This window comes from Pituophis catenifer, unplaced genomic scaffold (assembly GCF_029215685.1).
Source record: "Pituophis catenifer annectens isolate HBS135680 unplaced genomic scaffold, rPitCat1.0.hap2 SCAF_3, whole genome shotgun sequence".
Lineage (NCBI taxonomy): Eukaryota > Metazoa > Chordata > Lepidosauria > Squamata > Colubridae > Pituophis > Pituophis catenifer.
The window spans coordinates 105,224,738-105,368,916 of NW_027256883.1; the positions used below are offsets into that span (position 1 = coordinate 105,224,738).

The 144,179-nt window shown below is 40.6% G+C and overlaps 3 protein-coding genes across 5 annotated transcripts; all 3 read right to left on the bottom strand.

The window, feature by feature from the left end:
* Positions 1-16,418: 16,418 nt before the first annotated feature.
* On the bottom strand, positions 16,419-84,601 carry TEDC1 (tubulin epsilon and delta complex 1). Its single transcript, XM_070939182.1, has 8 exons — positions 84,450-84,601; positions 81,971-82,049; positions 71,358-71,560; positions 67,576-67,743; positions 66,141-66,239; positions 54,766-54,852; positions 52,595-52,798; positions 16,419-17,098 (listed from the first exon to the last, which is right to left on the bottom strand). Exons 1-8 carry the CDS (start codon positions 84,573-84,575, stop codon positions 16,676-16,678), a joined length of 1,389 nt encoding a protein of 462 aa, XP_070795283.1. The 5' UTR covers positions 84,576-84,601; the 3' UTR covers positions 16,419-16,675.
* A 7,404-nt stretch (positions 84,602-92,005) lies between these two features.
* MGST3 (microsomal glutathione S-transferase 3) lies at positions 92,006-115,854 on the bottom strand. Of its 3 annotated transcripts, none has more exons than XM_070939183.1 (6): positions 115,683-115,850; positions 112,058-112,181; positions 101,483-101,556; positions 100,933-100,990; positions 97,532-97,604; positions 92,006-92,223 (listed from the first exon to the last, which is right to left on the bottom strand). In XM_070939183.1, the coding sequence occupies exons 2-6, from the start codon at positions 112,172-112,174 to the stop codon at positions 92,114-92,116; spliced, it is 432 nt and encodes a 143-aa protein (XP_070795284.1). In that variant the 5' UTR covers positions 112,175-112,181; positions 115,683-115,850; the 3' UTR covers positions 92,006-92,113. The 3 variants fall into 3 exon arrangements, with proteins under 3 accessions (XP_070795284.1, XP_070795285.1, XP_070795286.1); XM_070939184.1 differs by lacking the exon at positions 115,683-115,850 and adding an exon at positions 115,610-115,682; XM_070939185.1 differs by lacking the exon at positions 97,532-97,604 and having other exon boundaries at positions 115,683-115,854.
* An 8,264-nt stretch (positions 115,855-124,118) lies between these two features.
* Positions 124,119-142,661, bottom strand: LOC139315018 (leucine-rich repeat-containing protein 52-like). Its single transcript, XM_070941040.1, has 2 exons — positions 141,968-142,661; positions 124,119-124,372 (listed from the first exon to the last, which is right to left on the bottom strand). Exons 1-2 carry the CDS (start codon positions 142,659-142,661, stop codon positions 124,119-124,121), a joined length of 948 nt encoding a protein of 315 aa, XP_070797141.1.
* Positions 142,662-144,179: the final 1,518 nt, after the last annotated feature.

The window sequence follows — 144,179 nt, forward strand, 5'->3', positions numbered from 1 at the left end:
CTGTTGGCACTGGGGGGCAGCCAGTTGGTGCAGTCATGACGGCCGTGGCTTTCTCACAGAGGCTTGGGCCGTGGTGCAGCTTTGCAGGGTTGGTTTCCCCATTAGGAGGAGGTGGTAGCGGTCCAACCCCTATCCTTAGTTTTCTGTAGCTGCTCTCCCACATAATTGTGGGTGTTCACTTGTCTAATCAGGCTAGCCTAGGATAACTGATTCAGTCATTTTTGGCACCAACATGAAGCGGATAATCTCCCAGTGGTGCCCCATCTTCAGCCTCACTGGTTCGGTGACTAGAATGGCTGGGGTTCCTACTATTTATTTTTTTTTGAATTTTTTTTTAAACAAAATATAAAACAAATCCATCATCCATTATATTTGCAAACAGTGTGTCAGTTGGTTACAAATCTTTTGTGCTTCATCTCCATATTCAGAATTTACTAATTATCTAATTTCTCCTATTGTCAAACAATTCAACATCCTCATTTATTTAACTATGGCTTTGTCACTTAAAAAAAAATTATTTTCAAATATATTTATAACATTCATTTCATGTTTCATATTTCATTTCCATGTTTTATTATCTAGCCAGTGATAAAATAAATTCCATATCTTGTAATATTGTTTATCTTCTTGTTCTCTAATTTCAAATGTCAATTTACTCATTTCAGCACATTCCATGATTTTCTTAATAATTTCATCTTGCGTTGGTATTTTCTCATTTTTCCAGTTTTTAGCAAACACAATTCTAGCAGCTGTTAAAACATTCACAATCAAATATCTCAATTCTCTATTGTATATTTCTGGCACAATCCCCAATAAAAAAATCTCTGGCTTAAAGTCTATGTGTTTTTTTGTCATTTTTTCCAACCATGTGTGGATTTTAGTCCAGTATCTTTTAGCTTCTATACATGTCCACCACATATGGTAATATGACTTCAAAGTTGACTCAGCTTTCCATCCTTCCGAGATAGGTAAATTGAGGACCCGGATTGTGGAGGCAATAAGCTGACTTTGTAGAAACACCGCTTATGGGGGGCCAAAAGCCCTAATAAGCAGGTATATACAAAAGAATGAAGGCTATTGCTATAAGTGCATTGTAAGCCGCCCTGAGTCTCCGGAGGAGGGCGGCACATAAATTGAACTAATTGAACTAATAAATATGAGCCCAGTATCTGATGACATTTCCAACACTTCTCAGATTTATTCTTGAACATTCTCGCTATTCTTGTCGGGGGTAGATGCCACCTGTAAAACATCTTATACAAATTCTCCTTATATGCTGTTGACATTGTCATTTTATAATTTTGCATCCACAATTTTTGCCATTTCTCTAAATCAATTCCATAACCAAAATTTTTCCCCTATGCAATCATTGTTTCTTTCTTTTTTTTTTTAAGTTTTATTAACATAAACAAACATAAAACACAAATACATGTAAACACTTATACATTAACAAAGAGTCAATCGACTAACTTCTAGAAAACCTTCGCATCGGTGATTAATGTCCATTTAACCAATTTTCCTTAATCATACTATTTACAAATTCACTTGCTTATACCTTAATATATTCATTGAAGTTCAACAATATCTTTCTACAAACATATTAACCATTTATTTATACAATCCTACGGCTCATCTCATGTATCTATTTCTACAATTCTTGAGTTATGTTCTCCTAATGTCCTATGTTGTTGGCCCTATCCTTCTTTCTAACCATGTGTACCATTTTTGCCAAACTAAATAAAAGTCAGTGTTCTCTTTATCTTGGAGCTCTTTTGTGAGCCTATCCATCTCTGCGCATTCATTTATTTTTGTTATTATTTTTTCTTCTGTTGGTATTATCTCGGATTTCCAATTCTGAGCGTACACTATACGTGCCGCTGTCAATATGTGGATGGTAAGATATTTTATCTCCTTGGTACACTGTGGTGTAGTCATTCCAAATAGAAAGAATTCTGGTTTCATTTCTACACTTTGCCTCGTTGTTTCTTTGATTATTCTCTTAATCTCTTGCCAGTAGTGTTGTGCCTTCCTGCAAGACCACCAGAGATGGTAGTATGTCCCCATTTGTGTCTTACACTTCCAACACATTGGTGATGTGTTTGGAAACATTTTAGCCAAACGTGCCGGAGGAAGGTGCCATCTATAAAATATCTTGTATAAATTTTCTTTGTATGGAATCGACAGTGTCATCTTATAATTTTCTGCCCATAGCTTGTCCCATCTATCCAACTCTATATTGTGACCTATATTTCTTGCCCAGCTTACCATGTTTTCTTTCACTGTTTCCTCCTCTAATTTATACCTTATTAAATATCCATAAATTTTAGATATTATTTTCTCATCTGTGCCTTTTAAAATTTTATCTAGTTCACTTGGTTGGCTTTGAAAATCATAATGTCTCCGGTCTGCTGTATATTTTGACTCAATTTGAAGATATGGCCACCAATCAATCATAATGCCTCGTCTTTCCAGTTCTTGTCTCGTAAGTAGGTCTCCCCCACTACTCAACAATTCTTGATATTTCCGCATCTTTCCTATTTCTATAGTGTTTGGATAAATTAGCGCCTCCATAGGCGACAACCATCGTGGGATTTTACTATAGTGTTGCCTTCTGATATCTTGCCATGTTTTATATAGTGCACCTCTTATTACATGTCTCTGGAAGTACGGATGTTGCTTGTCTGTGCCTTCCCACAGAAAGGCATGCCAACCTCGACTCAGATCAAATCCCTCCAAGTATAGCATTCTCCTATTTGATAGATCTATCCATTCTCTGATCCAATTCAACGCCGCCGCCTTGTAATATAACTCCCAGTCTGGTAGACCTAGGCCTCCCTTCTCCTTTGTGTCCTGTAAGCATCTTATTTTAATTCTAGCTTTCTTTCCTTGCCAGATGTATTTCATTATTGTCTTATTGAGATCCTTAAAGAAATCTTTTCCCGGACCAATTGGTATCACTTGGAAGAGATATAGGAGTCTTGGTAATATGTTCATCTTTACAGACGCTATTCTGCCAAGAAATGATAGTTGTACCTTATTCCATCTTTCCAAGTCTTTTCTAATTTGCTTCATCAATTTAATGTAATTGTCCTCTCTAATAGTTGTTGCTTTTGTAGTAAGCCAAATTCCCAAATATTTTACTTTCTTCGCAATTTGCATTCCTAATTCTTCTTCTAATTTTTCCTCTTGTGTCATTGTCATATTTTTGGTCAAGACTTTGGTTTTTTGTTTATTGATCTTAAGCCCCGCCACTTTGCCATACTCCTCTATCTTCTCTAATAATTTGACTCCCGCTACTTCCGGTTGTTCCACTATGAAGACCACATCATCCGCGAAAGCCTGTAGTTTATACTCCTCATTCCTTATCTTCAGTCCTTTTATTTCTTCTTCCTTTCTTACTTCCTTTAGAAGGACTTCCAGTGAGATTATAAACAGTAGAGGCGATATCGGGCATCCTTGTCTTACCCCCTTTTGGATGCTTATTTTTTCGGTCATATCTCCATTAATTATAATTCTCGCTGTCTGGGAAGAATATATTTTCTTAATCATTTTCAGGAATTTGTCGCCGAAATTCATAATCTGCAGTTGTGCTATAAGGAATTTCCAGTTCAAATTGTCGAACGCCTTTTGCGCGTCGAGAAAGATTAGCGCTACCTGATTATTGATGTTTTGCTCGTAGTATTCGAGAACGTTTATTATTGTCCTCATGTTGTTTTTTATTTGTCTCCTTGGGACAAAACCATTTTGGTCGAGGTGTATATAATTATGTATAATTGTTTTCAGCCTCTGTGCTATAATTGTCGTGAATAGTTTATAATCTACATTTAACAGCGAGATGGGTCTATAATTTTGGACTTTAGTCGGATCCGTATCTTCTTTGGGGATGAGTGAGATAATTGTTTCAGCCCAAGATTTAGGTGTTTCTGCTTCCAGCAGTGCCTCATTGAGAACTTGTAATAGTAGTTCGTCTATTGCAGACTGGCAGTTTTTATAAAATTCCGTTGGAATTCCATCCGGACCTGGGACTTTGTTGTTCTTCTGTTTCTTTCGGGCTTCCATCAACTCCATCATTGTTATTGGTTTATTCAGTATTTCTCTGTGGGATTCCTCTAATTTCTGGATATTTGCTTTTTGTAGGTATTCCATAATATCTTGGTCTTGAGTCTCTTCTTGTGTGTAGAGGTTTTGATAGAATTCCCTTACTATACGTTTTTTATCTAAATTCATACTATATAGTTGTCCTGTTTCATCCTGCAATTGGTATATTATTCTTTTTTCCCTCTCTTTCTTCAGTCTGTATGCCAGCCAGCGACCTGTTTTGTTTGCATATTCAAAGTATTTCTGCTTGACCATTTTCATTTTCTGTGCGATTTCTGCTTGTGAAATTAAGTTCAACTCATGTTTAGTACGATTCAATTTTTCCCTTGTTGTTTTGTCGTCAGGCTGTTTCTGTAATTGTGACTCATATATGTTGAGTTCTTCCATTAATTTTTTCCTCTTTTGTTGTTTATCTTTATTTTTTTTTGCTGTGTATGCTATTGTGAGGTCTCTTATATAGGCCTTAGTAGTGTCCCACAGATTCTGTACTGAAGTCTGCTCCTTTGTGTTTATTTGATAAAATATTCTAAGTTCGTTCTCCATCATCTGCACATAATCTCTATCTTTTATTATTCCGGTGTCCATCAACCACCTCTTCTGCTTTCGCTGTCCTCTCCATGTTATTTTTATAGGATTATGGTCGGCCCATGTATTCGGTATAATTTCGATGTCTTGTAGATCCTTCCTGAGGTCTGGCGTCATCCAGGCCATGTCAATCCGAGACCATGACTGGTGTGGGTTTGAGTAGAAGGTATATTGTTTGGTTTGTTTGTTGGCCTCTCTCCATCCATCATGTAATTGCAATTCTTCAGTCATATCCTTAAATGTATCCGGTAAGATTCTTTTTCGAGTCTTACTTTGTTTATTACTTCGATAGTCATCTTGTATATTCACGATTGCATTGAAGTCTCCGACAACACAGATATTTTCGTACTCCAAATCTTTAATTGTATCATGTAGTTTCTTGTAAAATTCTCTCTGGTTTCCATTAGGTGCATAGATAGAAGCTAGCAATATTTTCCTTGTTTCTGTTTGTATTTCAGTTATTAAAATACGTCCTTCCGAATCTGTATATATCTGTTTAGCTTTTAAATGGTTTTTGACATAAGTTGCCACTCCTCTCTTCTTATTATCTCCTAGGGATGTGAATAATTTTCCTAATTTTTGATTCTCCAACAATATTTGTTGCTGTCTTTTAATGTGTACTTCTTGTAAAGTTATCACATCTAAGTCCAATTTTTGCAATTTCATAAATATATATTTCCTTTTCCTTGGGGAGTTGAGTCCGTTTATATTAATTGATATAATTTTTATTTCTCCTTCCATCTCTATCGAGTTTATCTATTTGTGATTTTCAACTTTGTTGTGTTTCTGGTAACTCTTTGAGTCTTTTCCCTCGCTCCCTCTCTCTCCATTCTTTCTCTCTCCAATCTTTTTGCCTCTTCCTGATCTTTTTCTTCCTTCTCCATCCGCCGTGTCCCGGGTTCCGCTTCTCTCCTTGTCTCCTGTTCTTCTTCCATTGTAAAGTGCTGGTCAAAGAATTCTTGAGCCTTTTCCAGATTATCAATCTTGTACTTTCTTTCATCCCAGGAGATAAGTAGGCCTTCCGGTAGTAGCCAGCGGAATTTTATTTTAAATTTATTTAGCTGGGTGGTCAGGAAATTATAATTTCTTCTTTGATCTCTCGTTCTTCTTGGTATTTGTTTGAGAGTTATGATTTCTCTTCCCTTATGCATGATTGTCTCTTCCCTCATCTTCCTGTAGATCTCTTCCTTAATAGATTTTTTTGTGAATCTTATGTGAATTTCTTTGGGTAATTTGTTTCTTCTTGCGTAGTTCGTGTACACCCTATATATTTCATCCATTCCGTTTCGCAGTTCATCCTTATCCACCTGGGTTGCCTTTGCCAGTATCTCAATCATTATTTCACTTAGATCCTCATCCTTCTGCTCTTCTACATTTTGAAACCGTAAGTAGAATGATGCCTTTTCCATTTCCAGATAGGTTAACGCGTCCTCAGTTTCCTTATTAAATGCCCCTTGATCTTGTTCCATTCTTTCCATTCTGTTGGTCGCATATTCTACTCTTTCTTCCACCTTTTGGATCCTCTGCTCATTTTCTGTTATGTTTTGCTGAATTTGTTCTATCTTCTCATCCATATTTTTGATGTTATCTTTAATTTCACTCACATCTGACCTCAATTCTTCATGATTTTTCTTGGTCTCTTCATGATTATGTGCCATGGTTTCCTGCATTCTATTCATGCCTTCCTGGATCATTGCTAATGCGGAGTGGATGTTCTGTAGGGCAGGACTCATCTTCTCCTTTTCTGTGGTTTCAATTACTTTCTGTTGAGCTGGTGAGGTCATAAGTATCATTTGGCCCGCTGGTGTTTTCTTACTTATTTTAGCTGTTGTCGTTATACTTGTGGTCGCCATTATTATCTCTTTTTTTATTCTTTCCCAGATTTTCATATACTGGTCAATATTTCTAGGTCTGTTTTAAAATTTCACCCAAATTTATTTTTCACTTTTTTCCAGGCTCCTTTGTACTTATAAATCAATCAGCATGGGAAGCTAAGTGGGAGGGTCGAGGGAAAAATGTAACGTTCTAGCAATCCATCAGCTAATTCTCCCTGGTATTAAGTATTTAAGTAAGTGGTATATTAATAAGTACGGAGTAAGTGCAATATGATTTCTCTCAGAAGGTAAAGGGATGTAGTTAATATAAATGTATCTAATATACTATGGACTAAATCTTTAATACTAACTCTATATAGCTCAAATTAATATATCACTTAATCTATTAATATACACTTCTTATAAGTAAGGTCATATTATGCAATCAAATGTCAAACGTAGATTCCTTAAGCAATTGTCTAAATATTTATCTTACTTATCTAATTTATCCAACTTATTTTAATTTATATAACATACGTATATGGATATACTTTTGTAGTTATAATATAGCTATGATAAGTATAATATAATCCGGATCTTTGATTCTAGTTGTATTAAGACAAATTAACAAATCATTGAGATTCTAACTATATAAAGACAAATTAATAGAAATTATATTTAGCTATAATAAAATCTATATCTCTGATTCTATGTATATAAATATATAAAAACAACTTAATAAGGCAATAATTCACTTAATGGGTACAAGATAAGTATAAGGTAATGTTATGCAGTCATATAAGTATAGATTTCCAAAGCAGTGAGTATATATACACCAAATATTACTTCTTAGTCACTGTTGGTAATTAGTAGTTGGTCTTGGTAATATCTTATGTTCTGGCAATCTTTATATCAAATATCCAATTATAGTTCAAGTCCACTTCCTTTCAACTGTCAATAGTTTCAATATAATACGTCCATGTATTATCCACTTGTTCCGTAGTCCTCAGTTCAAGTCCTCACCGGGATAAGCCGTGGCAGAAACAAAAATTATAAATCCAATGTATTTCACGTCCAATCATACTTTTTCCTCCCTTTACTTTACTTTTTGTCCAATACACACCAATCGTGCGCCAAAAGTATCAAGCGTCTGCTTCCCCAAATAACACAATCCAATAGTCCCGTTGCTTTATTATCCAATTATCCAATAAACTTGATCCTGTTAAGGAAGCCTTTGTCTGGATTGTCCAGTAAGTATCGGCAACAATGTTATAAGTTCTAAGTTGACTGTGTTCTCCCTGCCGTTGCTCAATATGGCTTCACCGTCCTTTCTTCTATGGATATCCGGGGCTCTAAAAGTCCTCCCGTTAAGTCTTTTAAGTTTTCAGAGACCTTCGCTCTCCCAGCTTTTTGTTATGAAGCTCTGGTTATCAATCACACACTTCGTTCAACCGTATTCCCTCTGGATTCTTTCGGATTCCACTGACTACCAGATTACGCGCTGTCACTTTCAATATGGATTCCTCCCCTTCATTCCACTTATCAGTCGCCGCTTCTCTTTCTCCTCTTTTACTCAAGGGTTCTTTCCGCCCGCTTTCTCCCAACCGTTAGAAAATGCAGATATACCTTTTCAATCTTTAATCCTCACTTCTGTTTTCACCGATGCTTTTCTTTTTCAATCTTCGCTTCCCTCTTAACAGCTGTCAGCGTTTCTGGCCAGCCGGGTGGCTGGTTCTTCCTCGTTCCGAGTTAGAGGAGTTATCCTGAACCTTCGGGGGGATTGCCGCCCTCCCCGAGGTCCTCAGAAATTTCCCCTTTTTCTACCAACCTCTACGGGGTCGGTAGCGCCGAAATCAGCGCCCGCAGCGAGGATATTAGGGGCTTTGGAAACGGAGCCCCGTTCCTTTCGTCCCTAACACGTTGACGTCACCGGCGGAAGTCTGCAATCATTGTTTCTTTAACTTGTTCTTCTTCCAATTTTACCTCTAATAAATAACCATACAAATTTTTAATTACATAGTCATCAGAACCTATTAAAATTTTATCTAAGTTAGACAAATTACTGTAAAAACTGTCTTAGAATCTTTATCATATCTAGAATGTATTTGCATATACGAAAACCAGTCCATCTTTATATCCTGTTTTTCTAATTCTTGCTTCGATTTAAGTTCACCCTTTTCATTCAATAATTCACTATATCTAACAATTTGTTCCTTTCTAAATGTTATTGAATATGAGAATGCTTCAATAGTAGATAACCAGACTGGAATTTTTAAATAATGTTGTCTTTTAATCTTCTCCCAATTTAATAGCAAAGACTCTCGTATAACATTCCTTTCCATCTCACTGCCCAGGTGTTAGCTTCTATGTCAATTTCTTCTATATTAGAAGTCAATTCCATTGTCATCCATATCATATCTATTCTAGACCATGATAAATGTCTGTTAGAATAAAAAGTATAGTCTATTTTTTGCATTTCTTTCTCTCCATGCATCTTTTAAATTTGTTTCCTCAATCATCTTAAAGAAGGATTTTGGCAGAGTTTTTCTACTTTGCTTTGTTGCCTTCTGTGTGTTATAGTCCATATTTCCATCTACTATGCCATTGAAATCTCCCATCATACAAATATTTTCATAGTCCAGTTCAATTAATTTCATATGTAATTTTCTATAAAAATCTTCTTGTCATTTGGAGCGTATATTGCTATTAAGAGTATTTTCCTATTATTATCTATCATTTCCACCATCAATATTCTTCCCTCTTCGTCTGCATAATTTTTTTCCATAGATATTGTGTCTCTGATATATAAAATCACTCCTCTTTTCTTACATTGCAGCAATGAAGCAAATAATTTCCCTAATTTTGGCTGAACCAACAATTGTTCATGTTGTTTTTTAATATGCACTTCTTGTAGACAAATTATATCCAACTTTAATTTCTCTAATTTATGAAATACCTTTCTTCTTTTAGTTGCTATATTAAGACCATTTATGTTCATTGTGATCAATTTTTTCTCTTCCATATTCATACTTTATATGAAGGATTTGTTGCTCTAGTAGATCTCAGTTCACGTTGTTCTTTATATTCTACAATGCCCCCTACTGCGCCTTCTTCCTTTTCACTTGTAGTTCATTCCTCTTGTAGTTCGACCAATGATTCTTCCCTTCTTAACTCTACTTCCTTCTCTCTAAAATATTCAGCATAAAATGCTTTAGCTTTATCAATTGAATCTATTTTAAATCTTTGCAATTGCCATGTAAACACCAGGCCTTCTGGTATCAGCTATCTATAATTCACACCTTTCTGGAGCAATATTTTCGTCAAAAATTGATATTCTCTTCTCATCTCCCTCACTCTTCTCGGTATTTGCTTCAGAACCACAATTTCCTTGTCCTTGTATTTCAGTGTTTTCTCTTTTGTAATCTGCAATATTTGCGTTTTAATTGATTTCTTGGTGAATCTTATATGAACTTCTCTTGGTTGTTTATTTCTCATTGCATATCTTGTATATACTCAAAATATCTCATCTATGCCATCTATCGTCTTTTCTTTAATAATTTCTAATGCTTCTGCTAAAATTTCTATCATTTTTTCTGCCAAGTTTTCTCCCTTTTCTTCTTCTATATTTTGAAATCTTAAATAGAATTCTGATTTGTCCATCTCCCATCCTATTCCACTCTTATCTCGTTCAACCTCATCTAATCTGCTATCCATATCTCTATTTTTTGTCTCTTCCTTTTCTTCAATTTTTTTGAAGCCTGTCCTCATATTTCTTCATCATTTGTTGTATGTTTTCTATTTTTTCATGTTTTCCCTGTTCTTTGTTCAATCTTTTCTGTTCTCTGTTTGATGCTCACTATTTTTGATTGTATGTCTTGTATTCCTTGCAAAATCATCTGCACTATCGCATCCTTCTCCTTCTCACATTCCCTCTCCTTTTCCTGTTGCAACATCATCTGTATTGATCATTATCCTCCCAATGGTGAAGAAGAGGGAGTCGATGCAGAAGAACTAATAGCTGCTGCCTTTTTACTCATGTCTATAAAATGGTTAAAAATATTTAAACAGTCAAAAAATCTTCAGGTTCTTCTATACCTTAATCCGTTTTTCTAGAGGACAGATACTATCCCAAATAACAATAAGCAAAGGGAAGGTCCAAAGAAAGCAAAATCTTCAGGCTCTTGTGTACCCTAATCCACTTGAATAAAAAGATAAAAACCAATTAGGAATCTCCAATCAAAAAAAAAAAGAAAGAAAGAAAGAAAGAAAAGATAAAAAAAGAAAAACAACAAATAATTTCTTTAGGCTCTTGTTTGCCTTATTCCAATTAAACAAAGGGATATTGAACACATTAATAAACTCCCATCAAAAAGGGGGAGAAAGGAAAAAAAAGAGAAAAAAAAAGGATAAATCAAAAATATATCAAAAATTTAAAAATATTAAAGGTCTTCTAAGAGTAAACACAATCCAATTAAAAATAATTAAAAGAGGGAACAGTGGAATAATAATTTTTTTTTTAAAAAAAGGAAAATAAAAAAGACTTTCTATCAAAAAGAAGAATCCACAACTGTGTATTATCCAAAAGTTCTTTTATAAGTCTCACCAAGTTTTACAGCTCTCTTTCCAGAGTCACTGCAATCTTCTTCTTTCAAGTCTCATTCGCCTATCAGTAGTAGTTTCCCAGAAAAGCACCTGAGTAAACAATCCAGTAGACAGTCTTTGATGCTCTTCTAACTATCTTATCTATGAGCAGGCTCAGAGTCCTTGAAATGTAACACAGTTGCTATTTTCTTTAGCCAATAAAGAAAAAAGATACAATGTTTCAATCCACTAGATGGCAGTGTTTCTTTTTTCCACTTTCCCTCTATGTCCAATAAATGATGAAACAAAATAAAAAAGTAAAAATATAGAGAAAAGAAAAATAACAAGATTAAACCAAAATAATATAAAACTAAAAAAGCACTAAAAATTTAATAATTAGGCAGATAAAAAGGAAATCTCCAATCCAATCCAGTCCAGTCAAATTTTAAAAATAAAATCCTCCATAAGCATCCACAAATAAAAATAAATTGCAAATGTAGGAAAAACTAATTTAGATTCAGGCTCAATTCCGCCGCTTAACTTCTTTATCTTCAATTTTAATTATCTTTTCACCCCAGGGTGTTCTCAATTAGTCTATTTTAAAAGTCTCTCACCAAACTGACACACTTTCACTCATTCTCTTCCGTTCCGGAGCTGTCCCAACTTCAGCAGCTTAATGGCTGCCTCTTCACCGCCGGAAAAAAGAGCTTCTCCTGGATCAACCAGGGACTTTGCGGTGTCCCCGGGATTGGCAGGATGTGCCCTCCAAATTGGACCGTCCAGCGGTGGAGATATTGATGGTGATCTCGGAGCACTGAAATCTTCCGTCGTATCGTCACGACGTCAGTTCCACCCCCCCCAGGTTCCCATTATTAACATCCAATTGACTTGCTTGAAGCGTATGGGGTGTGCTACGGGTGTCATGGCTATCCCAACCTCTGGATTGTTGGGAAACTAATAAGGCACCTAGTGCAGCCAATGTCTATGATGGCTTCTATGTCCCCTTGGGCTCCCGTTGCCAAGCACCACTTTTGGAGAATTGATGGCAAAGGAGCAGATGGCTTCACTCACCATCGGGTTGTCACCAGTCATCGGTGCTGTCCCCAGTGACTGCAAAGGGGACTCCATCAGCCAGAGTCTCCTCGCTCCTGGCCGGGGGAAGGGAGACAGCTTGCCTGCCAAACTTCTCCTTTTTGGTCAGTTTCTGTGGGGTTCTCTTGGCTCTCGCCATCGCTAGAGTTCTGGTTTGCAGAACCAGAGCTGGGTCTAGGCACTCGGATGCCCGGTACCCTTGCTGGCTGCACCTGAAGCACTTGACGGTTATGGTCGGTGTCGGCTTTGGCTCTTCCAGAGGCCGTGAACCAGACTGACGTCCCAACATTCTCTTCAGCTTTTTTTGGTGGAGCAGTCTTACCTCTGGGTCCATGACCACTGTCATTTGGTACCACTCCTGTATGTGGTCTGGGGTGCCTCGATAGGCGCAGGCCTATCAAGAAATCGAGGTCCAGGGCCTCCTTGAAGTAATGGAAAAAGAGGCACTCTGGCCAGTCTTGCAGTTTTCCTGCCACTCTCTGGAACTCCTAGACCAACTCTTTTACAGGGTGGCTTCTTTGCTTTAATTCCTTGATCTCAGCCTCAGCTTCCTGCCCCTGGCTGGTATCTTCAAACTGGGCCCTCAGTGCTTCCACGAATTCGTTGGCATCGTCTAGCTCGGGGGCTGCCTGGTCATGTAGCTGGGCTATCAAATTGTCTGCATTGTCTGCCATGGTGTTGGCTATAGCTGAGACCATGTCACAGTCAGATTGGTACTGGTCCCCATAATGGTTGAGATGGGACCAGATCCAGTTGAGAAAATATGCCAGCTTTCCTGGGGTTCCATCAAAGGTTGCTCTGAAATGTGGGGGTGCAGCTGGTGGCAATGGCAGTGATTGAGCTGCTGCGGGTGGAGGGACCGGGGCTGGCATCCATTGGCACTGCACCCACCACTGGCTAGAGTAGAAGGCCCAGCCAGAGGGAATCTGGTTAGCAGGTGGAAGCCTGGGGGTGGCTGGCATAGCTGCCCAACCAACCCCGGTTGTCCGGAGATTCCTCTTTGCAAAGACAGTCTGGATTGGCTTACCAGCCCAGCCACAGGGTTGACAGCTGTCAATCTGGTAGATTGGGCCCATTGCGGGAAGTCTTGGCGCAGTCTGCTCTGTGCCGAATGGAATGAAGGGAAAGTTCCCCTGGTGGGTGTTCTGGTCCCCTGGCTTAGGAAGGTGAATGACGGCTGGGCCAGTATCATGACCCCCTGGCCAGCCTGAGGTTGCTGGCCCAGGCTGCCCATGCTGAGCTGGCCGAACTTCTCTGGTAGGGCCTCCAAGGTTTGGCTTCTCGGCAGTGGCTGGACTCCTCAATCCCAGGATTCACTGGGGTCAACGAGTATCGTAGCCCTCCACTCGAATATGGTGGTGCGCTGCTCATGCTGCGGCGACCTGACACTCCTGGAGCACTTGCTGCCCAGCAAATTGCCCCTCTGCCTGGTACAGCTCCTGGGAGGCTGGCCATGGTGTTGGCTCCTGGTATGTTGGGATCGTGAATGCACTGCTTGTGCCATGGCTGCACTAGTGAAGCTCGCAGGTTGGCTTCCAAAGGACAGGCTCCTTGGGCCAGGATCCCAGTTGGCACTCGAGCTCAGCTGCTACTTGCTCGGCTGCCAAGGGGAATCTGAGGGTTTCAGAACTGTCCCTAGTGAGCCCGCTGGCTCCAACAGCTCTGCTGGCAGCAGCCAGGTCATTCTCTGTTTGTTCTTCTCCATCTTCCCTGAGTCTTCCTGCTGCCCAGTAGACCAGGTAAGCAGCTGGAGCTCAGGACTCCGGACAGCAGCCCCATGCAAGCGGGGAGCTGCGGCTTCTTTTTAAAAAGAGATGCCGGTTAATGTCAGGGTTCCAAATAACAGCCCATAGGAAATCATGACTCCAAGGCAAGAATCCTCAAAGTACAGATTTATTAGGCATGTCATATTGGCACAGCTGGTGAAAACCCAATCCTGAAGTCCCCCGGTTTTCCCCATCCAGTTCAAATCCAAATTTCTCCCCCACATTACACAGAACCATCACACGTCCCTATCAGATCTCTCTCCTCATCCTGGATGCCTCCCATCCACACCCCACCAGTTGCTGGTGAGAGTGTCCTTGGTTCCCAGGAGAATGTTATTTTGACTACATATCTCTCTGCTATCTCTACACCCCCTCTCTTTCCCTTAGCTCCAGTGAGCCTCACTATGGCAACTCTGAAGACTCTTCAAAGATGGCTCCAGGGTTGACACAGTACTCTTCATTATTTTCATAAATGACTTAGATGAGGGAATAGAAGGGGAACTTATCAAATTTGCAGATGATACTAAGCTGGCATGAATAGCCAACACCCTAGACCAGTGATGGCGAACCTTTTTTAGCACTGGGTACCCAAAGAGCACGCACATACCCAAAATGCAACATCCATGTGCCCCTACGCAGGCCCCATGCATGCATGCACCTTTGCGCATGCGAGCGCCCCGTGCATGCATTCGTGTCCCTGCGCATGCACCCCATGCATGTGCCCCCTGCATGCGTGGCAGAGACCTGAAGGCCAGCAGGCTGATGGGAGGTGTGCGTGCATAATGCGGCAGAGCTGAGCTGGGGTGATGGCACATGGGCCCAGAGAGGGCTCTGCATGCCACCTCTGCCACGTGTGCCATAGGTTTGCCACCACTGCCCTAGATGATAGGCTCAAGATCCAAATAGATCTTGACAGACTTGAACACTGGACCCTATCTAACAAAATGAAATTCAATGTAGAGAAAAGTGGTCTTACACTTAGGCAAGAAAAACCAAAAGTACACATATAGACTGGGTGAAACCAGGCTTAATAGCAGTAACTGTGAGAGGGATCTTGGAGTCTTAGTGGACAACCAGCTAAATATGAGCCAACAGTGTGTGGTGGCAGCCAAAAAAGCCAATACAATCCTAAATTGCATTAACAGAGGGATACAATCAAGATCAAGTGAGAACTCTATACTGCATCCAGTTTTGGTCACCACACTATAAAAAATATGTTGAAACTCTAGAAAGAGTGCAGATGATTAGGGGTGCATCAAGATGATTAGGGGATTGGAGGCTAAAACATACGATGAATGGTTGCAGAAACTGGGCATGGCTAGTCTAGTGAAGTGGAAGACTAGGGGAGACATGATAGCAGTGTTCCAATATTTGAGAGGCTGCCACAGAGAGGAGCTATTTTCTAAAGCAGTTGAAGGCCAGACAATGGATGGAAACTGAACAAGGAGAGGGTAGGGTTAGGGTTAGGAGAAATTTTCTGACAGTGAGAGCAATCCACCATCCATCATCACTTTCAAGAAGAGACTGGACTACCATCTGTCAGATATGGTGTAGTAGAGTCTCCTGCTTGGGCGGTGGGTTGGACAAGATGACCTACAAAGTCCCTTCCAAGTCTGTTAATCTGTTAAAGTTGGATCTGTTATGCAATGTCCTTTTAAGTATCAGAAGAGTGTTATCATATCCCGATCAGTTATCAGTTAAGACCAACCCTCTCTTCCTAAGATTTAGTTTCAAATTATTTTATACACTTCATTAGCCTAGTTTAGAAATATTACAATTGCTCTGAATTCTTCTGAGCCCAGAACTAGACAGTAGTTGAGATGGAGTCTGGTGAAAGCAGAATAGAGTGGAATGTTTGCTTCATATGATTAAAAAATATGCCTGATTTGATACATCCCTAAATTGCATTTGCATTCTTTCAAGAAATTCCTATTTGGAATCAGTACTATTCTAAGAGGTTTTTTTTTAAAACAAATATTAATACCAAGTCAGATATCTTCTATCCCAATGGTACTCAACCTGTGGTCTGCGGACCATTGGGGGACCACAATATTATCACAGGGTGTCTGCAAAGGCATGAGGAAATGTTATGATTTAAATTTTGAGTTAGGTCTTGGTGGTCCTATCCCATATTTAAGCATTCAGTGATGGTTTTCCAGAGGAACAACTTTGAAAATGTCTATGCTGAATTTGTTAATTTTATGCCATTTCTCTAACCTGCCGAGATTATTTTGAATTCTATTTTTGCTTTCTAGCTATCCTACCCAATTACATCTGAAAATTTGATAAGGATGCTTTCCAATTTTGCATTCAAATAATTAAAATATCCATTGTCATGCCACCCAGCCAACATTTAGCAAGCTTGATAATCAGCATGTCAAGTAGTACTTCATCAAAATCTTTATTGAAGATGGTACTAAATATACATAATTCTCATACTTACAGACCTCTTGTCCAAATATTCAGTATGAGAGTGTAGTGTTGAATCTGTTCTAGCTAAACTGAAACTGGGCATCAACATTTACCTATCTAAAAAGATAAAATAATTTTAAAAGATGTGAATATTAGTCTCCTGTTCATTAATAGCCTTGAGGTAACATGTAGCGCACTTAAACATATTCTTTTTTTTCAAAATGAGAGGGTGCATAGTAAGCTTAAAGGGCCAGCAGCTGCATTCAGAAGACAGAAATAAATGCCAAAAATGGGTGAAGCAATTTCAAGCAATCCCAAAGTGTTCTTTCAAATGTGGTGAACTTTGTCAACTTCTGCACTTATTTTTGCTTGTTGTGTTTTCATTGGTGGGATGAAAAGCACTTGACCAAGTTTCTTTGCTGCTTTATGAATCTTCTGTCTATCTCCCTCTTGACACTGCTTTAGCTGTGCCTTCAGTCTTGCTTCTTTCTTTTTTAGAAAACTGATCACATCTGTGGCAGTGATTCCTTCTCTAATGGCTTTGGTAGGTGCTGCTGTTCCAATTGTATCCATGTCACTGTCCTTTAAACACTTTTTTTTATAAACTAGTCTATATGGACCATGCAACTTATTGCTTCCACGGGTACTGTTATTGCACTTAAGGTCAGAGAATTTCAGCTCCACAATTTCTTGTACTTTTCTTACAGCCATGCAGAAATCTTCCTCTCCTTTTTCTTGCCTTGTTCTGACCTATAAAAAGGAAATTACAATTAGATTGGTAAATGTAGACTGTACAAGTGCAAGGATGGCATAGACACATCATGACTACTCCAGCCCCCACGAATCCTGATTAATGGAAAAGTGGTGCCATGTTTCCTCTTCTGATTCTGTTTACAATTTGTGGCTGTTGAACCTGGCATTCAGGAACAGAAGTCCCTCTATGAAGGAAATGGGTGGTTTCTAAATGTTATAAGTAAATAAAATTAAAAATAAACTAAAGATGCACATTCCTCCCCCCACCCTCCAAAATCATCAAGAATCTATATTGGCATCAGGTAGCAAATGTGAGACTAAGCTAAAAATACTCAGATGTTGCAGAAATACGAAGAGGGGTCAGACAGGGCTGTATTCTGTCTCCACTGTTATTTAATATCTACTCTGAGTCAATTTTCAACAAAGCACTGGAAAACATTGATGCTGGCCTCAAAGTAGATCAACAATTTAAAATATGCTGATGATACAGTTCTGTTAGCCAGTAAGCATAAAGACCTTCAGCTCCACGTCAACAGAGTCTCAGAAATATCTGAAAAATATGGCTTGAAGCTTAACATCTCAAAAAAAAGATCATGGTCGTCAGCATACAACCCATTAATTTACCACTGATAAATTCGAAAGGAATACCATTAGAAAAAGTTGAAAGGATCACGTACTTTGGTTTTAATTTACATGAAAGCTGGGACATGATCAGTGAAGTAAAGACAAGGATAGAGATAGCTCAAACAGTATTCTTCAAAATGAAAAAGGTCTTCTGCAGTCACAACATAAGCCTCAGACTGAAAATCAGGCTTGTCAGATGTTACATTTTTTCTATCCTGCTCTATGGAGTTGGTCTCTGACAGAAAACCACTTGAAGAAACTAGAAGCATTTAAAATGTGGATTTACAGATTATTGTTACATATAAGATGGGTTAACAAAATCACAAATGAGGTGATAAGCCACCTGAGAAAGCAAAGGGAAATAATCAAAGCCATTAAAAAGCAAAAGTTAGAATATTTTGGACATGTGATGCGATACCCAGAAAAATACGACATCCTTCACTTAATCCTCCAAGGAAAGATTGAAGGCAAACGAGGTCCAGGCAGAAGAAGAACATCATAGCTTCAAAACCTTAGGGACTGGTTTGGACAAAACTCAGCAGCACTTTTTCATACGGCTGTTGACAAAAATAGGATTGCCAACATGATCGCCAACGTCCGATGACGGATATGACACAAGAAGAAAAAGAAGAAAGATGCACAAAATATACATTATGAAGTTGTAATAATTTCCTATTATCATATTAGAGAAAAGGTAACATATTTTTGTTAGTAATATGCACTGTTTGCCACTTCAGGGTTTAAAGCAAAAAATAAGATATACACAGTTGAATGTTTTTGAAGCCCAAACAAATTACTTTTTTGTTCTGATTAGTTGGCAGGTTTTTTAAACTTTTATTCATAAACATTTTTGAATACAGTGCATTGTCAGGGTATACCTTTTACAAATAAAAAAGACCAAAGAAAGGGTGATAGTAAATATTAACATAAACTAATAACAACAACAACAACAACAATAATAATAATAGCAATAATAATAATAATAATAATAATAATAATAATAATAATAATAGCAATAATAATAATAGCAATAATAATAATAATAATACTAATAATAATAATAATAATAATATAACCAAAAAGCTTTAACTGTTTCTTCTTAGATTGTTTACATTTTTGTCGATTATTGTGATTGTAGTTATATACATGTCTATTTTCAATACTAACATTCATAATCTTACTTTTTCTAATTTCTACCTCTTGTCTCTATCCATTCATAAAATTTATTCCAAATTAAAAAATATTCTGTATCTTCATCATCTTTAATTTTTAAAATTAGTTTGTCCATTTCAGCACAGTCCAAAATTTTTTGAATTACAACCTCCTCTGGTGGGGTGTTCACATTTTCCCAGTATTTAGTATATATGATCCTTGCTGCTGTCAGTATATGTAAAACTAAATATATGGTCCCTTTATCATAACCCTCCAATACTATACCTAAGAGACTTGTTTCTGGTTTCAACTCAATATTCTGTTTAATTATCATTTCCAGCCAGCTATGTATTTTCTCCCAATATTTTCTTGCTTTACTGCACATCCACCACATGTGATAGTAGATACCTGGGGTCTGATTGCATTTCCAGCACTTGACGGACAGATTACTGAACATATTTGCCAGTCTTGCAGGTGGTAAATGCCACCTGTAGAACATTTTATAGAGGTTTTCTTTGTATGCCAAAGCCATAGTCAATTTATAGTTTCTGTTAGTTGGCAGTTTTAAGTCACATTATTTTGAACATTGTATTAGGACAGCTATTGAGTTCTTTTCCTTTTTTCCAGCCTAACCATGATGTCCCTGCGGTTATTGCTTTAAATAGGATGGCGGATGTGATAGTGGGAACAATAGAGGGAACAACATGGTTGTGTGTATGTGTATGTGTAAGCTTACAGGTGAAAAATTGCTGCTCTGTCTGGTTAGTTACTACTGCTTTAAAAATTCATTGCCATAGGAAAGTTAAGAATTTATGCTAAGCTATATTGCGTACTGTTCTTATTTTGGAGGCAAAGGATGCCTCCCACAAACATTTTAAAATTTTATTTAAATCTTTATTTAAAAGTTATTCAAATTATTTATTAAAGATATTTCTGCACCCAAAATGATACACTTCTGGGTGGTAGACAGAAGAATTCCAAAAAGCAATCTCCCAAATACAATAATTCATAACAATTAGGCAATCTGGACGGAATATACGATCTACAATCCATTTCATTTAGGTTTAAAAGTGGATCATAGCACTCATCACAATGGTGGATGACCTTTGGTTGCCTCAGGATGGATGCAATGCATCTATTCTAGCTTTCTTTGACCTCTCAACTGCCTTTGATTTCGTTGACTATGGTATTCTTCTCGACCAGCTTAGAACAATGGGAGTGGAGGGACCTTTTTGTGGTGGTTCTCCTCTTTTTACCATGCCGGGCTCCAGTTGATTTGTTGGGGTAATAAGTCTAGTCCCTGTTGCAGGGTGCTTCAAAGATCTACTTTCTCTGTACTCTTCTTTAACAGATACATAAAATCATTGGAGAGGCCATCTGCCAGCATAGAGTACAATATCATCAGTAGGTTGATGATACTCAATTGTACAACATCTGCCCCTCATTATCCTGACAAAGGCCCAATGTCTGGAGGTTGTAAAGACCTAGATCAGGGGTGTAAAGCTCAATATTTTTGAGGGCCACATCAGCATTATGGTTGCCCACAAAAGGCCAGTTGCTTGTAAGACTATGACGACTCACAGCGACTAGGTGGGTGTGGCTGGTAGGTGTGGACAGCTCAATGCTGCTCACTGGGCGCAACTTACTTGGGATGGCTGGGTTAGGACGGAACAAGTCGCACTGGTTAACTCGACATGAGGACAATTTGGTGCCCCACAAGCTCCTTGCCTCCCCAAACTGTTGGTAGCTAAGCGCATGCGTGCACGCACAAACACAAAGCATATCTAAGTTTGGGGACTTTTATCCACAGAGGAAGGAGAGGGCCTTCTCCCCAAGACCAGGCATGATTGGCAGTTTGCAAGCTCAGATGTGAATAAAAATCTCCAAGTTTGGAATGGTGTATATATGCGTGTGCGTGTGTGTGCATGGCATGCCAAAGGAGACGTTCTTCTTCCAATCCGAGACATTGTTAGCATTTCCCAGTCTGGTGCCCTCTCCCAGCAAAGCAGGAGGTGGAGAATGACGCTGCTGCATGTGGAAGCGTGGAGGAGACAGTTTGCAAGAAGCAGTTTCCTCCGAGTCCAACTTCTGCCTTGATAGATCTCTGGAGAGCAAGAGGAGGAGGCAGAGGAGCAGTGCTCCCCGATCCTGCAAGCCAGATCTAATCAACATCTTGGGCTGAATCTGACCCACGGGCCTTGAGTTTCACATGTCTGAGCTAGATGAAGAAAAGCAAGCTCTGGCTTAATTCTGTCAACAACAGAGTGGCTCTGGGTTTTGGACCCAGAAAGTTTCTATCCTTCTATCCTTTAAGTAAGGTAGAAGTTCACAAGAAGAAATATCTTAGGCAAGCCTTCTTTTTGCAGCACTGCTGGCCACGTCACTGGCATCTGCTTGGATTATGAATTGCCATTCTGGATCTGGGTGTTGGAGGATCAGTTCTTCGGCGAAGAGCTTTTTTAATTTCTCGAAGGCTTTTTGACAGTCCATTGACCAAGCAAGTGGTTGGCTTGGTTGTGGCTTCGCAGGGGTTGGCCCCGTTTTTAACAGTTCTGTTAGGGGCAATGCGACTTCTGCGAATGCTGGAATAAACTGTCTGTAGAAGTTTACGAATCCCAGGAAGCTTTGCAGCTGTTTGCGAGTGTGTGGGGGTTGCCAGTCTAGCACCGCTTTTACTTTTCCTGGGTCCATTTCCACCCCTCTGCTGAATATGCGGTAGCCTAGGTAGTCAAGAGAGGTTTGGTGAAATTCTCATTTTGACAGCTTTGCGTAGAGCTTAGTGGCCAGGGTTTTTTTCAGCATTTGCCGCACCAGCTTTATGTGTTCTTCGAGGGTCTCGCTGAATATGAGAATGTCATCTACGTAAACTATGACCCCTTTGTATAAGTGTTCATGCAGCACTTCATTGATTAATTGCATGAAGACTGCTGGGGCCCCTTGCAGACCGAACAGCATGACTTTGAATTGGAAGCTGCCGAGCGGACAGTTAAAGGCTCTTTTTCATTCATCTCTCTCTTTGATTCTGATACGGTAATAGGCCTCCCTCAAGTCCAGTTTGGTGAACACCTTCCCCTTGGCTAAGTGGCTTAGCATGTCCTTCCTAAGTAGGAGGGGGTAGGTATTTTCCACGCACATGACATTAATTCCATGAAAATCCATGCAAAGCCTCATCCCATCTTTTTTTTTCTTTAAACATTACTGGGGCAGCCATCCTGGACTTTGTGGGTTGGATAAAGCCCCAGGCTAAGTTGGCATCGATGTACTTTCTTAGGTCTTCCATTTCCTTGGGAGTCATGGAGTACATCTTTGGCTTGGGCAGCTTGGCTCCCGGCACGAATTTGACTGCACAATCGGTCGGATGGTGAGGGGGGGAGGAAGTTGCAATTCTCTTTGCGAAAGACGCCCGATAGGTCTCGGTATTCCCTTGGCACTTGCGCCAGGCGGTCCATCGGTTGCAGGGGCTGCGGCCTGCTAGTATTAGCGTGGCTTACAGAGACTTGGCCTCAGTCGGGCTTTATGGGAGGCAGCGGTCCGATGCCTATATTTAACTTTCTATAGCCATCCTCTCAAGTGATGGTTGGTCCCCATTTGTCTAGCCAGGCAATCCCCAATATGATTGACTCAGTCATTTTTGGGGCTATGATGAATCAAATGAGTTCTCTTTTTTTTTTTAATTGAAAAGTTTTATGAAAAATACAAACACTTTCACCCCCACCCTTCCACCCTCAACCCCACCCTCCCCTTCTCACCCTCCCTTCCCCTCCCTCCCCCCCACCCCCCTCCCTAGACTTCCCAGAACGAGCACAGGGTATAGCATTCACAAACCAAAAACTAAAATGTGCTAACAAATTATTACATTTCATATTCTCCCTAGGTCCTTAACTCCTTATAACTCAGAAAAAACAAACATAAACTACTTAATATTATTTCATTCATAAGCTATATGAATCTTCTTATTCAGATACTTCTTCTGTATGTAATCAATCCATTTTCTCCATTCCGATATATATCTCTCATTTGAATGGTCTTTAAGGTATGATGAAATTTTTGCCATTTCCACCAAATGCACAACTTTTAATGTCCATTCCTCAATAGTAGGTGGATCTTCCTTCTTCCAGTACTGTGCCACCAGTAACCTGGCAGCCGTTATTAAGTTCAAAACCAGCTTAGTCTCTATTACAGTACAATCCGTAACTATTCCCAACAGAAAAAACTGTGGTGTAAATTTAATTTTTTTCTTCAAAATATTTTGAATAATCCACCATATTTTTATCCAAAAAGCCTTAATCTTTTTACATGTCCACCATATATGAAAATATGTAGCATCTTCACACTCACATCGCCAACACTTGGGTTGTAAATTTGGATACATACAAGCTAGTTTTTTTGGATCTAAATGCCATCTATAAAACATTTTGTAAAAATTCTCCCGTAGATTTTGTGCTTGTGTAAATCTTACATTTCTAACCCATATCTTTTCCCATGTTTCCATCATTGGTTCACCTACATTTTGTGCCCATTTTATCATACAATCCTTGACTAAGTCTGTTTCTGAGTCTATTTCCAGTAATGCATTGTACAACCTTTTTATGTGCATTTGACCTTCATCTCTTATTTGCTTTATCAAAGAATCAAATGAGTTCTCAATGATGACCCATTTCTAGTCTGACCAGTTCTGTGACTAATGTGGCATGGGCTCTGCCAATTAGTGTCTCATCGACCTGCTCAAAACGGATAGGTTGTGCTATGGGCCTCATACGTATGCCTAGCTGCTCAACTAAGGGGAGGCTGATTAGGCATCTAGTGCAGCCAGTGTCTATGATGGCTTCTACTTCCCCTTGGGGCCCTGTCTCCGGCACTACTATTTGGGTTTTGATAGTAAAGGGGTGGATGGCTTCACTTGCCATTGGGTCATCATCCCCTCTGCTTCCCTCAGCTAGAATTGGAATAACATTCGGAAGCCCAGTGACCATGCTGGCCACATTGGTAGCATTTAATGATGCCGGATGGTGGGGGAGGTGTTGCTGCTGGCAGCTTTGTTGCCATGCAGTGACCCAGAGGCCTTCTTGCCGGCTTCTCTGTAGTGGGCTTTCTATGAGGGTTGATTTCCACATCTAAGGCTATGGTATTGTTGTACCAAGCCTGTACGTGTTCCGGTGTTCCTCTGATGCCACAAGCTTTCTGAAGTTCTGGGTCTAGGGCTTCCTTGAAGTGATGGAGCAGTAGGCGTTCTGGCCAGTCTCTCAGCTTCCCAGACAGCCTCCAAAATTCCCAAATTAGCTCCTTAGGGCCTCAGTCAGCTTGCCTCAGTGCTTTGATCTGGGATTCAGTCTTTACTCGGTGGGCCATATCTTCGAACCGACCTCTGAGTAGTTGGACGAACTCATCGGCATCATCCAGCTTGGGGGCTTCTTCATCAGCTCAGCTATCCACTCTGAAGCCTCCCCCTCATTCATGCAATCTGCTATGGCTGAAATCAGATCCCGATCTGACAGGTATTGGTTTCCATATTGATTGATGTAGGCCCAGACTCGATTGAGAAATTAGGCTAGCTTCCCTGGGGTTCTGTGAAGGATTGCTTTGAAGCGTGGGGAATAGCTGCCAGCTGGGATTGCTGCTGAGCTAGTTGCTGAGCTTGCGCAGGATGCTGGGCTGGCACCGGCTGCTGGGCTGGAACTTGCTGTTGGGCTGCAGCTGGCTGTTGGACCTGCGCAGATGGCTAGACTGGTACCGGCTGGGGCCCCCAGACTCGGTGGCGGGAAGTACACTGGCTGGTAGATGGCCGCGGGTTGAAACATTGGGGCAGGTGTCCATTGATATTGCACCCACCCCTGACCACAGTAAAATGCCCATCCGGGAGGAATCTGGTCTGCAGGAGGCAGTCTGAATGCCAGCTGCTGGGGTAGAGTACTTGGTCCTAAAAGCCCCAGTTGTGGTCCCTGCAGCACCATGCCAGGCTGGTTCAGAAAATTCTGTTGCTGTGCCAATCTGATTCCCTCAGCGGCTGTCACTCCAGTAGCTCAGGCTCAGTGCAGGAAACTGTGGAGCAACCCACTGGGCACTCAGTGGTGCCACGGCTTCCTGGCTCGGGAAGGTGAACCTAGGTTGAGCCAGGTCCACTTAGGCTGCTCAGCCCCAATAGCTTGGGCAGGACTGGTCATGCTGAGTTGGTCAAACCGCTCTGGGAGACTGGCCAACGACTGGCTGCTTGATGGTGGCGGAAATCCCCATTCTCCAGTTTGCGGCACTGCATCCTCCATTCGAGGGTTGGGATCTGTCCCTCCCGGCATCCAACCAGTTGTGGTTCCAACAGCGTAGCTCCAGTGGTCGCCTCTAGGGACGGCATGGCTCTGGCAGCTTCGCCTTACAGGGTTAGATCCGGTTGCGCAGCTCTCTTAGGTGCTGGCTCTTTGGGCCAGGCACCCAGCTGCTGTTTCCTCTCTGCAGCTTCTGCTGCTTCCACCATGGCTTGGGATGGGTAGTAAATGATCTCGATGGGAGTCATCGAGCCAGTCCCCGTAGTTCCCTCTGTGGCTTTCTTTTCCTCCTCCATCTTCCCTGAGTCTCCATGCTGCCTGGTTTTGGGTCAGTGTTAGGGGCTCAGGACGCCAGACAGCACTCTGATATCCAGGGAGCTGGTATGTTGTTTAAAGGAGATTCGGATTAATGTCAGGGTTCCAAGTAACATCCCCAATGAAAGAAAACTCTGAGGCTTGAGTTTCCTCAAAGCTACATTTTATTAGAAATGTCATATTGGCACATCTGGGAAAACCCGAATCTGAAAGTTTTCAGGTTTTCCCTACCCAAAGAAAAGTTCAAGTCCCTACCCAACACCCACAAGTCCATCACATGGTCCAATCAAATACTGTCCCAACTGGGGATGCCTCCCAGTTCCCTTCCAGGTGCAGGACAAGTTGTCTTTGACTTCTTGAGAAAGGAATGTTATTATGACTATTTATCCCCATACAATCCCCCCTCCCAGTTTCCCATAGTAGTAAACGTGGCAGGTCTGAAGGCCTAATACAAAAGATGGCTTCCAGACCTGACATTAAGATTAAAATACAATTTAAACAGAATTTTTATAAAATTTATATATTTTTATAAAATTGTATAAAATCGGAATTCAATTTAAGAAAAAACAACAATATACATTTTAAAAAACACAAATAAATAACTTCAAAAAGTAGTAAAGAAAAAAAACAAATTCTATAAACTCTGAACAAGATGTTATCATTATTCCGAAGATAAATGCATATAACCTTATAAATTCAACTTTAATTTAAATTCATACTTTAAAATTCAATTTAAATTCATTAAAAAAATTTTATCTGTAGGTTGTTGGAAAGTTTCTATTTTACCCAGTGTTGATATCTTCTTCTCTCAAAATCAGTCAAAATCTTTAACCACAAATTCCTTATTCTTTACAGGTTTTTTATTTGTGTAAATGCAAAGTAACCAAGCGTCTCTCTCTTTCTATATATGACTGGAATGGAACTGGACACTATATAATTGTTTCCTCACTATACCATACTCACTCCAACATTTCAATTCTGGTGCACTTATTGTCAACTCAATTTGTGTTGACTGCAGTATCAGACTGTTTCTCATATAAAACACACACACACTTCTAATCCCACAGAACCCAGACATTTCTTTTGTCATTTGTAGGGCAGCCTTCATAACATTGACAGCCAGAGTATGAGGTTGCTTCTTTTTATTTCTATTACTTCTGGATTTTTGGAGACACTGGAAGGAAAATAAAAGGAGCAGCTACCTCCTAAAAGCAGATTACCTCCTTAACAAATTCATTCCTCAGTTTGTACTGTTTCTGAAATGGATTAGGGGGATTTAGAGCAGAAATTAGGGGGACTTAGAGAAGAAAACCGGTGGAAATCGAAGACTACCTGGATGCCATCCTCAAAGCGCCAGAGGCCGGATCCTCTGATTCCCTGGTGAGTAGAGAGCCCTATTCCAGTGAGTAAGATTCCCCTGGAGCGTGATTCCCATGTGGAGCCCAGCGCTAAAGCCCCTGATCCCCAGCCTGTTTCCTGTGCAAAGCCTGACAGATCGCATGATTCCCTGATTCCTGGGCGGAGCCTGTCAGAGCACCTGGAGCCCTGCAGAGTGTGAAGCCCGGCATAACGCCTGATCTCCAGAGCCCAGCATGCTGCCCCAATGTGTTCTTCCTCAGAGCATCTTCCCCAGAGGCCTGTGGAGCGCTGTCCTGTGGAGCTGATCCCCAGCGTGTGCCCAGTGAGTTCTTCCCAGAGCATCTTTTCCGGAGCTGATTCCTGGAGCCTTGCAGAGCTGATCCTCGTGGAGCTGATCCCCAGCAAGTGCATTGTGTGCCCGGAGCCCTGCGGAGCGCTACAAAAAGCTGAAGCCCCTCATCCTCTGGTGAATCCCTGAATTAGAGATATCACCCCTTAAGCCCCTGAACAAAAAGTTCTCCATTGATTCAAAATCTCTACCAATATCTTCTACCTCAACAGGAAGCAATCTACTTCACCAGGAAACAATCTAGTTAGAAATTCAAACAAAATCAAATAATTTAATTATTAGACTGGTCAGGCAATAATAATCACACTGATTAATTAATTTGTTGATGGACTAATTAATTTGCTAGACATTGATTTATTATTGACATTGATAATTAATTTGATTGATTAATTTGCTAGACATTCATTTATTATTGACATTGATTAATTAATTTTGTCAAACATTGACTGATCATTGACCATGCCAGGCAAAAACTCCAAAAACTCCACCACCAAACACCCACAAACAAAAGGTATCACTATCAACGATGACCCAAACGATTCCAGCACATGCTATAAATGTAATGAATCTATCAACGAATATGATGAATTCAAGAAATGCCATATATGTGCTAAATATGCCCATTACACCTGCCTGAGAATAAACAAACAGGTAGCCAATTTCTTACAAGCAACTCCTACATTTCCCTATCTATGTCTATCTTGTTTACCAAAACTGGATAACTTAATTGCAATGTCTGATAGGGTCCATATCATAGAAACAACCATAAAGACACAGCAAACAATCATAGACTCCATAGAAAGAAGTTTAGAAGCACGTTTACTAGCATGTTTAGAATCACGTTTTACATCTTTTGAAAAAAAAATTACAGCACAGAAAAATGAAAACTCAACAGATCAAAATCCTATCCCAATTCAACAACCATTACCTCAACCACAACCACAAATATCCACCAACCAACCAAACAACATCTCCATACTCATCAAAGATACCATTGAGCGCGAACAAAAATATCATAACGCTATTTTATTTGGATTAAATGACACCAATGAATGTGATATCACAAAGGTTCGCAACATCATCAGTAGCCATCATACACCAACCATCTCCCTTGATGAAATCATCAAAATTTCCAGAGATGGCCCAGAGTACAAGAACAGTGACGGCTCAGTGGCCCCACGATTCTGTAGAGTCGTTTGCAAAAATGAATCCAGCAAACTCAAGTTCATTTATACTATAAATTCAATTGCGAGATCCAACCCCAACCATAACAAACTTTGATCACGGCTTGACCTATCCTTACTACAATGAATCCGCTCCCGTGAACTCCACGCAGAACTCAAAAGATGCCAAGACTAAGGTGACTCTGACTTATACATTGACTACCATGCCGACTGCATAAAAAGTAAGACCCACAATCAATCCCCCAACATCCAACCCTCCATCACCCAAAACTAGGTACACACGCCCCTTACTTCCTCAATACCAACCACTACTGACCTTAAATGCAAGCTAATAAACACAAGAAGCATTGTAAACAAAATGCCTGAACTCCTCCTCTTATTAAATACTGCTACATTTGACATTATATTTGTCTGCGAAACATGGCTAAACGCACTCCCCTGACTCCATTATCACAGTAAGAGACTATCATGTTTACCGGTCTGATCGCGAAACCCGCAAAGGAGGTGGAGTAGCTATCTTCTATAAAAAGTCACTAAACCTAAAAAATATTCAAGTTACACATGAACTCGCTCTTCTGGAAACCATAGTCTGTGAACTGTCCTTAAATACCACACTTCTTACTATGTTACAGAGCCCCTGATTATGACATCACACAGGCAAACAAGTTAACTTCACTACTAACGTAAGAGTCCATACCCTCTTTATCTTTCTTGGTGACTTCAACCTACCTCATATTAATTGGACCCTAAACAAATGTACAACTGAATTCAACCATACAACCCTATACAATGCTGTTACTAATCTGTGTCTAGATCAACTAGTAACTAACAACACTAGACTCAACAACTGCCTCAATCTCATCTTCTGCAACAGCTTAAACTCAATTTATGGACTACAAATAAAAGAACCCTTTTCCAACAGTGACCACAGCATGATTGACTTTTGTCTCAAAAATCACCATAATAATGGGATACGTATCTTATGCCACCAGAGTTGAAATTCTGGGCTTAGATAACTTAGAACTACGCTGCCTTCGGTATGACCTAAGCATAGTTCATAAAATCATCTACTACAATGTCCTACCTGTCAATGACTACTTCAGCTTCAACCACAACAATACACGAGCACACAATAGATACAAACTTAAAGTAAACTCGATTGCAAAAAATACGATTTCAGCAACAGAGTGGTCAATGCCTGGAATGCACTACTTGAGTCAGTGGTTTTATCCCAAAACCCCCAAAACTTTAAGCTTAGACTGTCTACTGTTGACCTCACGCCATTCCTAAGAGGTCTGTAAGGGGCATGCATAAGCACACCAGCATGCCTACCGTCCCTGTCCTAATGTTCCCTTTATTTGTATTCATTTTATGTATTCAAATCATGTTTATACTTATATATATTATCTAATACAGGCTTGACAAAATAAATAAAATATCAAAATCTGTTCTTCTGTGAGATAACCTTTCAAATTGATTTAGGAGCCAGTTTTTCTATCTTCCGTTTAAATTGTTCCATCTGCTTATATTCAGTGAGTGTTTCTGAAAGAGTTCCAACTTAGACTAAGATCCACCAGTCACCCAAGTATTATTCTTTCTATTGCATTGCAATGGTTCATATTAAGAAAATACTATATATTTTTTCTCCTTAATATTCCGTTAAATGTTACTTCTCCACTTTAACCTTTTTATTTTGCCATGTTATCTACCTCTTTGTAATTTCTTAGTGCCTTTATCAAAATCCAATGGTATATATTTCAAATCTGTTTTCAGTTACAATTGCTTCCTCTTTTCATATTCTAGAGCCATCTGCTCTACTTTGTTTTATTTTCAGCTCACTTAAAATATAGAAGAAATAATAGTAATGGTAATAATAATAATAATAATAATAATAATAATAATAATAATAATAATAATAATAATTCCTGATTCTGCCACCTGTTGGTAGAATCAGGAATTATTATTCCTGATTAGGAATTATTATTCCTCCCTCACCAATTCCTGATTCTGCTACCCAACAGGCAGGTAGGCCCCCCTGTTCCTGATTCTGCCACCCAACAGGTAGGTAGGCCTCTTTCCTCCCCCACTCATTCCTGATTCTGCCACCCAACAGGCAGTCTTTAAGCCTCTTTCCTCCCCCCCATTCCTTATCCTGCCTTTCTGCCACTAAGCAAGCAGTTAGGCTGCCGTGGCTGAGCCTGGACAGCTATTCAGTGCAGTTCCTACGGTTATGGGATTATCATTTTTGGATCAGTAGTGGCTTAGCCACCGTGAACCAACCTAGGCACCTACCATCACTAATGATGAGAAGGAATCAACAAAATTCCACACTGGATCAGTCGTTGCCCGGGTAAATAAGGACCGTGTCAGATGCTATGGCTCCTGGACATCTATTGAAAAAGGGGCTACAGGGCTCAGTTGTTACTGCTAGAGAACCATGGCGTGCAACTGCAAAACGACTAAAACTAAAGTGCAAAACTTGGACAACTGAAGAAAATCGAGAAATCATCAAATATTATTACCAGGCAGAACCAACAGCCAGGAGATTTCAAAAATGAATGATGCAACTGTGGAAGAAAAAACACCTGGAAAGTGACGTAACTGAACAAAGATTAATGGATCAAAGACACTTCATCATCCATAATAAAGTTTTCACAGATGTGGAAATGCAACAACTAGAAATACTGGCTAAAAAGAAAGCAACAAGTAATGATGAGCAGGCTGAAGAAACTGTTCCAACACCTGAACAAACTGACCAACCAGTGGAAGAAACCAACATACAGGATGAAAATCCTCCTGTGCAACAACTCGAAAGTGAAGAGCTAAGTGATCTAGCAAAATTGCTGAAAGAAAAGATTGAAAACCACATCAAAGAAAACATAGAAAGAAAAAAACTACCTACCATTTGCGAAGTGCATAGCAAATGAGTGAAAGATCTACTAACTGCCGTGAACAGCATTTTAATGTCCATCCCATCCAGCACACCATATGAAACCAACCAATGTATAGCACAGCCACCATTATAACTGCAGAACTGGGTTATAAAATGCCAAAAAAGAAACACACTGGAACACCAAAGTAGAAAATTCGACTTGAAAATAAAATAAAAAAACTACGAGGAGATGTCAGCAATCTGAAGTACTTGAAAGAAGGAAAACTAAATAACAAAAAGCTGAAAAATAGTTTACACAATAAATACAACCTGGAGGAAAAAACAATAACGGAAATCATGGAAGAACTAAAACAACATGTAATAGCAACAGGAAAGAAAATTGAAAGATACAAAGGACGAATTAAACAATATTGTGAAAATGTCCAATTCAGAAGAAACCAACACCTCTTCCCTTAATGAAAATCGAATCCAAACTAATGTTCACCCATGTAAAGAAAAAACTTTGAACTTTTGGAAAGAACTGTGGGAAAACCCAGTGGAACACAACAAAACTGCCTCCTGGATCAAAAATATTCAACAACAAACAACACAAAACAAAATGGAAAATATTGTAATAACAACTGACATGGTTGCAAAACAAGCAAAGAAGGTCAAGAACTAGAGTGCACCTGGCCTGGACAAACTGCATGGATACTGGCTAAAACACCTGACCAGCCTCCATCATCGCATGGCCACTCAATTTGATCAAATGCTTCAAAATGCAACAAATGAAGAATGGTTAACAGCTGGTCGAACATACTTGATAATGAAAGATCCAGAAAAGGGAATAGAGCCAAGCAACTATCGCCCAATTACTTGTCTGCCAACAACATTCAAACTTTTTACAAGAATACTGGCAAATTCAGTATTCAATCATCTGATGGAAAACAGTTTGTATCCAGTAGAACAAAAAGGAAATTATAAAAAATCAAGAAAAACAAAAGATCAGCTGCTCATTGACAGAGCCTTGGTAGTACAGTGGTCTAAAGCACCCTGTTATTAAGACCAGCTGCCTGCAATTACTGCAGGTTCGAATTTCGCCAAGGCTCAAGGTTGACTCAGCCTTCCATCCTTTCTAAGGTAGGTAAATTGAGGACCCAGTTGTGGGGGCAATAAGCTGACTTTGTATAAATATACAAAAGAATGAAGGCTATTGCTTAGCGCATTGTAAGCTGCCCTGAGTCTCCGGAGAAGGGCGGCATATAAATCAAATTAAAAAAAAAATGGGGACTTCCGGTTGGTGACCTGCGGCGATATGGCGTTGAGTGAGTGACCGCTGCTCCTCAATACCATTAGTCACCGTGTTTTGGGGTCCCCTTGAGGGGCGTGGAGCCCGGAGAGCCCCACGGACGAGAGAGCGAGCCGGGTGAGCATGAAAGCGGGGGGCAAAACGCTGATCGCAAGACCGGGCGGCTCTGTCAAACCCAACACGCGTGAGTCAGCCAATTTAATGGCCGACACGAAGCCGCGGTAACCAGCAACCAGATTGGAAGCAAGGAAGATCGGATGTTGCAGTGCTGATCAATACACACCTTCCCAGCATCGCGGAAAGAGGACATCAGGAAAGGGGTCGGTGAAGTCGGGTGGAGAGTCTCACTAACGAGAGAAGCGGCGATTGAAAGTTTCCGAAGTTCCTTGACAGAGAGAGAGCCCGACAAGCCGGCATTGAAATAAGAAATAAATTTCCACTGACAGTGTGCGTGCCAAGTGAGGATCGGTGAGAAATTCAAGACCAGCACTTATTTCCCCTTTTTACTGTGATAAAACTAGACCTAGCTGAGGCTGAAATTGGGTGGATCGAGTCTGGCTTCTTTTTTTTTTTTCTTGTGTAACGAACAGGAAGCTCAGCCATTAAAGTGACTTGACAGAGGAATAAACTGCTTAGAGGTGGACAGTCTAGCAGCAAGAAACATGATAGAGTGCTGAACTCGGAGGAATGTCCTAAGCTTGCAGAAGAACAGAGACTAAGCAAAAAAAAAAAAAAGAGAGAGAGACTAGAGTATATCCCAAGGAGGGAAATTTGAAAAAAAAAAAGGCTTTTGAACCTCTAGATATTCTGTCCTCAGTATTCTGACTGTTAAAATTGTAAATATCTCGATAAATTGTTTTTGCTTGGACTAGATATATATAATATACCCTCAAATTATGAAATCTTAAATTTTTCTATATATATTCCGCTGCTCAGCATTTACAGTATTTACAGTATTTATATTATTTTTATAGTATTTAAAATTATAATTGTATCTAAAATCTAAAATCAAGTATTTAAAAATTTTACATTTACAGTACTTATAGTATTTTAAGCACTTAAAAAGTACAATATTTAGCCAAATTAATTGCTATATTGATATATTGAGTGTGAATTGTTGATTAATTGATATATTGATTCCATATCATTGAATTGTTTAATTTATATCCACTAAACTAACATTTAATATATTTAAATGGTACATTGAGTATAAGGTATTGTGACAAATTTGAATCACCCCATAGATATTGATACTGATTGTCTATCGGAAATTTAGCTAAACTTGGTTATAAATTTAGAAGAAAAAATTAGATTATAGAATTATAGATATATAAATATTTATAAAAAAGGAGAAAACAGAGGCGCTAACTGGCGAATGAGAATTTGGAGTAATATTGATAAGATAATTAGAGAACAAAAAAAAATTCTGAAAGAAATGACAAGCATGTCATATACAGCGGGGAAAACAGGAAAAAAGACTCCCTCAAATCCTACCATAGCGACAACTTCTCCGGCGACACAAAAATCAACAGACAGCTTGGCAATGCAAACCTTGCAAGCATCATTAACCCTGATTCAAGAAACGATGATGGCAATGCAGGAAAAACTGTTAAATAATCATGTTGAATTAAAATCAGACATACATGCATTGGACCAGAAAATGAATGAAATCCAAACATCAATAGTTAATAATGAACAACGAATTTAAAAAGCTGAAACAAGAATTGACCAAACTGAAAAGAAATTGGATACTGTGGATCAAACATTGACAAGTCAAAATAAAGAGCTAGAAGATTCAATTATCCAATTGGAGATGGACCGGGCTTCCTTTTATTTGCGATTTCAGAACGTTATCGAGGATAAAGAGGAAGACCTAGGTGAAAAGATGGCGGAGCTGATAGCTGATGCACTCCACCAAGACAAACAGGCGATAATTAGGGAGTTGGACGACGTATACAGGGTCCAGACTAACTATGCAAGAAGGAATAAGCTTCCTAGAGAAGTACATATTCGCTTTGCAAGGAAAAAAGTTAAAGATACCTTATACAATATGGCAAGAGACGAACAGATAATGTACCGAGGAAAAGAAATAATAATCCTAAAACAGATACCAAGAAGGGTTCAGGAGATGAGAAAAGGATATAGATTTTTGGCCATACAGCTGAATAAAAGAAAGATATTATTTAGGTGGCTTCTCCCAGAAGGGATGCTAATAACCTGGCAAGGAAGGAAAATTAAAATAGAAAGCCTGAGTACAGCACAAGATTTCCTTGACCAGCTGAGAGGTGTGGAAGAAGAGCAGGGTAGTAAGGAAAACCTAGAAACAGTAGCTGTGGAGGAGGAAGCCTTACACCAACAGAACACGAACGAAGCAACCGTAGAGGAGAAGACAGAAGAAGAAGAAGAAGAAGCCAAAGAGAAGAAAGTAAGACCAGTAAGGGCTGTAAGAAACAAACAAGAACCAACAACCAGACAGGGGTATAGCGATGAATGACTTGAAACTAATATCTGTAAATGTCAATGGTCTAAATGACTATAAAAAGAGGAAAAGAATATTAACAAAACTAGGTAAACAAAACGTTGATATAATGTGTTTGCAAGAGGTGCACATAAAAAAAGAAGAGAGTAAATGTTTAGAATATAAAAAATTTGGTCAAACATTTGATTCATTGGCAGAGAAAAAGAAGAGGGGGGTGGTAATCTATGTTAAAAAAGGAATTAAAGCAGAACTAAAATTTAAAGATACAAAGGGTAGAATCCTCATGATTGAAATTAAGAGAGGGAATTCTAAGGTATTATTAGTGGGTATTTATGCCCCAAATAAAAAACAGGGAGAATTTTTCAAGAAACTTCATGAACAATTAGTGAAAATGGCATATAATGAAATCTGTATGATAGGGGATTTTAATGGCATTGTGGATTCGGAGAAGGACCATAAGAGCAATAAAGTAAAAAAAAATAAAAGGACAAATCTACCGAGAGCTTTCTTTGAGTTAGTTGATGAATTAGATTTAATTGATATTTGGCGTACCCTGCACCCAAACGATAGGCAATACACCTTCTTTTCAAATGCACAAAAGTCGTGGTCCAGAATTGACATGGCATGGGTCAGCAGAAATTTGGGGTTAGAAATCAGAACAGCGGTAATCAATCCAAATGATTGGGCAGACCACAATCCACTAGAAATCAGATGGAAGCCTGTTCAGAGAAAACACCAACGGAGGTGGAGATTTAACTCTAAATTACTGGGCGATAGAGACTGTATACAAAAACTCAAAGATGAAATAAATTTTTTCTTTAAGGAAAATGAAAACAAAGGCACACCTCGCACAATAGTTTGGGATACAATGAAGGCCTATTTGAGAGGAGTCGTGATTTCATATACCGCACACAAAAATAAAGAAGAAAGGAAGACCTTGGAAGAATATTTAAATCATATAGGTGAATCAGAAAGAAAACTTCAAGATAACCCAGAAGATGAAACAGCCAAAGAAAACTGGATGATGTGGAAGCATAAAGTAAATATCATGGAGCAAGAAGAGCTGGCACAAAGAATGAAAAGAACGAAACAATATCTTTTTGAGAATACTAACAAATCGGGTAGGTGGCTGGCCTATAAATTAAAAAAGGAAAACGAAAGGGGAATAATTCATACCTTAGAAGACTCTAAGGGTAAAATATTGACAAATGAGGAAGAAAAACTGGATAGGGTGAGAGAATACTATGAATCCCTATATAAAGAAGAGGAGGTACCGGATGACAAAATAGAACAATATTTGACAAAAGCAGAGCTCCCACAAATAACTGATGATGAGAAAGAAATGCTTAATAGAAAGATTACAATTGAAGAATTAAAAGTAGCTCTTTCCAAACTGAAAAATAACAAAGCTCCAGGACCCGATGGATTCCCAGGGGAAATATATAAAAAATTAGAAGAAACACTCCAACCGAAATTAGTAGAAATTTTTAATGATGCACTGGTAGAATATAAAATTCCAGAGTCATGGAAAGAGGCGCATGTTACACTTGTGCCGAAAGAAGGTGCCGACCCAAAACAAATTCAAAACTATAGACCAATTTCGCTCCTAAATACTGACTATAAATTATTCATGGGCATAATGGCAGAAAGAATGAAAAAGATTTTAAATAATTGGATATATAAAGATCAGAATGGATTTCTCCCAGGGAGACAAATTAGGGACAATTTGAGAATCGTGTTAGACACTTTAGAGTACTATGAAGAACACCCCGAGAAACAGATGGCCCTGATTTTTGTTGATGCTCAAAAGGCATTTGACAATCTAAATTGAAAATTTATGACTAAACAAATTGAGATTATGAAATTCGGAACAAATTTTGAAATGATGATTAAATCCATATATAATAACCAAAAGGCGAGTATTCTGGTGAATGGGGATAGGACCAAAACATTCCAAATTAGTAAAGGAGTAAGGCAAGGTTGTCCCCTATCCCCACTATTGTTTATTTTGGCCCTAGAAGTTCTTCTACGGAAAATCAGAACCAATGAGGAAATAAAAGGATTGAGGATCAGGAAGGAGACCTACAAGACGCAAGCATTTGCAGACGACATAGCTCTAATCCTCGAAGATCCCATAGAATCGGGACCAAAAGTATTAGAGGAACTAAGTAAATATGGAGAGGTGGCAGGTTTCATATTGAATAAAACTAAAACCAAAGTATTGATCAAGAACACAACAGAGAGCCAGAAAAACGAGATAGAAGAAGTATTAGGATTACAGGTTGCCAAAAAAATTAAATATCTAGGAATTTGGATTACATCAAGATGTTCGACCCTGAAAGATGATAATTATACCCCCCTAATTAGAAAAATGAAACAAGACCTAGACAGATGGAAAAAAATAAGATTATCACTATTGGGCAAGATAGCCACAATTAAGATGAACATCCTCCCTAGAATATTATTCTTATTCCAAAATATACCGATATATTTAGATAAAAATTTTTTTCTAGAATTAGACAAAATTATCAGAGAATTTATATGGGAAGGGAAAAAACCGAGATTTTCCATTAAAATTTTAAGGGGCAAAAGAGACATAGGCGGATTTGGACGCCCGGACTGGCAAACATACTACAGGGCAGCTAAGCTAGTTTGGATAAGAGATTGGATCACCTTGGAAAATGAGAGGATACTTACCCTAGAAGGTCATGACTTGCAAAAAGGGTGGCACGCCCACATTTGGGACATGGAGAAGAAAAGGAAGACATATTTCCATAGACATAAAATCAGAGGCTCCCTGATACAAACATGGATCCAGATCAGGCAAAAATATTATAAAAAAACCCCAAATTGGCTCTCAACGATGGAGGCCCTGACCCACCCCAATAGAAGGGAGAGGGAGAAAATGGGCAGATATAAAGATATTTTAGACGAAGGAGGGAGGCTTAAATCAAATGATACCCTACGAGAGTAAGGAATAATCTTAGATTGGTGGACTTACTTACAAGTGAAATCCAGATACCAGAGAGATAAAGAACAATACGGTTTAGAATTTGGACCAAATGGATTGGATAAAGTCCTGTTGGGAACAAATAAAAAGATCCTGGCAAAACTATACAATTACTTACTAGGCGACGATAAGTTTGAAGATGTCACAAAGAACCAAATAATTGCATGGGAGAAAAATACAGGGCGTGATATAAATTTTGGAGAATGGGAGGAGGCATGGAATAGGAATCTTAAATTGACCAGAGCGGTGACATACAAGGAAAATCAGTACAAAATGTTCCACAGATGGTATTTAGCCCCGGCCAGACTAGCAAAAATATACACCCCAACTGTTGGAAATGCGGCCACGGTCAAGGCACCTTCTTTCACATGTGGTGGACATGCCAGGAAGCGAAAGGATACTGGAACAAAATTAGGAGGTGGATAAATGAAATAATAGATGAAGATATTGAATTAACACCAGAGATTTTCCTCCTGGGAATAATAAAGAAGCCATATAGAAAGGAAATGATACATTTAATGATCCATATAATTACAGCCGCCAGATTGGCATATGCACAGTACTGGAAAGAGAAAACTCAACCACCAGAAGAGCTTACAATTAAGAAAATACTCGAGTGCGCAGAGATGACTAAATTAACCTATGAATTAAATGATGAGAAGATAGTGTATTATTTGGTGTGGGAAAGGTGGTATAAGTGGTTGCATGATAAAATGAAAGGAAGACCTAAAGGTGTGCTAAATATTGATTAAAAGTGAGCTGAAATATCACCAACTATTATTTATGTAAATAGTTAAAACACTGTACATCTGATAGTAACTGAAAATATTATTATACTTATATGTTTTATGTCTTTGTTTGAATGTTTTGTTTTTCTTTTTTTTTTCTATTTTTTTTTCTTATTTCTGTTTTGTTTGTAAAAAACCTCAATAAAGTTTCTATATATAAAAAAAAATAGTACTAAAAATGCAAAATGAAGAAAAACAAATTTAAATATGGCATGGATTGATTACAAGAAGGCATTTGACTCATTACCCCACAGCTGGATTAACACCTGTCTGGAAAACTTTGGAATTAGCAAAAATATTTGTACATTTTTTAAAGCAAATATGCAAAAATGGAAAACAGTTCTAACAGCAAATGGGGAGAACATTGGTGAAGTCAACATCAGACAAGGGATCTTCCAGGGGGACTCACTTTAACCACTACTGTTCAACATCACATTAATTCCATTGACAATAATCATATGAAACACAAAACTGGGATACCAAATCTCAAGCCAACATGGCAAGATAAACCATCTACTATACATGGATGACTTAAAAATGTATGCAAAAAGCCCCACTGAATTTAAATCAATATTCAACACAGTTCAACTGTTCAGCAGTGACATCAAAATGAACTTTGGACTTGAAAAATGTGCTATATTATCCATGCAGCAAGGAAAAATGGAAAAAAATAGAAGGAATAGAACTGGGAAATGGAAACATAGTGAAAGTATTAGCAAAGGATGATGGTTACAAATACCTAGGCATATTGGAAGCAGATAACATCTTGAATGGAAAAGTCAAAGAGTCAACGCAAAAGGAATACATCAGGAGGGTCCGCAAAATATTAAAATCAAAGCTGAATGCTGGAAACATAATTAAAGGCATTAATACATGGGCAGTTCCAATGATACGCTACTCAGCTGGAATCATCAACTGGACTTTGGCTGAACTGGAAAACTTGGACAGGAAAATGTGCAAACTTTTGAATATGTACCATGCTTTACACCCACAAAGTGACATTGACAGGTTGTACCTGCCAAGAAAAATAGGGGACACAGCAGGGGTGAAATGCTCCCGGTTTGGACCAGATTGCCCAATCCGGTAGCAATGGCAGTGGGTGGTTCGGAGAACCGGAAGCAAAAATCCCTGAGGGCCCCCCCTCCTTGCCCAGCTGAGCCACGTGATCATCATAGGTTGTTTTTTTTACTTTTAAAAGCATTTTTTCTACAACCTCTTTGGCCAAAAAATGCTTTTAAAAGTTAAAAAAAAAAGCCTCTGACAATCGCGCAGCTCAGCTGGGATCGTCAGAGACTTTTAAAAGTATTTTTTTCTGCAACCCCTTCGGCCAAAGAGGTTGTAGGGAAAATATGCCTTTAAAAGCCTCTGGCAATTCCAGCTGACTTGCCTGATCGTCAGAGGCTTCTAAAAGCATTTTTTTCTGCAACCTCTTCAGCCAAAGAGGTTGTAGGGGAAAAAATGCCTTTAAAAACCTCTGGCGATCCCAGCTGACTTGCCTGATCGCCAGAGGCTTCTAAAAGCATTTTTTTCATCAATCTCTTAAAGTTGTAGAAAAAATGCTTTTAAAAGTTAAAAAAAAAAGTTGGCCACGCCCACCCAGTCACATTACCCCCCCCACCAAGCCACGCCCACAAAACTGGTAGTAACAAATTTTAGATTTCACCGCTGGGGAAGAGGACTATTGCAAATCCATCAAACTGTAGAAGAAAAACAAAGTTTGAATGATTATGTGAACCAAAAAATTTCTACAGACTGCAGATTGCTGCAGAAAAATTGCTGCAGATTGTGAAAACAGGGAACATTATATAAACAACAGAAACAAAGACAGAATATAAGGAAAATCAGCTGGATGATAGATTAAATAGATGGAAAACCAAAGCTTTGCATGCACAGTACTTGAAAAACATCGAAGGAAAATGTGATGACAACTTTACATGGGCATGGCTTAAGATGGGAACCATCAAGAAAGAAACGGAAGGTTTAATACTCGCTGCTCAAGAACAAGCACTACAAACTAATGCCATGAAAGCAAAGATACAAAAATCCACTGACAACCCAAACTGTCGACTTTGCAACAACGAAGTCAAAACTGTTTCACATTTAATATATGAATGCAGCAAAATTGCACAAACTGATTACAAAGCTAGACACAACCAAGTTGCTAAATTAATCCACTGGTCATTATGTAAAAAATACCACTTACCTGTATCCAAAATGTCATGGGAACATAAAGTGGAAAAAGTTATAGAAAATGAGAAGGTGAAGATCTTGTGGGACTTTCGAATACAGACGGATCGTCACTTGGAACGCAACATGCCAGATATCACAGTTGTCGAAAACCGAAACATACAATGTATTGACATCGTGGTGCCAGGAGATGCCAGAGTCAAAGAAAAAGAACTGGAAAAAATCATGAAATATCGCGAACTCGCCATCGAAACTACGTGGCTATGGATGAAACATGTAACGGTGATACCCTTTGTCATTGGGGCACTTGGTACCATGTCCAAAAATTTTATAAGATACATTAACAAATTGCAGCTTCCTGCAATAACACCTACAGAAATGCAAAAAACTGCACTACTTGGAACATCGTACATCTTAAGAAGGTACTTGGTTGATACCTAGGACCCTGGCAGCAACCCGTATCAACCATTAGCACCAGTCAATGGTATTTGTGATGCATTTTTGAATGTTCAGTTGACTGAGTTTCATGTTTAATGAATAACAACAACAACAACAATGGTCCTTGGTATTCTCTGAGCTTGCTTGTTTTCTTGCAGATGTTTCATTATGCAAACTAGGTAACATCATCAGTGCTAATAAGGAGTGTGATTTGCTGTCAGTTTATATTCTAGTATAGGGGTCTGCAACCTTAAACATTCAAAGAGCCATTTGGACTTGTTTTCCACAGAAAACACCAGGAGCCACAAAACCTGGGTGCGCGTGGCCAATTTAACATCACTCCTGTTAGGATATGGTGTAAGCCTAACAGGTTGTCCAGGCAATATATGGACAATATATGTGTTCTATGACTTTAACATGAATATGTATTCTATGACTTCAATAAGTACTGCTGAGTCATTGTAATGCTGAGTCATAGCAATGCTGATTGGATAAGCTCTGTTGTAACTGTATTTAAGAAGGGAGCTGAAATGTAGTCATTGATGATATGCTACGATCGTATGTGGATATGCTATCATCATGGGTGGATATGCTACCATCGTGATCTGTTACCAGCGTGAATGTGCTGCTATTTATTATCTACTGCTGTTTTGTATGGTAAGAAGACTTTTGTATCACTGGACTGATTTGACTGGCAAAGACTTGGATTGTTTAAAGACTATGAGATTGTTTTTCACTACAAAGTAAAAACTTTGATAAACCAGTTTGTATGTATTTTATTCATCGCTCTCAGCACCGTTTCCCTGTGCTCTACGCTCTGCTGGTTGGTTAACACAACAATATCCTTAACAACTCCCACCCAGTCATATGAACCTTTCCCCCACCACGTCTACCCAGGTTTTGTGGCTCCCGGTGTCTTCTGTGGGAAATGTGTGTCTCTTTCTCCATCCCTCCCTCTAATTTCTGTTTTTCTCTCTTTTCCCTCTCTCTCTCCTCTCTTTTCTTTTTTCTTCTCTTCTCTCTCTCCCTTCCTTCTTTCCTCCTTCCTTCCTTTCCCTTCTCTCTCATGTTTCCCTTTTGCCTCTCTCATTCTCTCCCTCCAGCTCTCTCATTTCTCTCCTTCTCCCTCTCCTCTCTTATTTTTCTTTTCCCCCCCTCTCTCTCCCCTCCATCATTTTCTCATTTCTCTCTTTCTATCCCTCTCATTTCTGTTTTTCTTTTTCCTCTCCCTCTCCCTCTTTCTTTCTCTCCCCATCTCTCTCTCATTTGTTTCCCTCTCTTTTCCCTCTCTCTCATTCTCCCTCCATCATTTTCCTATTTCTCTTTCTCTCTGTTTTTCTCTCCTTTCTCTCTCTCTGTCTCTCTCTCTCTTGGAAAGCGCTCTCCTTGGGGCTCTTCGCTACTCCTTTTCTTTCTTTTTGGCAACTTTTTGGAAATCTGGGCTGGCTGAGGAGTGAGCACGAGCCGTAGTGGCGACTTCACCAAAGACAACCCTCCTTCTCCTCCTCACAGGACCCTCTGGGCGGCTGTTGCAGAGCCGGGAGGGTGCGTACGAGCGGTGATACTCTCCTCAAACAAGCGGAGCGGTGCTGCTGCTGGCACTGATTGAAAAGCGTCCTCCAGGCGGCTTTAAATCTTGCATTGGGGACATTCACCGCCCGGAGGACACTTTTCAATAAACTCTGCTGAAGGAGTAAAGCAGCTCAGGACAGCCGGAAAAGGGGGCTGGCTCCGCCGAACCTCACACGCCCATCCCGGGGATCAGGCTTGGAGAAAGCCAGAGCACCCTCGCCAAAGACACTTGCCCATTAGCCAGTCAACCCGCCCTCTCTGTGCGCCTTCGCTGTGCTTTGGCCCAGCCCGGCCACTTGTTTGAGAAGGGTATCCCTGCTCATGCGTGTTCTGTTAGCTCCACAACAGCTGGCCAGGGGTTGCATGAGGAGGAGGATCACCTTTGGTGAAGCTGCAGCCACAGCTCATGCTCGCTCCTCAGCTGTGGACCTGTCCCCCTTTCTGTCATACCTTCCTCTTGCATCCCATTCCCACACTGCCAGTCCTCATGTTAGTGAGGTTAGCGTTGGCCATGGCTGGGTTGGGCCAATGTCTTGGGGCGCAGAGCAGGTCACGCAACCAGGTCAGCAGGGAGCCGCAGGAGAGGGGTCAAAGAACCACATGTGGCTTGGGAGCCGTGGATTGCTAACACATATTCTAGCTGTTTGCCCTGTCAATGTTGGTGGGGGAGGTCTTAGAGATTCTTTGCTTGGGTTGTTTGCTGTTGGCTTCCTTGGCAGTTTTTTGATTAGGGTATTGTTTACTTGACTGTTGGTCTGATATTAATCTTGGAATTAATCTATGCTGATCAGGGTGCTAATTGCTGGTGAAGAGATGCTTGGATCTTTTTATTTCCTTTTTGGCTGGTTGATTGTTGTTTTTAAAGACATTTTGTTGTTAACGTCTATGTATCTCTTGATGGCCAATTTGTCAGAGTGTAAGGCTTCTAGAAATTCTCTAGCATTTTTGGACTTGGCAGAAGACTGGTATAATGCATCCATGAACACCAACTGCCAGTGCAGTAAGAAGACATGATGAAAACTCTTTAATTTCACAACACATAGACAGACTTAACTAGTTTCAATGAGGAAAATGTGACCATCCTAAACTAAGCCAAATCCAAAAATGCCAGGGAATTGCAGTCTGTATGAGCTTTATTTTCTGGGTCATTTTCTACTCCATGGAGTAGCATTACATCACATGACAACACAGGTATAATTTGCTGTTGCTGCTGCCTCATGATCCAGGAAATATTGTTACTATCACATAGGCCAACTTGGAAAAATATTCTGTAATGACAACCTCCTCCTGCATTCTCTCACACTTTGAGGTCCCAGCAAAGGTCCTGCTCTTTCATAGAATGAAACAGATAAGGCTTGAATCCCTATTGAAGACATCCTGATGCTCCATTTCCTCCAGGCTCCCCTGTAACTGATTATGCATCACTATCTCACTAAATTTCCCTCCAAAAAGAAGTTATAAACTAAAACAGAATACCATAAATAACCCAAATCTACAAGGATGAAGTCAGGAAAGCTAAGGCTCAGAATGAACTAAGATTTGTAATAAATTCCAAAAATAATTTTTAAAAATGTTTTTTAACACGTAGGAAACAAGAAAAAAGTCAAGGAAATGATTGGTCAACTAATGGGAGAAGATGGCAAGGAGATAACAGGTAACAGGGAGAAAGTAGAACTCATTAATTCATTCTTTGCATCTGTCATTTCACAGGAAATAATAGCCCAACAGTACTGTAGAAGATAGAATAGGAATGAAAGTCAAAATAGACAAGAAAATGATAAGAAAACACCTATCCAATCTAGACAAGTTCAAATTGCCAGGACCAGATGGATTGCATCGCAGAGTTCTGAAGGAGCTGGCAGACATGATCTTGGCACCACTGAACAAATGCTCTGGTATAGAACAGGCAGTATCTGGCTCAACAGTAGTAACTGTGAGAAGGATCTAGGTGTCCTAATGGACCATCTAAGTATGAGCTAAACAGTGTGCTGAAGATGCAACAACAACAACAACATGCCTTTATGCCAGATGGTCTCTCTTTAATCCACATTTTCCATTAGTCATGCAAGTCTCCATTTTATTTATTATTATATAACCATCCAATTTATTTCTTCTTCTTTTAATTAAAAAAGTATCAAATCTTCTTTTTCTTTTTAAAATCCAATTCCAATTTTTAAAGTGTTTAGTCTTTTAACCATATCTCCAGATTGATTCTCTTAGTTCTGTTCCAAAATTAGTTATTTCTCGGGTCTTTGTCTCTTTAAAGTTGTAGTTTTTTTTTTAAAAAAAATCCAAAGCCCCATTGTTGCATAGCCACTGTTTTAGGCTAGGGGTCTTCTAATTACTAGTAATGCTCCAAACGTTGTTACAAGCCTGGGCTGTTGTCACTCACCTGGCTTCAAAGAGCTCCGTTTTTCTCCGCTTTCCTCCAGCACTTTTCTTGCCCGGTTGTCCCAGCTTCGTGGCAGCTGCCATGGCTGCCGCCCCCCACCGCCGACTCACAGAAGGTTCCCTCCGACCGCCGAGGAACTTGCCTGTTCCTATCGGTCGTCCGAGGTGCCCCTCTTCTTCCCCCGTCCCTGCAAGACGGGTTCGGTCCGAAGACCCATCAGCGGCGGTTCAGCAGCCAGGGTTTTCGCGGGGCTCATCAGAGCCCACTATTTCCCCAACTGTCTCACCGCGACGCAAAAACCGGAAGTCTATCTGGCATGAAGGGGAACTTTGTAACTTCCCTTTGCTATGGGAAACTTTGAGCTTCATAGATAAAAATTACTGAACTCTGTGGAGGAGGATTTTTCTTTCCTGTATACAGGTGGTTTGATTATGGTGAAAAGAAAAGAAATCTACAATGGAACTCCTACAGTTGAAACAATAATAATTTAAATGCTGACGCAGGAATAGAATATAAGCGCAGCCTCAAAAAAAAAAGATTGGATATATCATATCCGGAATAAAAATAAGAAAAGAGAATTAATCTGATTTGTTAGGATATGGTGTATGCCTAACAGGTTGTCCAGGCAATATATGGACAATATATGTGTTCTATGACTTTAACATGAATATGTATTATATGACTTTAATAAGTACTGCTGAGTCATTGTAATGCTGAGTCATAGTAATGCTGAGTCATTATATCCTGATTGGATAAGCTCTGTTGTAACTGTATTTAAGAAGGGAACTAACATGTAGTCATTGATATGCTACCATCGTGATCTGTTACCAGCGTGAATGTGCTGCTATTTATTACCTACTGCTGTTTTGTATGGTAAGAAGACTTTTGTATCATTGGACTGGTTTGACTGGCTAAGACTTGGATTGATTAAAGACTATGAGATTGTTTTTCACTACAAAGTAAAAACTTTGATAAACCAGTTTGTATGTATTTTATTCATCGCTCTCAGCACCGTTTCCCTGTGCTCTACGCTCTGCTGGTTGGCTAACACAACAATATCCTTAACATTGTTTATGGGCCCAGAGCCAACCAGAACTAACTAGGATTGATCAGAGCTAAACAGAGCTATATAGTGAACTGAGAGTTAATGTGAATAATACAGAAAACTGTGTTTGTGATATATAATCCAAGTGAAGATGGCACAAGAACTAGTATCGAATATCTCCATGATAACCCGTTTGGATGGAACAAACTATGTATCCTGGTCTACCAAATGTAATCTATTTTTGTGTAGAGAAGGACTGTGGGATGTAGTAAATAATCCACTGGATGTAACAGCAAGGGATCCTAATGACGATGAAGATGAGAAGAAATTGGCCAATTGGACAATAATAGACCCAAGAAGGGTTGTAATTTAGCTATATCCAGTTCTACTACTAAAGTTAACCAGGATTGGTGGGTGGTTGATAGTGGTGCTTCTCAATCTATTACTAGGAATAGAAAAAAATTTATGGAATTGAAGAAGAGTAACCAACATGTTAAATTAGCCAATGGTTGGAAGGTTAAGGTAGCTGGAGAGGGTGTTGCACGTTGGTCATTTAGTAATGAACCGTTGCCAATGTTATACATTCCTGGGTTAAAACTTAATTTGCTATCTGTTAAATCTTTATTGCAAGTTGGGTTTACAGTAACATTTAAAGATAAGTGTTTAATTGAGAAAGATGGCAATGTTGTTACTGCAATATTAGAAAATGATTTATTCATTTTACGGGAGAACCCAGCATTAGTGGCTTATTCTAAGTCAGTTTATAGGAATGATAAACCACATGATGAATGTATTCATCTGTTGCATCGGAGACTAGGGCATATAAATTTCAGGATGTTAAAGAAAACAGTTCAGTTATCTGAAGAGATAAAACTACAATCATGTAGTAAGTATTTGAATTGTAATGCCTGTAGTCAGCAAAAAAGCAGGGTAACCCCAGCAAATTGTATCAATAGTTTCAAAACCAAAAAGCCATTAGAGGTAGTGTTTGTAGATTTGATTGGACCCAAAAACCCAGCATAGGAGGAGCCTGCTATATCCTAAGCATAGTAGACCATTACTCTAGATACGGATTCTGTTATCTAATGAAAACAAAATGTGAAACATTCCAGCATATAAATAACTGGCTGCGATTTGTAGAAAGGAAACAGAAGTTTAAAGTAATGTGCTTAGTAACTGATAATGGTGCAGAATTCACTAACCAAAGGTTAGAGAAATTTTTGCAAGAGGCAGGAATACAGCATAAACGGTCTGCACCGTATAGACCACAACACAACGCTTATGTTGAAAGAAGGGGTCAAACATTACAAGCCATGACTAAAACAATGTTGGCAGATTCTGGTTTGCCTGAAACCTTATGGGGTGAGGCTGTTATGTGTGCTAACCATGTACTAAATAACATTGTACATTCATCTATGGGGGAAATACCATTTACATTATGGCATGGGAGGAAACCAAACCTTTGTTACTTGCACACATTTGGAGCCCCTGCTTGGGTACATATTCCATCTAATGTGAGGAGGAAGGAACAACAGAGTCAGAAAAATGTTTTTTGTTGGCTATGACTCAAATCATCGGTCCTTTAGATTTTGGGCACCAGGAACTACTAGTGTTTACTGTAGTGCAAATGCAAAATTTCTGGAGCACGAAGGATGGGAGAAACTTGAGCATGCAGATTACAGACAGGATGACAATAATGTTAGCATTGAGAATCAAATGTTTAATGATACCCCTGATGCAGATATACACAATGTAGAGTCTTCTATTAAGGATGGAGAGGATGTAGGTTTAGGGGAGGAGATTAAAATACCTGCAATGAGTCCTGTATTGCCTAGGAGATCTAATAGGGAAAGACATCCACCTGATAGGTATAAAGCAACCGTGGTTTGTCAGGTTAACATAGAACCTTCCAATTATGAGGACATCAAGATGTATCCTGAAAAGGAGCAAAATGCATGGAAGGAGGCAATGAGTAAAGAAATCAACTCATTAACTGAATTAGGAGTTTATGAAAATGTTAAAATACCACCTGGAGAGAAATTGATTGGTTGTAGATGGATGTATAAATTAAAGAAAGGTATAGATGGGATTGTAACCCATAAAGCTCGCCTTGTAGCTCAAGGTTTTGCTCAAACTGAAGAAGATTTTGATGAGGTGTTTGCTCCAAGTTTAAGAGCTAGCACGTTAAGAACAATGCTAGTGTTATGAGAAAGCCATTAGGAGTTAAAACAAATAATCAAACTGATTGTTGGAAATTAAAAAGAAGCCTTTATGGTTTAAGACAATCAGGGTTTGAATGGAACCAGTGTATAGTTAAAGAGCTTAATAATATTGGATTTCAGGAAGGTGTAACAGACAAATGTCTCTTTAAAAGAGAGAATGATGGTTTAATATCATTTTTGCTATTATTTACTGATGATATAGCAATAGTAACTAAAACTGATAAAGAAGCAATGGAGATTATTAGAAAGTTGCAAGGTAAATTCAAGATCAGGAATTTAGGTCATATTAGACATTATTTGGGCCTTGATATTGGTCAAACAGCTAGAGGATATAAACTGTCTCAGTCTAGCAAGATAAGTCAGATGTTGAAACGCTATAGTATGGAGCTATGTAAGCCAGCTAAAACGCCTATGGCACAGGATTTTCAATATGGAGAAATCCAAAGTCCTGGATTTAGTAAGGAGATCTATCAATCCCTAATAGGACGTCTATCATATATTAGCAATTGGTCGAGACCTGATATTTCATATAGCGTAAACCAATTAGCAAGATATAATGTAGAGCCAACAGATCAGCATTGGCAGGCCACAAAGCGGATATTGAGATATTTAAAGATGACAATGCATTATGCATTATATTTAGAACCTAACCGTGATCTAATATTGAGCGCATATGCTGATGCCAGTTTCGCTACTGATTTGATCACCAGAAAGTCTACATCAGGTATTGCGATAATGTTAGGAAACTGTCTAATAGTATGGAAATCAATATGACAAAAACATATTAGTCTATCCACTATGGAAGCAGAATTCTCATGTTTGTCACTATTGTGTACTGATCTGATTTATTATAAACAACTAATGATGGACGTCGGCTTGAAGGTAGATTATCCAATTATAATTTACGAAGATAACCAAGCTGCTATAAAAATGGTGACAAATTTAGCAGTTAAGACAAGGTCTAAGTATACTGATATTCGTTATGTCAAACCCCCCACACGCTGCAGCGCTAAGGCAAAAGAAGGAACTCGAACGTCAGCTTCTGAGTGTGTGAATCCTTTAATTCGTCCTGCGCACAACGATGCCGGTGGGCGATGTGAGTGCAACATGCACAAAGTCGGCGTTGGGAGCGGCTGCCTCCCAACGCCTTTTAAATCCTCGCGCTGCTGAAATATACGCCCTTCCGGGTTGCGTGGCCACAGCGCATGCGCACATGCGCATGCGCTTTCTGAAGGAAAGCTGGCCCACTGGTTAGTTGTCTTCACTGTCAGGAAGTTTCTCCTTAATTCCAGGCTGCTTCTCTCTTTGATTAGTTTCCTTTTTTTTTCAATTTTTTTTTTAATTTTTGTTTCTCATAAACATATTTAAATGTACAGTCATTTATCCACCATTTTCCATTCATCTTATCTTTTAACTTTCATTTTTAATTTTTAATTGTTCGGGGCTGCTCATTTACCATTTACCCTTTATTTTACCACAACTTTTCTTCTTCTCCTCCCCTTCTCTTCCTTCCTCTATCTCTTCCTACCTTCTTCGTTCTTCCTCTCCTTCTCTATCCTACTTCCCCGTCCCTTCCCCCACTCCTCCCTTCTTCCCCCCTTCTAACCTTCTCTCCCATTCCTCTTTCCCCTCCCTTTTCTTCCTCTCCTTTTCCCTTTCTTCTCTCTCCCTCTTCTCTCTTCTCCCTTCCTTTCTTTCTACTCCTTCCCCTCTCTCTTGTTGTTTCTCTTTTCAGTTCAATCTGGAATGGTATTTGAGCAGCCCCAATTTTCTATTTATCTCTTTTCTCATTTCAATTTCTTATTTAATTAATAATTATATCTATTTCATCATTTGTGTACATTTTTATAATAATCTCACTTTTTCTCTTTTACCCCCCACCCTCCATCCCTTTCTCCCTTTACCTAGGTATCATCTGGGTTTCTATTCTTCTGATTATTTTCTCCCATCTTTTCTCTAACTATTTTATCTCCATACCTTTATTCATATTTCCTTTCAAACCAATCATAAAATTTATCCCATGTCCTGAAATACATCGACTCCTCTTTATCTTTTATTCTCAATATTAATCTGTTCATTTCTGCACATTCTAGAATTTTCTTTATAATTTCTCCTTCCAATGGGATTTTGTCTGCTTTCCAATTTTGTGCAAATACAATTCTAGCCGTTGTTATTATATGAATAATCATATATGCATTTTCTTTACTATAATTCTCTGGTAAAATTCCCAATAAGAATATCTCTGGTTTTAACTCTATATGTTGCTGCCACATTCCCTCTAGCCATGTCTGTATTTTCAACCAGTAATGTTTTGCTTCTTTGCACGATCACCACATATGATAATATGATCCTGGCAATTGGTGACATTTCCAACACTTAGCTGATTTATCTTTAGACATCTTAGCTAATCTTTCTGGTGGCATATGCCATCTATAAAACATCTTATACAAATTTTCTTTATAAGCTGTTGCCATTGTTAATTTATAGTTTCTTTCCCATAGTTGTTGCCATTTCTCCATTTCTATAATATATCCAAAATTCTTTGCCCATGCTATCATTGTTTCTTTTACTTCTTCATCTTCTAGTCTGACCCACGATAATTATATTTTATTTATTTATGTATGTATGTATGTATGTATGTATGTATGTATGTATGTATGTAATTTATATGCCGCCTTTCTCCCGAAGGACTCAGGGCGGCATACAAAGAAAACATTCAACAATTCGAAAATTACATAAAAATTAAAATCCAATTAAAATTATTTCAATGTAAAAATCCCCCAACGGATCAGCCCATTTGATAAAAGAGCCACGTCTTCAGTTCGTGGCGGAAGGAGAGGAGGTCCGGGGCTGTCCTAAGCCCGGTGGGCAAACCATTCCAGAGGATTGGCGCTCCCACAGAGAACACTCTCCCTCTGGGGGCCGCCAGCCAACATTGTCTGGCTGACGGCACCCTGAGGGGGCCCCTTCTGTGGGAGCGCACGGGACGATGGGAGGATGGCAGGAGATGATCCTGCAAGTACCCCGGGCCTAAGCCATGTAGGGCTTTATAGGTGAGCACCAGCACCTTGAAACGGACCCGGAGGACCACCAGCAGCCAGTGAAGCTCATGCAGGAGAGGTGTCACACGGGAGTAACGAGAAGCCCCCGTAACAACCCGCACGTCTGCATTCTGGACTAGCTGTAGCCTCCGGGTGCATCCCAAGAGCAGCCCCATGTAGAGGGTGTTACAGTAGTCCAACCGAGAAGTAACAAGGGCGTGAGTAACCGTGGCGAGGGCATCCCAGTCTAGGAAAAGGCGCAACTGGCGCACCAGGCGTACTTGTGCGAAGGCCCCCCTGGTCACAGCCAGATGATCTTCTAAAGATAGCCGTGAATCCAGGACGACACCCAGATTGTGAACCCTTTCTGAGGGAGTGAGTAGCTCCCCTCCTATCACAAGTGACGGGACCACTAGATCACGAGATGCCGGCATCCACAGCCACTCAGTCTTGGATGGCTTGAGTCTGACTCTGTTTCTTCCCATCCAGGCCCGCACCACTTCCAGGCAGCGGGAGATCACGGAAAAGGCATCCCCAGGGTGGTCCGGGGTAGAGATATAAAGCTGAGTATCATCAGCATATTGATAGTACTTCACCCCATAACCACGAATGATATAATTTCTTAATCATTTTTTAATCTGTTCCTGTCAGTATTTCATCCAGTTCTGATTTCCCCAAGTTAAAACCATATTGTCTACGATCTGCTTCAAATCTTGATTGTATTTGCAATCTTGTATACCAATCTATCTCAATCCCTTGACTCCCTAGTTCTTGTTTTTGTTTCAATTCTCTCTGATCTGTCAAAATATCCTTATACCCAGAAGGTTGAAAACAAGTTAACATTAAAAGTCGAAAAAGAGGAAGTCTTAATCCCAACTGGATTTCTAACAGGTCTTACCTTTCCATAACAAGCCAGTTTCCTGAGGGTTATATGCTCACATAACTCCTGGCACAGACTCAGAAGATATTTTTTACATTTGTCAAGTTCTTCCATAATTCTGCCAACACCATGGCATCCCAGATCAGAACCTGGCAAAAGACAGCCCTTGTAACACATAGTCTGGTTCTGGGTATCTTCTATTACCATATCCAAAACAGTCTCCTATGAGAGAGGAGGGAAGTTCCAAAGCTTTATTAATTTTTCATAACTATAACCTGCAAGAGAAATTCAATGCCTCATTTTCTCTACAAAATGTAAAGTACACCTAGTTCTACCTGAAGATATACTGGACAAATATATATAAATTACAGTATATGGATTTCTTAAATAGATAGATTCAACTAGAAAATACTGGAAAATGAACATTACTGGAACAAAGATGTCCCAAACAAGTAATATTAAAATTAATCTTATTAGATTATAGTTCAAAACATGGATGTGTATCACATCCAGAATTTGGGTTTCTTCCCGCAAAAAGTCTTTATTTAGTTTTATAGGATTTCAAAATTAGAACAGAGTTTTATCCATATGGATAGAATTTATGTAGTTAAGAATTTCATTCTGTGATTTATGATTTGCTTAAAGTTTAATCACGATTTTCAGGCTTTTAAAACAGTATAACTATATGTCACACAATTGATATCAAGAGCAAGTACAGGTAGTCCTCAACTTACAACAGTTCATTTAGTGACTGTTTAAAGTTACAACATCACTGAAAAAAAGACATTTGGCAACTGATTCCTATTTATGACCTTTGCAGTGTCTTGGGATCATGTTACGATCTTCTGACAAGCAAAGTCAATAAGGGAAACCAGATTCACTTAACAACTGTGCTACTAATTTAACAACTGCAGTGATTAACTTAACAACTGGGGCAAGAAAAGTTGTAAAATAGGGCAAAACTCACTTAACAAATGTCTCACTTAACAACATAAATGTTGGGCTCAGCTGTGGTCGTAAGTCAAGGACTATCTATAATCAAACCTAAAGTATGTAATATATGCTAACTCTATTATGGGAAGTATTTGACATACATCTGTGTCTTAGTGTCTTCAGACTAGTTTACTCTAAAACTTAAACCAAATATTTGATTAATTTTACTGTGGTCTCCATGACTCACCAATTACAACCAAGTATAGAACAGGAAGGCAGATCAGAACAAGGCAAATAAGAACTATCTGTTCTATCCCCGTACCACGCACACACCCAACCAGCCAGCCGAGGGTTAAATAAACTCTTCAAACACTCAACGTCAGTGATAAGGAACTTGGCAGCAACTCCGTGGCTGCCTGCCAAAACTTTTACTCCGGTAACACAGACAAAAATACACAGTTTGAATAGTCCAGTTTGTAATTAAATCCACAGCAAATAGGTGTTGTGTCCGAAGGTGCAAAGTGCCTCGCCAGAGATTAGCTTTGTCCGTCACAGAGTCCGAATGGCCACCACACTCCCTTTTATAGCCTGTGGGGTGTGGTCCAGTGACTCAGTTAATCTCTGGCACGCCTTCTCCTCTGCTGCGCACGTTTCTCCCTGCGCCTCTGGCGAGGGTCCAGCCAGCACTTATTTTCCTCGTCGCTGTCCACCTGTGACTACGGGGACGTGCTTGGCTCTGAGCCTATCGTTTGGCCTTTGGTGTCCTCCGGAGGCATTGCCAGAGAGGAGGGTCCTGGAGAGGGAGACCTTGCCAACTCCTCCCCCTCACTCTCAGAGTCTGCATCTGTCGATAGCCCAGGCTCAGGCAACGGAGCCACAACACTATCCTTACAGCACATGCAAACACTCAGAAATCTGATTTCCGTATTCCAACTGGAGCTCCTATGGTCCTTCCATTTATACACAAATCAAATACTAATTACCTAGAAAATTTCCATTTTAGCAATCAAATTTATGACCCCCCCAAAACATTATGTATAGATAGCAAATTACCAATTTCTTTTAACTTCAACAAGAGCTCTAACTCAAATATAGTATATTGACAAGCATTAAAGAAGCACCTGACAAACACCTAACTGGTAGCTATACCGATAATTTTGTTCAATTTTGTAGGGGGAATTTTTATAAACAAATCTTGGCTTAAAAGGGAAATTTAAAAATATGTAACTTTTTATAACCACATTATTGAGCCATACCATCCAATGCCAATAAAGGGATTCCATAGGCTTCCACTTCAAAAATGCTTCTAGACGGGAGCAATCAGATTCCACAAAATGCAGCAACTGAAGAAATGAAGAACAAAGTGTATTTCATTATTGCAATATAACAGAAAGTAATATGGTTTCTGTAAGATAATAGGCATGTCTAGCAGTGCAAGCTTTAGAGAGTTCTATTAGATGATTAACATACCCCCAACTGATCTGTAGACAAAACAATTCTACATATATAGTAAAAATACAGCATAATCCCTGAGCAAGAATTCTCCCCCGCCTCCCAAATCCCTGTGTGAAATAGCCACAGAAGAGTTGCAGAAGGTTTTTGTTCTGAATTTCCTTGGCTATGATAAAAGCAAAAAAGAAATAAGCCCCTCACCCCACCTCTGTTCTCATATCACAATATGAGGTTAAACATTCAAGGACTCAGAAAGAGATACAAGTCATACAAACCTATAAGTGCAATGAGCATTCAAACTCAAAGGATATTTGAAGATTGATTTTAGTTAGTATATATTCAAACCCCAATTTTCTTTAAGGTAGCTTTTTCTTGAACTAATCACCATCTTTTTTTAAAGCCAAAACCCATTCATGTATCTTAATATTCTAAATTGTATGGGTGGTACCTGGTTCAACAGAGTAATTGTGAGAGGGATCTAGCAGCCCTAGTGGACAATCACTTAAATATGAACCATTAGTGTGGTACAACTGCCAAAAAGGCCAATGCAGTCCTAGGCTACATCAACAGTGGGATAGTATCAAAATTACATGAAGTGTTAATATAGCTTTATATTGCAATGGTAAGACCACACTTGGAATACTGCATCCAGGTTTGATCATCACAATACAAAAAAGATGTTGAGAATCTAGAAAGAGTGCAAGAAAGAGCAACAAAAATGATTAAGGAGACTGGAGGATAAAATATAAAATGAATGGTTTCAAGAGTTGGATATGTCTACTCTAATGAAGAGAAGGATATAGAGGTGACTTGATAGCAGTCTTCCAATATTTGAGGGGCTGCCACAGAGGAGAGGGTCGATCTGTTCTTCAAAGCACCCGAGGGCAGGACAAGAAAGAATACAGGTAGTTGAGTTACAAATGGAATGGAGCCTGCCCATTCCATTCGTAACCTGAGGATTCATGGGAGTGAATGTCGTACCTTCCTGACAAAAGGAGGGAATGCGATCACTCCCTCCTTTTGCCCACGTATTCGATAATTGAATGTGTGGCTTTTAAGTGCACCTGAGGTATCTCAGGGTGGGGAAGGACTAGTGATGGAACAGGCCACTTGCTTCAGACCACTCAAGGCCTCCCCTGACCCACAGATATCTCATTCTCCCTCCCCTAGGATCCCCACAATTGTTTCCCCATCCTGCTGCGCCGAGTGACTTAATTTTTTCTAGTAACATTTTTAATGAGTTATAAAATAATATAAGATACAAAATGCAAAAGTAAATAGAAAAGCAGTGGGGAGGAAGATGGGGGGGGGAAGAGAAGTGAGGAAGGATAAGAAAAAAAAAGAAAAAAGAACCATTGACTTCCAATTCTCTCTGTTGCAGTAAAATGAGGCATTAGCATTAAATCACAACTTTTTGTTTTTTCATAATATGAACAAGCCATTTCTATAAAGTTCTATCAATCTACTCAGTAAAACCCAAAATCGAAGTTTCATTCTTTTCCACTTCAAGCACAAAGTTCAGAAGCAGTCTCCATATGGAAACAAAAGTACTTATATTCTTTTCTTTAATCAAAATAGTTAATTTTGCCATTTCAGCCAAGAGGGTGACTTACTTTATGAAGATGTGTCTCCTCTCCAGCCTGTTTCTTTGCCTCCTCTCCTCTTTCTCATCAGCAAAGGGCTTGACGAGGCCTCTGGTGACAAAAAAGGAGGCCAGGAAGGCCACACCGGAGGTCTCGTCAAGTGGATTGCTGGTGAGAAAGGAAGCCATGCCTCCTTTTTTGACACCAACGGCAACAAGCAGATCACCAGCAAGAAATGAGGTCCGGAAGACTGTGCACAGCCTTCCCGGCCTCCTTTTTCATTAACTGACCCTTATCAAGTGGATTGCCAGCGAGAAAGGAGGCCCAAAAGGCCGCGTGCGGCCTTCCTGGTCTCCTTTTTAGTCACTGAAGGCCTCATCAAATAAATCACCGAAGAGAAAGGAGGCCCAGAGGCCATGCGCAGCCCTCTGGGCCTCCTTTCTTGTCACCAAAGCGTTTGAGGATTGCTTCAGCAGCCCTTTATAAAAGAGGCTTTGCCGATAGGAACAGAGCTTCGGAGGGACGCACTCGCTTCTCCCAAGCTCTGCTCATGCCAACAAAAGCTTTTTGCAAAGAGCTGCCAAAGCCTACAGGAACACAATCTCCCTACAGGCTTCGGCAAGGAAATGGCAAATGGAGGGAAGGCCTAAAGGACCAAAGCCTTCCATCCGTTTGCAAACATTCAGGCCTCAATTCGCAGAGAATAGAGGTCTAATGAGTAATGTCACGCGAGATCAGTAGCACAAGATTTCACGCTGATCTTGCGATATGTTAGGCCTCTGTTCTCTGAGAACACATTGAAAGCCTGAAATAATGAAGCAGGCAAAGAAAGTGCGACAGAGAGGAGATCTTCACAAGGTGAGTCTCCACAGGCAAAGTGCCTGTGAAGACCTGGCTGGGAGGGGGGAGGAATAGGTGGGGTGAATGTTGCAGAGCCTCTGCGGTCATTCATAAGGACGAACAACTCCGCCCTGAGTCTCCGGAGAGGGGCAGCATATAAATTTAATAAATAAATAAATAAACAAACTGCCATGGTGCTGCAATATTAATAATTTTGGGACTTGTTCGTAAACGCTAGGGGGCACTAATCATGTAACTTTGAATGTACAGTAAGGGAACACTTGTAACCCAGGGTTTACCTGTAATTGGAAACTTATCAAAGAGAGAGCCAATTCTAGAACTAAGAAGAAATTTCCTGACTGTGAGAACAATTAATCAATGGAATGGCTTGTCTCCAGAAGTTGTGGATGCTCCCATTATTGGAAGTTTTTAAGAAGAGATTGAACAGCCATTTGTCCAGCATGATATCGGTCTTCTGCTTGGGCAGAGGACCTCCAAGTTCTCTACCAAATGTTATATTGTTACTGAATTTTAAGCTGTTATTTCTGGTGTCAATTGGTCTCTGTTGTGATGGGCTTGTAACCTGATAACACACCTCAGAAGGTGTAGACATCTACAGACTTGACTACTAGAATAAATTTAGGCCGTGTCATTTAATGGGGTGAAAATTAATTTTTGATTTTTTTGAACAGTGAGGTGTTCTAAAAATATGGGTTTTTACACCAAGAACTCAATGCTGAGCTTTGAATGGTTAGCAAACAGCATCTACTACAGCCTTCTTTTGCAGTCTGACTTGCTGCAGCTAGAACAACAAGTCGCAGACCTTCAATCCAGGAATGTTTACTCTGATGCTGAACCAACAAGGGTAGTACACACCAACAATGTATTCCACTATCATTCTTAAGTTTTGGAGAATTTTCCCTTTAATGCCATGTATTGAAACCCATATTCAACAAAGCCTATTTGCAGTTGTCAACCAGCATGAATGGCTTATGGGGCCAATTTCCAGAAGAGCCAGATCTGTGGGAAGTTCTCCTGTCCTGCAATAAGCCTGTGTGATCCTATATCCATACATTTGATCAGTAGAGAGATCCTTTGCAGCACTGTGTCTCAGTGAAATGAGAGGCTCACCAATTGGAACTCTGGTGAATGAAGGATCAATGTCAAGTTCTGTTGCAGTGTCTAGCATGTTGCCAATTTTATCTGCCCATTTGTTGTTAGACAAAGTCTTCCCATCCAATTTTGTGATTAAGTGTCACAGGGGTAACTCATTCGTGTAGAGTGCACACACCAACTTCCGGTCAAGCTTGACCTCTACCCAGTGCATGGCACCACCTTCACAGCCAGTATTAACATTTGTAGAATCTCCTCCAATGGCCTTCAAGCTTTTATCAATGCCTTTCCTTTTCATGAAATACACTAGATTATCAGCAATCACTTGAGCAGGTTTCCTTGTTTTTGAGCCTTTCCCCAGAGTGAAATGATCAAGATATCTTCCACTCGGCTCAGTGCACACAGAGTAAAGTTGTTCTTTGATGGTACTGGGGAATTTGCTGGTCTGAATTGTTTTTGCTTTCAGCATAACTTTACAGCCGTTGAACATATATTCTATTTCACCCTTCTTACAGAGCTCATCAAATTCTTGATCTAGGGACTTCATAATTTTTTCCTGGGCTCTCTTGACTTTATTGTGGTCAAATACAAATCTCTTGTCTTCTCTGGTGATCAAGCAAGCATCAATGAAGGTGGCTATGGTGACATGTAGACCAACACATAACTTATGGTCTGCATAACGACACTTATTATTTCTAATCTATTGTAGTCTGTCTTTTCTTTTGAAGTAGAGGATACGTGTGTTTGATCTAAGGCGTCTTCATAACTTCCATCACATTCCACTTCATCTTCATCGTCTGTCCTTCATTTTCATCATAAGTGATAATTACTTCATTTGTCAGTATCAAAATGTCTGAAATATTTATTTTTAGCGAGCCTCTGTCTCTCATCGTCTTGCCACTTTTGCCTCTTGAATAGTCGTGTCAGGTATGCTTCCTTCAAAGTCCAAGAAAGAATGACCCAAACGCCATTGTTTATAGAAGCAGGTACTTTTACTGGAAAATGAAGTGATTGCAACCAAAGAAAAGCAGGATCTAAGGCAAAAGCGCGAAAACTACAGATAGAAAGCATTCCCTCCCACTGTCCATCGTAAATCATCCAATCCAAGGGTCTCCCAGAGGTCAGGTGGGAGCACACGTCTGGCAGCGTCATCAATCAGGAATGCCACGACCGTTGACCTGATAGAAGCTTCAAAGATGCAGCCCAGTAGCTTAAGTATCACTTTCATTTCCACGTCTCTCCAGCACGCTTCCCCTCCTTCATGCTAGCTCCCCCTCCCCCCCATTACCATGGCAGCCAAAGCAGTAAAGGCGGAGGCTGACATTCGCCCCCCCCCCTTCAGAAGAGATGTTAGTCCTAAAAGGGAAAAGAAAAGGGGAAAGGAGATAACAGCACAACATATCAATTAAGGTTTATATTTGATGTGAAACAACTGTACTTTCTTTGGTGCTCGGACATCACGTTTGTTCACCCATTCAGCTTTAGACAATGGAAAATGTTTCCAGGCCACCAGATATTGTACCTTACTGTGATGCTTCCTGGCAGGGTAGATAAAAATCAATGTTTGAGGTTGGCATACAGTTCAGTAGCCCTGAGTTTTTTCAGGACAGTTCGTACCAATTTCACACGGTCGTCCATATTCTCAGAGTAGATAAGAATGTCATCCAAATAGACCAACACCCCCTTATACAGGTGCTCATGCAGTACTTCGTTGATCAATTGCATGAACACTGCAGGGGCTCCTTGTAATCCAAAAGGGGCACTCAAAACTGGAAACATCCCAGTGGGCAGTTAAATGCTGTTTTCCATTCATCCCCTTCCTTAATTCGCACTCTGTAGTATGCCTCTCGTAAGTCGAGTTTGGTGAAAATCTTCCCCTTTCCTAGGTGGGCTAGCATGTCCTTCATGAGTGGCAGGGGGTAGACATTTTCCACGCAAATGGCGTTCAGGTTCCTATAATCAACTACCAGACGAAAGGAGCCATCTTTCATTTCCCGGAACAGTACCGGCACCGCCACCCTTGGTCTGGCTGGTTGGATAAAACTCCGTTCTAGGTTTTTGTCAATGAACTTTCATAACTCCCCCAGTTCTCGAGGGGTCATAGGGTAGATCTTTGGCTTAGGGAGCTTTAACCCAGGGAGTATTTCAATGGTACAGTCCGTAGCTCTGTGGGGGGGCAGCACATCCAAAGACTTCACTAAAAACTTCTCGGAGATCCCAATACTCCTTTGGAATCTTCTCCTCCCCTTCAATATGACCTATTGCCACCTCCACCCCTTCGTGTTCTACTCCGTCCTCAAAGGGGGGTTCTTCCCTTTCTAGTCTCGGGTTTCTGGTGCAGATGCGCAAAACCCCCGTTTTCCAGTTAACACGCAGGTTCCATCTACGGAGCCAGGGCAGTCCAAGTATGAGGGGTCGTTCCATGCCAGGGGCCACAATAAAACTGAGAGTCTCTACGTGATCCCCCAATTGCATTTCAATGTGTTCAGTCACAAAACTGGCTGGGCCCGCTCCTGCTATTGATCCGTCCAGCTGACAGAACGCAATGGGCCTTCTTAACGTTTTTAGTCTCAGGCCCATTTTTTCCACCCCTTTCGGGCTGATTATGCACCTGGTGCACCCAGAGTCTAATAGGGCTAGCATCTGCGCATGTGCCCCTGTGGACGGTACCCTTATTTCTACGGGAACGAGCATGGGGCCCTCAATGTGACTCACCAGATCATGGGAGTCGGAGTCAGAGTCCGTCTCGCTGTCGTCCGCGGTGGTCGGAGTTCCCACCTCACCCTGGTTTCAGGGAGCGAACTCAACAACTTCCCCTTTCAGGGCGGTTTCGCGGGATTTTGCAGGTGCTTTGTCAGCCTTCTTTGGCCCTGAACCAGTAGATTTTGGCACTGGCTTGGAAAAACACTCAGCAGCCCTATGACCTTCCTTGCCACACTTGAAGCACATGAAAGGCTTTGACTTGGGTTTGAATTCTGCTCTCCCCCCGGCCATCTTGGGCGCTCCTTTGCGGTATTAGGAGGATGACGGGTCCCCTGTACGGCCCCCTCGGAGTCGGCTTCAGGCCAGATCGATCTCCATGTCCTCAGCTACTACGTACCAACTCTGCAAATCTTCGGGGACCCCCCGTGCTCTACAGTCTTTGTAGATGTCTTCATTCAACCCATCCTTAAAACTCTCCAGTAGGGCCGCGTCGGACCACCCTGTCATAAAAGGTGCCAGCTCGCGGAACTCTTGGATGTATTCTGCCACCGATCTCCGGCCCTGCTCAATACCCTTCATTCAGAGTCTCGCCTTCCGCTCAGCTAAGTGGTCTTCAAACCGCCTCCTAAGAGCTCCCATGAACAGGTTGTAGTTTCTCAGCAAGGGGGAGTTGTTATTGTGGAGGACCACCATCCATTCAGCTGCCACTCCCTCTAGGGCATTCATGCCGCATCTCACTGCTGCCGCATCTGACAGGTAGTCCTCCCCCCAGTCCTGCATGTGGTTCCACACTTGGATCAGGAAAAGCCCCAGGGTCTTCGGATTCCCTCCATACTTTTCTGTTAGGGGGGGAATTTTTGGCTTTTTGCATCTCCGGGGTGGGGCCTGCAAGGCTGGGGGTCCCTGGGCTGCTGCATCCCTCGCTTGGGTCCCAGAAGCCTGAGATGTTCCTTCCCCAGCTTCCTCTTTCTCTCCCCCACAAGCAGTCTCTTCTGGATCCACTCTGGGGTAGTCTCTTCCCTTCCCACCAGGGAATGCATAAAATTCACGGTTTTTCCGGCTTTCTTCAGCATCGTGGAGGAGTTGCAGAGCCTGAGCAATCATGAGGTTCTCCTTTTGCTCTTGCAGCCACACTACCTCTCCCTTACGAGGTCTGGAGCTGGTTACTCCTTGGGGGGTCCTCGCTAGGTCCGGCAGCCTTCCTACTCCCCTTGACCATCTGGCTTCCTCTGGCTCCTCTCTCAGCCGAATTTTTTCCATTCATTCCGCAGCTTCCTTTTCTGCTTGAAGTGAAGTTATCGTAGAGCCAGAAGCCCCTATCTGGTCTCCATCACTCTCTGATCAAGTTACATAGTTTGGGTTCAGCCCCCTCGGTAGTTATCCGGGATGGCTGGAGAAATGAGATCCTGCTTAATGTCAGGTATGCTTCCTTCAAAGTCCAAGAAAGAATGACCCAAACTCCATTATTTATAGAAGCAGGTACTTTTACTAGAAAATGAAGTGAACACAACCAAAGAAAAGCAGGATCTAAGGCAAAAGCATGAAAACTACAGATAGAAAGCATTCCCTCCCACTGTCCATCGTAAATCATCCAATCCCAGAGGTCAGGTGGGAGCACACGTCTGGCAGCGTCATCAATCAGGAATGCCACGACTGTTGACCTGATAGAAGCTTCAAAGATGCAGCCCAGTAGTTTAAGTATCACTTTCGTTTCCACATCTCTCCAGCACGCTTCCCCTCCTTCATGCTAGCTCCCCCTCCCCCCCATTACCATGGCAGCCAAAGCAGTAAAGGCGGAGGCTGATAAGTCGTTTCTCCTTGGGACATCTGGCAAACCAATCTGGTGCGATCCAAAAGAACCAATCTCGTCTTTCTGATCTTTAACGAAAGCAAGTTCCTTCAATGGTATCTTTGTCTCATTAGGGCATGTATAGTTAATGTGAGCTTCTTTTTTGCAGCCAGCAGGGCAGCCGAATTCAGCACACAGAACAATTTGACACTTGTAGTTGAGAATGTGAAACAGTTTGTCAAGTTTCACAGTGAAAATCTCTTTGCCCTTTAGCTTTCCTCTACCAAGAGATATGTTTTTGGCTTGATCCCAGCTTTCTTGGATCTTGTTCAAGATTGTCACTCATGAATTTACAAAAGGAATCACAAAAGAACTGTTCGCTTGTTCCCACTTTTCAAGTACTTTTGGATATATGTCTCCTGCAAGACTGGCTGCTGGGTAGTTTCTAGCATCATCACTACTTTGTTCTCTTAACAGTAGACCGTATCTGAGAATGTCTTGTACTGTTGGGAGTTCAGACAGCAAACAGGTCTTTGCCAGTCCAAATTAGGTTGCTCATATGAGTTAATGTTCCTAGTCTTGTTCTTTTTTTTTAGAAGCCATTACAGATTAGTTATCACACTCACAGGAAATAAGACCAGCAGTATTAACACTCTCAGACAAAATAACATTTAGCAGAAAGAGAAAGACAGCTGAACCTGTGAAATGAAACAAACAAAATGTTAAAGTTATGCTATTTATGTAGTAGTAGTAGTAGTAGTAGTAGTAGTAGTAGTAGTTGTTGTTGTTGTTGTTGTTGTTGTTGTTGTTATTATTATTATTATTATTATTATTATTTATTGAATTTGTATACTGCCCTACTCCCGAAGGACTCAGGGCAGTGAACAGCCAAATAAAATACATATAATACAAATGTTAAAAAACCATTAAAATGCAATTAAATAATTGGCCCGAAAAACGAAATTTAAAACATCTCAAATTCATAAGACAAATTTAAAATTGAAGAATTTTACAAATTTTAAAAAAGTTTAAAAGAGAGGTTATTTAGCAAACACTTCTAAATTATATTAAAGTAACCAAAATATCTTTCCAATCCCCAAGGCATGTCACAACTTCTGAGGACTCCTAATGTTTAGAAATTGAAAGCTGAAAAACTTGACACGCCCTAGATCCTTGCTTAAGAATATGTATTTCAATTAGCAGAACGGTGAAAGCAGTTTCTGTCATTTGAACTTATTTGTATATCGCTGGTTCAGGAAGAGGAAAGAAGAAAACTTTCAACCATTAGCTGAAGATGTAATTTCTGCATCACCCTGGATTATCCCAGTTAGGGGAAATAAACCTAGTAATGAGAATTTTACGTCTGCAGCCAACCCTAATCCCAAGATATTTGAAAGGTTTTTTAGAATAAATAAAAATAATATTTAATGAATAAATACATTTAGCATGTATATAGAATTCTGTTTGAATTACAAAAATTGTTCGTAGTGCTTCTAGGAACCAAGTTTAGGGAAAGTCACTGATCCATCTTTTATAAAAAATCATAGATGAAGCTGGGAAACAGTTGCACATCTAAGGGTATCTAATGTGTATGGGGACAAGAGTAAATCTGAACTAAGGACCTGTGATTCACAGCAATATAGGTACTCCTCACTTAATGACCCTGATTGGGATTGGAATTTCCATCACTAAGCAATGTGGTTGTTAAGTGAAACATCACGTGACCAGGGTGCCAGTCAGCACCTCCCTGTCAGCCTGGGCCTGCAGAGGGAGAAGCCACGTGCTTGCTTCCATCCAAAAGATGCCGGCTTGCTTCTGGCCTCAAGGGGGTGCTGCTCTTGACCACCCTGCTGGGCTGTTCCTGCCTGGTATGGGGCAAGTTGGCCCAGATCTACGACCTCTGGGGCGCCCCCCCCATGCTGCCGGACTGCCAGGGCCCTTTCACCAGTGGCCTCTGGTGAAGCCGCACCACCTGTACCGCCTTGCCCACCACCTGTGGGCTACTGAGCATCAACCTGCATGTCAACTTGGTGCTGCAAGTGCTGGGGTATGGGCCCAGCGTTCTTTGGTGGGTGCTGCAGCTCTCGTTCTGGCTGTGTGAGGCAGGTGTGGGGCTGCCCCTAGCCACCTTCAGCCTTTACCTCATCTGCGGCTGTTCTGCAATCTGGCTGATGCCGCTGCTTCGCCTTCTGCCACGAGGTGAAGCAAGGCAGGTGGCGGGGGTGTGGAGGTGCCTCCCTCCACCTGCCAGACACTTTCCGAAGCTGCACAGGGCAGAGGAGGGGCGCACTGCCAGACCTGTGAAGTGTGTGGGGCACTTCCAGCAGGAGGTACTGGAGGCTGTTGAGTAGCAGGCCAGGCCAGGCCAGGCCAGGCCAGGGGCAAGGCAAGGTGATGGTAGCAGCTGGCGACAAAGCAGCCCCAGGTGAGGTAGAGGTCGAAAGAGGCCAGGGGCAGCCCCATGCCCATCTCACACAGCTAGTATGAGAGCTGCAGTGCCCATTAGCGCCAGGGACCGAAGAGTGCCGGGCTCAGGCCATAGGCCAGTGCCCGCAGCAACGAGTAAGCGTGCAGACTGACGCTCAACAGCCTCAAGGCAGTAGCGAGGCAGCACTGGTGGTGCGTTTCCACTGGCGGTGGGAGGGGCACTCCGGAGGTCGTAGATCTGTGCTGGCTCACACAGCAACACAGGTAGGAGCAACACAGCAGGGCAGTCGAGACCAGCACTGCCAGGAGGGTGAAGAGCTCCCGCGAGGCCAGCAGCAGCACAGGCCACTGCACAGCAGCCATTGGTCTGAGAAGTGTCTCAGCAGCAGCAGGGCCAGCAGGAAGGGCAGGCGGAGGCCAGGGCGCGCCGAGAACTTGGCCTGTTGTGGCTCCAGGCAAGCAAATGGTGAGACCGAGAGGGCAGGGCCGGCAGTAGATGCGCTCCCACTCCTGTCAGCCCCTGTGCTCGCCACCACCTGTATGTGAAAAAAATAAGACATCCTCAAAAATATGCCCTAAAACCTCTTTTGTAGGCAAAAAATTATAAGACCAGGTCTTATGTTCAGGAAAACACGGGTAGGATGTAGCTGAAGCTTGAAAATTCTGCAGAAAGCAGGTTTCTCTGAATTATTAACATACCATCATGCTATAGAAAGAGGATTACCTGCTTATATCTTTCTGCTTGTCTTCCAACATCAACTTCTATGACTGAGAAATGGCCAATAACAGGGTCAGTATGAGAACCTATTGTGTAGGAATGGACCTGGTAGAGAAACATATGGTTAGAGGCAGGATATGAGATATATCTAAAACTACACATGTAAATGTTTTGTCTATTGTAAAGGCAATACATTTAAATGTGTATTTTTAGGTATTAGATTACAGGTAGTCCTCGAATTAACCACCACAATTGGAACTGGAATTTCGGTCATGAGTCATGGCATCACATGACTGGACTAGATTTTATGTGTTTGTATGATGATTGTTAAGTGATTCAATGCAATCATTAAGCAAACCACATGGTCGTTTGAAACCATTTTATCCATTTCATATTTGCTTGAAAATCTTTATAAAGAAACCAAATCTCAAGGCTATTAGGCGAGACAACCTCCTGCATGCTTCCCACCACCAAATCAGTGGAGAACTTGGCAGGAAGTTGGCTCAAAACCAGGTGGCTCAAAACCAGGACAGTAGGCAGTAAAATGGTTCTTGCCTATCGGTGGTTAGGATTAGGGTTTCATAGAGCTACAGTACATGAAATAAAACTAGCATACTTCAGTAGGCCAGACAGATATCATGCTGCCTGTAGATAAAAATTCAAAAACAATGTATTCTAATTTTAAGTAAAAAAAAGCAGTAAGATTATCAGTGGGAAAAGTTTACCACACAAATCAAACAGTTGCGTTCCATGTTTTGTCCATGTATCTTTGCGTGGAAGGTTTAATTGCTTACACTAATAACAATTTTCTGTCTCAGAAGGTGAAGTGATACTAATAGACATTTTGTCCACCATTTTGCTCCATTTTGTACTTCTCACTGAAAATCAATTGTGAAACATTAATTTGGAGCTCTACTGATCCTTAACATATATAATTTGTATTACCTTGAAGATCTATAAATAAACCTACTATGGTCTCTTGCAGCAGAAGTCTAAATTTCAATTATGGCTTGGCTGCAAACTAACTCCCAGTTCAGCTCAATGGCTAAACTATGAACTAAAACCTGGAACTATGGCATGAGTAGGAGGTAATATCCAAGCTGGAAGCTCTTCAGGACTCATAATGTCAAAGCACGATTAACTGTTATATCAGAATAAACTGAATATGAATCTACAGTGGTTTCAGGCATCTGAACTTTCCATTCAGTTTTAGTACCTAATAACTTTGGAAAATAGTAAATAAAAAAATATCACCACCATGTAAAGAAAATATATCCATTCTTCTTGCTACAAATGTTGGCAAAAAAAAAAAAAAAGAATAGATAAAGACACACTCTTAAACCTTATTTTGTTTTAAAACTTTTTCTGAAACTTATAGACTCAAGACCAGAGAAGGATAATGCCACAAAATATAAAGTATTGCAACCCAAGTTCTACTTACCTTATGCAGTAACTTGCATTGCTCTTCCTGGTCAGAGTGGTAACTCCGCCATTGGAGTTTCAGGCGGCCATTCAACCACTGAAGGTATTGGACATCTTTTTGGCCTTTAATGTGAGGTTTTGAAACAAGGCTTTTCCCATCTTGCAGACATTTTAGAAGAGGATTGCACTAAGAAGGAAAACAATAACAAAATCTCTGAAAATGGTTTTTGCTCTGTACCAACTCAGTTTTTCACAATATCCAAGGTTTATTACGTGAGCTTAGAGTATTTCTATAGATGTTTAGTATTCGTTGTTGCCTAGAAATTTTAGCAGAATTTCTAAAGATGTTATTGATAGAGTAATTTCTCATTACTCAAGAGTCTGATGAAATATATTCCTCTAGGAATAGTAATATACGTAGAGCTCTCTTTTTATTATTCTCTTTCTTGATTGTATTCTATCTCTATATCATAACTTGAAAGGAAGTTCTCATAAACAGACATTTTCCCTTTTCTGCTGTGTTATCACATTCAAGCAGCAACATACAGATATTTTCATAAAAAGGCATCAAAGATTCTCCAAATATATATATATTCAAGAAATAGCAAGTATGTTAAAATAAATGAAGCTCCCCAGAAGTGAAAAACAATTGACTTTATCAGACTATCTAAATTTCCTGAATATTTCATGAAAGATCCATGCAAAAAAAAGATTGATATAGGGAATGTAACTGGGAGCCTAAACACTGAGATTCATTATCTAAAATGGCTGAAGGACCCCAAGCTTATCTGCTCCTGACATATTCAAATATTCTAGTCTTTGAAAATGTGCCACTTTGATCACCATCCCTTTATCAACAGCACTTTTTATTCTATCCAATGCAGTGAAATATTGGAAAGAAATTATGTAAAGTGATTTGGGACTGTATCCATCAGGTTAAGTCTCTGAACATTGAACAGAACCAAATATTGTATGGTGGAGGAAAAAAAATCTTGTAATTCATTATGGAAAGAGGAAATTGGTCTTCTCTCCTTCTAGGCTTTATGCCTGGCAGCTTTAGGATTAGGTTGGCTTATGTAGCCACTATGCAGACCAGATTTTTGCTTAAAGAGATCTGTAAAAAATGCACGAATGTGAGAAAGTAAGTTTATGGTATACATTTTGATTCAAATAAAGTATGTTAAAGTGAACAGTCTTGAACTGTAAAATGTTTGGAGTAGAGTCCAAAATTAGTTGCTGAATGCAGTAACAGCAGTGCACAATAAATCTAAACCATACCTGAGAATAAACAAAAAGGTTGGCAAATGTTTCATATTAGCAGGAGTAAGAGAAGGATTAAGATGGCGCATTGGATACCTTTTCATTTATTTTATAAATTTATTCCATATATGCTATATACATGGAATGTTTGTGTTGATATAGAGGTGTGATGCTTGATACATGAATGTATATGAATGTATAAGAAGCTAGCACAGAAGCTGTGAACTCATACATAAATCTATATATTATATTATATTATATTATATTATATTATATTATATTATATTATATTATATTATATTATATTATATTATTATTTCTATATTAGTCTTACTAGAAATCAGGACAAATATTAAGTTTGCATGGATAAATTAGTAATAGGTTTATAAGTAATTATGTGTACGTGGCCATTAATCCTGGATATCAAATCATAGTAGATATGCTACTATATCTCAACTCCAAAGTCCAGATTTTGAAATCAAAACTCAGTAGTCCTATGCTACAAAGGTGTCTGTTTTTGGTCTCACTCAATATTTTATGTATATTTCATAGCTGTTAAATACCAAGATAAAGCTTTATTGCTTAGCCAGCTCAAAAAATAAAAAGCAGTGCTTTAATTATGCAGAAATAGATGAATAGTTAATGTATTTGGTATCACCACATTTAATGCTCCTTTTCGGGGGAGGGAGAGGGAGAGGAATGAGGGAAATTTTGAAATTCTGTAAGTAGAAAATCACTTCATTATTTTATTAAATATAGTATAGATATGCATAATTCTATTACTTAATTAAAGTATGTTTTGGCTACTGAAAACAATTATAGATTCACTGATTGCAATTATTTTGAAAATAAGGAATACCCGTTTTTCCTGGGGAAGCAGGAAGGCAAAAAGGTAATGTTGAAAGTAGAAAAATCAATCAATCCTGATAAAACAGGCAAACTCCTGTCTTAATGGAGATACAACCATTCATTTTTGCTGCCATGATTATACTGTGAATTTATACTCACGTTTGCAGTCAATTATTATTCCTATATATCACTGGTGTCAAACTCTTGGTGTCACGTTGCCCTCACGTGTTTTATCACGTTTTTTCCTTCGCAGAGCTGCGGTGGGCGTGGCCTGCGTGTAATGCATCCAGCCAGCAGGCCATCAGTTTGATACCCCTAATATATATATATATATATATATATATATATATATATATATATATATATGTGTGTGTGTGTGTGTGTGTGTGTGTGTGTGTGTGTGTGTATATATATATATATATATATATATATATATATATATATATATGTATATATATATATATATATATATGTATGTATATATATATATATATATATATATATATATATATATATATATATATATATATGTGTGTGGGTCTTTGGTTATTCGGGTTTTCTCCCGCGTAAAGTTGGAGGTGTCTTGGCAACGTTTCGACGAAGTCTCATTCGTCATCTTCAGGCTGGTGTTCTCGGCTTCGTGCTTCTAGGACACCTAGAAGACACCTCCAACTTTACACGGGAGAAAACCCGAATAACCAAAGACCCACATACAAACACCCGCGAAAACCTCAGAATATATATATATATATATATATATATATCCATAGTATTGTTACCAAATCACATATTCCCCATTTTATATAAGTGGGTTTATTTTTTTTTCCTATATAACAATTGTATTTGTCCACACTAAATTTCATTCTGCTATTTTCAGCAAATTTCTCTACAGTATCTAAATCTGCTTGAATTTCATTTCTGCCTTGTAGAGTTAGCCACCCAACTTTAAATTTTCTGCAAATTCATAAAAATTTTGTTTAAAGTTTGTAATAAAATAATCTTTATAGAGAGCAAAAATCATATCTTGTAACAATCCACTCAGTGCTTCCCACCCTCATATGATACTGATTACCACTCTTTTGAGTACAATTTTTGAAACATGTTAAACGTGGATGGCATGCCAATTAAGTCAAGACAATTGGGTAGAAAATTAATATTTAATTAATTGTTAATCAGAATTTCATGATATACTTTGTTAAATGATTTGCTGAAATCAAGATTATATAACAATGCATTCCTACAAATAATGCTATATTTCATCAAAGTTTAAGAAAAATAACAAAACAAGCAAAAAAAATTTCTACAATTCTACAATATATCCTCACAGTGTCTGGACTATTTTTACCTAGAGATGGTCAACAACAGACTTTGAGAACTGAAAGGCCCAAAAAAGGGGATGTCTGCAGTTCAGATGTCTTTCAGTAAGGAAGCTAAATATTTTAAATTAGTGTAATTTCTAATTTGCCTGGAACAACTTTTCTACTTTAGATCTAGGTAAAATGATATGCATTCAAGCCATTTGTCTCTTTAAACAATTTCCACAAAGTATACTGGGAACATGTACATCTGGTTGGAATACATTAAAAATAACCTGCCTGTATTGCCAATCTCAACAAAAAAAATCAACTGACCCATTCTCTATCTCATTATTTAGCTGCTAATGAACATTATTCTTGAGCCCCTTGAACTCACCATGCATACTTTTGCTTCATCCCAAAGTTTAAATCTATTTAGTATCAATAACTTTTCCATTAGAGCTATTCTGCAAAGGAACCAAGAGAGTGCCAATAGCAATTCTCTGCTTGCTTCTGAACCATCAGCAGGAAGCTGATAAAATTTTGGTCTTCTATATCCATAGCTCAAGGCTGCATATTTGACAAATCTGACTTGGGTGCCTAAAGAGGAGATAAGGTAAATCTTGATTATTTATTACCATTCAAGTTACCACAAATTCACCAAAGAGTGCCAAATGCTAAAGTAAGTAGAATCAAAATTTGGAAGGCAAGGGGATAAAATCCTATCACTTCAGGAGTTAAACTGGGAGGACATGTTCACAGTTTCCTTTTTAAAAAAATTGATGTTCAAGGTTAGCAACAATTATGGACTAGTCTCTCAGTACCATCTCCACTCCCCCAATAATAATTTCGTTCTTAAAATGAAAAGAAAGTGATCTCCCATTATCCCTGAGTTCACTGAATTATTAAACAAAGACTTTGTAAAATTATAAGAAGAAACCATTGAGTCCAATATCTTGCTCTGTGCAAAATAAATATTAAAGTATTTATATAAAATGACTGTCCAAATTCTGTTCAAACATCTCTAGTGAAGAGAATCTCACTGCCTTTTTGAGTAATTCATTCACTTGTCAAATTATAATGGTTACTGTTGATTCTTCTTCTACATTTAACTGGAGCCTTTTTATAACTGTAGCCCATTCTTCTATAGGAAATCCTTTCAGATACTTAAAAGCTGCTATCATAAATTTTACAGTAATTATTATTTCTTGAGATAAGACTAGAAAGTATCACATATGCCTTGTAATTTGGACAGCATCATTCCTGGAATGAAATAGTAGCATACAACTAATCTATAACAGATTGCCAGCAGGGCTTTTTGCCTGAACAGCTTTACACTTTTCTCGAACAAAGAAAAAAAGAAATTATCTATTTCAGGTTTTGTCCTGTCTTAGATGCTAAAGTCATTTAGGTGATCTTGAGCTAATCACTTTCACTTACTCCTAAAAAGGCAATGGCAAACTGTTTCTGAAAACATTGCCAAAAAACCTGCATGGACTTATCCAGGCAGTTGCCATAAGTTAAACTGACTTGAAGGCATCCATAAACAAATAAATGCATTTACATCAATATGTTATGTAGAATTCACTATGTAAAAACTACAGCAACACTGTCTAGAATCAAAGTAATGTACAGTACATGAGCTAATAAAACTGTAAACACAGTAATTTAATACTCTTGACAGTATGAATATGTAATAAAACAATTATCAGATGCTTTGTGAGACTTCGTGAGAAAGCTGCCTGAAACAATCCAATCTGAATTTCATAGAGTTGCAGTCATTCAGTTCTCAATGCATGTTTGCCTGTCATCAGAGTAGGATATACTATTAGTAAGATCTTACCTCTGAGTGTGAAAGAGTAGTATAATGGTGGGGCAACTGAAACAATCATTTTATTCCTTGGTGAAACATTTCTCAAAGCACTAGTGCTCCCCAGCAGTGAGTAAAAAAACTATTCCTAGAGGCTGGATTGATTATTCTGATCAAATAGTCAAGCAAACAGGGCTATCAATATGGTTGCACCCGAGTACCTTCTCCAATGCTGTGGAAGTTTTAGAAAATCTGATTTTTTGAAGCAGGTTGGATAACAGATGGAGTACTTGTAAGAATTACTAGGTGTAAGTGTCAGCCTCTGCCTTTACTGCTTTGGCTGCCATAGTAATGGGAGGGGGGAGAGCTAGGTAGCATGGGGGGGGGAAGCGTGCTGGAGGAATCTGGAGGAATCGAAAGCGATACTTAAGCCACCAGACTCTATCTTTGAAGCTGCTGTCGGGTCAACAGTCGTGGCATTCCTGATTGATGACGCTGCCAGATGTGTGCTTCCACCTGACCCCTGAGAGACCTTTGGATTGGATGATTTATGGTGGACAGTGGGAGGGGAAGCTTTCTATATGCAATTTTCGTGCTTGTTGCCTTAGATTCTGCTTTCCTTTGGTTGTGTTCACTTCATTTTCTAGTAAAAGTACCTTTCTCTATAAACAATGGAGTTTGGGTCATTCTTTCCTGGACTTTGAAGGAAGCACACCTGACATTAAGCAAAATCTATTATCCAGCCATCCCGGATAAACACCGAGGGGGCTGAACCCAAAATATGTCAGATCAAGAGAGTGAAGGAGACCAGATGGGAGCTTCTGGCTCTACGATGACTTCACTTCAAGCGGAGAAGGAAGCTGCGGAATGGATGGAAAAAATTTGGCTGAGAGAGGAGCCAGAGGAAGCTAGATGGTCGAGGGGAGTAGGAAGGTTGCCGGACCTGGGGAGGACCCCCCAAGGAGTAACCAGCTCCAGACCCCGTAAGAGAGAGGCAGTGTGGCTGCAAGAGCAAAGGGAGAGCCTCATGATTGCTCAAGCGATGCAACTCCTCTGCGATGCCGAGGAAAGCCGGAAAAGCCGTGAGTCTTATGTATTCCCTGTGGGGAAGGGAGGAGACTACCCCAGGCTGGATCCAGAAGAGACAGCCTGTGGGGGAGAGGAAGAGGAAGCTGGGGAAGAAACATCTCAGGCTTCTGGAGCTCAAGCGAAGTATGCAGCAGCCCAAGGACCCCCAGCCTTGCAAGCCCCACCCCGCAGACGCAAAAAACCAAAATTTCCCCCCCTAACCGGAAAATATGATGGGAATCTGAAGACATTGGGGCTTTTCTTGACCCAAATGTGGAACCACATGCAGGACTGGGGGAGGACTACTTATCAGATGCAGCACGAGTGAGATGCGTCACGAATATCTTAGAGGGAGTAGCAGCTGAATGGATGGTGGTCCTCCACAATAATAATTCCCCCTTGCTGAGGAATTACAACCTGTTCATGGGGGCTCTTAGGAGGCGGTTTGAAGACCATCTAGCTGAGCGGAAAGCGAGACTCAGGATGAAGGGTATCCAGCAGGGCCAGAGATCGGTGGCAGAATACACCCAAGCATTTCGCAAACTGGCACCCTACATGACAGTGATCAGAAGCGGCCCTACTGGAGGGTTTCAAGGACGGACTAAACAAAGACATATACAAAGACTGTAGAGCACGGGGGGTTCCCGAAGACTTGCAGAGTTGGTACGTAGTAGCTGAGGATGGGGAGATCAAGCTGGCCCGAAGCCGACTCCAAGGGGGCCGTGCAGGGGACCCATCATCCTCCTTCTACCACAAAGGAGCGCCAAAGACGGGCGCGGGGAGAGCGGAATTCAAACCCAAATCGAAGCCCTTCACGTGCTTCAAATGTGGAAAGGAAGAACCTTTGGATTGGATGATTTATGGTGGACAATGGGAGGGGATGCTTTCTATATGCAATTTTTGCGCTTGTTGCCTTAGATTCTGCTTTCCCTTGGTTGCGTTCACTTCACAAGGTGGCCTTTGGTGGTCTTTGATGGCCATCCACCCTTGAATAGGGTTTTGCTGTTTCGTTATTCCTACTCTCGCCTCAAGGAAGATCTTGTGCCCGTGGGACTTTTACCATCGCTATTAACATCTTTACGAACTGCTGGCCTTTTTATTCAACCCCTAACTGGAAGAGAACTGGGCGAAATGGTACGCAGGTGCTGAGAGGGCTGTTGTCATCCACCGAACGAAAGGATGGACTATTCTGACTTTATTGTCGGTGTCATCTGGCCCGGTCACTGTGAGAGGGTGACTGGGATAATTATCCTCCGAACGCGGTGGGATGCAACTGGCCACTCCCATTGCCGTGAGAGGGCAGTGAAGCCCAGCTCCTGGTACGAAAATCTACTCTTGACCCAGTACTATTGGACTATCTGGTGAAGCCCTGACCAGTTTACTTTCTACCTCTGTTTTTTGTGATGTTTACGGCTGCTGACCTTCTTACGCTGCGAGACTCCCCCCTCTTGCAGGTTTGGCCCTCCTCACTATCAAGGGCCTACCTTGATGACGGATTTTGGAATCCCGAGAGGTGGCATGGTGAGAAGAGGGGATTGTGGTTTTTTGGGGGGAAGTTTTTAGATAGGATTTTAAAAGGCTCTGGGAGGGGTGTGGGTTGTGTGGGTTTGGGGGAGAACCCGCAGGGGAGGAGGCCTGGTCTGGCTGAAAAGCACGGTATGGGAGGTGCAGGACTCGGGGTCAAGGAGAGGGTTAGAGCTTGTGCTGTTGATGGATATCAGTACTGTAGGTGGGAGGGGCAGATATGGTGGGAGCAGGGGGCCATATCATGTTATGGGAGTGCACGCTCGCTGTCTTCGAAAGGTGGCGCGCTCCGGCTTCCAATGCTCCTCTCGTTCCCCAGGTTGCACAGACCCTCAGGCCCTGGGCCTTCGGCTGATGCTATGCAATGCCAGGTCCATGGTAAATAAAGCCCCCCTCATTTGTGATTTAGTTCAGGAGGGGGGAGCGGATCTGGCAGGAATTACGGAGACCTGGTTGGGCTAGGAGGTGGGGTCCCCCTCGTTAAAATGTGCCTTCCTGGTTTCCGCGCATTTCATCAACCGAGGTCACAGGGTAGGGGCGGGGGGGGTGGCGGTTGTTATAAAAGAAGGTCTTGGTCCGAGGGAGGCCACTGTTCCTCAGATTGCCGGTTGTGAGTCCCTCCTGGTGAAGTGGGGTCATGGGATACAGGTGGGCTTGCTGATCACGTACCTGGCTCCCTTCCACGTGGCAGCGGCCCTGCCCGAACTGCTCAACGTTATAGCCGGGGTGGCGGTTGATACCCCGAGGCTTATGGTCATGGGGGATTTTAACCTGCCATCCATCGGTGAAGCGTCTAAGGCAGCACGGGAGTTCATGGCTTCCATGACTGCTATGGACCTGACCCAGTTAGTGTATGGCCCTACTCACACGGGGGAAACACTCTGGACTTGGTTTTTGTCTCTGGTCAGTGGTTGAATGATCTCGATATTGGGGATATAGTGACTGAACCCTTGTCATGGTCGGATCATTCCCTCCTTCGCCTTGACCTTCGAACTGCTACACCCCGCTGCAGGGAGTCGGAACCGATGAGGTGGTTCCGCCCCAGGCGCCTGATGGACCCGGATCGGTTCCAGACGGAGCTTGGGCCGTTTCCTGAGGTTCTGGCTCACGGCTCGACCGAAGACCTGGTGGCCGCCTGGGATAGGGCAGCCGCTGGAGCTTTGGATCGGGTTGTGCCTTTGCGGCCTCTAACTCAGTGCTGATCTCGCTTGGCTCCTTGATTCACCGAGGAGCTGAGGGAGATGAAGCGCCGGAAAAGACGCCTGGAGAGCGGTTGGAGGGCCAGCCGGTCTGAATCTGACCGAACACTGGTAAGGTCTCATATTAAGACTTACCTTGTGGCGATAAAAGTGGCGAAGTATAATTATTTTGCCACTCTTATTGCGCCATCAGATAATCGCCCAGCCGCCCTGTTTAGGGTGACCCGCTCCCTGCTCCTTCAGGAAGCGCGGGAGGTCCCCTTGGAGGGTAGAGCCGAGGACTTTGTACAGTACCTGTATGATAAAATCGCTCAGATTCGGGAACATCTGGACTCTGATGGGGTAGATTCAGAGGGGAGGATGGAGGCAGGTCTTGAGAATATTATCTGGGAAGAGTTTGGTTTGTTTGTTTTGTTCGTTTGTTTTATTAGATTTATATACCGCCCTACTCTCGAAGGACTCAGGGCGGTGAACAGGCACAAAATAAAATACATAGATAAAGTTAAAAGACATCATTAAAACCAGATTAAATAATTTAGCCTGAGACAATTAAAAAACCCAATAATTTAAAACAGATTAAAATTTCGATTTAAAAATTTTAAAACGGGAGAAAATTAGGCCAGGCCGGCTTGCTGGAATAGGAGAATAGGGATCCTCCGTATCTCTGGGGTGAGCTCGTTCCAGATAGTGGGTGCCCCCACAGAGAAGGCCCTCCCCCTGGGAGCCGCCAGTCAACATTGTTTAGCTGACGGCACCCGGAGGAGCCCCTCTCTATGAGAGAGTACCGGCAGGTGAGAGGCTGCTTGTGGTACTAGGCGGTCCTGTAAATAACCAGGTCCTAAGCCATGGAGCGCGCTAAAGGTGGTAACCAAAACCTTGAAGCGCACCCAGAAGACCACCGGGAGCCAGTGCAGCTCACACAGGAGAGGTGTCACACAGGAGCGCCATGTTGCACCCATAACCACCTGCACGGCCACACTCTGCGCCAGTTGGAGCCTCCGGGTGCTCCTCAAGGGGAGCCCCATGTAGAGAGCGTTGCAGTAGTCCAGGCGGGAAGTGACGAGGGCATGAGTGACTGTGTGTAGGGAGTCCTGATCCAGAAAGGGACGCAACTGGCGAATCAGGCGAACCTGATGAAAAATCCTCCCGGTCATGGCCGTCAAGTGCTCTTCTAAAGACAGACGTGAATCCAGGAGGACACCCAAGTTGCGAGCCCTCTCCGTGGGGGCCAGCGATTCGCCCCCAATAGTCAGCGATGGCATCAACTGACTATATCGGGACGTTGGAAACCACAGCCATTCGGTCTTGGATGGGTTGAGCCTGAGCCTGTTCCTCCCCATCCAGATCCGCACAGCCTCCAGACACCGGGACATCACTTCAAGGGCATCGTTGGGGTGGTCCGGGGTGGAGATGTACAGCTGGGTGTCATCAGCGTACTGATGGTACTTCACCCCGAAACCACGGATGATCTCGCCCAGCGGCTTTACATAAATGTTGAACAAAAGGGGCAAGAGGACCGACCCTTGTGGCACCCCACATATGAGGGGCCTTGGGGTCGACCTCTGCCCACCCGCCAACACAGACTGCAACCAGTCGGAGAGAAAGGAGGAGAACCACCGTAATACAGTGCCCCCCACCCCTAACTCTTCCAACCGGTGCAGCGTGATACCATGGTCGATGGTATCAAAAGCCGCTGAGAGGTCTAATAGGACCAGGACAGAGGAACAACCCCTGTCCCGAGCCCTCCAGAGATCATCAACCAATGCGACCAATGCCGTTTCCGTGCTGTACCCAGGCCTGAAGCCGGACTGGAACGGATCCAGATACGTCGTTTCATCCAGGTACTGGGAGAGCTGTCGTGCAACCACACTCTCAACAACCTTCACAACAAAACGAAGGTTGGAGACCGGACGATAATTAGCCAACACTGCCGGGTCCAGGGAAGGCTTCTTGAGGAGAGGCCTCACCACCGCCTCTTTCAAGGCGGCGGGGAAGTCACCCTCACCCAACGAAGCATTTATAATCCCCTGGAGCCAGCCTCGTGTCACCTCCCGGGAAGCCAGCACTAACCAGGAGGGGCACGGGTCCAATAAACATGTGGTCGCGTTCAGTCCACCCAGAATTCTGTCCACGTCGTCAGGGGTCACAGGATCAAACTCATTCCAGATAACATTCTCAAGACCTGCCTCAGTCAACCCCCCTGGAACTACCCAGTCGGAGTCCAGATCTTCCCGAATCTGAGTGATTTTGTCATACAGATATTGAACAAAATCCTTGGCTCTACCCTCCAAGGGGTCCTCCCGTGCTTCCTGGTGGAGCAGGGAGCGGGTCACCCTAAACAGAGTGGCCGGGCGATTATCTGATGATGCAGTAAGAGCAGCAAAATATGTACATTTTGCTGCTTTTACTGCCACTAGGTAATTCTTAATATGAGATCTTACCAGTGTCCGATCGGATTCAGAAAGACTGGCCCTCCAACTACTCTCTAGGCATCTTTTCCGGCGCTTCATCTCCCTCAGCTCCTCAGTGAATCGAGTAGCTAGGTGAGATTGGCGCCGGGTCAGAGGCCGCAAAGGCACGACCCGATCCAGAGCTCCAGCGGCCGCACTATCCCAGGCGGCCACTAGGTCCCTAGTCGAGGCATGTGCCAGAGCCTCAGGAAATGGCCCAAGCTCCATCTGGAATCTATCAGGTTCCATCAGGCGCCTGGGGCGGAACCATCTTACCGGCTCCAGTCAAGGCGAAGGAGAGAGTGATCCGACCATGACAAGGGCTCGGTGACTATATCCCCTATCTCAAGATCACTCAACCACTGTCCAGAGACAAAAATCAGGTCCAGCGTGTTTCCCCCTGTGTGGGTAGGGCCATGAATTAACTGGGTCAGGTCCATAGCTGTCATGGAAGCCATGAACTCCCAAGCCACCTCTGATGTCTTACCCACAGATGGCAGGTTGAAATCCCCCATGACCATAAGTCTGGGGGTATCAACCGCCAACTCGGCGATAATGTCGAGGAGTTCGGGCAGGGTTGCTGCTACGTGGCAGGGAGCCAGGTACGTGATCAGCAAGCCCATCTGAACCCCATGACCCTTCACAAGGAGGGACTCACAGCCGGCCGTCTGAGGAACAGTTTGATTCTGTGACTCCCGAAGACGTGGACAGAATACTGAGTAGAGTGAATGCTGCCACATGTTTATTGGACCCGTGTCCCTCCTGGTTGGTGCTGGCCTCTCAGGAGGTTACACAAGGCTGGCTCCAGGGGATTATAAATGCTTCTCTGAGTGATGGTGTCTTTCCCGCCGCCTTGAAAGAGGCGGTGGTGAGACCTCTCCTCAAGAAGTCTTCCCTGGACCCGGCAGTATTGGCTAATTACCGTCCAGTCTCCAACCTTCGCTTTGTGGCGAAGGTTGTTGAGAGTGTGGTTGCACGACAGCTCTCCCAGTACCTGGATGAAACGACGTATCTGGATCCGTTCCAGTCCGGCTTCAGGCCTGGGTACAGCACGGAAACGGCATTGGTCGCATTGGTTGATGATCTCTGGAGGGCTCGGGACAGGGGTTGCTCCTCTGTTCTGGTCCTATTAGACCTCTCAGCGGCTTTTAATACCATCGACCATGGTATCATGCTGCACCGGCTGGAAGAGTTAGGGGTGGGGGGCACCGTGTTGCGGCGGTTCTCCTGCTTCCTTTCCGACCGGTCACAGTCAGTGTTGGCAGGGGGCAGAGGTTGGCCCCGAGACCCCTTGTATGTGGGGTGCCACAAGGGTCGGTCCTCTTGCCCCTTCTGTTCAACATTTATGTGAAGCCGCTGGGCGAGATCACCCGTGGTTTTGGGGTGAAGTACCATCAGTACGCTGATGACACCCAGCTGTACATCTCCACCCCGGACCACCCCAACAATGCCCTTGAAGTGATGTCCCGGTGTCTGGAGGCTGTGCGGATCTGGATGGGGAGGAACAGGCTCAGGCTCAATCCATCCAAGACCGAGTGGCTGTGGTTTCCAACGTCCCGATATAGTCAGTTGGTGCCATCACTGACTATTGGGGGCGAGTCGTTGGCCCCCACGGAGAGGGCTCGCAACCTGGGGGTCCTCCTGGACTCACAGCTGTCTTTAGAAGAGCACTTGACGGCTGTGGCCAGGAGGGCGTTTTATCAGGTTCGCCTGATTCGCCAGTTGCGTCCCTTTCTGGATCGGGACTCATTAAATACGGTCACTCATGCCCTCGTCATTTCCCGCCTGGACTACTGCAATGCTCTCTACATGGGGCTCCCCTTGAGGAGCACCCGGAGGCTCCAGCTGGTCCAGAATGCGGCCGCGCGGGTGGTTATGGGAGCGACGGGGCGCTCCCATGTGACCCCCCTCCTGCGCGAGCTGCAATGGCTCCCGGTGGTCTTCCGGGTGCGCTTCAAAGTTTTGGTTACCATCTTTAGAGTGCTCCATGGCTTAGGACGGGGTATCTACAAGACCACTTTCTGCCACCAGTAGCCTCTCACCGACCAGTACGCTCCCATAGAGAGGGGCTCTTCAGGGTGCCGTCGGCCAAACAGTGTCAATTGGTGACCCCCAGGGGGAGAGCTTTCTCTGTGGGGGCACCCGCCATCTGGAACGAGCTCCCCCCGGAGATACGGAGGATCCCGGACCTGCGCATTTTCCGCCGTGCCATCAAAACATTTCTTTTCCAGCAGGCCGGCCTGGCCTAACCTCTCTTTTAAACTGTTTTTTAAAAATTTTTAAATTTTAAATTTGTCTTATGAATTCGGGGTGTTTTAAATTTCGCTTTCCGGGCCAATTATTTAATTGTATTTTAATGGTTTTTTAACATTTGTATTATATGTATTTTATTTGGCTGTCCACTACCCTGAGTCCTTCGGGAGTAGGGCGATATACAAATTCAATAAATAATAATAATAATAATAATTTTCTAGTAAAAGTACTTTCCTCCATAAACAATGGAGTTTGAAGGAAGCACACCTGATAGTAAGGCTTACTATGAGGATGATTGAACCCACATCAAAACACATTGCTACTTTTCAGCAATGAGAGCAGCAAAGAAACATTTATCTTGCAAAGCTTGCTGCATCATCAAATATTATCAATAATCACCTAATTGGAATTTGGGTTAAAGCAAGTGACAAGTGCCATTCCTTCAACATTCAGAGAGGATCATCTGACAGCACCATAATTTCAATGCCAAGCAAAGATTTTCAAAGGCTTCTTAATCAAGTTATACTTTTACTGTTTTTATTCAAATTGTTTTAACTGCCCAAGCTTTTATCATTTTATATTTCATGCCATCTTTTAGACTGAGGCTGTCAATAAATTTCATAAACAAAGAAAATAGTTTTGTTATTTTCATTCTCCCCCACCCTCAAAAACTGAACATGTTCCCACATTCACAGTAATTTGCTACCTGTATCAGCAGACTTTAGCTGTCCTCCACCATGGATATGATTCAGGAGATGATATAGTAGCTTCCAGAATATTAAACTCTGTTTAAAATAGAGAACACTGAAGACATTTGCTGTAGTTTATATGACTTTGCTTGAATCCCCCAACCTTTATCCCATTCTATCCCTTTATCAAATATACAAATTCTAGATGGTTTTTCTTTAAAATAAATCCTTTTTAAACCTCCAATAATAACAAATTTTATGACTAGACTCAGAAAACCAAGTAGGTCTGGTCTGGCTAGTACTTGAATGGGACTTCATCAGGGAGTATCAAAGCTGCAAGGTAGACTGGAAGGTTGAAAAAATTCAGAAAAACTCAATGGCAAATCACATCCAATTGATACATCAAGAAAAGTACATGGTATATCTATGTAATTACTAGAAGTTGAGCTTGACATGAACTTATGGGGAAAGAAGATACCCTTTCTTAAAGTGACAAATTACAGCCATAAAAATAAAGGACTAGTGGAATGACACACCCATCAATTAATAGCAGTGCCAAATCTGTCACCTGAGAGCAGATGAGATATAATACAAGTTAGTTTGAGTGCAGTAATTCTTTTCCATTTTCAAATCTATTTTTTCTGAAATATCTAAATATCTGAAATATCTATTTGGATCTATGCCCATAATTTCCTAAACCCCACCCCTTTCCCCTCCTTCTGTTCAATCACATCCAATTTTCAGAGACTAAGTCAGACTGACTGGACAAGTCCTGCAATTTTTCTTGGCAAACTTTTTCAGAAGTGATATGCCTTTGCTCCTTCCTAAGGTTTAAAGTTACTCAATTGGCTTTGTACCAAGGCAGAACTGAAACAGTCTCTGAGTTTCTAGCTTAATGTCTTAATCATTACACCAAATTGACTCTCAAAAATCCATTTGTTGTTAACTTTTCATATGTATTTCTTTCCCAAAACTTTTTATCCTGAGTTGTTATGTATTTATATCCTTTATTATTTTTTATAAATAATTCAAAATTATTAAGACTCCTTATTCCACCTATTCTCTTCAAAAGGACACTGTAAGGTGAGTTGGGCTGGGCAAATGATTCGCCCAAAGTCACCCAGCAGCTTTCATACCTAAGGTAGGAGTAGAACTCACAGTCCCTTGGTTTATAGCTTAGATGAAACTTGTTCCCACTGTTGTGGTGGTAAAAAAATGAATCTAAGCAATATAAGCAAAAGTACATTCTCTCACACACAAAGCAAAATAGGAGGAAGGAATATTGGGTATCTTTTCCACCTTGAGTTACTTATAAAATAAATAATAGCAAGCATGCAAGCTTATCTCTATTCATATCCATCCATCCATGCAAGCAAGCAAGCAAGCAAGCAGCTTTTCTAGATTCTAATTCAATTGTAAGGGTCAAAACATAAACAGTAATAAATTGTTTGATTCATAAAGTACCATCAGATATTGATTTTTTTTTCTTAAAATATGGTATTTAAGAGTTAGGTACCTTTTATGGCTCCCCAACTGATTGCCATTGAAAGTGCAGATTATCCAATTAAATAATAAACAGAATAAGCATATTTCAACTGCAGAATGTTCAAAGCAAGTAATGATGATTTTGGAGAATATTGAAACTGAATTAATTCAGAGATATAATATCAGAGATATAATTCAGAGATATAATTTTCATATTTCAATGTATCAACAAATGTGCATCTATATATTAGCGCGACACATGCATTTTGGGGTATATTCACAAGTGAATATAATTTTTAAACTTCATCAGCTGTTTATAGATGGAATGTTTTTTGTATTTTACCACGATTTTGCATGTTTTATTGTTTTCTCTTCTTACATGGTGCACTCTATTCACCTATGCGTTACCAAATTTCTCTTAAAAACATTAGCAGCAGCTGACAAAATAAATTAGTACATTGGAGTTTCGTTTTAAAAACTCGAGCCTCTCAATAAGCATGGTTATACTATCTCTGTTGAACACGTAAAATCAGCTCTGTGCAGTCGGAAGCTCAGAAGAAATAAGTGAGACTGTTGCCTAGGATATATTCCCTGAAAGGAAGAAAGCCCTCTTCAGAGAAAAACACCATCGCTTGTCATTTTCTGCTGAAAAGCTACATTGGGCCAACCAGACGCTTTTCCTAGTCTATCCACCCAATCCCGCCTCCATTCGGCGGGAGGGCTACTAGTCAAAGGCAGCAGTTACCCTACGACGGCTTAACCGCTTAAAGATGTCTGGGTTGCAACAACTCCCAGAATTCCCCAGCCCTACACATTTTAAAAGTATACGCGGCTGAGACATTTTGTCCTACACTGTTTGAGGTCTAGTCTCGTTTTTTAAACTGCCTAGTATGTCTCGCACAAACAGCGCCGGTAAACAGAAATTCGTGCTCAGTGCCTGAACGTGCCACCCAGTTAGGATGAGAGCGGCCAGGAGCGTGTAGAGAATCGCTTCCCCTTTCCCCTACTCACCACCTGAGGTTGATCGAACTTGGCTTGCCGGAAAGTCTCTGGAGAAACGTGCGAGCAAGGCAGGCTCAGGCTCAGCGCTGCAATAGCTGCAGGCAGGTAAGCGGATGCCGGTCGTTGGCAGTTCATTATCTTCTTTATTGGGCTTATTTCCGCCCTTCTCTCAAAAGCGGCACGAAGTTATGGGGCTTGACAGGAAGTAAGCGTCAAGTGCGCATGCACAGCAGTGAATCTGAAGTTCAGTGGCTTCCCGATGCCCTCATCATGCTCTTTACCATAGAGAAAAAGAGAATGAAGCACGAAGCACCTTTCTCCTTTTCTCATCCAGGAAAATATAATATTCTGCCGTTATAATATTTCCTAGAATATTTCATTCTTCTAGGAGATGGGTGGGTGCTAACTTTCTTACACCTTGTAAATGATTGATAATTCAAACTGTACAATTTGTACTATATAGATAACTATAAAAGCTATTTTTATTGCACCATTTTTTATTTTATTTTGTAGGAAGTTAGCACTCATCCCTCTCCTAGAAAAATGAAATATTTTAGGAAATATTAAAAAGGCAGAATATATTTCCCTGGATGAGAAATGGAGAAGCACGTTTTAAAGACGAAGCAGCTCCCACCTTCCTGCCACTCCCCCCCCCTCCCCCCCCCCACACCCTCAATGGGCCAGAGGCAGAAACTCAATTCCCTCCCATCTTTGTCAATGGACCATCATCTGCAACACAATAGGACCCATCTAGCAACAGAAACTCACCACATGGCACCTGGGAAGATTGCATCAGCCAGCAAGGCTAGCTAAAACCCCCACCCCCTGGGAGTCTGACAACCAATCAGGATACTCTTTCAGGGCCCCAGGAAGTTCAAAGCCAGAGAGGGCATAAACCCCAGTGTTGAGTCCTCACGGCTACGACTCCACTCTGGCTACGAATAGAACACCCAGGGACTCGCAGCATCTCTGCCCTTTTCTGTTCAGGAACTCAAACCATGTGATCCTGTCCACCATTAAACCATCTTTCCAAGCAGTCTCCATGTTTCTAGTGTCTTTTTCCCCACTTGGAGCTGAACCCAGAAGGATATTTTATTTTATTTTTATTTTATTTTTTATCAAGTTGTTTTCAAAATACCACTTTTCTACTCCCAGGTATAGAAAGCACTCACATTTTAGGAAATATTAAAAAGGCAGAATATTATATTTTATCTAAAGGAGAAACATTTCTAAGGACAGAAACTCAGAGCCTCACTCCCTACCCCCAGCAGATATTTGGTGCTTATTGAGAAAGATGGGGGCAAAAAAATATTTTGTAGAACTAAATAAAACAATTTTAAAATTCATTTGGTGAGGGAAGAAAGCCTGAATAAAACTTAAACTCTTACATGATAGTAGAAATAAGGGAGGATCCGGACTCCCAGATTGGGAACTTTATCATCAAGCGGCAGCCATAACATGGCTTAAGGATCACGGCCATCAGATGGTCAGCTAGCGACAGCCGAGAATCCAGGAGGACGCCAAGATTGCGAACCCTTTCTGAGGGAGTAAGCAACTCCCCTCCCATCACAAGTGATGGGGCCACTAGATCAGAGGATGCCGGCATCCACAGCCACTCCGTCTTGAAGGGGTTGAGTCTGAGCCTGTTCCTACCCATCCAGACCTGTACCGCCTCCAGGCACTTCGACATCACGGAAAGAGCATCCCTAGGTTGGTCAGGGGTGGAGATGTACAACTGGGTATCATCAGCATATTGCTGATACCTCACCCCGAAACCACGAATGATCTCTCCCAGTGGCTTCATATAGATGTTGAAGAGCAGGGGGGAGAGAATCGATCCCTGAGGTACCCCACAAGTGAGGGGCCTTGGGGAGGATCTCTGTTCCCCTGCCCAAATTGCGTACAACCCAAAAGGTAGGAGGAGAACCACTGTAGCACAGTGCCCCCAACCCCCCGAGCCGTCGCAATAGGATACCATGGTCGATGGTATCAAAAACCGCTGAGAGGTCAAGTAGGACCAGGATAGAGGAGTGGCCTCTATCCTGGCCCACCAGAGATCATTCACTAGGGTGACCAATGCCGTTTCCGTGCTGTGTCCGCGCCTGAAGTCCGATTGGTACAAGTCTAGATAGTCCGTTTCCTCCAGGAATTGTGGAAGTTGGTGAGCGACCACAAACTCAACAACCTTCGCTATAAAGGACGAAAGTTGTTCAAAATGGCCGGATCCAGGGCTGGCTTCTTGAGGAGTGGTCGAACCATCGCCTCCTTAAGGATGGTCGGGAAGACCCCATCCCTCAAAGAAGCATTGACAATGGCCTGGATCCAGTCACCGGTCACCTCCCTTGTTGCCGCAACAAGCCAGGAGGGACACAGGTCCAACAAACATGTGGAAGCTCCCAATCTACCCACAATCCTGTCCACTTCCTCTGAGGACACAGGGTCAAAATCAACCCAGATATTACCTTCAAAACTCGCTCCTGTCTCCTCGCTCGGTCCTGCCCAGTCGGAGTCTAGACCTAACTGGATCTGAGCGATTTTATCTTGGAGAAATTGCACAAAATCCTCAGCATTGCCCTGCAAGGGGTCCTCCATCGCTCCCTGATTAAGAAGAGAGCGGGTCATTCTAAACAAGGCCGCTGGGCGGTTTTCTGCAGACGCAATGAGAGCGGCGAAATAATCACGTTTTGCCGCTTCCATCACCACAAGATAAGACCTAATGTAGGTTCTTAACTGTGTTTGGTCAGATTCAGAACGAGAAGTCCAGTTTAAGGAGGGAATGGTCGGTCCATGGCAGGGGAAAAACAGTGAGGATTCCCCTACCCCGAGTATTTATCCACTGCCCAGAGACAAAAATCAGGTCGAGGGTGTGTCCACCATTGTGAGTTGGACCCTGTACAATTTGAGTCAGGTCCATGGCCGTCATGGAGGACATGAACTCCCGGACCAGCTCAGATGTCTCACTGGCCTACGGGAGATTAAAATCTCCCACAACAATTAGGTTGGGGAGCTCGACCGTCAGTTCGGCAATGACTTCTAGCAGTGCGGGCAGAGCTGAAGATACGCAGTTGGGAGACAGGTACGTAATCAACAGACTCGACTGAACTCCAGGGTTCCATTTCAACAAAAGGGACTCACATCCGCCTATCTGAGGGACAGTGACCTCCCTAGGACTTAGACTTTCCCTAATAACCACCGCCACCCCCCCCCACCCCTTCCATGGAGTTGCGGCTGATGTAGCACATGGAAACCCGGCGGGCATAAATCCGAGAGAGGAACCCCTCCCTCCGGTCCCAGCCAGGTCTCTGTGATACAAACCAGTACCATTAAGGACTACTCGTTGTCAGCCAGTTACAAATCCATGTGGTGGTGATGCTGTCTATCCCATATTTTTCTAGCTTATCAAGAAGTAGGTTGTGGTCTACTTTGTCAAATGCCTTGCTGAAGTCTAAATATACTATATACTATGTCCACAGCAGAAGTGGGATTCAGCTGGTTCAGACCAGTTCTGGCAAACCAGATGTTAATAACGTCTGGTTCAGTGAACCGGTAGTTCCGACAACCAGCTGGCCCTACCCCACCCCTCCCAGGAGTCTCCACACAGCCTGTTTTGGATCCCAGGTAAGTGCAGGGGATGCGTGGAGCCTGGGGAGGTGGAGAACGGGCCTCCCAGAGGCTCATAGAGGGCGTATGGGCCTATTTCCAGCCTCCAGAGAGCCTCCGGAGCCCGGGGAGGTAGAAAACGGGCCCTTCACAGCCCATTTTTGCTCCCAGGAGGCTGCAGGGAGGCCTACTAGGTGCCCCCCCACCCCCGCAGCCCATTTGTGCTCTCGGGAGTGCAGGAGGCTGAGTGCTGCCTGTCAAACACCCTGGCCACGCCCACCCTGGCCATGCCCATTCAGCCGATCATTAGGGCAGACAAACAGTTGTTAATTTATTTGAATTCCACCACTGGTCCACAGCATTTTTTTTTCAATAATTTTTATTAAGTTTTTTATTAAATTTTTTTTAAAAAAAGATTTTTTTCTTCTTTACAACATTTCCACATCGGTATACTTCTATTGTGTGTTCATTTTCCCCCCTTTAATTTACCTTTAACTATACATGTGATTCCATTATTTTTTATACATATTGATATATTAGTACAGTGGTGGCTCACCTTTTTGCAGTAGCTTGCCAAAAGTGTGTGGGGGGGGTTGCGCATGCATGTGTCCACACCCATAATTCAATGTGCTCTGCGCATGCAACCCCCATGCTCCCCCCCTTTTGGCACACAATGGCACAGTGGGCCTGGTAGGCCTGTTTTTTCGCCCTCCCCAGGCTCCAGAGGCTTTCTTGGAGCCTGGGGAGGGTACAAACGGCCTTTCCCACCCACGCAGAGGCCCTCTGGAGGCGGGAAACAGCCCGTTTCCTGACTTCTGGTGGGACTGCAAGGCCCGTTTTTTACCCTCCCCAGGCTCCAGAGCCTTTCTAAGAGCCTGGGGAGGGTGAAAACAGCTTTCCCCACCTGCCCGAAGGCCCTCCAGAAGCCAGAAACAGACTGTTTCCCAGCTTCCGGTGGGCCCAGAAGACCCAAAAATCAGCTGCGCGTGCCGGAGCTGAGCTAGGGCAATGCTCGTGTACCCACAGATATGGCTCTGCATGTCACCTGTGGCACGCGTGCCATAGGTTTGCCATCACGGTATTAGTATATTAAATTACAATAATACATTTTGTATCATTTTCATATATACATGTTAGTTACTAATTTCTAACTCCTATATCTTCCTCATTTAGTCTTTCCTTAACCTTTACATCTGTCCTCTAACCATCTATACCATTTATTCCATACCATGTAGTATTCTGTTTCTTCTTTATCTTTTATTTCTTTTGTGTGTCTATCCATCTCCATCTTCCTTATACATTTTCCTCTGATGGTACATTGTTATTCTTCCAATTTTGTGCGTACATTATTCTCGCTGCTGTTGTGATATGTAAAATTAAATATTGTATTTTTTCGTCATAATTCCCTGTAAATATTCATAATAAAAATAATTCTGGTTTCATATCTATTTGTTGTTTGGTCCTCGTAACCATACGATGAGGCTAATTACTGGGTGCATAAAATCTATACCTAGTTACTGGTACCAGTTCTTAGTCACATACTTCCCCCGCACTTACGACTCAAGAAGCTCTCATTCGGGAGTATAGTAAGATCCTGTTAAATTCCTCTCTACCCATTCATGGATATATTCCTGATCTCTTAAGATGCCGATTAAAGAAACCCACCACTCTTGACAGCGCTTAAGTTGATGGCTGATCATCAGAACACCACACAAAAGTGGATGGAAGCGTGGAGTAGCTATTCCCCCCAAGATATCTCTGAGCATATTAATCCTAATACCTCCAGGTATACCTCCAGGATTTAACCTACCCCAACACATATGGGTGACAGTTGCAAGAAAAAGTATGTGAACCCCTTGAGATTACGTGGAGTTTTGCATGAATTGGTCATAAAATGTGTTCTGAACTTTATCTAAGTCACAACAATAGAAAAACACAGTCTGCTTAAAATAATACTACACAAACATTAGATGTTGCCATGGTTTAATTGAACATAACATGTAAACATTCACAGTGCAGGGAGGAAAAAGTATGTGAACCTTTGGACTTAATAACTGGTTGACCCTCTTGGCAGCAATAACCTCAACCAAACGTTTCCTGTAGTTGCAGATCAGACCTGCACAACGATCTGGAGTAATTTTGGACCACTCCTCTTCACAAAACTATTTTAGTGTAGCAATATTCTTGGGATGTCTGGTGTGAATCGCTCTCTTAAGGTCATGTCACAGCATTTAAATCGGGTTGAGGTCAGGACTCTGACTGGGCCACTCCAGAAGGCATATTCTGCTGTTGAAGCCATTTTTTTTGTTGAATTACTTGTATGCTTTGGGTCATTGTCCTGTTGCATCACCCATCTTCTGCGGAGTTTCAGTTGGCGGACAGATGGTCGTACGTTTTTCTGCAAAATGTCTTGATAAACTCTGGAATTTATTTTCCCATCAATGACAACAATCCGTCCAGGCCCTGAGGCAGCAAAGCAGCCCCAAACCATGATGCTCCCTTCGCCATGTTTTACAGTGGGGATGAGGTTTTGATGTTGGTGTGCTGTGCCTTTTTTTCTCCACACAGTGTTGTGTGTTCTTCCCAAACAACTCAATTTTGGTTTCATCTGTCCACAGTATATTTTGCCAGTAGTACTGTGGAACATCCAGGTGCTCTTTTGCAAACTTCAAAAGTGCTGCAATATTTTTATTTTTTTTTGGACAGCAATGGCTTCCTCCGTGGTGTCCTCCCATGTACTCCATTCTTGTTTAATGTTTTCCTTATTGTAGATGTGTCAAAAAAATGTTACCATGTGCCAGAGATTTCTGTAGGTCTTTAGCTGACACTCTAGGATTCTTCTTTACCTCATGAAGCATTCTGCGCTGTGCTCTTGCAGTCATTTTTACAGGACGACCACGCCTAGGGAGAGTAGCAACAGTGCTAAATTTTCTCCATTTGTAGACAGTCTGTCTTACCGTGGACACATGAACATCAAGGCTTTTGGAGATACTTTTGTATACTTTCCAGCTTCATGCAAGTCAGCAATTCTTGATCGTAGGTCTTCTGAGAGCTCTTTTCTACGAGGCATGGTTTACATCAGACAGTGCTTCTTGAAACCAGTAAACCCAAAACAGGTGTGTGTTTTTAAAGGGCAGGACAGCTGTCAGCAACACATCCAATATCATCACACTGATTGGAGTGAAGGTTGGCTCACTCCTGGCTCCAATTAGCTCTTGGAGAAGTCATTAGGCTAGGGGCTCACATACTTTTTCCTCCCTGCACTAGGAATGTTTACATGTTATGTTCAATTAAACCATGGCAACATCTAATGTTTGTGTAGTATTATTTTAAGCAGACTGTGTTTTTCTATTGTTGTGACTTAGATGAAGTTCAGAGCACATTTTATGACCAATTCATGCAAAACTCCACGTAATCCCAAGGGGTTCACATACTGTTTCTTGCAACTGTAGATATATGCATTATAAGTAATACAAGAAATAGAATTTATTGTAAAGCATGAAACAACTGTTTTACACATAAGTGTTTAGAATAGAACTTCTGGACTTTCAAATCAATATATCTATATAGCCTATATTTATATTTATTCCTTTTTATTTATGAACTAATATAAATTGGTCTTAAAGGGTCAAATCATGGGTTATTATTAAAATAATTACATCAATTTATGTATCTTATATATTTAAACAATAATTGTACATAACCTTTATATATTCACATACTTATATATACTTATACAAATAGATCTTAAAGTATAAGTTGAATCAACAACATCCAAACAGACAAAATACATACATATACATAAATATAAAGATATATTCTATGACATTTATAATCCTTACCAGGCAATGCCTACAATTACAAAATGAGGGACATGCTAAATGCCATAGAACTATCTGGAGTTAGGAGGAAAAAAAGCTGGCATGCTGCTGACTTTTAACAAGAAGGGGACATTGGAACTAGAGGTGATTCATTTTTGTTTTTATTTTTTATTTTTTTTACAAAGCAATAATAAAAATTACATGAGAGAAATGTTTAAAGACATCTCAGGAAGTCACCAGAATGGATGCTGCCTAGGCTCTGCAGATCCAGCCAAGGTGCTGGAAAGCGGAGTAAACAGTGGTCCCTGCCAAACACAGATGTGCAATGGAACCGAGGACTCCACGATTTCGCTTACTAGGATCTATAAAATAAGACAGAATATTCATATGGCGTAATACAAATAGCAACATTAGTAACTAATGTGCAAAATAAATTTGTTGAAATGCTTTTTTTTCATCCAATAAGTTTTTCTAGATGCTTCAAGGAAATTGTCATTTTCATATACAAAAGAGCGCCCTTCACAGAAATAAGGTCATTACTTATTTATATGATATTACAGACTATCTTGGGCAATCTTCTATGTGTCATTTTTGTTATGTGACTCTCTTACTAACTTGCAATTCCTACATGCTTTCCACTCATGGCACATGCTTTCCAATTTTAAATAAAGGACTAGGTATCTGCATAGCATTTTTAACTCATGAAGTATTATTTCCCCAAACACTAGCCCTAGTAGGATGGTCACTTCTACATTTTTGATAGCTGGCTGAGTACAAGAAAAAGCTAGACAACTAGACATTCAGATATATACATTCAAGTTTTCCTCTTCTCTGTTTCTCTAATCATGATTTTCATTCTATTCCCTAGGGATGTTGTGGTCCGCCAGCAGCCTGCAGAGCTGGCAGTGGAGTCGGACAGTGAGGAGGCTGGGAGGAACATGGGCCAGTCCTGGAGTCTGGGGAAGGCTCGGATGAGGGCTCTGCATCAGAGGCAGAGATGGGGCCAGGACCATCTGGAAGTTATGCGTGGACTCCGGAGCCTCCAGAGTCAGACATCAGAGAGGCAGAGGAACAGGAGGAGCCTGTTCCTAGTGCGCGCATGCGTAGAGCTGTCAAAAGGCACGAACAGTTAAAACAAAAGGGATGACTTGGGAGTAAGGCCTGGAGATGATTGGCCCCTTCCCATAAGGCTTAAAAGAAGAGCAAAGGCACGTGGGCCCTTTGCAGGAAAGCAAAGTTGTTAATTCTGTTCCCAGTCGGCATCTCTGTTTGATTCTGGACTCAGGTTGGTGATTATCCCAAAGGACTTCTCCCTAAGGACTTTTTGCAACTAATTGGGACTCAGCTGTGAATGAATGTAATTCACAGCTGTTGCAATAAAAGAAGATTTTTGGAACTACTCGTGTGTTTTAATGACTCAGGAAGCCTTGGTCACAACAAGGGAATACTAACACATGAACTTCATTCACTAATAATATTACACTTGTCTATAGTTTAATATAATGTGCAAATTCACTATCACATAGCACTATGGATAGATAAACCCAAGATCTTATTTTTGACTTGAATGTTTTCTGGGAATAATACAGTCTATATAAATCCATTATATAGTGCAAGCCAGATTTTAAAGCAAAATTTGCTGAATAAACAAAGAACAAAGAACAACCTAGAATCACCCTGGAATCATAATGCACAAAGCCAGATTAAAATACATGCCTTAGCAAGATTCATGATCCAGTTGTTCTAAATCTGGTGATGTTGGTTTTAACAATAACATTTAAAAATTTTTTAAAAAATGCTTTGACATAATATGTGAATTTAGCCTCATTTAACCAATAAATAAAGTCCTAATGGTCTAGGTAAATTAATTCCAGGCAGAGTGGATAAAAATCAATGATTTTTTTTAAAAAAAATAAAAATAAATAAATAAATCGGATTTTTTTAAATAAAATGCGTTTTGAGGAAAATATATTACCATCCAAAGGTTATTCCATCATGAAATAAAGATTAGTTTTTTAATTATGTAGAATAAGGCTATATATGTTTAATTTTTTTGGTATATAAATTCCATTCATCCATTCACAATGTCATCCTCTTCCAGAGGTTTTTGTAAGATTATTGGGCAGTTTCTCTGCCTACAAGATATTATCACAGATGCTTGGTTTACTTTTGCAGTTCTAAAAACTGAATTTGACTCAGCAGAGATCACATGCCTCTTCTTCACAGCAAAAATGTTATAACATGAACAGAGTTGAGAAAAAGACCTTAATCCTATTGTTCTACAAACCTATGAATACAGAATCAACCCCTTCAGTGCTAAGTTTCAAGAAGTTCAGTGAATAGAATAGAAACAATATTTTTCTGATTGGAGTGGAATAGATCTGCACAAGAAGAAAATGAAACTAAGTGTGAGGAGAAAGGGGCAAGCAGACAAGCAGTACAAAATGAAAGTGAAACTTTCTGAGCACAATACTGCACAGCCACAGATAGACAAGTCTGTGGATCTTTTTGTGTGTATGACCTGAGGTTTATCACATTCTTTCCTATAATGGCAACAGGCCGTAAATCCAGTTTGGCAATATTTTAATGAAGTTCCTTTACCTATCGGTAAGGCAGGCATGCGTGCAAACTGCAAACACTGCAACAAAGAAATGCAAGGCCTGGTGGCCCGAATGAGGCAACATCATGAGAAGTGCTGTGATGAAGATGACCAAAGAAACACATTTGAACAGGCAGGATCTTCAGATTAGTAAACATTTTTATTGAATCATATTTCTAAAGACTGCCTTGAACTGTCATGTTTGAGCAAAATTATATTTCTTATTATTACTGCGTGTTACTGTCATTTGGTACAGTTATGAAGAAAAGCAAATATTCCTTTTGGGGCAGTGCTGTGTACAATAAGCAGAAATTGTATAAACAATAAAATAACAGCATTGACTTTTTTGTTTAGGGAAATTCATGGATTCTGGAAACTATCCACCTTCAAGATCACCATCCTCCTGTTCTACAGTTTCAGAGTTATCCATCCAGGATAGTGCTTCATTAGCATCATCATCATCAGACACCCACAGCCAATATCACTATCACCTAAAAGAAAGAAAAAACCCTTCCCTCCTGGAACCACCATAGATAAGTTTGTGATAAAAACTAGCAGATTAGAAAAAGAGTTAATTGATGAAAAAATTGCCCAGTTTGTTTATGCAACGAACTCTTCTTTCCGTCTGACTGAGAACCCATATTTCATTAATATGGTTCAGTCACTGAGACGAGGATACAGTCCACCCAGCAGAGCAGATGTTGCAGGGAAACTGCTGGATAAAGTGTATGACAGAGAAATGGAGCAATGTGCAACAGCTCTGGAGGGTAGAATTGTTAACCTAAGTATTGATGGGTGGAGTAATGTCCACAATGATCCTATTGTGCTTGCATAACAACAGAAGAAGGGAAAGTCTTCCTTGCACAAACAATTAATACGTCAGGAAATGCACACACAGCAGAATACTTACAAGAAGTGGCAGTAAAAGCTATAACAACATGTGAACAAAAATTCAAATGTCTAGTACGCAGTTTGGTCACAGACAATGCTGCAAATGTATCCAAGATGAGAAGAAATTTAGAAGAGCAGAAAGGGAATACAAAGCTAATAACATATGGTTGCAGTGCTCATTTGCTGCACCTCTTAGACAAAGACTTAAGTGTTCCAGAAATAAAGACTAATGTTGTTGAAATTGCTAAATACTTCCGTAACAATCATTTTGCTGCAGCAGCTCTGAAAAAGATGGGTGGAACTAAGCTAACGCTCCCACAAGATGTTAGATGGAACTCTGTGGTGGACTGTTTTGAGCAGTATATCAAGAACTGGCCTATTTTGATGACAGTTTGTGAAGAAAATCGAGATAAAATAGATGGCACTGTCACAGCCAAAATCCTCAACATTGGGCTTAAGAGAAATGTTGAACATATGCTGAGCATCCTGAAACCCATCTCTGAAGTTTTAAACAAAATACAGAAAAATAGCTGTTTTATTGCTGATGCTGTTGAAATTTGGAAGTAACTGAGTGAACACTTAAAAACAGAACTACATATGGACAGAATTAAATTACAAGCATTAAAAAAACGAATGGGACAAGTACTGCCTCCAGCTCATTTTTTGGCAAATATTGTCAATATCCAGTATCAGGGTCAAAACTTAAGTGCTGAGGAAGAGGAGTTAGCTATGACATGGGTATCCAGCAATCATCCATCTGTAATGCCAACTATAATAAACTTCAAAGCTAAGGGGGAACCATTCAAGAAATATATGTTTGCTGAAGATATTTTAAAGTCACACCAGTGAACTGGTGGAAGTCACTTAAGCACTTGGATTTAGAGACTCTTCAAGTAATGATTTCACTTTTAACAGCAGTAGCTTCTTCTGCAGGCGTTGAAAGAATATTCTCTTCCTTTGGACTCATTCATTCTAAATTGAGAAATCATTTGGGACCCGATAAAGCAGGAAAGCTTGTTTTTCTTTTCCAGATTATGAACAAAGAAGAAGATGAAGATGACGAGTGAGCTACAGAGGACAGTATTTAAGTTTTTCATGTGTAGGCTGGGCTGACAGTCTAAGTTTCTTAAAATATATATTTTTTGTTTAGCCAAATTAGTTAACAAACATGGATGTTTGTTTAAGCAAATAACATATGCTGTAATGTTATTGTTTCAGTTGAATAAATCTATTTAAATTGTTATTATTAAGGTAATGATTATTTTTTTCCTTCCTAAGTACAACAGAAAAGTTGTCCAAATATGATTAACCTATTAAACTGGGGATAAAAAAACTAATATGAAAAGTTGTTATTCTAAAAATCTTCATCTACTTGCATATTAAAGTTATACCAGCAAGAATTGGTCTTTATGTAGAAAACTATGATTTAAATCAAGCCTTACTGACTAGTGATTTAAATCATGATTTAAATTAGTTTGATTTAAATCAAATCCACCGATTCTAGGTACGTTTTTCCCTATTTCTTTCCATTTTCTGGGGAAAATATAGGACCAGCTATATTAGGGGTGTCAAACTCAAGACCCGCGGGCCAGATCCGGCCCGTGGGGTGCTTAAATCCAGCCCCCATGGCCCAACTGGAAATATCAAAGGACCAGCCAGCAGTGCCTCTGGCAGCTAAAACAGGTGGTGTGCGCCCCGCCTCGTTTTCACCCTCCATGTCTTCCTGCAGCACTCTGCTGGCCCAAATACAGGCCCAAAACAGGCCAAAAATGGGCCCAAAAATGGTCCGAAAACAGGCCATGTGGCTCGTTTTCGGTCAGCAAAATGCTGCAGGAGGCCATGGAGGGCGAAAATGAGGTGCATGGGGGCCATGCACAAAGTCCCCGCACCCCGTTTTGGCTGGCAGGGTGCTGCAGGAGGCATCCGCCCCCTCCCCTTGCCGGCCCGCAGAGGAGAACTACAATGCTGATCTGGCCCTCGAAGAAATCCAGTTTGACAACCCTGAGCTATATCGTCTAAAAATAAACTTTAATTATGAATTCAGACTAATCTTGACATAACCCAGATTTTGTAAAACAGTATATGGATGTCAAGTGAAGCAGGAGTTTATAAACACCACCAGAGTTGAAAACAGCTTTGCAAGAAATGACATGATTGTAATTTTCAATACAAGGACTCACCTCCTGTGTAATAGCCATAAGCATAGAGTATTCTTCCAATTATCCATGCTATACCAAGTCCTGTAGCAACATGCTATGAAGAATAATTGCACATGAAAGGATGTTTAAAATTAAATGGATATTAAACGGACAGTTTGTCAGTACAATTAGGATTTATACTGTGGGAGAATCATCCTGGAAAGATGTGGTTATAATACCTAAGAAAGTAAATAATGACAGGTAGAAAACATAAAGCTTACTCCACTATTTCATTTGCTCCAGATTCCTTTTAACATCCTGTATTGGGCAAGTGCAAAAACTATGAAGTGACATGATCAGTCCAATTAAACTTGCTCTCTTTTACCCTGTATAACTTTTACCTTTCTTTCCAACTTTCTCTTTATCAATTTACATTGTGAGCTTCTTTAATAGCGTGAATTTATGTTGATTGTGGCAGAGCATATTCAACTGGTTAAAAAGATCAACTTTTTGTGGTCTGATTCATGTTCCTAAGATATGTTGGCAATAGTTGTCATCAATATCAATCCAAAAATATTTATTTCATAGACAATCTTCCAGTTTCTTAAACCAATAACTTTGGTCTAATTATGACTAATTGAACATCCTTCAAGCTATCAATAAGGAGTTTCTGTATTTCGGGATTCACTGGTTGGCATCGCAGCAGGATGGATATGGGATAGTGGAGTTCCGCGGAGCTCCACAAAATCCAGCTGATACCTGCTTGCCAGGAGACCTCACAGGGTCAAAGCCACCCTGGAGGGGTGGTGAAGAAAGGATGGACGCTTTGTAGATCACGAGGAAACAGCAATTTCCCCGCTTGATCCAAAAAAATCCTCCTGATCGGCAGCAGAGACGATGGCCATTTTGGCAAGACCGAAGCTATGACAACCGGGACAAGAAGATTATGAGCTGAAGCGGTTTGTGGACAGAGGATTGAAATTGGGTGAGACAACTTTCAACTTCTATTATTAGAGATTTAAACCCAAATAAAAGAGTTCTTTTAAAAAAACCTCTCCAAAATGCTAAGTGGCGATTTAACACAGAAAGATTATAGACCCAAAAGTGAAACAAACTTTTAATGGACTATGAAGCTTTAAAATATAGAAACCCCGGACTGGAACTTGTAATAGTGTGAAAACTGACTTAATTTGTGGATAATACTGTCTGATTACTGGAAGAAATCATATAAGTAAAAAGGAATTTTGTTTTTGTTTTTTTTCTCTCCTCAATCTTTTTGACAATCAGCTGTTCTATCTTTGCTTTGTTTAATGCTGGGACTTAGAGCGGGGGTGCCACCTGTCAGAGTTTCTTGCAAAAATCAAATCCAGAAGCACACACAGATAACTGATTCAGCTGGATTCATTAACTTTTTTATATGCATAATAATACATGAAGTAAGTTTACAATACCAACAGCAGATTCAGTTTCATTTCAGTTCAGATCAGCAGGCAAGTTCACACACAGCTTCACAGCTCAGAGCTTAACACACACTGCTTTCAGTTTCTCTTTTCCCTGCACAGAATCAGAAGCTGCAGACTAAGACACTAAGGCTCCAGTCTGTCTCAGCTCCTAATTGGCTGACTTAGTTGCTATGCCTATTCATTGGCTGACCTGATTACCATGTCTTCCCAATCATGAATATTCTGACACCACCTACTGGTGAAAGAAGATATTATACTTGTACACGGTGGGAAAAGACCTTGGCAAGTGAGGATTGATTGATAACAGAAGAAAAACAAGGAGGAAAAATAGTGAAAGGCAAACAACACCTGGAAGACCTCTTTATTTTGGTTCCATATCTACTGCCATTTTGGCTGCTTGGAAATATTGAGTGAGCCTCTTGAAGATTTTTAAGGCAAGGTGGACTATAATTAACAAGAAACATCCTTGAAACTGAACACTTGATTTTGTGGATTAAAGAGATTTTGGGAAATCTGGTGGGTCAATCTGGATTATTAATACTATCTGATAGAACACGCTACAAGGTGAAAGAAGAAAGAAGAAAAATTAAACAATATTTTAAATTTGGATAATTTTGAGGGTGCAAATTGGAAAATTTTAAGGACTATACATTTTGTACGGATTTTGAGGAACAGTATCGGATCTGAGTAAACGTTACTAATACTGGTGTTTTTGGTGTTTCTGGGCAACTGGGATATTGGAATCTTGGTGGAATATTGAGTAACTTTCAGCCTATTAAATTATTATAAAATGTTTCAACAGGGGAAAACAAATACAGTTCATAAAGAAATAATATTGATATTTCAATGTTTTCAGGAAGATATGACAAGGAATCATAGGAAGATGATGGAACTGATGCAGGATACAGATGTGAGACTAGAAAACCCACAGTAAATGACAATAAAAGATGAACAAAAAACTCAGAAAATAGAGAAATCAGAAGGAGCTGAGGAAAGAATAGAGGAGATAAATCAAAAAATGATACAGGCAGATAAAGATATGGAAGCGATTACTCTTTAAGAGCTGAAAATATAGAAGAGAATAAAGAGAAAGATCTCCCAAAAGTGATGAAAGAATTACGGATGGTTGTTCTAGAAATCCAACAGCAAGAGATAGGTGTTGAGGCAGATGAAATACTTATATTAAATAAGTGTGATGTAAGGAGATACAAGATCCCAAGGGAGAAATATGAAAGATTTACCAAAAAGTCAATAAGAGTTGAAATTCTAAAAAGGGCAAGAGATGATGGATAGATATAGAATACTTCTTAATATGGTGGCTATTTTATTAAGAGTTAGAAAAAAGAGGTAGAAAGTAGAAATTGGGAAAATAGTATTATGTATACTGTTATATAATAGAATATATTATAATTACAATGTATACACAAATGTTAGAAGTTGAAAGATTATGATTATGTATATTTAAATAGTTTTATTATCATTAGTATTGTGTATAAAGTATATTGACCCAGCAATATATTGTTCACTAAGCACTTATGGATGTTAAAGAAAAAACTATAAATAAAATTATATAAAAAAAGTTTTTTTCTTATTTTTTTTTGCAATGTAAGTGCTAATTTAAAAAAAAACAATTTGCAAATCAGGATGCAATATTTTACACTGATGCCAGATGCTGATTACTGTATGAAAGTTATTTATTTATTAAATTAAATTGGTGACTCTGGGCGGCTTACGACGTTAAAGAATAAAAAATACAATAACATGTATCCATTAGGAATAAAACATTAAAAAGAATAAAATACTATACAACTGCAAATTATCAGCTAAAACTAAAAGATGGATGGGTTTGAACATACAACATTAATTCACCTGCCTCTGGTTTTACTATATTGCCTTAAGAAGCATTATTGGGTTAAAAAGGTACACCAATTTCCATTGAAGAAGTTGCTAATCATATCCAGACCTAAATATTGTTCTTACCGGGTAATAGATCCCACTGATTCCAAGAAAGAACAGGAAGGAAGGATATGTTTCCAAGCTAAAAACACACAGATTTTAAAGTATACTTCATTAATGGGTTTTACTCATTTATGTCCAATTGAACATTATACAGAACCTAACATATCCACAACAAGAAAACAGAATATTCTGCTATCCCGGTATCTTTAGCTTGCCTGCAAACATAATAGTAAACACAAGTAGATTCATCTACAATTTATAATTTTGCTCTGCTTTTTTTGCACAATATATTCTTGATCACTGTCTTCTCAAGCAGATGCTCTGCAGCTGTCTAGAATTACATCCAAATGATCAATAGTAGCATTTCATGATGTCCAAAGACAGAGCAAGCAACATGACAGCCTGCCCCATTTATGTCCTTAGGAAAAAAGGCATATCATGAGTGCTGCATCAAAGTAACTAATATAGATTTCCACAATTCCTCTCTAATGTATAGTGGAATTCAGATGTCTTCTAGGCACCAAATCTGAAAGAAACCCGGAACGAGCACAATCCAATAGAGACTACTTACGTGTTCTGGTGTGCCCTCTGGATACAGTTAAAGATATGCCCACTTTCAGGGTCTATACTGTACATGGTTGGATACTATTGAGGGAAAAATTACATACATATATGATTTTATATATATACTGTATAGCTAAATAAATAATATATACATTATTCCAAACCTTACAGTATATTTGTTGACATCTCCTGAAAGAAGCTGCCTTTTTTTCTTACTCATACAGTGGACAGTTAAATTGGCAAGCATATAGACAAATTAAAATTTAAAAAATACATTAATACAGCAAAGAATGATTAATAAAAATAGCATTTATAAATAGAATATTTTAATAAAGTAAAATAACTGCATTACCATGCTTTTGCCCACTTTTGTTATGAAAGTAAAAATTAGATATATGAGAAGCATAAAAATATCACAGACCATAGAATTGTGAAGTTGAAAGCAATCAAAAATATCATGTTATTCTATAATGTGCTGGAAACCAACCAACTGTATCCATAAGAGGGGGCAGATCAACATTCTCTTAGAAACTTCCAGAAATGGATAACTCACAACCTCCATTGATTAACCTTCTACTTTTGCACAGATCTTGCCCCCAGGAAGTTTTTCCTTGTATAAAACCTAAATAGCTGCACTCACAATCATTATTTCTGGTTCTAACTTCTGTTGCAATGGAAAATACTTTCTTCCCAACTTTCCCACGGCACATTTTTACAAATCTGAATGCTGATATTAAATATCCTTTGTTTTTTCTCCAACTTTTCTTCAAAACTTGATTACATAAATATTATTCAAATTCAACTTCTGTGACGTGTATGTGTGCACATGTGCATGCACACACAGGTTTGTCACTGCTTCCCCCATGATGTTTTTGATTTCTCAACCACTATTTGTTTACATTTATTGGCTGCTCTACTCTAATGGACTCTGGGTGGCATACAAAACTAGAAAAATCATAATAAAAACATTAAATCAGAATGACAGCCAGACTAAAATTATCTAATAAGCAACAAAATCAAAACAAAACAGGAGCTTTTAATAAACATTAACCCTGTATGGAGACCAAAACCAGATTTTCAAAACTTCCCAGCATCCTTGGAGAGGGTGCAGTCTTTATTTTGGGGGGATGTTGTTCTGGGGGGGGGGGAGAGAAGGCATGCTTCTTTAGTCTCACAAGATGACAATGTCTAATGGAGGGACCTGTAACACATCCTCTCTACTGAAATATACTGAGTGGGCAGAACGAATTGGGAGGTAATCAGTCTCTCACATCCAGGCCCTGTTACATTTTGAACTAGCTGTAGCTTTCATGTGGTCTTCAAGGGCAGCCCCATATAGAGTGTATTGCGGGGTGAAATCTAAAATTTTTTGCTACCGGTTCTGTGGGTGTGGCTTAATTAGGGGGAGGGACTTGGTAGTAAGGTGACTGGGTGGGCGTGGCCAAGTCAATGTCACTTCTTTGCCCTTTTTTAACCTACAAAACACAACACAATACAACTGGCTCACCCACAATGTAAAAGCAGCTGTGCTAGACCCAAAATGGCCCCTGCAATAAGCAGGAACCTCACAGCCACAAAAAGCCCAAAAAACCAACTTTCACTCTTTACACACACAAAATTCCACATACAGCTTTGTGAGATTTTGTATGTTTGTGTAGTTAGAGTGAAACACTACAGAAACACACTAAATCTCAGAAAGCTGCACAAATATTATTTTATTTTTATTTATTTTTATTTTTATATAAAAGCAGTTAAATTTAAAACTTCCTAAACTTTAAATGGCTAGGTCTAAAAAAAGAACAACTTAAAAAAAACCCAAATTAACTATTTTTTTAAAGGTCCCAAAGGGGAAAAAAACTTACCCAACAGAACAGGGGTCTCCAAAATTGGCAACTTTAAGACTTGTGGACTTCAACTCCCAGAATTCCTCAGACAGCTTTGCTGGGAGTTGAAGTCCACAAGTCTAGGCAGGAAGGCAGGCAGACAGAAAGAGCTGCTCACCAATGAGCTTGATTGCAGGCAGGGAGATTCAGTTGCTTGCTGATGCATGGATTGCGATCATCATGCGATCAGCAGCTAAGGTAAGCAAGCTGGAGGCTGGCGGGGGGGGGGGGGGGGGTAGAAAAAAAGAAACTTTTTTTTCTTTTACATGGCTCTGGCGATCCAAGCTGAGTTGCCTGATTATCAGGCAACTCAGCTGGGATGTCAGAGCTTGGCTGGTCAGAGCCATTTATTTAAAAGTAAAAAAAGTCTCTGATGATCGCGGGGCTCAGCTGGGCATGGGTGGGGGCAGGGATTTTTGCTACCAGTTCTCCAAACTGCCCGCCGCCATCGCTACCTACTCGCCCAAGCCAGTCCGAACCGGGAGCATTTCACCCCTGGTGTATTGCAACAATCCAGATGTGAGGTGACCCCGGGCTAGCCTACAGTCCTAGTATTTCATGCTGATCCAATTTCTAATCAGCATTGACCTTTACTTGAGTACTGTCCCAGCAAACTAGGTAGTGATAGCTTGCTAGGCAGGTAATACATTTCAGTAAATCCCAAAAAAGTGATTAGTAGAATTGCTGCAACATAGAGTTATCATACATGGTACAGTAATTTGACTTTCTAGTGATAATGATAAATACAAGAGTATTCCAAGTGATAAACCTAATTCTTGAGAAGTGAAATCCTGATCAGAACAAGATGACCTTTCCCCCACAAGAAAAAATAAACCTCCCAATAATTTGTCTCGCTTGTCCAGACTAAGCTATTGGCTCTCAGAAAACACTAGGTCATATTGATTAATATAAAATGAGAAAAAAAAGAGAGGAAGGGTCAGTTGTTTATGCAGCTATCATAAGTCTGGATAACTAGATTATTTTTAAGCTTTTTAGTACTTAAATGCTATATAAAACAAAGCAGAAAATGTGTATTATACCTATCCTAGGGCAGAAATATTTCAGAATCATCACATTTCAGAATTGATATCTAAATATAAGCAAAACCTCTGCTTCTAACTCAAGCCAAGGGATACATTAGCTCATGGTACTGAAAGTGGCAGAGAGGTCCAAGAAAAGTAACAGAGCCATATACTGTATCCACTGTCACTGTTCCGCTACATTTCAGTTTCTGTATTAAAACAAGACCTGAAACCTGAGGTATACAAAACATTTCAAACTATAACCTCACTGGAAGCATTCCAATCCTGTCCAGCTTTCCTGATTTTACAAAAACAGCTAATGGATTCATTTTAAGAGCACATCTCCAGTTGAAACCAGAAGAGAATTACCGTATTTTTTGGAGTATAAGAGCACCTACCTTTTTTGGTGGTTTTTTTTTTAAGTTTTTTTTTTTTTTAGACAAACACACATACAAACATACAATGTATTTTCTTTGAACAGAGTATTTGGCTGGTTCACAAATTTAAACAGTGTTTAGTCATTTCAATTAAATTTACAATTTCTATATTTCCTTTTTTCCATATTTATTCCTCATCTATTTTTTTAAAAAAAATATTACCCATCATCATCTCTAATCTTAATCAAATTCATTTTTTCCCTTCTATTCTATATTATACCCCTTCCCATTGTCATCTATTTTTATATCCATCCTCACATTGGTTAAGTATGTAATATTACAATTGTTTAATACAAATTCAACATTTTAATATAAATCAATGTTATATAACTATCTTTTTTGTATATTAATCAATATGAACATGAATATTCCAATTATTTCCATGCAATCCAATTTCTTACAAATCAATTAATTATATTTACCAATAATAATAAACCAAATAATTGTCCCCTCTTATGTTACTCATTTTCACATCTTAAACTCTCCCAACCTCTTCAAGGTTGACTCAGCCTTGCATCCTTTTGAGGTAGGTAAAATGAGGACCCGGATTGTGGGGGCAATAAGCTGACTTTGTATAAAAAAGAACACCGCTTGGGTATACAAAAGTATGAAGGCTATTGCTTAACGCATTGTAAGCCACCCTGAGTCTCCGGAAAAGGGCATCATATAAATCGAACCAATAAATAAATAAATAACCCACATAGTTTTGCCCATATAATTCTCCAAATCACAACTTAATCATTTCTACTTTCATCACAATATATAATTAAAAATATTTCAATCATTACAATTTCCCTACTTAAATTTAAAAATTTCTAGCTGTTATCCAAGCTATAATTTAATCCTTTTTACTTTCACCACCATATACCATTAAAGCAGTGGTGGGATTCAGCTGGTTTGCACCGGTTCGCCTGAACCGGTAGCTAACCACGCCCGGCCACGCCCCTTGCCCCTCCCAGCCACTCGCCTCGGATGAGGCTGATATGTAATGCCTTTTCTCTTGCCGCGCAGCCCTCCCAATCAGCATTTCCCTAAACAAGAAAGCTGGCCGGGGTCAGTCCTAACTTTGCTATCCATCGCAGCTAGGAATCTCAAATAAAGCCGAGAATGAATGTTTCTGTTTCAGCCAATCTGGGCACTAGCTAGGCAGGCAGCCTGCAAACTCCGTGGTCTTCCGAGGAGCCCGGCCAAAGTTTCACTCGCTGAGGCAACAGGACTCCTGATCACAGGATGGGGTCCTTTGGGCACTTAGTTTGGCTACCTATTAGCTCCAGCCCCTCCCTCCGCCTCAGCACATGGCGCGCAAAAGTTCGGCCGGGCTCCTCGAAAGACAGACTTTGCAGGAGGCTGATCTAGGGGCTGGTTGTAGCACAAGCGCTCATTTTGGGCTTTGAGATTCCTAGCTGCAATGGGCAGCAAAGCTAGGTTCGTCCCTCCAATCCAGCAGCTGAAAAAGGGGGTGGAGAGAAACAGTCCCGTTGCCAAGGTACACGTGGGTCGGAGTGGGGAAGAAATGCAAACTTCAGCTTCCTGGTGCGGTGTGGAGCTTTGGGCAAAGGTTGACGGGAAGGGCCTCTGACTCGCTCGCGCTCTCTCCCTCCCCAGTCTAGGTTGACGCAGGTAGAAGCTCACATTGCCCTTTCCAAGCCTGCTGTCGGTAAAGCTGGGTGCTGATGAGGGCTGGCTTTTTGCTTAGCTTTCTCCGGCTGTCGGGGGGGGGGGAACAGACAGGGGTCTGGGGACGAAGCCATGTCCCCGACAGCTGGACAAAGCTAGGCAAAAAGCCAGCTCTCACTGGCACCCAGCTTCTCCAACAGCAGGCTTGCAAAAGGCAATGTGGCTCCGCCTGCAATCAAGCTAGAGTGGGGAGGGAGAACATGAGTGAGCATTGAGGAGACTGCGGGAGGAGGGAAGCCAGGCAAAGGGCGAGCGAGGGCATCCACAGCATCTGTAGCACATCCACTTTCCCTCAGCTCCCTTCTTTCGGAGGGCTCCGATCAGCTCCCCCGCCTCTCTTCTCAACTCATTAGCCTGCCAGCAGGATGTGAATTGGTGGGCTTTATTGCATTCCAGGCACTACCCACCTGAACGGCACGCTGCATTTGCAATGGGAAGAGGTGTTTGGGGAAGGCAGCGGGGGAATTTCCTAAGCCTAAAGCAGAGAGAGAGAGGAGGGTGGGAGAGAGATATCCAATGAAACCTCTGTGTGTGTGTGTGTGTGTGTGTGTGTGTGTGTGTGTGTGTGTGAGAGAGAGAGAGAGAGAGAGAGAGAGAGAGAGAGAGAGAGAGAGGGAGAGAGATGTGGCTTCTTGAGGGTGCATTTTGGAGAAGTGTCAAGAAAAATGCTAAAAGAGATAGGGTCCCAATGAGTGTCTTAGACAGTGGTGGGTTCTAATGGTATTACCACTGATTCACTTCGTGCATGCGCTTTGCACACAATCTCCCCAAAGTGGGGAGAACCACTGGTCTTAGCTATTTAGCTTAGGAATAACAGAGTTTAAAGGGACTTTGGAGGTCTTCTAGTCCAGGGGCCCCCAAACTTGGCAGCTTTAAGACTTGTGGACTTCAACTCCCAGAATCCTCCAGCCAGCTATGCTGGCTGAAGAATTCTGGGAGTTGAAGTCCACAAGTCTTAAAGCTGCCAAGTTTGAAGACCTCTGTTCTAGCCAACCTCCTGTTCAGGCAGGAAAACTGAGGATGCCAAATCTGAGTGGAGGGCCTGGGAAAGGTGTCAGAATAATACTTAGAAGGGACCTTGGAGGGGACCCTATACCATTTCAGAGAAATGGCTGTCCAGTCTCTTCTTGAAAACCTCCAGCATTGGAGCGCCCAGAACTTCTGAAGACAAGCAGTTCCATTGGTTAATTGTTCTCACTGTCAGGAAATTTCTCCTTAGTTTTAGGTTGCTTCTCTCTTTGTTCAGTTTCCATCCATTGCTTCTTGTTTTGCCTTCTGCTGCTTTGGAAAATACATTGGCCCCCCTTCTTTCTGGCAGCCCCTTAAAAGCCTATTGCCTATCACACTCTTGGGCAAAGCATGTGAGCCATTTCCTTTTTTCAGTGGTCCATGAAAGTGCATCTATAGTATGTAGATGCAGATAATAAAGTCGAAAAAAGTGAGCAACATTTTACAGAACTATAGATACATTGAGGCCGGGGGTGACAAGGAGTAGCTGAGAGGGGAGGGGCTGGGCAAAGCGCCCCTTGACATGAGTGATGTTGAGTTGGCCACGCCCACCCAATCACATGACCACCTGGCCACGCCCACCCAATCACATGACCACCCAGCCACACCCACCAAGCCACGCCACAGAACTGGTTGTTAAAAAATTTGAATCCCACCACTGCATTAAAGATATTTCAATTGTTAGTTTATACTTACTCATATTTCTAAAAAAAAATAAAAAAATTAAAACTTATTGTCTTGATTTCAAAAATACAAAGACAAATATTCCAATTATTATTCATTTCATTTTTACAATCATGATTTCCCATTTATTTCTTACTATTCGTATTTCAATTCTAAATATGTATAACATTTTTCTCTTTCATTTCTTTTTCTCCCTTCCCATTTTTATTTTTGCCTTTTTCTTTCTCTTTTTTCTTTTGTGTTTAAAATCTTGAACTCTCCTCGCCCTAAATTTCCCATTGTTTGCACCTACCTTTTTTGGTGAGGAAAAAGAAGAAAAAGTAATCTTCCTCTACCTCTGCCTAATTTTGCCTCGTTGCACCAAATAGCAAACAGCCTGCTTTACTTTCAGTTTCGTTTTCAGCATAGCTTGATTAGCACAAGGGAAAAAAAATCTGCTCCAGCAATTTTCTTCCTTGAAGCAAGCAGCAAAGGCCTGCGCAAAACAGCTGAGAGCAAATCAGTTGAGAGTCTGGAGGCAATCTAATCAATTTGTGCAATTAATTAGTCTATGCTGAAGCTGAAAGGAACTGTTTTTTCTTGCTGTTTGCTTGCAAGGAGGTAATTGCTGCGAGGCATAGGCCAAAGGGTGGGGGCCAGTGGGTGGGCAGGGATACATTCGGTATATAAGACGCACCTAAATTTTCACCCCTTTTTAGGGGGGAAAAGGTGTCTCTTATACTCTGAAAAATATGGTACATCCTAAGTATCAGTTTCAGACATAATTGCCTGGATTTGATCAACAACCATTCACATACTTAGCCCAGAACAGGAAAGTTTTACCTGAAGAGAAACTGAAATTTTCTCTTCTATCCAGTTATCAAATATGTAATACAAAATGGGGTGAAGATTTGGAGTTTTTTTTAAAAAATAGTGGATTTTAAACTGTGAATTGTTAACTGTTGTATGCTGCCCAGAGTTACCGTGAGTGAGTTGGGTGGCTAGAGGAGACATGGAAATTTTGCAACAGATACATACTTCAGCATTTACTTGGAGATGGTGGAAAAGCTTAGAAACAAAAGAACACTTTCACCTAGATCTGAGGAGACATGAAAACTGAAAGAATATAGGTAGCAGTTCTTCTTCTTCCACTTGACTACTAAAAATCATGTCTACTGGTCAAATATTTCCCAATCCTGCTTGTGTTAGTTAGGTTTCTTAGCTAGTGCATTGAAAGTGGAGTAGATATACCCGCTAGCTCTCTTCTCAATTGGAGTATCAAGAGTAGATTCTTGGGTAAAAGATATTCTCACTTTTATTCCACTCGCCCTCCCGCCCCAAGATTTCCAAGAAAGGGGAGGGGAGACTGCAAGTAGGGAAGACTTCTACCATCCATGGCATGAGCCATCTGTAAGAATGTGTGCATCATCCTGGGGCACAGAAATGAAAACATTCAATCTTTGGTCTAAAAACAGAACTGCTGAAGGTGTTTCAAACCTGGTACAGTTCCTTCATGATTGAGTAACAAATGTGAATTTGGCAGTCCAGGTATGATTTGCTAAGGGCAGAATACACAGCTGCCTGTGTATTAGGCAGAACTCCCATAGTATAGAAGATAAGTTAAATATGACAAGATGTAAACTAGATCACATACAGAGGAAATGCTGCTCATGGGAACCTTTCTATTTAATGTAGCTTCCACCATCAGGATGTTTTCTCTGTAGTGGAATCCTGACCTTTCAATTTCAAGCACCTCCTTTTCACTGATACAAATTTTACAATTACCTTATTTTAGCTAACAGCAACTCTTATTTTCATTATTTTTATTTTTTTTTAATTTGATTTATATGCCGCCCTTCTCCGGAGACTCAGGGCGGCTTACAATGCGTTAAGCAATAGCCTTCATACTTTTGTATATTTATACAAAGTCATCTTATTGCCCCCACAAACTGGGTCCTCATTTAACCTACCTTAGAAAGGATGGAAGGCTGAGTCAACCTTGAGCCTGGTAAGATTCAAACCTGCAGTAATTGCAGGCAGCTGTGTTAATAACAGGGTGCTTTAAACCACTGTACTACCAAGGCTCTTTATTATTTGTTTACAGATAATCCTCACATAATTAGGATAATTAGGATAAGCAACTCCATTGCTAAACAAGTTTAAAATATGACATCACCAAATTGCCATTTGTGTTTGACTTTGTCAGAAGTTGGCAGGGAATGTTGCAAATCGTGATTATGTGACTGCAGGACCCTGCAAGAGTTATTATTATGAGCTGGTGGCTAAATGCTCAAATTGCAATGTGACCCAGGGATGCAGCAATAGCTGCAACTACAAGTCTCCCATATTCAGCATCGTCGTAACTTCAGTCATTGAACAAGTGATCATTCAACAAGGACTACTGAAGAGTTGGGGTTTTGGATACAGGTATTCCTTGATTTCAGATTTGTTCAGTGACCAAAGTTACAATGGCGCTGAATGAAGGGACTTACGAACAACCCCCAAAGTTGCAGCATCCCACAGTCATGTGCTCAAGATTTGTATATTTGACTGCCAGCCTGCCTGCACTTATAACTGCAGAGGTGCTTTAACTCCCCCATCTATACCCTTCTGGCAGCCTGAACTTTGTGACCTCTGACACTCTAGTTGAGCTTTGCTATCTTTTCCCCCACTGCTGACAAAGCATGCATGCCCAGCCTAAATACAAGATATGGAATACAGTTGGAAGAGATCTTGGAGATTTTCTAATCCAACCCCTGCTCAAGCAGGAGACCCTATAGTATTTCAGACAAATGGCTGTTCAATTTCTTCTTTAAAAACTCCAGTAATGGTGCAACCATTAACTTCTAAAAGGAAGCCATTCCATTGACTGATTGCCATAACTGTCAGGAAGTTCCTCCCTAGTGCTAGGATGGTTCTCTGCATGATTAGTTTCTATCCATTGCTTTTTGTCCTGCCTTCAGGTGCTTTGGAGAATATCTTGACCACCACCACCCCCTTTCTTCTTTGTGGCAGCTGCTTAAGATACCGCACACTGCTATCATGCCCCTTCATGAGGTAGCTCCTAGATGCCAGAGGCTTTCTTCCCCAGATCATACATAGCAGTTTCCTCATGAGACTGGAGTTAAGACTTTGCGTTGTGTTGCAGCTTAGGAGTTTCTTGCAGTCCCAGAGCCATGGCATGCCACGTAGCCCTTGAGCTGCAACATATTCTTTCTCTTGACTCCTTGATCTCATGATGTACATCAGCACCTCCCAACTTGCATGCAGCTTGCACTGGGCCTTCCAGGGCTTATGTGGGACACAATCCACTTGCTACTTAGTGATCCATAAGTCAGGACAGCTGGCACTGTAGGATTGCTGTTGCTAAGTTATAGTCTCATGCTATCATGTTTTAACTACCGGTACTTTGCTAAGCAATGGAAATTGCAGCCCCAAATGTGGTTGTAATGCCTTGAGAAATGCCTTGTCTCTTCATTGCCACTCACTGACTCTACCCATTTCTGCAGCCCAAATCTTTATTCACTTTATCTTTTAAAATCGTAAGTAGTATGGATCCAATTTGTTGGAGCAAAATTTGTGCCCTTAAAGTCACCTTAGAGGGCTAAGGCCCCCTGTATAAATCAGGTTGATAGATTCTCACTGGGCCTTTTAATGGTTCTGAATTCCTTCCCCATGGGCTATGAAAGTTTTTAAACTGGTTACTTGTTTTACCTGTTTATTTTTTATTATTATACAATATTTTAATTATTTTTTAAAATAGTTTCCTGAAAGGTGAAGCACAGTATTTTACATAATTCTACACACACACATTTCCTTTCAGGAAATGCTAGAGTTTCTGCCTCTAGAAATAGTTAAGTAGGGGGATTCTGGGAAAATCACCCATGCTTACCTCCACATGATATTTCTTGCGTGCGTTCGCCACATTTACTGCAAGGTGTGTTATCAAGACAAAACTGGCAGTACCAGTGAGAATCACATAGCCATATTCTTTTGAGAAAGCCACCATTTTGGCCCTATGAAGAAAGTTAAAAGCAGTAAATTAGTGCGTGTTCATTCCAATATATAGTAGGTAAGATTATATCATCTGATATTAACAGGTAATAATTATATTCTTTCCCCAAGAGGACATTAAAAAAAATAAGAGTAAAGAAAGTGAGGAGATCAAAATAGAGGCTGATTTCTACAGATTAGGACTTGTGAAACTTGTTCTTGGCCCATCAGTGTCAAATCCAACAACCAACTTTTCCCCATCCTGAAATAACTTAAACCTTCCTAGAGAAAGTTTTAAAGGCACCACAAGAAAACAGAAACAAATTAGGCAGCTTTGCGGTAATATTCACATCTCTTCTGTGTAACTTCATTATACATCCTACAGGAGAAAACATACCAGTATGTTAAATCTTTTAAGAACTTTGGTAGATTGAAAACATACCAATTTCATCACCGGGAAGCTGAGAGTTCTTTCTTCTTTTGATTAATGCCACTAATTTTGAAAAGAAAAATCCAATACTGTGTTTCCCCGAAAATAAGACCCTGTCTTATATTTTTTTGAACCCCGAAATAAGTGGTTGGCCTTATTTTTGGGGAGGTCTTATTATTTTGGGGCACGTGGAGCAAGATGGGGCTACTCTTGCCATCTTACCTGATTTCCAGCTCTGCGTTTAAATATTTTCAGGGAGGGCTTATTTTCAGGGGGGAGGCTTATTTTAGCATATGCACTCAAAAGCCTGAAAAGGGGATGTCTTATTTTTGGGAAAACAGGGTAGGATAATAGTGTAACTTTCACCCAGGATGGGTTTTCTCAATCTTTGGTTTTCTCAAGTTTGGGTTTTCCTGGGGATCTCCTTTCTAACTATTAGCTAGTGCTCGGGTGTCAAACTCACGGTCACGTTGTCGTCACATGACATTTCATGACATTTTCCCCCTTCGGGGTGGGCATGGCCTATGCGTGATGCATCCGGCCCATGGGCCGCCAGTCTGACACCCATGATGCTAGAGCCAACCAAATTGATATCATCTGCTGGACATTCAGGTACCTATATCATAATAAATTCCAAGGAATTCCGTGAGTCTTGTTTTAAACAAAACATGTTTAGATTGTGCTGAAAGTAAATGAGCACAAAGAGACATCAATGTAAAGTCACAGGGAACACAAATTATTCTACAAACCACAGTTTAGCATAATTTAAGACTCAAGTCAGAAAGATTTTTTTTTTTAATTTTTTATTTATATGCTGTCCTTCTCCGGAGACTCAGGGCGGCTTACAAGGCATTAAGGAATAGCCTTCATACTTTTGTATATTTTATAGAGGTTATTGCCCCCACAAACCGGGTCCTCATATAACTGGTTTCCTGGAGATTATTTAGAGATTTTTACCCAAAGCTTTCTTCTTTTGCATTTGGCATTCTGATATTATTTGTTTCTCCTGACAATCTAGCTAGAATTATGAACTACAGAATAGCAGGGGATTGAAATAGCAAATGCCTTAGAAAATAAACAACATTTTTCTAGAAAACAAGATAATATTCCTTTTAAAATAATTGCCTAAGCAAAGCCTATGCTGGTTAAATGTTCCCGAGTGATTACTAAAAAAAAAATGCTAACTTTGTAATCATTCTAAATGTTTATGCACAGGAGACAAATTCCTGTGTGTCCACTTGGCCAATAAAGAGTATTCCAATATTCCAATAAAGGTGAGATGGCAATGTACAAGTCCTTCATGAGCTAAAAAATGAAGACAGACTATTGCAAAATATCTCCAAATTGCAGGATTCAGTCATAATTCCAAACTATTGTCCTAATTCCTCTGTCTTTCATAATTTTCAGGTCCTTACATAAAACCAATGTAAGTTCTAGTATATGCTGATACAGTACTTAAAGCTGCATCCTCGCTGTAAATGAAGTTGCATTTTTACATTATGTGAGCAAAGATATATTTGGGACATTTTTTTTTTAAATTTGATTTATATGCCGCCCTTCTCCGGAGACTCAGGCGGCTTACAATGCGCTAAGCAATAGCCTTCATCCTTTTGTATATTTATACAAAGTCAGCTTATTGCCCCCACAACTGGGTCCTCAATTTACCTATCTTAGAAAGGATGGAAGGCTGAGTCAATCTTGAGCCTGGCGAGATTCGAACCTGCAGTAATTGCAGGAAGCTGATCTTAATAACAAGGTGCTTTAGACCACTGTACTACCAAGGCTCTTGGTATTGAGTTTTGAATTGAATTTTCCTCAAGCTTACTCTCTTACAAATCTCACCAAGCCCTAGTAGCAGTAACCATAACCACTATGAATAAATTCAGTAAAACAAGCAATGTAAATCCTTGTATCTGAAATATTGACAAAGGGAGATTAAACGGTAGGTGATGAGTTCAAGTTCCACCTTACGCATGAAAGTGGGCTGGATGACTTTGAATCAATTACTCTGTCTCAGCCCAACCCATCTCACAAGGTTGTTGTGGGAAAAATAAAAGGAGGAAAGAATATTAGGTAAGTTCAACCCCTTGAGTTATTTATAAAATAAAGGCAGGATACAAAAAATAAAGAACATTGCAGGCAGCTGTTTCCTATGCCTTCTTTGTTTTCTTCTCAATATCCTAGTAACTAAACAAGTTTTCATTTAAGTTGTATTCAAATACGAAATACAAATTCAATTCAAAATCTGGGTACAGAAAAACAGATAAAAAGAAAAACATAGCAAGTTGCTTTCTCTCTGTATGCAATCTTTCAAGCAAAACAGTTCAGCTTTTTCTTGTTCTCCTAGTTTAAACTTTAAACACTATCATGGTCTTGCTTTCTGCTGTCTTCTGCGCTTCCATATCACACCAAACCCAGAACTGTGAAGCCTGACTAGCATAGAACTTTAGGCCTATTTTTTTTTTTTCTCTTTTGCTGGGAGTTCCTGAAATATTATACAAGTTTGGAGCTACTTGCTTGAAGGAAACAATTGTGTGCTGCATAATATTCTAGTTCCACTATATTTCGTTTAAAAGAAAGATACTTTCCCCCATAATGAGAAGGCTAACCACGCCATATATAGCTACAAGCCCTAAACATCTACAGCACATTCAACCTATCCCCAACTAAACAGAAATTTCCTGGCAGTGAGAAAGTTCAAAGCAGAGCCCAGAGAGAAGAATTTGGCCCCAAACAATGCACTCCTTTAGGACAGAAATAAGCAATGGCGGTATCCATAATTTGTGAGAAACATCGTGTCTGCGCTCTCACCAAATAGTACTTTAAAATACGTTTGACTAGTCGGGAACAATATGAAAGCGCTTCCAGACCTCCCGCAGAAGACTTTGTAAAAAGCAGTCAGAGCTAAAGTCTGCAGGGATCATTCCGGTGACGATTCAAGACCTCAACCGCCTCAGTCTCACAGGTGTGGTAAGGAGCAATTTTTCCCCCGGGAAGGACTGGCAAAGAAAACGTGCTTACGACGATTAACAATCAAATCCCCCACCAGCGGCCTTCGAAAAGGCTCTTTTCTTGCAAGCGGGCAGGCGCTCACCCTTCTCTGAGAGCTGATTCGGCAATCAAAGGGCCAAGGCAGTAAGACCCTACAGCAGCCGCTCAGCCGAATCACCCTCCTCCTGTTAGCAGGAAGTCCAGCACCTGCCCGCGCCAGGGAGAACCTGAATTAGCTCCGCCCAGAGCAGAAAGAGGTTCCTGTGGGCGCCGCGAGATCTTCCTCTGGCTCTAATGTTCGTTCTTTCTTAATCCTCTATGGGTGCTCTTTGCTGTCATTCTGATGTCCGGATTTCTGCAGCTCAAACTCTGTAGACATGATTGCCTTAGTGTTGGTGGCTTTTCAGTCTTGCAAACTGTTAAAATGGATGGAGGAGAAACAAGTTCTCATAATACTTTGTTTGCAATACTCCAATTTAACTTCTCTAGAATTTTGCAGTTTCCAGGATGATAGGCTATTATATTCCAGTTGGGGCACTATAAAGGCAGGATTATCCCCCGGCCTGTTTTGACTTAATCTTTTTTACGGGCTGTTCTTTCACTTATTTGGGATATGTAGCGATTAAGTCCATCTTGCACTTAACAATATCTCCATTACTGTATTCTGTTATTAAAGGGGCAGAGTTCCACAGCGCCGGATATACATGTAGGTGTGTTCATGTGCAAATAATAGTGGAAGGTGAGCCACAATGTTGCACAAATAAATTAAAAATATAAATTCACATATAAATTGATATTTTTGAGTTATTCTTTAAAAAAACTATACAAATCGGTACAATCCAGAGGGATAAGAGCTTTTACACTGAAATCCAAACACTTAAAAATTCAATTTATTTTATGCATGTAGATAAATTCCCTGGTACACCTGAGTAGTTCAGATTCCCAGATAGTCTTCCCTTCAACCCAGTCTGGTTGTAGTTGTAGCCCTGTTAGTGCTCTAATTGTTGCTTAGTTGGTATAGCAGAGTAATGAAATCCATGATAATTGCTTATTTCTCCTTCTAGCACGCAGGCTGCTGGTCTGATTACCCTGCCATTCATTCTCTAAAGCAGGAGTTCCCCCTCCCCCCACCCTGCCCTGTTGGCCCAAGAGGATGCAAGATTCCTATCAGGATTGTTGGAATATTGTAGGAAACCAGGACTCAGAATGTTCATAGAATCATAGGGCTGGAAGGAACCTTGCAGGTCTTCTAGTTCAACCCCCTGCCCAAAGGCAGGAGTCCCTAAACCATCCCAGACAAATAGTTGTCCAATCCTTTCTTGAAAACTTCCAGTGACAGTGCACCCACAACTCTGTGAGGCAAGCTGTTCCGTTGGTTAATTCTCACTATTAGGAACTTTTTAGTTTCAGGTTAGAGCTCCTTCTGAAGAGCTTCAATCTACTGCTTCATGTTCTGCCCTCAAGTGCTTTGGAAAATAAGTCAACCCTACCTCTTTGTGGGAGACCATCATATACTGAAAGATAGTTATCATGTCACCCCTAATTCTTTTCTTTGTTACGCTACAAATACCTAGTTCCCTTAACCCAGGCATGTCCAAAGTCCGGCCCAGGGGCAATTGCGGCCCGTGTTCAAATTTCGAGTGGCCCACAGCCTCTTCTTCCCGCCAGCTCAGTCTGTCACTCATCCTTGACGGCTGGCGTTTTTCCCTTCACCGCACAGCGGTTCCCGCAGCTGTCCCCTGCTGCCTCCTACTCCACAGCCACCCTGCTCTATAGAGCATCTCAGCCATATTTTTCACCAGAAGATGGCAGTAGACCTGAGTCAGCACTCTCGCCGCATGACCCTTGTGAGCTTGTGTGCCCATTTCTAAAATGGCAACTGTAACTACAAAAAGGAAAATTGACAGCGAGGGCCACCGCTTCTAGGACAAGTGGAAATTGGAGTATTTTTTTCACTGAAATATGAAACAACGGTGTCTGCCAGATTTGCCAAGAGACTATGGCTGTTTTCAAGGAATTCAATATCAAGAGGCACTACCGACGAAACATGCTAACTACAACAAGGTAACTGGGAATGAACGCGGTGAAAAATGGAAGGAACTGGAAGCTGCTTTAACAGCACAGCAGCGCTTTTTCACAAGAGCTCATGAGTCAAATGAAAATGCCACAATGGTAAGCTACGAGGTGGCAACGCTGATTGCCAAGCACTGCAAACCTTTTACTGAGGGTGAATTTGTTAAAGACGGTGTGATGAAAATGGTGGAGAAAATTTGTCCTGAGAAGAAGCAAGAGTTTGCCAATGTTTGCCTGGCTTGTAACACTGGTACGGTGAATTGAAGACATTTCATCTGATATTAAGAGACAGTTAGAGGCAAAAGGAGTGGAGTTTCAGAAGCACGGATGCATCTCACACCGCTCAGTTATTGATTTTTTTTTTTGAGAGGAGTAGACAATAATATAAATGTTCTGTCCCTCTTCCTCACACAGGGAAATGTAATACCAAGCACGCCTGCCAATATTTTATTAGGTAAACAGATTAGAATTCTTGGCAGACCAAGGTTTTGACAGCAAACTGCCGAATGCCTGCCAAGACCATTTTCACTCCCATAAAGCAGAAGAGGACTTATCTTCAGTCCGTTCCAGGAGCAACAAATTATCCACGAGTCAAGAGTTTAGTCAATGTTCAGTCCAAAATATATCCAAGCCGAATTTCAGAGATCACGATGTGACTTTCAGGGTTTAACTTTGTCCGTTACAAAGCCTGAAGAGCAATCCCACCCACTTTTATTCCTGGTGGGGCGTGGCTCTGTGACTCAGCTCAATCTCTGGCCCTCCCACGCCTCTTCCGTTGCTGTGTACGCTTCTCCCTCTGATGCTGCATGGGATCAAGCCAAGATTCATCATCCTCGCTCCCTATCAATTGGTGCTCCTATATGCCTTCCTTCTGGCACATCCCAGGCTGTTCCTCCTGGCCTTCGGATGGAACCTGAGGAACCTGAGGCATAAACTGGTGATGAAGGCTGTTAATTATATTCGCTCCAAAGCCCTGTGCCACAGCCAGTTTCAACAGTTTCTACTCAACATCCAGACTGAATACGGAGATGTTGTGTATCACAATGAGGTAAGATGGCTCAGTCGGGAGTCTGCATTGCAGCACTTCTACTCTCTTAGGGAGGAAATCAGATAATTCTTGGCAAAAAAGGGACAACCGATATCAGAACTATCTGTTCCTGTCTGTCTGGCTGATTTTTGATTTTTAGTTGACATAACACAACATCTAAATGTGCTGAACACAAGCCTTCAGGGGCAAAATGCAGTGGTAAACCAACTGTATTCACATATCAAAGCCTTTGGGACCAAACGGCTACTTTTCCAAAGGCACCTGCAGCCCAATACCACACATTTCCCATTGCTGCAGGAAATAATGACCAGTTTTCCACAGAATAATATGAGTGTGCAAATAAGGAGTTATGAAGCAGACATCTCATCTCTGGCTGAGGAGTTTCAATAGTGCTTTCGGGATTTTGCAGCTATTGAAAAGGAGATCACGCTTTTTTCCTCTCCTTTCTCTGTGGACCCTGATGATGCTCCAGACCACCTGCAGCTGGAGCTCATTGAGCTGCAGTGTGATGCCGAGTGTCGCAGTTGGCACCAACAGCTCCCTCTTGTCAACTTTTACCGCCAGCTGGATAAAGACAGGTTCCAAGAGATTTGAACATTTGCTAAGAAAATGCTGAGCTTGTTTGATTCGACATACTTGTGCGAGAAGACATTCTCGGTTATGAATATTAACAAGAACTGTGTGAGGACGAGCCTAATGGACTTTTAACTGCATGACATCTTGCGCATCAAAACCACTGTTTTTGAGCCAGACCTGGCCTATATAATGCAGTCAAGATCTCAGTATCACCCTTCACATCAATGTGGTTAAGTTATTTGTTTAGTCTTAAAATAGTTCATTTGCATTTAATGTTAATGGTTGAAAGAATGTCAGGCTGAATGGTCGGCCTCCACACATTTTCACCTCACCAAATCTGGCCCTCCTTGCAAAAAGTTTGGACACCCCTGCCTTAACTGATCCTCATATGATTTATCCAGTAGACTCCTTACTATATTAGTTGCTCTTCTCTACATTCTTTCTTTTTTGTATCACGATAACGAAAATTAGATGCAGTATTCCAAGCGTGGCATCACTAGTATAGTATAAAATGATACTATCATTTCTTGTGATTTTGATGCCATCCCTCTGTTGATGAAGCCTAGGACTGCATTGGCTTTTTTGGCAGCATTCATATTTAAGCAGTACTCCACTAGGACACCTAGACCCCTCTCACAGTTACTATTATTGAGCCAAGTACTGCCTATTCTATACCTGTGCATTTGGTTTTTTTCCTGCCAAAGTGCAGGATCTTATTTGTCTCACCACTGAACTGCATCTTGTTAGCTAGGGCCCAATGCTCAAATCTATTAAGATCCTTCTGAATCTTGAGTCTATCCTTCAAAGTGTTAGCAATTCCCCCCAATTTGATTTTGTCTGCAAATTTGATAAGCATTCTATCGTCTTATCTAGATAATTTATGAAGATGTTTATAATTTATGAAGAGCTCCTGAAGTACCCCATTGTATGCTTCCCTGCATGTAGATACAGTTCCATTCAGGACTATACTCTGAGTGCAGTTTGTCAGCTAACTGTGAATCCATCTTGTAGTGGTACTGTCTAACCCACATTGTCCTATCTTACCAAAATGTGGTGGTGGTCTACTTTGTCAATGCTTTACTGAAGTTTAAATATACTACAGTACATCCACAGTGTTTTCCTGGTCCGCTACCATATTTTTCGGACTATAAGACGCACCAGACTATAAGATGCAACTTACTTTTTGTCATGAGTGTTTCCAGGATTGCTGTGGCTACCTGCCTACTCACAAACAGTATGGTTTCAATCAAGCCATCTCCTGTTGGCAATTACCTGCAAGCCTTCCCCGCCCTAGTTAATTGCAGGTTAACTCCCCATATAAGCAAGGACCTTTTCGCTTGCTACTCGGGCCTAGACTCCTGGTTTAGGCCTAAATGCACAGCTCCTGCAGGAAGCTTAGTGCAACGCCGCAGATGGGAGAAGAATGCAGATAAGGACTCCAGACGCCGTTGCAGAGAAACTCCCACGGATGCTTGCCTTTTGCTGTTTTGTAGCACGCAAGCTATCATCGAGACTGCTGTTGCTGGACCTTTTTCCTCCCACAAGCTTCAAGCAATGTTTGCTGTTTGAACTGTTTTTACTTCAGGTGACTTTTAGCTGTGATGTTTGTGCTGCCCCCATTTTGATTGCCTTGATGATGTATCAACGCCGAAGCTGCTTACCTTCATGCTAGCTTTATTCTCTTGTGAACTGTTTCGGTATTGTAGAGAGGGATCTAGGGAGATAGCCTTGCTTCACATACCCAGATAAGACTTTGTTTTAATGTGCTTTCTTAAAGACATAGTGCTTTTTAAATGTTTTAAAGTAAATTATATTTTTACACAAGATGCCTCTGTCAGAATTATTTCAGTCTCAGTGTGTTTACTCATGAGCTGGTTCACGGTCCGGGGTACCCCTCAACCCCATTTCATAACACTTTTTGGGGAGGGAAAGCAAGAAAAACAAATTCTGCCTCTGCCTACCAGCATCAGGATCAGTGGCATCCTCACTTCCACTTGGATTTTGACAACGAGTAGCACAGATCTTTTTATCCGTTTAAAACAAACCCTATCACCCTATGCACATTTAACTGGAGTGGGAGGGGTAGGGTGGGGGATGATTTTCATGAGGGCAGAAGAGGACACTGCCATCTCATAAACATGGTGCCGGGCTTCCTGGCAATCCCCCTGCGCCTTTGCTGCCTCAGTCAGCCTGATTCCGGAAGCAGCCCGGGGAAGTGTGGTGGTCGGGACTTGGTTGGCGAAGCAGGCGCTGCGCAGGGGGTGTAAGGCAAGGCACTGCCACCCGAAAACACTGTTGCTGTCATCTCCACCGTCTGGAACTGCCCAAAAACGCGTTGCTCTTTTTTTCCTTCCACACGCCTGTTTTTTGAATCGGGGAGGAAAAAGAGCATTGTGTTTTCGGGCGCTGGGCAGGAGGTATAAGGCAAGGTGCTGCTACCCGAAAACACAGTTGCCATGATCTCCGCTGCCTGGAACTGCTCGAAAACGCGATATTCTTTTTTTGCCCCTGCATGCCCCATCTTTGGAATTGGGGAGGAAAGTGTTTTCGGGTGGCAGTGCCTTGCCTTACGTCCCATGAGCTGCCACCCAAAAACACTTTCCTCCCTGATTCCAAAAATGGGGCGTGCGGAGGGAAAAATAGAGCATCATATTTCAGGCGGTGGGTGGCTCCTGCTGGCGCTGCCAGCCAAAAACACTTTCCTCCCCAATTCCAAAAATGGAGCATGTGGAGGCAAAAAAAGAACATTGCATTTTCGGGCAGTTCCAGGCGGTGGAGATTGCGGCAACAGTGTTTTCAGGTGGCAGCACCTTGCCTTACACCTCCTGCACAGCGCCTGCTTCACCAACCAAGTCCCGACCTCCACGCTTCTCTGGGCCGCTTCCGGAATCTGTTATCTAATCAGATGAGATATTTCCATGACAATAGCTTTGTTCATCTTCCCGGACTCTGAAGCATGCCTATAGAAATTTAGGAAGAACTGAGTCATGTGGCCTATAGAAATTTAGGAAGAACTGAGTCATGTGGCGTAGGGCTTGAAATGAGCCCCAGAGAGTTCTGTGCTTGGTACACTAACTGATGAGTGGGTCAATGGGGGATTCAAATAAAAGTCCTGTTCAACAGCAAGCAAGAAAGATGAGGGAAAACCTAATGGTCAAGCTGACCTCCTCCACCCCCACATTTCCCCACTGAATGCCAATGGCAAAAGGAATATTGATGGGGGTGAGCTACTTTTAACAGTGGTCTATATTACTACAGTATAGAAGAAAAGTTAATGTACTTCTGCTAGTCAGAAATCTTGTGATACCTCAGGCTATATGCCAAGTGAGTAAGGCCCTTGCCAGAACCATGATCTGCTCATTTCCAACTCTGACTGATGTCTTCTCAGTGTCTTGAGAGCAGAGTGTTGTTCGTGAATTAACGGGACATGGGTGAGTATTCTGTGCTATTGCTGATGTCCTGCTTAATCTTGACCAAGATACTTTGTTTACTCTGCAGGTAGACTCTATTTTTTATTTGTTTTCAACCCTCTCCTTTGAGAATGCTTGCCTTTCATATGTAACCAAACCTTATTATGTGGAATCCTCTTGACCTAGGGCAAGGCTGTCAAACTCCTGGCCCGTTGGCCAGATGTGTCATGCGCTGGCCATGCCCATGCCCTGTTTAGCAAAGGGGGCAAAAATCCCAATATGTCACATGACGCAGCTGTGATGACGTGAGTTTGACACCCTGATCTAGGGAGCAAGGACTTTGTGCTCTCCTTTGAAGATTCTGTTTCCTATAAGTGATCAATAATTTGATTCAAATGCTCCATTTTGGTGCTGGCTACCATCTCTGGAGGAAAGAAGGGACTTGCCTGGCCAAGCCACTATTCATTTATGTTGAACTCCCTGAAGAATGGAACAGTATCTCCCATGCTTTTGAATCGGAGGGATATAGTATCCCTCTTTAGAAGATGAAATGTACTTGATGTTCAGCCTTTTTTTAAAAATCTTTCTCAAGAATACATTTTTAAAAGTTGCAATAATGAATGCCTAAGGAGAGTTGAGCCAATTTTAGGGATTCACTGTAATAATTTTCAGTGCTGGTAAATAATACAATGCTTTATTGTTACTCATGCATGTTTTTTTCACTGTGGAATATTATTAAATGTTTAAGTTTTTAAGAAATGCACTTAAAAACATAAAAGCAATTCTTTTTATTCAAGCTAGCTCCAGTCCTTTGACGAGCACTGCTGCTCTAGGCAGTATTTTTTCCCATAGTGGGAAAAATTGGCAATCCTGTTATTTTTAAGACTGTGTTTCTCTGATGCCCAAGAATCTTTCAAACAGACATTTATTCCATAGTGTAATTTTTAGACCAGATAAAATTTATACCCTGGGGGCTTTTTGGAAGCAGAACTATAAATATGAAAATGCTTAGATAAAAGTGTAGTTTTCTTCCCCCCCCCTTTTCTCGAGATGGATTTTCCATTATTATAGCATTGAAATGATGATAATTATTGGTTTATAACTGTGATATGTATGTGAAATACAATTTAAGGGGTTCTATATGAAAGTGTGATATTTATTTTTAATTATTTTGACTTTTATTCTTAACTATCTTCTACAGTAGAATAAAATATGTAAATTGAAATAAAAAACCCTTCACTCTTGAATGGGATCTACTTCAGTAGAGTTTTACTAACAATTACAGCCTCAGTATAATCTGTTTATGCTTTTCTACTGAGAAGGAAGTCCCACTGTTTGCTTTATAATTGCTGCAAGCTTAGTGAATGGCCTGGGAGATACTTACAATAAACATACATGGGGCTCCATTGGTTATGCATAGAGGCAAGTCATTCTAGTTCTCTATTTCCACTTCCTCCTTATCATCTTCTCTGGCAGTTAAGTACTCATATATCACTGCACATACTCCCATCAGCCAGGCCAACACAGTGCCAGCAGAAAATATACCAAAGCCAACTAACCCCAAAAAGAGGTAGTCTTGGTTGCTGAAATGGATGTAGCACTTGTAGTAGAGTTCTTCTTGCATCTCTTCCAGCATTTTCAAGCCATGCATAAAAACAGGGCTGTAGCAGGTGACATTGGCTGGGTCTGCAGAGAAAACACAGGAATGACAACTGGCCTTGATTTATGCTAGAAATCATACCAACAAAGGATGATACTTAGTACTTGCAGGAAGGGATACCTAGAAGCTCTCAGAATGCACTGTAATTAGTTATTTAAAGTGGGAAGATCCATGAGTTCATTTTCCACTAGAGGGTTTGAGCCCCATAGAATAATATATTTGGATTTGAAGAGTACCATTCAGAGTTAATTGATCACGTCATGCCTCCTGGTGGTCAATATAACTGAAAATGCCACACAGGATGCACTCTTTGTAAAAAATAATAATAATAGAGAAATCTCATGTAAAATCCATACATGGGGGCAGAGGGGCACATGCTCAAGATGGATACCATTCTGGGAGCTACAAGCAAAAAATGCCTGGAACCTTCATCTTTTATATGCCTAGCAACTAATTTTCAAATTTTGTGCTGTCATTCAGAATTTTTATCAATAAATGTATTAGCCTCCGTTTTACTCTGCCATTCCTTTTGAAACTCAATGTGAAATTACTGGGTGAAGTAATTCAACAGTTCAAAGTCTAGTATTATCAGTATGTTGATCATACCCAATTGTACATCTCAGCCCTGGACTGCTTAGATATATATGGGGTCCTTGAGGTCAGGGATGGTTTTACTATTAGTCTTGAATGGGGTTGTACTTTCCATTCAAGATAGGTAGATGTGCAGTGTGGGATCCTCTTGGACTCACAGCTACTGTTCAAACAGCAGGGAGCAGCTGTATTCGGGAGGGCCTTTGCACACATTCATTTTGTGCATTAGTTGCACCTTTTCCTTAATCAGGAGATCCTTCAGACAGTTACTCATGCCAGTTCTCCTTACAATATATGGTACATGGGGCTGCCCTTGAAAACCACCTGGAAGGTACAACTGGTTCAAAATTCAGGGATATGGAAAGTAATGGCTGAGCCTTGCTACTTGCCCATGTGTTATTGCTGCTGTGCAAGCTTGGTTACTAATTGGCTTCTTGGTGCAATTAAAGTCCTACTCATCATCTACAAAGCCTTTCATGACATAGGGCCTGGTTATTTGAGGAATTGCCTGTCTCCAATTGTTTATGCTCATCCAGTACACTCAGGCAGAGCGGGTATGCTCTTGGTCCCATCCATTAAATATTGTGACTTTGTGGTACCAAGGAAATGTGCCTTCTCTGTCACAGCCTCTGCCCTCTGGAAGAACAACTCTTCAGATACATATGGGTCCAACTCTCCAAGTATTCCAGAAGTTTCTTAAGACATAGCTCTGTTCCGAGGCCTGGCGTTAGAGTGTGTGTGGCATTCCTGCTGAATCTTTATCTGAATGTTATTGATGGTATTTTATCTAGGCAGCCGTGCTTTAAATTATGTATTTCAAATATTGTAAGATCCTTGGGGTCTTCTGGAATTAGGTAATCTCAAAATCTAATAAATTAAATTAAATTAAATGCTGCCATAGCAACAACTCTTTGAGATAGCTTGGGCTGAGAAAGAGTGAGTGGGCCAAAAATATTCAGATAGCTTTCACACCAAAGGGAACACTAGAACTCACAATCTCTAATCCTGCACTTTAAATAAACCTGACTTCAGGATGCAGTAAGAAAAACAGAGTCATCTATCATGGTTCCATTTTAGAGTACTGCAAATATAAAGCTGCACAAATACACCATCACATGTAAAGCAATTGCTATGTTTATCAGCAATTGGCTGTTAATCAGTAAGAAGAAAGGCACCCTCGCACAAAGTCCAAAGTATTTTGTAAGTATGCACAGCCTTTTATTTTCTACTGGTCAATAGACTACTAATCATAATTTGTTCTGAATTAGTTTGAAATTTTAAAGTTGTATTCGGGGTGGAATGCTCCCAGTTCGGACTGGATCGCCCAATCCGGTAGCGATGACAGCAGGTGGTTTGGAGAACCAATAGCAAAAATCCCTGCCCACCCTCCATGCCTAGCTGAGCCACGCAATCATCAGAGGCTTTTTATTTTACTTTTAAAAGCATTTTTTCTTCCGAAAAAATGCTTTTAAAAGTAAAAAAAAAAAAAGCCCCTGATGATCGTGCGGCTCAACTGGGATCGTCAGAGCCTTTTAAAAGCATTTTTTTAACAACCTCTTCGGCTGAAGAGGTTGTAGAAAAAAATGCTTTTAAAAGTAAAGTAAAAAAAAAAAGGTTGGCCATGCCCACCCAGTCACATTACCCACCCCACCAAGCCACGCCCACAGAACCGGTAGTAACATTTCACCACTGGTTGAATTGAACTTTGTTCTTTTTTTTTTATTATTGAAAAAGTTTTTCAAATACAAATTTTTCCCCCTTTCCCCCCCCTCCTCCCTAACCCCCCTCCCCCTCCCCTCCCCCTGTGGCTTCTACAAAATAAAACCCAAATTCATAACAGATTATATAATACTTTACCATCCCTTTGCTCCACCCCCCATACACTGACCCTTTCTTTCTAATAATATTATTATATCCCCCTTATACTATACATTTCAAAATAACATTCAACTGTAACATTATATAATAACTCCTAATTTAGCATGATAATATTATTATATCCCCCAGTTTCTACTCATAATCTAGCCTTTTCCTCCTCCCCCATACATATATCTCTTAATTCAAATCTTTTATATATATTAATATAACATTTCAAAGCAACCTTCAACTATAAAACTATATAATAAATCCTAATTTGACATTTATTCAACTCATAGTCTGCCCATTTCCTCCACCCCCATACATATATCTCTTAACTCAAATCTTTTACATGTATTCATATCTAAACATAATATCCCTTTTCTTAAACTAAACAATCAATAAGCTAACCTATCTCCACCCACTTTCCTACAGGACTACCATACATAATAATTTTTAATATCTTTATTCTTCTGCCCACACCACTAAAAAGTATTCCCTTATGTAAATAAAATCCTCAAATGACTTTAAGCTTGTAATCCATATGATATCTTCTGTAATGTCTTTCAGCTGGATTGTTTTTTTGTTTTTTTTTATTGAAAAGTTTTATGAAAAATACAAACATTTTCACACACCCCCACCCTTCCCCCCTCAACCCCACCCTCCCTTCCCCTCCCTCCCCCCCACCCCCCTCCCTAGACTTCCCAGAACGAGCACAGGGTATAGCATTCACAAACCAAAAACTAAAATGTGCTAACGAATTATTACATTTCATATTCTCCCTAGGTCCTTAACTCCTTATAACTCAGAAAAAACAAACATAAACTACTTAATATTATTTCATTCATAAGCTATATGAATCTTCTTATTCGGATACTTCTTCTGTATGTAATCAATCCATTTTCTCCATTCCGATATATATCTCTCATTTGAATGGTCTTTAAGGTATGATGAAATTTTTGCCATTTCCGCCAAATGCACAACTTTTAATGTCCATTCCTCAATAGTAGGTGGATCTTCCTTCTTCCAGTACTGTACCACCAGTAACCTGGCAGCCGTTATTAAGTTCAAAACCAGCTTAGTCTCTATTACAGTACAATCCGTAACTATTCCCAACAGAAAAAACTGTGGTGTAAATTTAATTCTTTTCTTCAAAATATTTTGAATAATCCACCATATTTTTATCCAAAAAACCTTAATCTTTTTACATATCCACCATATATGAAAATATGTAGCATCTTCACACTCACATCGCCAACACTTGGGTTGTAAATTTGGATACATACAAGCTAGTTTTTTTGGATCTAAATGCCATCTATAAAACATTTTGTAAAAATTCTCCCTTAGATTTTGTGCTTGTGTAAATCTTATATTTCTAACCCATATCTTTTCCCATGTTTCCATCATTATTGGTTCACCTACATTTTGTGCCCATTTTATCATACAATCCTTGACTAAGTCTGTTTCTGAGTCTATTTCCAGTAATGCATTGTACAACCTTTTTATGTGCATTTGACCTTCATTTCTTATTTGCTTTATCAAATTCTCATCCTGCTGCAAAATACCAATTTTTTGATCTTCTCTCCATCTGGCCAGCAGCTGTCCATATTGAAACCAAGTCTTAATAATCCTTTCTTCTCTTAGTTGTTCCATGGATTTTAACTGTAGTCTGACTCCTTCCTTATAAAGGAGTTCCTTATATGTAATCTTATCTTGCTTTTGCTCTATATTTATGTTCTCTATCGCGTGTCTGGGTACTGTCCATATTGGTAACCTATCATTTAGTTTATACTTTTTCCAGACACGCAATAGAGCATTTCTTAATATATGACTTTTAAAAGTCTTATCTACTTTCTTATCATACACTAAGTAAGCATTCCAGCCATAAACCAAACTATATCCTTCAATATTCAATATCTTTTCCTCCGTTAAGTTTATCCAATCTGTGATTGCTGAGAGGGCAGCAGCTTCATAATACAATCTTAAATTGGGCATCTTAAGACCACCTCTTTCTCTAGTATCTTGCAATATCTTTTGTTTGACTCGTGGTTTCTTCCCTGCCCACACAAATTTATTTATGCCCTTCTGCCATTCCTTCAAGTTTTCATATTTTTTAAGTATAGGTATCATTTGAAAAAGAAATAGAAATTTTGGTAAAATATTCATTTTTACAGCGGCTATCCTTCCCAGCAAAGACAGTTGTAGTTTTTTCCAATTGTCCAACTCTTTCTGTATTTTGTGCCATAATGGTTCATAGTTGTACTGATATAATTTCGTATTTGCAGTCATAATATAGGCCCCCAGATATTTAACCTTCTTAACTACTTCAAATCCTGTTAATCTTTCTATCTCTTCTTTTTGGCTCCTAACCATATTTTTAGCTATTATTTTTGTTTTAGCTACGTTTATTTTAAAACCAGATACTTGTCCATATAAGCAGGTTATATCCATCAAGGCTGTAATCGATTGTACCGGTTGGGTTAAGGTAACAACCAGGTCATCTGCAAATGCTCGTACCTTGTATTCATGGTGTCTAATTTTAATTCCCTTTATTGTATTCATCTCGCGTATCTTGTTTAATAAAGTTTCCAGCGTCAAAATAAACAATAACGGGAACAAAGGACAGCCTTGCCTTGTTCCTTTTTCTATGTTAAAGGCATCTGTTAAACCACCATTAACTATTATTTGCGCTGTTTATTTTTGATATATTGCCTTAATAGATTGTACAAATTGTTCTCCAAATTGCATCCTTTCTATTAGTTTTAGTAAAAAATGCCAATTCAATCTATCAAAGGCTTTCTCAGCATCCAAGAACACAGGCACTGCGGGGACCTGGTTGTTCCTTCCCAAATAATCTAATAAATTAACAATTTGCCTTACATTACTCTTCATTTGTCTACCATTTATAAAACCAGTTTGATTATGGTGAATCATTTGCTGCATGACTGTCATTAACCTATTTGCCAAAATTTTAGCAAATATCTTATAGTCTGTATTTAATAATGAAATTGGCCTATAATTTTTAGGATCTGTATCATCATGCCCTTCTTTTGGGATCAACGAGATAAATGCTATCTTCCAAGTTGGAGGTACCTCTCCTCCCTGTTGTATATTGTTAAATAATTCTTTCAACGGTTCTATCATTTCCTCCTGTAGGGTTTTATAGTAAATAGCCGTCAAACCATCTGTCCCAGGAGCTTTACCCACTTTCAACTGCTTAATTGCTAACGCAATTTCCTCGGAAGTTATCAATTGATTTAAACTATCCCTCTGTTCATTTGAAATTGTATAAATATTCTCTTTCTGCAAATATCTATCTATATCCATATCTTTAATTTTATCACCAGTATACAGCCTCGAATAAAACTCTAAAAAGGATTTTTTAATCAATTGTTGCTCATAAACCTTTTTACCCTTATATTTTATTCTCTCTATTGTCCTTGATTTTTGCTTTTTCCTTAACAAATATGCTAACCACCTGCCTGGTTTATTGGCATTGTAAAAAGTATTATGTTTTGCATATCTTAAATTAGTTGCCACTTGATCTGCTATTAACATATTAAATTGACCTTTCAATAAATTGATTGCCTCTTTGATTTTCTTATCTGTTGGATTAGCTACTAAAGCCCGTTCCTGTTTACTAATCTCATCTTCTAATTCTTTTCTTTTTGTCCCCTGTTTCTTTCTATATTTATTATTCAAATATATCAAAATTCCTCGCATGTATGCCTTACTTGCATCCCATACCATTTCCATCGATGTGCCCTTTTGCATATTCATAACAAAAAATTCTTTCATAAATTTTTTACACTCTTTTACATTTTCTTCATACCTAAACAAATTATCATTTAACCTCCAGGACCTCCTAGGCCCTTTCTCATACTCCAATTCCAGCCAAACTGGACTATGGTCTGTCAATGTTCTTGAGCAAATCTTCGTATTTTTCACCCTAGATAAAAGATCATTAGTAATTAATATAAAATCAATCCTTGAAAAGGATTGATGTCTATCTGAAAAAAAAAGTAAAATCTTTTTCTTCCGGGTTTCTTTCACGCCAAATATCTCTCAACTCCCAGTCATCCATCATTTCCCAAAATGCTTTGGGCAATTTTGCTCTTGTTAACACATTTTGTTTAGGTCCCTTCTTGTCTTTTTTAACGTCCAAAACACCATTCCAGTCGCCTAACAGGATACAAGTTTTATATGCCCACTGTGTCAATTTTGAGTGTAGTAAATTATAAAAATTTTCTTGTTGTTGATTCGGGGCATAAACTCCGATTACAAGTATTTTTTCTCCTTTTACTAAAAGTTCTATCGCTAAAAATCTTCCTTGATCGTCTGCTTCAATTAATTTAGCAACTAAGTCTCTTTTCAAATATATAACTATACCATTTTTCTTTTCTGGTGCTGCTGCTACGTAAGATGTACCAAGTCTTGCATTAATCAAATATTTTTGATCTTGTATTCTTATATGAGTCTCTTGTAAGCAAATTACTTCATTCTTAAATTGCTTGAGATAGTGAAATATTTTTCTTCTTTTCTGTGGAGAATTCAAGCCATTAACGTTCCAAGTCAAAAATCTAGTTCCCATCTCTGGGCCTTTGGAGCCTCTGAAGCAAGTCCTGATGCTCTGATCTCATTTGAGTTTTAGGTCTTGCTCCCCCCACTGCTCCTGTTTTAGTAGTATCTTGGATCATTTCTTGAGTTGCCATCTGGGATTGTTGCTGTCTTAATTCTTCCTTGAGTCTAGCTGTCACCGATCTGGTCTGTCTTTGATCCTTTGGTAACTGCGAAAAATCAATCAGCGCCAACTCTTGAGTAGCCATTTGGATTTGTAATATTTCTTCTTGATCAGCCAAAGCTCCCCCCTGAACTACTGTCAAGAGCTCTTCTGTCTCAGCTTCCGTTACTTCTTTCTTTCTTTTGCCTTCTGGTGATTTAGTTGATTTGGGTGTGCCAGCCTTTAATACATTAGTATGAAAATCTCTTGCTTTCCAAATTGTATTAAGCCGATATCTCTCTCCTGAGTAAGTCACCACTAGTCCAGTTGGCACCTCCCATCTGTACTGTATCTGACGTTTTCTCAGTTCATCCACCAGAAAGGCATACTCCCTTCTAGCTCTCAAGATCTTAGGGGGGATTTCTTTCATTGTCATTACTTCCTGGCCTTCCACCTGAAGCTTGTTTTTAAAAGTAGCCTGTAAAATTTCATTACATACTCTCCTTGTAGTAAAATATATCACAATGTCCCTTGGTAGATGTTTCTGTCTAGCAATCCAGGAATTAACGCGGTACAGCTTGTCACTCTGCCAGCCCAGATCATTTTTTGACTCCCCCACCAGCGGTGCCAATGCCTCAGACATCATTTCTCTCAAGTTCTCTTGTTTATTCTCCTTCACCCCTCTGAATCTTAAAGCAAATTCCATGTCTCTGTATTGTATCATTGTTACATATCTTCAGCCCTTTGAATTCTGTTTTGAGCTTCTCCTATTTTACTATCCAAAATTTCAGAAGATTGTTTAATTTCCTCAACTCTGTCATCCACCATTTCAATATTGCCTGCCAGACACTTAAATGCCATTAATATATCATCCCTAATCCCCTGATTGCGAATTGCAATCTCATCTGACACAGCCTGTATCTTTTCACTAATTTCCTTAATTTTTTCATTAGTTTCCTTAATTTTTTCATCAATCACATCAACAATTTTATTTTGGGTGACTTGGAGAGCTTGTTGCAACATTTCCAACGTTAAGGTCTGTGGATCTGCTGGAGGAGCAGGAACTTGTAATCTAGGAATATGAGCTGGGGAGCTACCAGCACTCCCAGTTCCTTTAGTAGGAACAGTTTTTACAGACTTTGAGGCCATTTCCAGTTTGAAATTAGTCTTTATATTTAATCAGAGTCAAAAAGAAGAGTTCCTCAAAAGATTTCCCAATATTAATTAACGTTTAAAATCCTCCTTCTGTCAGCACAAAGGCTTTTTTTTTTTCCCCCAGGCGAAGGGCTGCCAGCAAAATGAAACTTTTCCTGGAACTTTCTGTTTCCCCCGCCCTTTCAAGCTTCAATCGCCATATTGTTGCAAAGTACTAAGTGATTACTTCCGAAGGAGGCTCTAGGCATTGGAGTTAGGTAAAAAATACTTGCAGTCTGATTTCTCCTTGCTCGTTCCGCCTGCTGTTAGTTCAAGATGTTAATTCCCTCATTTCCATTCAGCAAGATTGGTCACGGCTTCTAATTCTGCTAATTAGCGGAGACGTCCCTGGTCTGGAGTGGCTTGACAGGCTTTTAGGGAGCGTGCGCCCTTCGCGCCCCAGGATTTTTCCTAGGGCGTTCGGGGGGGCTCTACCTCCACCTGCCTGCTCTTCTCTCTCCCCTTTGCCCGGGGAGAGAATTTCAAGCCTCCAGACAGCGTTTGTCAGCTGCTCTGGGGCTTTAACGGAGCCAGGGAATGGACACTCTCAAAATAACGTCTTTCGAAGCTCGCGGAGCCAAGCGGAAGCCCCTTTCAGCTGGATTGTTAACTCCATCACCCATGTTAGGGTAACATCACATCCTAATTCCAACAGTATATTCAGTATCTTCAATTACCATCTGCCCCCATCAATAATAAATGTCTTCATATATAAAAAAACCACCCGAGTGACTTTATATTTGTAATCCATATAGTATCTATTGTAATGTCTTTCATCCAAATTATTAATTCCAACCAGCGTAATAGGGTAACAACCAGATCTTCTGCGTGCTCCAATCCCATAACTCTCTTGCCTTGTAGCTCAGCATAAACGTAATACATTTATCAAGGAATCCAAAATAGATAGTTCCAATTTATTCAGTTTAAGGCCATTTTCACATCCCAAAAGTACAGCACTGCAGAGGTCTGTCACTCTCCTCAAGATAATATAAACCAATACTTTGCCTCAGCTATATTTTCATGTATTCAATCATCTCTTAGATAACTGGCATTACACTGTTGTTTAGTCTAAAAGTTTTTATTTTTGTAGGACCTGCTTCTTCTTTTCTTGACTTTTTGTGGGTTAGATCTCCATCCTGGTTTCCTTTCTATAAGTTATATATCAACTGTTTGGTTTCCATGCTGATCTATAACTTGATCTTGTTGGTTTTGCTTTTGTGGCTTAAATCTCCATTCTGGTTTCTTTTCTATGAGTTGTATATCAACTGATTGATTTCCATTCTGGTCTGTAACTTGATAAGTCATCACATTTGAATCCAAAGCTGCCTCTCTTGTATTTATAAATAATCCATCTGAGACCTCTGAAGGAGAATCCAGAAGCGGCTCATCTACAAAGACCTCTGTAACTTGTTGTTTTTTCATTACTTCCACCTCCATCTGCTTATCCTGAATTTCTATCTCTTGTTGATTTTGCTTTTCTTTATTCCACTCATGTATTATACATGGAGATGTTGAACCTATTTTGAAAATCTTGTAGTAAAATTCTTCTGCTTTTTCAACCATATTTAGTTGATATCTTTCTCCTTGATATCTCAATATTATACCAAATGGAGCATCCCACCTGAATGAGATGTTTTGTTTCTTTAGCTCAGTCACCAAAAATCCAAATTTCTTTCTGTCTTTTAACATCTTGGGCGGCAACTCTTTATATATCCAGATCTTTCTTCCATTCAGTTGTAGAGTAGAATTAAAGGATTTTTGCACAATATCATTTCTTATTCCTTTATCTGTAAAGTAAATCACCACATCTCTAGGCAATTGCCTTTACTTTGCAATCCAAGAATTTACTCTATAGGCCTTGTCAATCTTACAAGATACATCCTCAGGATGAACCTTTAAAATCCCAGCCAGAACTTCAGCAGATATTTTTCTTAAATCATCTCTATTATTTTCCTGTAACCCTCTCATTCTAACCGCAAATTCCGTGAGCCTGTATTGCATCATTGTAACTTCTTTTTCAATCCCTTGTTTTATATTTTCTGCATTGTAAGTCTCGTGATCAGCTTCCTTCTTAGAGTTTACTTCTGAGCTATTATCTTGAATATTTATCAAATCATTTTCAATTCTTTGTATTTTATTATCCAAATTATAAATCTTATCATCAACTTCCTCCGTTTTAGACTCTAATAACTTGATATTTTTATCCATCTTTATAACTATTTCTGAAAAAGCGTTAGTCACTGTTACAATCGTTCGTTGCAAATTATCATATTTTAGTTGTATCAATTCTTTAATTTCCTGCCTAAATTTTTCAAGATTCTGGTTCACAATCTCGTCATGTCTCGCCATCTCCTCCAGAACAAATTCTTTTAGGTTAAAGCCATTCTTCTGAGTCTGCAAGTTCGAAACTTGTTCACATAGTTTGTAAATGGGGGAACCCCCCCCCTGCTGCTTGTTTGTCTGGCTTTGTTAATTTTGACGCCATCCTGCCACACAGACAAACTCTTTTTAAAGAAAGAAGACTTCTCTCCAAACAAAGTCAATATCAAATCTCCAAGAGGAAAGAAACATAAAACAGAAATTTTTCTTCTCAATTCTAGCCAGCGCTGTTTATTCTGTTACTTTGTAGCTTGTTAAACTATTCAGACGGAAGGACTTTCGCTTTCGGCTTTCTTCTTCTCAAGCCTCAGTGGTCGCCATTTTAAACTTTTTTTTTCCTTCACTTTTAAAATCGCTTATAAATCATTAAAAAATACTTGCGATTTAGGGTCCCAAGTCCAGATCTCATCCTCTTTAATTAAGCAATCTGTTGATTTTCATTGCAAGGCTTGGTCTCGTCACCTGGCTCTGCAAAAAGCAGAGTTCTCCCGAAGCCCGGAGCAGCGGCGAAGAAAATAGGGAGCCTCATCCTGCTTCGTCCCCAAGAGTAAAACAAAAACTCTGGGGACTTCACAGAGGGCTCTACCTGCCCTCGCCTGCTCTATCTCACATTTACTTATGGAAATGGAGTTTTTCGAGCCGCATTTCAGCTGTAAAGGCGGCTCTTTACGGGCAACGGGGCTGGCGGTCCCAAGGGACCATCTGACAGCGACGGAAGCCAAACCGGAAGCCCAAATTGAATTGAACTTTGTTCTTGTATAGCAACTATTGTGCACTCCATTGTGGAAATTACACTAGGGAAAGGGTTAACCTCACATGCCCAGATTGTATTTCATAAGTCTGAAATCTCTTTTGAGAGTAATAGATTGAACATCACATTTAGTTTAGCTCTCATATTTTTTATAAATTTCAAAATGTTTGAAATGCTTTGGACTTTGCTTCTCAGGACCTCTGCAGGTTATACTATAATGGAATCCAATGAATTTTGGGATGGGTTAGGAAGGTATAATCAGCAGAAGCAGATGAAGTAAGAGTGACTTATATTTCCTATATACACACTTTTGATTCTCATCCAACACACACGTTTCTAGAAATAAGTTTAGCACAATTTATCCATTGTCTCTGATTAGCAATTGTCCAAGGCAAAGGATCTCTCCCATACTTTCCTATTTTTTAATTGGAAATGCAGAGAATTACATCTTAGATCTATAGATGTTGTCTACTATTATGGTTATTGCATTCCCTCAGTGAAGTGGCAGAAAACAATTCATCTGCCTTTGGCTCTATCCTAGAAGCATGGAAAGAGGAGTGAAACTTACTTCCTCATGCATGTTTATTTTTGATCATCTAAAACAATTAGAGCAAAGGGAGTTGGTTCCTGGTTAGCAGGCTTCAATACACTCACATGCTTTAATACACTTAACAAAAACATATAAAAAAGATGTTGAGACTCTAGAAAAAATTCAGAGAAAAACAACCAGAATGATTAGGGGACTGGACACTAAAACATATGAAGAACGGTTACATGAACTGGGCATGGCTAGTCTAGTGAAGAGAAGGACCAGGGGGGAAGATGATAGCAGTGTTCCAATAGTTGAGGGGCTGCCACAGAGAGGAGAGGGTCAAGCTATTTTCCAAGGCATCTTAAGGTCAGACAAGGAATAATGGATGGAAACTGATCAAGGAGAGATTCAACCTAGAAATAAGGAGAAATTTTCTGATAGTGAGAACAATCAACCAATGGAACAGCTTGACTTCAGAAGTTGTGAGAGCTTCATCACTTGAGACTTTCAAAAAGAGATTGAACTGCCATTTGTCAGAAATGGTGTAGGGTCTCCTGCTTAGGTAGTGTTGTGCCCCGTCAGTGACCTGGACTAAATGACCTACAAGGTCCCTTCCAAGGGCGGACCAGATGTTAATTTTAATCTGGTTTGCCGAACTGGTAGTTACTAGGCCTGGCTGACCCTGCCCACCCCTCCCAGGAGTCTCCACTTGGCCCGTTTTGGATGTGAGGTAAGTGCAGGGACTGTGCGGAGGCTCTGGGAGGATAAAAAACAGGCTTACCAGAAGTCCGGAAACAGGCCCGTTTCCGGCCTCTGGAGGGCCTCCAGAGCCCAGTAGAGGCGGTTTTCGCCCTTCTGGGAGCTCGAGAAAAGCCTCAGGAGGGGAAAAAATGGGGCTATCGAAAATACCAGAAATCTGGAAATGGGCCCATTTCCAGCCTCCAGAGGGCCTCTGTAGCCTTCGGGAGGCCATTTTTGCCCTCCTGGAGGCTTGAGAAAAGCCTCCGGAGCCTAGGAGGGTAAAAACGCTCCCCCCCAAACTATGGGCCACACCCACTCAGCAACCGGGCAGCAAATTGGTTGTTCAATTTTTCAATCCCACCTCTGAATATACCATAAATGACTATCAAAGCTATTTTTAGGGAAAGCAACATTATGCAAATACAATAGAAGAGGGAGATATAGGAAACAACATTTATTATGGGCATGAAGTCAAAGAAAAGAAAAGGAAAATATTGTTTTGTTGCAGATGTTTCATTATTCAAACTGGGTAGCAACATCAGTGCTAATAAGGAGTGCTGTTTGCTGTCAGTTTATATTCTGGGGGCTTGCCTGTCATTGTTAGTTGTGCTGCCAACTTCCTTGGCAATTTCGTGATAGAGGCAGTAGTGGGATTCTACTGGTTTGCACCGGTTCGGTAGAACTGATTGTTAAGTAGTTAAGCAATTCGGAGAAGCGGTTGTTTATTTATTTATTTATTATTAGTTTGATTTATATGCCGCCCTTCTCCGGAGACTCAGGGCGGCTTACAATACATTAAGCAATAGCCTTCATACTTTTGTATATACATGCTTAGTAGGGCTTTTTTGGGCCCCCCTAAGCAGTGTTCTTTTTTATACAAAGTCAGCTTATTGCTGCCACAAACTGGGTCCTAACTGGTTGTTAGAAGAAATCTCCTTTTGTTTTTTTCCACTTTACAGGGTTAATCTTGAAGGAATTACAACTTTCTGGTGTTGTTTCCTAGCCTAATCTTTATTGCCCTGCTTACAGAAACTGCCTCTCCATTAACCCTTATTACATTCTTGGCAGTACGCCTAGACTTACTGTCACTTCCGGAGCTTCTTGGAGGTTTTTTCGGGTTTTTTTGTTTTTGCTTGACTTTCTTAAAGGGGAAGTGTTGTTTTAGGCTTTTTACACCGCTGTTGGGAAGAAATACTCCCCTGTTGGTGTTCTTCCAGCCAGGGTGCAATGATCAACACTTTGAAGAAATAATTGAATAACGAAGCAGAAGCTTTTAATGACAAGAAACCAAGATGAGTGACTTTCAGCAAGGCTTATTGGCTAGCTAGAAAGATTGACATTCAAATGTGAGTTTACATACCCTTTCTGACTTTTGGTCTAAAACTGGTTTTTGGTGAAGTTTAATTTTGTGCTTGGTGATGTTTAATCCTGTGTTTAGTGATGAGATAATTTTCCCTATTCAGCTTTGTTTGGAAGGAAAAATGTTAATCTCTGTTCCTGAAAAGAAGCAGCCTTGGAAATCTGACTAGTTCCTGTGTCTATTTGTTCTGGTAATTGGTTTAACAAGCAACAGATACTCTGTTTGCTCCTTTGCTTCAGTCTGGAGAGCTTAAATGACCTCCCTGCTAAAGGGTTTCACTTTATGAGCAGGAGTTGGCTGCTGATAGTTATCACTGAATTTTAACTATTTTAATTCCTCAAGGTGCTCTGCCACCCTGCCTGATTTGTAACTCCAGTTTGCAGGTATTTCTAATCTAATGATTGGTATTTAGGGCAGCTTTTTGCAAGCAAAGAAGCTTTTTATATTTTTGTACAGGTAATCCTTGACTTACAATGGCACTGAAAAAAGTGACTTATGACTGTTTTTCACATATATGACCATTGCAGCAAACTGTCATTAGGGCAAAGAAGTGATGCCACATGACCACCTGGCCATGCCCACCTGCTCACATAAAGCACTGCAATTGTGAAATGAATGACATGGTTGTTAAGAATGCTGCAACGGGCATAAATCGTGAGCGATCATAAGTACGAGGACCGGTCAAAAGTGCAAGGAAATCACTTTTTTCAGCCCTCTGGGTAGTCCCTATGTGCATATTTTTGACTGGTCCTCGCACTTTTGACTGGCCTTGCACTTACGACTGTCCTCACATTTTACATTTTGCACCCTATCTTGTCACCATGGTGAAGAGAAGCAGTTGAGAAATGAGTGACACGGTTGTTAAGAATGCTGCAATGGGCATAAATGTGAGGATGGTCATAAGTGTGAGGACGGTCAGAAATCACTTTTTTCAGCCCTCAGAGTAGTCCCTATGCACATAGCCACACCCACCTGGTCACATGACCACCAAGCCATGCCCCCAAATAAGCCATGCCCACAGAACCGATTGTTAAAAAATTGAATCCTACTACTGGATAGAGGTATTGTTTACTTGATCGTTGGTCTTACATTAACCTTGGAGTTAATCTATTCTAGGCTGATTTGAGTGCTGATTGCTGGTGGAGAAGTGCTTTTGTTCCTTTTTGGGCTGGGTGATAGTCTCCTTTGCATATAGATGTTGTTATTGTTTATGTGTCTATTGATGGCTGATTTTTCAGAGTACCAGGCTTCTAGAAATTCTCTGGCATTTTTGGACTTAGTTTGGTCTAGGATGGTTACATTAGGAAAATGTGACCATCCTAGATCAAGTCAAGTCCAAAACCCCAAGCACCTCTCCACCAGCAATCAGCACCCAGATCAGCATAGATTAACTCCAAGTTAACATCAGACCAACAATCAAATAAGCAATACCCCAATAGAAACTGACAAAGAAGCCAACAGCAAACAGCCCAACCAAAAAATCTCTAAGACTACCCCCACCAACAGGCAAGCCAGCAGAATATAAACTGACAGCAAATGGCCCTCCTTTCTAGCACTGATGATGTTACCTAGTTTGGGTTATGAAATGTCTGCAAGAAAACAAGCAAGCTCAGAGAGCACCAAGGACCCCTTGTATCAACCCTGACCTCCAAATATTCTCCTTTATTAGTACATAGCTAAATCTAGTTTCACCAATATTTTCACTTCATACCTTTCTGTTCTTGCAAACTAACTTGTACCATATCCACAGACCAGGGGTGGGTTTCACTTTGCTATCGGTTTGCTCTTGCACGCGTGCTCACTTTGCATGCGCAGATCTTTTTTGATGATGTCCGGGTGGGTGGGTGGAGCCTCCCGCCACTGCTACTGGTTCACCCAAACCGAGGCAAACTGGTAGCAACCCATCACTGCCACAGACCAATGGAAATATTATTTTTTGTTTTTAAAAACTCATCTCTGTTTTTCAGGATGTCATCAACTCTATCCTAATAATCAGTGCCTTCCTCTCAAACCATTTCCTCTTCCTATGTGTTTGTTTCAGAATTCAAACATTCATTCTTTCTATGTGATCAAACCATCTCAGTGTACTTTTTCAAATTGACTACTCACTTTTACATTCATTCATGCATCACCTATTTCTTTCTTGACCTTTTTTATTTCACCATACACTCTTTATAAAGCAATCCTACTACATTCAACTTACTTTTTAAGTTTGTTCTGATTTACTCAACTTTTAGTCACAGAGAACAAAATAGGCATAATTATGCACAGTTTCACTTCTTTCGACAAACATTAATTTTTTAACATACATGTATTATATGTATGTATGTATCATGAAACATGCATACATTATCAACAATTACAAATATCTATTTAGTAAGCATTTTATAAAGGCACACAAATAAACCTACTTGCTTTAATTTTTCACCGGTTATATATAACCTGCAATCTATTTTTATTGTTAAACAGAGCTATTTTAGACTTTAAAACATGAATTTTCAGATCCAAACTCTTCGTGGCTTCACACAAATGTTAAATAGGGTTGTCTTACCTTGACTTGTGATCACTAGAAAATAGCAAAAATTTAACATGTTCTGCATCTCTTTGCTATCATGTTTTTGTTGTTTGGTTCATACACCCTTATCTTACTTTTGGAGAATGGCATGAATAGACCACACAGATGGCAGTCAACTGAAGCCACTAAATTATCAGTGTTATCTTGTGCTATTAGCTAGCATGGAATAAGATATGTCTTATTTCAATTAGGGGAAAGAAAAAGGAGCTCTTAGTCCTGGATCAACTTACTTACTTACTTTAATGCTTACATTAAGCATTAAAATTTAACTGTCACCCTCATATAAACCAGAAAAATGATGTGTTTATTTCACACACACAGTGTTGCTCTTTGACACAGAGTGGACAGCAACAGTATAGTTGAATTGTATGACATCAGTGAGAAGTGGAACTCTCTTAGCCAATACATTATTTAGTTTTTCAATCCTATTTGCCTTTCTGAGTTGCATGAAGAATAGGAATTGACTATTGAACAATACTGATGGAAGAAGCCAAATAGTATAAAACCGCATGTGTAAGCTGAAATATTTTGTGAGTTACATGATGTTTTGCCAAACTTAATTACAAAGAAGACAACAACAACATAGCAAAATTCTAAATAAAAGATATCCCTTTGTTTTTAATGCAAGAATCATACATATCATTGGAGGTTTTTAAGACTGGTCTCCTGCTTGAGCAGGGAGTTGGACTAGAAGATCTCCAAGGTCTCTTCCAACTCTTTTATCCTGTTAGTTTGTTATTTAAAGTAGAAGTTTTTAGTTTCATTTCAACTACACAGGCGTAAAATGTGTCAGTTTACATTCCTTATTTTTATGAGCTAAGGCGAAACAGCACTAGTTCAGTGCAAAATTGCTGATTATACAATAGTCCTCTAGTTTGAGAACAGAATACATCCATAATAATCCCAGTTTTTCAAACTCACCTAGTATAGTTATGCCACTCTCCTTTAACCAGCTACATAGTTCCATGAAGGAGCAATTGCAGAACCAGGGATTCTCACCTAAACCCAGGCTTCTCAGATTAGACAAGTCCCTGATCGTACTTGTATCAATGAACATCAAGCTGCAGCGGCTCACATCTAGATGCCTCAACCAGGTATTGTTAGCAAAAGAGTCCTTCTCAATCTCCATCAGGCTGGGATTGTCTGAGAGTTTTAGTACCACCAAACTGCTGAGCTGTGAAAAGGTGCCAAACGTTACCTGTGTGAGGTTGTTAAAGCTGAGGTCTAAGTAGATAAGCTTGATCATGCTGACAAAAGTGAAATCCAGATCCTTGCCTAAAGTATTGCTGCTGCAATCTAGGTAGACCAAGTCACTGAGAAAATGCAACTCTAGTGAGGACAAGTAGCTAAGTTTGTTTTGAGCCAGAACCAGCTGCCTGGTATCCAGTGGAATTGTAATTGGGAACTTTTCCAGCAGTTTCCCTGTGCAATTGACAGTTAGGTATTGGCATGTACATTCTTTGGGACAGTTTATGATTCCTACTGTCCAGCTGATTCTACTCAGGAGCACCACCATCCATACATTCTTGGAGCTAAGAGAAAGGGGCATGATGTGGCATTGCTCTTCCTTCTTTGGATCCTGATAGTTTCCATGAAGATCTGGGCCAGAAGCCATGGATTTTCAAGACTTATCCCAAGTGGAGCTGTGGCTGGTTGTTCTTCCTGATGCTCTCTGCTCATCAAGAGCCCTGGCAAATGATTGAACAAGGAGAGAGCTTCTTTTCTTAAAAGTGCAAAACATTACTTGCTGTTAGACGATCTCCATGTCATGTTGCCTGCCAGTTGACACCTTTATGTCAGCTCCAGGTAAGTTCATAGGTTCTTGGCACAGTTTGCATACAGTGAAAGGCATACAATATGTGTACAAGTAGCTTAATTATATGCCAACTTTCTGTTTCTAGAGAAATCAGGTAAATTCTAAGAAGGACCAAAGTCTGAGGGCAGGTATCCCTTATGTGAAGGAGCATAATTTACATATGCTCATTCCCCACATATTAAAAACATGAATTCTATTCACCTTTCCACTCCATGCAAAAGAGAAATAAAATAAATTGCTGGTCCCTATAATCACTCATTTTGTGTGCTTCATATTGTATATACTTCTGTAGTTGTATTAGGAGCTGAGGAGCTGAGAAATCTTTCCACTTGACAGACCTGTTAGAATCAGCAGAGGTGGAGGAAGGAATACAGCAATTGTGGAAATAGATCAGTTACAAGTTTTTGCAGTCTCTATATTTTAAAAAATAATAATTTTACATTAGTTTTAAATATGCTGCAGAGTAGGAATACATCACTGCAAAAAGGATTCATCAAGCAGATAACAACCCTGAACCTCAGAATTATTTTCAATTTTATTCTGGCAGACAAACATGCTTATTAGCTTCTCTATCTAAAACAGATCTTGCACATATGATATATGTGTTTTATCAAAAAACCCATAGCAATAAAACTCTGAACATTATTTTTCTCTTCCCAACTATAATATAGTATAATTTTTCTGTCCCTATCTTCCTTCAGTAAAAAAACAAAGGGCTCTCACTCATAAAACTTTTTTTCTTAATCCAGATGCTGTACATTTTTAAAAAACAAAACATAGCCCTTTTATTCAAACTTTATTTGCATTAAAATAGTCCCTCCATTTTATACTAATCAGTTTTACGTTGATCAGAGAATTTTGTGCACGTGCATAAAAATGTAGGAGTGGACTTCTGAAAGATATTCTTATGCTGCTGCTTTTTTAAAAATATTCTAACAGTTTACAAGCTGGCACTCTTCATAATATCTTACTGGGATTTTTTTATACCTGTCTAATCAGTATCACATTTGAATCTTTGCTAACAACTGTTATCTATTTCACATAAAGCAAATTTGATGGCACTGGAATGGAAACTTTAAATGTTATTTGAAAGGTTATGTGTGAAAGTTATATTGGTATGTTAAAATTATTGGTAGCTTATAATACACAACTGCTGCTTTGGTATTTAACAGAAAATGGTGATACCTGTAGTGTATTCCTGAAAAGACAATACTGATAAATAGAGTTACCCCCCAAAAAAAAACACCAGTTTCTTTATTAAGATTCTACTAAAACCATATTGACAACAGGCAAGCCTCTGAAACAAATATGTGAGAC

Bases quoted from the DNA above. Each gene is read 5' to 3' on its own strand.
- TEDC1 (XM_070939182.1), bottom strand. From the start codon at position 84,575: ATGAACTGCCAACGACCGGCATCCGCTTACCTGCCTGCAGCTATTGCA. The intron at 67,744-71,357 runs GTGAGTTCAAGG...TTTCCTTCTTAG, and splicing joins ATGAAGCAAAAGTATGCATG to TGCAATCCTCTTCTAAAATG. The intron at 54,853-66,140 runs GTAATCCTCTTT...TCATTTCTTCAG, and splicing joins AAGCAGAAAGATATAAGCAG to TTGCTGCATTTTGTGGAATC.
- MGST3 (XM_070939183.1), bottom strand. From the start codon at position 112,174: ATGGTGGCTTTCTCAAAAGAATATGGCTATGTGATTCTCACTGGTACT. The intron at 101,557-112,057 runs GTAAGCATGGGT...TTCCCTCAATAG, and splicing joins GCAAGAAATATCATGTGGAG to TATCCAACCATGTACAGTAT. The intron at 100,991-101,482 runs GTAAGTAGTCTC...GTGTGTTTTTAG, and splicing joins CAGAGGGCACACCAGAACAC to CTTGGAAACATATCCTTCCT.
- LOC139315018 (XM_070941040.1), bottom strand. From the start codon at position 142,661: ATGGCTTCTGGCCCAGATCTTCATGGAAACTATCAGGATCCAAAGAAG. The intron at 124,373-141,967 runs GTGAGTTTGAAA...TTTTCTCTGCAG, and splicing joins GAGTGGCATAACTATACTAG to ACCCAGCCAATGTCACCTGC.